This window comes from Mesoplodon densirostris, chromosome 2, assembly GCF_025265405.1.
Source record: "Mesoplodon densirostris isolate mMesDen1 chromosome 2, mMesDen1 primary haplotype, whole genome shotgun sequence".
Classification (NCBI taxonomy): domain Eukaryota; kingdom Metazoa; phylum Chordata; class Mammalia; order Artiodactyla; family Ziphiidae; genus Mesoplodon; species Mesoplodon densirostris.
In genome coordinates, this window is record NC_082662.1 from 169,057,705 (window position 1) to 169,201,883 (window position 144,179).

Below are 144,179 nucleotides of genomic sequence, written 5' to 3' on the forward strand. Positions count from 1 at the left end.
AGCTGCACTTTTGGACCTCATGTTTAACATGAAAAGGAATAAATTTAAAACCAAACTCTCATATGGAAGCATATATTGTAGTACGCTTGCATAAAAATAATTGTACTCGTATATTGTTAACACTTTATTTAAAAAAAAACCTACCATTGAAGTTGTTTTAATTTACCTGGCCTGCAAATTTACTGCTAGGATCAGCTGAAACAAACACACCATCCTTATCCTTTTGAAATCCATCGTGAGACCAGTATGCCAGGTCAAAAGTAAATGTCTTCATATGTTCTGGATTCTTAGGGTCTTGTATCATGGTAGTGGTCCTGGAATGCATGGAAATCACACATTTGCTCCCAGAATTATTCTCTCTCTATAGTCAAATTACAAATTCAGAGTCAATCATTACAGTTTTTCTATCATCTGATTGTTTTTCAGGTCTTTACATCTAGTAAGATATTAAGCCAATAACTTATCATTTATTCATTTTGTTCTCTAATTATGTTATTCTTAGCAGCTATTATGACAACAGTTGCTCTTATACTACCTCAGAAATTTTAAAAGGCTTGTCTCTAGTCATATTAAATTTCTGAGAATAGCATATCTAACACTCAGCTATACTAATAGCATAAACTATAGCATCAGAGATCCATTTCCAACATGACAATGTAAGAAGTTCCACTGTCCCACTCCCCAGCAAAACTGGTGAAAATTATTAACGAAAAAAAGGAAAATGAAAAATTTTAAAGCCTCTGGAAATGGTTCTAAAAGCAAACAGCCAATGAAGAAAGATCTATTCAATAAAATCTATCAAAATTTGGTAAGAAAGGAGAGTTTGTGTTAAGCAAGACTATTCCTTACCTCTCCATTGCCAGCTCAGCAAAGCAGAGATGACTTCAGATTGCTGGAGCTAAGAACACAGGGTTCCCTTTCTCCCCAGATCTCAGTAGGAGGGATTTATTCCTAGGAGGAGAATGTCAGCATTTCCCACCCTGCCCCCATCTACCTGTGACTGAGGCTAAGTATAGGAAAGTATAGGTGAGAAGTGAGAGTTCCTTCTTCTACCTAGTTTCCACTTATGGAACGGAGACTCTACTTTGGTTGCAGCATGCTGAGAATACTGGGTTGCTGATCACCCTTGCCCTGGCCCCTGAGGTAGTGGTTCTATACCAAAAGAGACAAACTGAGAGGGTCACAGGCTGCTGTTCCACATTCACCAAGTGCTGGGCTTCTAGAGCAGGGGTGTCATACAGAGTAGCTTGCTGTTGTCCCCACCCACAAATCCAGAGCCCTGGTTTAGAGATCTTCCCTGGGCAGATAGCACCTAATCTCTTCCCAAAGGGACTGACTTCACTTGCCCCCTTAGAGAAGTTCAACCCTAAGGGTGCTCTTAAGCACAGAGGCGGCTGTGATGAAAGGCAATTGGGAGATTCAAGAAACAGGTTAAAGTACAGGCCCTCTAGTTTACAGGGGAGGAACCCACCTGGACACTGAAAACAATATCAAACACTGATCTCAGAAGTTAAACTTTTCAAAAGAACCAGAATTTGATTGAATTAGTTTGTAGAGCAATTTATGCCCAATGTCATTGTTGAAAACAACATAGCAATCAATCAGCAATCAGTGGAGTTTGCAGACTTGGTGTGGACAAGAGGGAAAGGGAGCCCTACAAAAACTGTTACCACCCCAGGGTAACCAGGGCATACCCAAAGCTGTGTCACCTTGAGGAGCAACAAAAAAAGTAGGGGTTGGGGGACGTGTTTGGTATTTTCACCATTAAGCTTCTTTGCCATAAATATATTTGCTGCACACATTTTCACCACAAACATTTTTGGTGCATAACTAACTGGCCATAAAGCAATTCTGCCATGCCAGATAAAATTAACTGGTTGACAGTTTGCTCTCAGTTGGTTTAAATGCATTAGCATTTCTTCCTGTTATCCACGTTACTGAAGGCTTTAACTCCAGTGACAATGATTTATTTGCTCCAAGAGTTGTTTTCTTATTTTTTTAATAAGGTATTTAAAATTTTTTGTGCTCCCCCACCGTTTTAGGGTTTGATTTTCTCTTTTTTTAAAAAAAAATTTTAATTTATTTGGTTGCTCCAGGTCTTAGTTGTGGCAGGTGGGCTCCTTAGTTGTGGCTTGCTGGCTCCTTAGCTGTGGCATGCAAACTCTTAGTTGTGGCATGCATGTGGGATCTAGTTCCTTGACCAGGGATCAAACCCGGACCCCCTGAATTGGGAGTGTGTAGTCTTAACAACTGTGCCACCAGGAAAGTCCCTGTTTTCTTATTTTGAAACGCACTACATTAGAGAAGAAAGAAGCTGAGGGCCTCAAAGGCACAGAATTGAAACATTTCCCAGAGAACTTTGGAATACTCATCAAAGGACATGTGACAATATGCCAAGAACAAACAACAGTGTAGAGGCTTTCACAACACACCAAAGCTCAGTTACAAATACGTATCCTAGTGTTTGGAGCTGATACCTCTCTTAATGAAAGAAGAAATTTTAGTGAAAAAGAAACAAGTTCAATGCCAAATGAGAAGACTAATCAACAAGCAAAAAAAAAAAAGCATGATACTATAAATGAAAGACTTCAAAGATAAGTGCTTTACATACAAGCCATAAAATAAAATCAGTTATTTGTGCAGTATTGCTAAGAATCTACACATAACTTAAATGCAATCAAATATTTTGTATTTTGAAATAGTCTTTTAATGTCCCTCTTTTCTTTTTCATTATTTTATTTTTTATGGCAAAATTATCCTATGGCCAACTAGTTATGTGGTGAAAATGTTTGTGGCAAAGAAGTTTACAGCAAAAGTACCTAGAACCTGGTGGAAGATAAGACTTAACTAAAATAATGCAGCCAATCACTAAACAAATAAACAAGCAAATAACAGTAACAAGCTACAGAGGGGCGGGAGGACCAGTACCCAGACTTGTTACAATATATTATCTAAAACGTCCAGTTTCACTAATAAACTGTGAGGCATGCAAAGAAATAGGAAAGTAAGACCTACACATTGGAAAAAAAGCAACAGAAGTAACCAGATGCTGGAGTTATCAGAAAAATACTTAAAGTAACAATTATAAATATATTCACAGAAATAAAGGAAACCAGATTAAAGAACTAAAGGAAGGATTATAAAGGAATAGTATAAACAATTGATTACATTAGATAATTTAGATGAAATGGACAAATTCTTAGACACAACCTACTGAAGCAGACTCAAGAATAAATAGACAATCATCTGAATAGGCCTATAACAAATGAAGAGATGGTAGTAAAAAAACAACAAATAAAACTACTCATGAAGAAATGGCTTGACTGCTTAATTCTATCAAACATTTACAGAATTAATACCAATTCTTCATAAACTCTTCTAAAATATAGAAGAGGGAATACTCCCCAACTTATTTTTATGAAGCCAGTATTACCCTGATACCAAATCCAGATAAAGACATCACAAGAAAATAAAACTACAGACCAATATCTCTTATAAATATGGACGCAAAAATCCCTGACAAATTATTACCAATGTGAATCCAGCAACATATAAAAAGAATTATACACCGTAACAAAATGAGATTTATCCTAGGGATACAAGGTTGGTTTAACATCTGAAAATGATTCTATTGATCATGTTTTTTATTTTCTATATTTATGAACTTTTACATCCCTGGGGCCTGGAGAGATTGTCCCTCCCAGGGCTAATGAATTTGTAGAGATAGCAAAAAACTTACCTTTCATGCAAACCAACCAATCCAAAGTCCACATCCCAAACACCTCCTTCATCTAACTCACACACCAAGCCAATATTTTCCTCACCATACATCACCCCAGGGCCAAGTACCTGAAAAGTAGGCTTCACACATGGAAACTACTCAAACTGTCCAATCCTAAGATTGCTCAAACTTGCCTACCATGCCTTGCCCATTCCTTCCTGTGGAAACGACCATAAGGCTGTGAGCCATGCATTTTTTTGTGTGTGTGTGTGGTGCATGGGCCTCTCACTGTTGTGGCCTCTCCCATTGTGGAGCACAGGCTCTGGATGCACAAGCTCAGCGGCCATGGCTCACGGGCCTAGCCACTGCACGGCATGTGGGATCTTCTTGGATCGGGGCACGAACCCGTGTACCCTGCATTGGCAGGCAGACTCTCAACCACTGCACCACCAGGGAAGCCCCATGCATTCTTTTCTCCAGGCTTCTGACCAACTTTGATACTTCCCCCATGTGGCTGCGTGGAATGCTCCTTTCTCTTGAGAATTATAAGGCAGTTGTCACTAAATCTGTCACCTTACTATACCTGAGTAAAACAAATCTTGGATACACTTTAAAATAATGATTAATGTAATATATATCAATAGAATAAAACAAAAAAAATCACACATCTCAAGATGCAGAAAATGCATTTGACAAAATCCAACACCCTTTCATGATAAAAACACTCAACAAATCAGGAATAGAATGGAACTTCTTCAGTCTCATAAGGGGCATCCATGAAAAAACCATGACTAATATCACACTTAATAGTCAAGGCTGACTATTACCCCCTAAGATCAGGATGAAGACAAGGATTTCTACTCTTGACATCACTATTCAATATTGTATTGGAGGTTCTAACCAGGGCAATTAGGCAGGAAAAAGAAACAAAAGGCATCAAGATAGGAAAGGAAGAAGTAAAATGATTGCTCTTTGCAGATGATGTGATCTTAGAAAATCCTAAGGAATCCACTAAAAACTATTAGAATGAGTTCAGTAAGTTTGCAGGATGTAAAATCAATATACAATAATCAACTGTATTTCTCTACACTTTAAACAATCTGAAAAGGAAAGTAATAAAATTTCATTTCTAATACTACCAAAAAGAATAAAATCTTTAAGAATAAGGTTAACAAAAGAAGTACAAAACATATACTCTGAATACTACAAAACATTGTGGGAATTTAGAAACATTGTTTCTAAAAATTAGAAAAACACCCCATTTATAGATCAAAAGACTTGGCATTATTAAGATAATGCCCCCAAATTGATGTACATTCAATGCAATCTCTTTCAGAATCCCACCTGACTTCTTTGTAGAAATTGACAAGCTGATTGTAAAATTCATATGGAACTGCCAGGCATCCAGAATAGCCAAAACAATATTTAAAAAGAAGAAAAAAGTAGGATTCACACCAACTTCACAATTCAGTACAACCAACAGTGATCAAGTGTGTGTGGTACTGGCATGATACAGACATACAGACTAATGTAATGAAGTGGAGAATCCAGATATAAACCCAAACTTCTGTGATCAACTGATTTTCAACAAGGCTGCCAAAATGGAGAAAGAATAGCCTTTAGAAAGAATGGTGCTGGGAAAACTCAATGGCCACATTCAAAAGAATGAACTTGGATCCTTACCTCACATCATATATAAAAATCAACTCAAAATGGACCAAAGCCCTAAATGTAAGAGCTAAAACTAAAAAAGAAAGCATAAACTTCATGACATTAGATTGGGCAAAGAGAGATATAACATCAAAAGCACAATTTTTAAAAAAAAGGACTTCAAAATTAAAAACTTTTGTGTTTCAAAGGATGAAAAGATGACCCTTTGGGAGAAAATTTGCAAATCATATATCTAGTAAGAAATTGTATTAGAATATATAAAGAACAGTTCAATATAAAAAGATAATCCAATATAAAAATGAGCAAAGGATCTGCACAGACATTTCCCCAAGGGAGATATACTAATAGGCAATAGTACATGAAAAGATGTATGACATCATTAGTCATCAGGAAAACGCATATCAAAACCATGAGATACCACTTCACATCAACTAGAATGGCTATAATGAAGTAAGATAACAAGTGTTAGCCTGAATTAGAGAAACTGGAACCCTCATCCACTGCTAGTAGTAATATAAAATGGTGAATCTGCTTTGGAAAAGTCTGGCAACTCCTCAAATGATAACATAGAGTTACTATATGACTCAGCAGTTCCATGCCTAGGTATATAACCAAATGAAAACGTGTCCACACAAAAACTTGTAAACAAATGTTTATAGCAACATGATTCATAATAGCTAACAGGTGGGAAAAACCCTGACACCAAATAGCTGAGGAATGGATGAACAAAATGTGGTATATCCATACAATGGATTATCCAGCCATAAAGAAATGAATTTTTGACATATGCTACAATATGGATAAACCTTGAACACATTATGCTGAGTGAAAGAAGGCAGTCATAAAAGACTATATAATTCCATTTTTACAAATTGTACAGACCAGGGAAATATGCAGAAACAGGGATTAGTTTAATGGTTGTTTAGGACTGGGGGAATAAGGATGACAGCTAAACAGTACAGACATCCTGGGCCTGAAACCAAGACGGCTGAGTAGAAGGACATGCTCTCACTCCCTCTTGTGAGAACACCAGAATCACAACTAGCTGCTGGAAAATCATCGGCAGGAAGACACTGGAACTCACCAAAAAAGATACCCCACATCCAAAGGAGAAGCCACAATGAGACGGTAGGAGGGGCGCAATCACAGTAAAATCAAATCCCATAACTGCTGGGTGGGTGACTCACAGACTAGAGAACACTTATACCACAGAAGTCCACCCACTGGAGTGAAGGTTCTGAGCCCCACGTCTGGCTTCCCAAACTGGGGGTCTGGCAATGGGAGGAGGAATTCTTAGAGAATCAGACTTTGAAGCCTAGTGGGATTTGACTGCAGGACTTCAACGGGACTAGGGGAAACAGAGATTCCACTCTTGGAGGGCACACACAAAGTAGTGTGCGCATTAGGACCCAGGGAACGGAGCAGTGACCCCAGGGGAGACTGAACCAGACCTAACTGCTAGTGTTGGAGGGTCTCCTGCAGAGGTGGGGGCTGGCTGTGGCTGACCATGGGGACAAGGACACTGGCAGCAGAAGTTCTGGGAAGTACTCCTTGGCGTGAGCCCACCCACAGTCTGCCATTAGCTCAACCAAAGAGCCCAGGTAGGCTCCAGTGTTGGGCTGCCTCAGGCGAAATAACCAATAGGAAGGGAACCCAGCCCCACCCATCAGCAGTCAAGTGCATTAAAGTTTTACTGAGCTCTGCCCACCAGAGCAACACCCAGCTCTACCCACCACCAGTACCTCCCATCAGGAAACCTGCACAAGCCTCTTAGATAGCCTCATCCACCAGAGGGCAGACAGCAGAAGCAAGAATAACTACAATCCTGCAGCCTGTGGAACAAAAACCACATTCACAGAAAGACAGACAACATGAAAAGGCAGAGGATTATGCAGCAGATGAAGGAGCAAGATAAAACCCCAGAAAAACAACTAAATGAAGTGGAGATAGGCAACCTTCCAGAAAAAGAATTCAGAATAATGAGAGTGAAGATGATCCAGGACCTCGTAAAAACAATGGAGGCAAAGATCAAGAAGATGTAAGAAATGTTTAACAAAGACCTAGAAGAATTAAAGAACAAACAAACAGAGATGAACAATACAGTAAGTGAAATGAAAACTACACTAGAAGGAATCAATAACAGAATAACAGAGGCAGAAGAACGGATAAGTGATCTGGAAGACAGAATGGTGGAATTCACTGCCACACAATAGAATAAAGAAAAAAGAATGAAAAGAAATGAAGACAGCCTAAGAGACCTCTGGGACAACATTAAACGCAACAACAGTCACATTATAGGGGTCCCAGAAGGAGAAGAGAGAGAGAAAGGACCAGAGAAAATATTTCAAGAGATTATAGTCAAAAACTTCCCTAACATGGCAAAAGAAATAGCCATCCAAGTCCAGGAAGTGCAGCAAGTCCCATACAGGATAAAACCAAGGAGAAACATGCTGAGACACATAGTAATCAAATTGGCAAAAATTAAAGACAAAGAAAAATTATTGAAAGCAGCAAGGGGAAAATGACAAATAACACACAAGGGAACTCCCATAAGGTTAACAGCTGATTTCTCAGCAGAAACTCTACAAGCCAGAAGGGAGTGGCATGATATACTGAAAGTGATGAAAGGGAAGAACCTACAGCCAAGATTACTCTACCTGGCAAGGATCTCATTCCGATTCAATGGAGAAATTAAAGCTTTACAGACAAGCAAAAGCTAAGATAATTGAGCACCACCAAACTAGCTCTACAACAAATGCTAAAGGAACTTCTCTAACTGGGAAACGGAAGAGAAGAAAAGGACCTACAAAAAGAAACCAAGAACAATTAAGAAAACGGTCATAGGAACATACATATCCATAATTACCTTAAATGTGAATGGATTAAATGCTCCAACCAAAAAACACAGGCTTGCTGAATGGATACAAAAACAAGACCCATATATATGCTGTCTACAAGAGACCCACTTCAGACTGAAAGTGAGGGGATGGAAAAAGATATTCCATGCAAATGGAAATCAAAAGAAAGCTGGAGTAGCTATACTCATATCAGATAAAATAGAATTTAACATAAAGAATGTTACAACAGACAAGGAAGGACACTACATAATGATCAAGCGATCAATCCCAGAAGAAGATATGAAAATTATAAATATATATGCACCCAACATAGGAGCACCTCAATACATAAGGCAACTGCTAACAGCTGCAAAAGAGGAAACTGACAGTAACACAATAATACTGGGGGACTTTAACACCTCACTTACACCAATGGACAGATCATCCAAAATGAAAATAAATAAGGAAATAGAAGCTTTAAATGACACAGTAGACCAGATATATTTGATATTTATAGGACATTCCATCCAAAAACAGCAGATTACACTTTCTTCTCAAGTGCACATGGAACATTCTCCAGGATAGATCACATCCTGGGTCACATATCAGGCTTCAGTAAATTTAGGAAAATTGAAATCATATCAAGCAACTTTTCTGATCACAATGCTATGAGATCAGAAATGAATTACAGGGGAAAAAACGTAAAAAACACAAACACATGGAGGCTAAACACTATGGTGCTAAATAACAAAGAGATCACTGAAGAAATCAAAGAGGAAATCAAAAAATACCTAGAGAAATATGACAATGAAAACACAACAATCCAAAACCTATGGGATATAGCAAAAGCAGTTCTATGAGGGAAGTTTATAGCTATACAAGCCTACCTCAAGAAACAAGCAAAATCTCAAATAAATAATCTAACCTTACACCTAAAGGAAATAGAGAAAGAGGACAAACAAACCCAAAGTTAGCAGAAACAAGAAATCCTCAAGATCAGAACAGAAATAAATGAAATATAAACAAAGAAAACAATAGCAGAGATCAATAAAACTAAAAGCTGGTTCTTTGAGAAGATAAACAAAATTGATAAACCATTAGCCAGACTCATCCAGAAAAGGGGGGAGAGGACTCAAATTAATAAAGTTAGAAATGAAAAAGGAGAAGTTACGACAGACACCGCAGAAATACAAAGCATCCTAACAGACTACTACAAGCAACTCTATGCCAATAAAATGGACAACCTGGAAGAAATGGACAAATTCTTAGAAATGTATAACCTTCCAAGACTGAACCAGGAATAGAAAATATGAACAGACCAATCACAAGTAATGAAATTGAAACTGTGATTAAAAATCTTCCAACAAACAAAAGTCCAGGACCAGATGGCTTCACAGGTGAATTCTATCAAACATTTAGAGACGAGCTAACACCCATCCTTCTCAAACTCTTCCAAAAACTGGCAGAGGAAGGAACACTCCCAAACTCATTCTATGAGGCCACCATCACCCTGATACCAAAACTAGACAAAGATACTACAAAAAAAGAAAAGTAGAGACCAATATCATTGATGAGTATAGATGCAAAAATCCTCAACAGAATACTAGCAAACAGAATCCAACAACACATTAAAAGGATCATACACCAGGATCAAGTGGGATTTATCCCAGTGATGCAAGGATTCTTAAATATATGCAAATCAATCAATGTGATACAACATATTAACAAATTGAAGAATAAAAACCATATCATCATCTCAATAGATGCAGAAAAAGCTTTTGACTAAATTCAACACCCATTTATGATAAAAACTCTAGAGAAAGTGGACATAGAGGGAACCTACCTCAACATAATAAAGGCCATATATGACAATCCCACAGCAAACATCATTCTCAATGGTGAAAAACTGAAAGCATTTCCTCTAAGATCAGAAACAAGACAAGGATGTCCACTCTCACCGCTATTATTCAACATAGGTTTGGAAGTCCTAGCCTCAGCAATCAGAGAAGAAAAAGAAATAGAAGGAATGAAAATTGGAAAAGAAGTAAAACCTGTCACTGTTTGCAGATGACATAGAGCATCCTAAAGATGCCACCAGAAAACTACTAGAGCTAATCAATGAATTTGGTAAATTTGCAGGATACAAAATTAATGCACAGAAACCTCTTGCATTCCTATACACTAACAACAAAAGATCAGAAAGAGAAATTAAGTAAACAATCCCATTTACCACTGCAAAAAGAAGAATAAAATACCTAGGAATAAACCTACCCACGGAGAAAAAAGACCTGCATGCAGAAAACCATAAGACACTGATGAAAGAAATTAAAGATGATACCAAGAGATGGAGAGATATACTATGTTCTTGGATTGGAAGAATCAATATTGTGAAAATGACTATACTAACCAAAGCAATCTACAGATTCTATGCAATCCCTATCGAATTACCAATGGCATTTTTTACACAACTAGAACAAAACATCTGAAAATTTGTATGGAGACACAGAAGACCCTGAATAGCCAAAGCAGTTTTGAGGGAAAAAAACGGAGCTGGAGGAATCAGACTCCCTGATTTCAGACTATACTACAAAGCTACAGTAATCAAGACAATATGGTACTGGCACAAAAACAGAAACAGATCAATGGAACAAGATAGAAAGCCCAGAGGTAAACCCACACACCTATGGTCAACTAATCTATGACAAAGGAGGCAAGGATATACAATGGAGAAAAGACAGCCTCTTCAATAAGTGGTGCTGGGAAAACTGGACAGCTACATGTAAAAGAATGAAATTAGAACACTCCCTAACACCATACACAAAAATAAACTCAAAATGGATTAGAGACCTAAATGTAAGACCAGACACTATAAAACTCTTAGAGGAAGACATAGGAAGAACACTCTTTGACATAAATCACAGCAAGATCTTTTTTTATCCACCTCGTAGAGTAATGGGAATAAAAACAAAAATAAACAAATGGGACCTAATTAAACTTAACAGCTTTTGCATAGCAAAAGAAACCATAAACAAGACAAAAAGAAAACGCTCAGAATGGGAGAAAATATTTGCAAATGAAGCATCTGACAAAGGATTCATCTCCAAAATATATAAACAGCTCATGCAGCTCGATATTAAAAAAACAAACAACCCAATCCAAAAATGGACAGAAGACGTAAATAGACATTTCTCCAAAGAAGACATACAGATGGCCAAGAAGCACATGAAAAGCTGCTTAACAACACTAATTATTAGAGAAATGCAAATCAAAACTACAATGAGGTATACCTCACAACAGTTAGAATGGGCATCATTAGAAAATCTATAAACAACAAATGCTGGAGAGGGTGTGGAGAAAATGGAACCCTCTTGCACTGTTAATGGAATGTAAATTGATACAGCCACTATGGAGAACAGTATGGAGGTTCCTTAAAAAACTAAAAATAGAATTACCATATGATCCAGCAATCTCACTACTGGGCATATACCCAGAGAAAACCGTAATTCAAAAAGACACATGCACCCCAATGTTCATTGTAGCACTATTTACAATAGCCAGGTCATGGAAGCAACCTAAATGCTCATCGACAGATGAATGGATAAAGATGTGGTACATGTATACAATGGAATATTAATCAGCCATAAAAAGGAACTAAATTGGGTCATTTGTTGAGACGTGGATGGATCTAGAGACTGTCATACAGAGTGAAGGAAGTCAGAAAGAGAAAAACATTGTATATTAACGCATATATGTGCAACCTAGAAAAATGGTACAGCTGAACTGGTTTGCAGGGCAGAAATTGAGACACAGATGTAGAGAACAAACGTATGGACTCCAAGGGGGGAAAGCTGCGGGTGGTGGTGGTGGTGTTGTGCTGAATTGGGTGATTGCGATTGACATGTATACACTGATGTGTATATAATTGATGACTAATAAGAACCTGCTGTATAATAAAAAAAGTGATCAAATGTATTCTATTGGAAAGAAGCAAAAATAGACCATATTTAACCAGATTTACTAAATTATATACTTTAATAATATTTAGCACCTATTGCAGATGTATTCATTATTTCAGACTGTATTTGCCTTATCAATGTCTTTGCTTTGGTAATAAAAATAAAATAAAATCTTAAAAAAATATGTAGGAACTCACTTTTGTTCTCTAATTAACTTTGTTCCTAACGTTCTATTTCTGGGTCATAGATTCAGTATCTTACTTATCTGACAATATTAACTACGATGATAATGATTTTTGTTTGCTACCTGCATTATCTTTTGTTTTTTATTTGTTTTAGTCTGTTTGACCCTGAGGAATTTCCTCAAAAAAAACAAAAAGAGTACATTCTTTTTTGAGGTGATAAAAATGTTCTATCAATAAATCTGACCATGGTGATGGTTGCATCTATCTGTGAATATATTAAAAATTGAATTATACACTGTAAATGAGTTAAATGTATAGAATATAAATAATTTCAATAAAACCATTTGAAAGATATTATGTCCCTATGTCCCACTGATATTATGGTGAAAATAACTATAGCAGCTAATATTAAAAGTTTACTTGTCTTGTTAAGCACAGTGCTAACTTACAGATCATTTCATCCAGTGTAACAGTGACCCTGGGAGGAACCAATATCTCCATTTTACTCGTAAGGAATTCAAGGCTCAGAGCTTAAAAACGTGAAGGCTACACAGTGGGTAAGTGATAAAGTCAGGTTTTGAACCCAAGTTCATTCGACTTCAAAGGCTCCTGACGGCCTTTTTCTTACAACAAAGGAAGTCTCATAATGTTGGTTCTCTGATCGCACAGTGAAGATAAAGACTGGATATGAAGTTAGAAAATCGGGCAGGGTCTAGGTCACCAAGGCGGTCTAACAGTTGTCCAGGTGTGATCCATAACTCTTTACCCCCAAACCACCTCTTGAATTCATTCTCTTTCCTCCTTGCTACTATTCTAAGATAACCAACTTTGGTGGTAGATTTGAATCAAATGCAATCACTTTTAACGGACCTAAAGGCTGTATAATTATGTAACTGCTTTACTGCCCATTTCTATATCCTTGTTAACTGTTTAAAACTTGCAGTTAGTTTAGTGATATTTAAGTCCAGTGAAAAATACCCCTGGAATAAATTTCAATGTGTTGATGGGTTAGGTCATAAAATGGTTTTATTTCCCTTTTTCTGGCCAAAACATTTAATTTACTGATCACAAGTTAATTCTTTGACATTTTCTGCATCCGTTCCCTGAGAAACTATGCCACTTTAGAAACCTTAAATATCTGCTACACTTGAAGTTGTCTAGTTATACCTATAAAGTTATCTAATCATATATCTGCCTGATTGCTAAAATATTTTCTGCAATATAGAGGAATGCCAAGGGACAGGACAGAACTGATAGGAACTGAAAATGTGCAAAGCAGTATTTTGTTTTAATGGACAAGAAAGAAAAAGCAGCAAATTGTACAAGTGGGAAAAAAGATGTAATATGAGGTCATCATTACACTGTATCCCATTCAGAATTAATTACTGTCAAATAAACCTTTGCATGCCGTTCTAGCATACTCTTATCCAAATCTTACTTATCCTTTATGATCATCACAAATGCTTCTAGCTCCAGAAGTCTTCAAGTTCTGTGCAGGCAGAATGAACTATACCTGATCTTTCTCTGGGTGCCAAGATGATTTACCTTACCACGGTACATACTGCTATAAATTATTAACATACGTAGACAGTACACTGTATCCTCAGTTTCTAGTTCAGCGTTTGAGCCACAAAAAACAATCAAAACTCTGCTGAAGGGGTCAATTGTTAACAGTTATCTTAAGATTCAACTATTCCATTGATAATCAAAGATAGGCCAATTGCTAAAGGTCCCAGAATGAGTATAATCCATAAATTGTTTAACAACTGGTGTTTCTGTAAAGTTATATAAATAAAATTACACATAAAAGCTTGTAAAATGCAGAGCTCATTCAGAACTGGGAATTTGTTTGCTTATGACCTATTGTTTTTGAGGGACAAAAAGTACATTATTAAAAATACATAGCACATGTCTATATTCACCAAACTGCACTGATTTTAAAAATTATTAACTTGACAATACGTTTTTCTTGTCAATTTTTTTATTGTGCTATTTGCTCAAATGAATGAAATGAAGTGTTTTCTGAATTATGTTTAGATCTTTAAATTACCCATTTAACAAGTTAATTTAAATAAATTTAATATTCAGTAAATGACAAGCAGCTTAAATACAAGTTTGATAGTTATTTTAAAAATTAATAAAGTGAAAGTCATAGTCAAACTTTCAACAAGGCAATGTAACATTTATCACTAACCTGACTAAAAGGCTACACTCGTACTGCCACTCTCACGCTGTCAATACTTGGCATAGGCATTTTCATCATTTTCCCATTATTCGTATTATTTGGTAGAAAAATAATGTAGAAAGTACACTGCTTATGCTTCACACTGAAACACTGAAAGCTTAGCCAACAAAAGCAGGCTGTTTCTAGACAATCAATTATTAATGGTCCATTCATTACACACTATCAATTACCTGTTATAATTGTACAATACTTATTTATTGATAAATTTTATAGCCCACATCAAGCACCACCACTTAATTGCACACAGACACATTGCAGAGAACAGTGGTTTTTCTTTTCCTTTTTCCACATTTACTCACACTCTTTGCCCATCCTCAATATTCTGTGCCTGAGGTCCTATGAGAGTTTGTCATTTTAAAACCTGAATATTAAGGGATTTCTGCGATTCAGTAGCAAGCTCCTTCACAGCAAGAATATTTATAAAATTTGATCAGACTTCTCATTCTATGAGTATCAGGCACATACAAGGTGCACTGAATAGCCACGCAACAGGTGTATTTTACATTTCCTTTCTGACTACTCAAACCCTTTTAAGAAGTTGCTAGTGAGCAGTGAACCGGTCAGTCTAACCTGGATAATCAGTCTCTGAATAATTAAGAGACTTTAAGGATAACAGCCTTTAAGCTTGCTGAACAAGAAATGCCAACATTATATTTAACCAATGCATTACTTGGAAAATTACTAATTTGAGGTAGAATGCACAAAATATGTCAAACTACAAAAAAGTGGCAAAATTACATGCCCATAATTCAATTTCTACACAGTAACAGCCTTCCCAATTTATGATTAGAAATCTTAATCACAGAAGCAAAGTGCATACATTATAAAACAGCAACTTAAAAAAAAGTTCAACATCTTCATTTTAAAATTGGTCTAATACTTTTAACCACAGAGAAAGAAAATGGAACCAATACCTACTAGCATATAAAATCATTAATAAAACAGAAATCCCCTCTCAAAAATCTAACAGACACACAGACTACTGTGAAGTATACACTTTATTTAACATTCCAATAATAAGCTATATTGACATATTATATAAATGTATGAAGTCTTAATATAAAATAGAAAAAACTGCCTGGACTAAAAGAATCACACTCCATATGGAGTTACTTTACTTACTGAAGACATTCTGTTTACAAAAATTTATAATAATTTATATAAATTATTTTCTTCCAAATTAGATGATTTTTAATAATCCACATAATTCTGATGACTTTACAAATAGGTGTACATTAAAAACTGGAAAAAAAATTACAGCATTTTTCTGCGTAGAACTTGCTTTGGAAAAGAAGACAATTTCTTCCTGCTCCTTCCAAGACTTTTTCCTGTTACTTCTACAGTCTTTCTTGGTTTGCTCTTTACTCCATCAACTGGGCTTGCCAAGGGGGAAATCAGCTTAATTTCTACTGGAGGAGGTGACCAACTTTCTTTTTCTGTGTTTCTGAAATAAAGATTTAATTTAAGTAACAATAAACATGTTATAATATAAAATGTAATTGGCTTCCCAGTACATTGAAAGAAATCTTAGGGTTTAGTCTTTTCTAGTGCTTTATTTTATAAAGGAGAAGCAAAATAAAACTTTAGTCAAATAAACTAATCAGAGGCAGAGTTAAGGTTTCACATGATAGAAATTTTCTTTATGATTGGGATACTCAAAACAATTACTGCTGAATTTTCATTTAAATGTTTCATATGTATTAATAAATACTGCTAGGTTACAAGGAGGGGTCAAGTACCAGTAGCCAGTCCATGGAATGAGAGCCCAGCAGGCCCATAATGAGATGTATGAGAAATGACAATTCTCAAATACCAGCAATTAGCAACTGTGTATATATTTTCATAATATGAAATTTTCCACATATACACAAAGCCAATTTATATGTAGTGTTATTATAGTCAAATCATTAAATCATTAATTAAATCATTAAATCATTTTTTAATTAAATCATTTTTAAAGTAAGATAAAATGGATTACTTTGTACTTTTATGAAATTCAACTTAAGCAAAATATATCTGAAATGGAGTAATTTCCCCATGGATGAAATTTTAATGGCTAATAGTGAAATAATCACAGGACTTTAAAAAGTTTTTAACGATTTTTACTGATAGTTAGCTATCTTTACTAAGGTGAAACATCCCACTCCCCTCCCCCAGCTCATTGTAAAAGCAAAGATTCAGTGGGTATTCAACTACTACTAACCTTTTTTTCTTTTTAATTAATTTTTATTGGAGTATAGTTGCTTTACAATGTTGTGTTAGCTTCTATTGCACAGCAAAGTAAGTCAGCCATACATATACATATATCACCTCCATTTAGGACACTACAGTGCATTAAGTAGAGATCCTTGTATTATACAGTATGTTGCCATCAGCTGTCTACTTTATACATAGTATCAGTAGTGTATATGTGTCAATCCCAATCTCCCAATTCCTCCCATTGCCCCCCTTTCCCCTTGGTATCCATACATTTGTTCTCTACGTCTGTGTCTCTATTTCTGCTTGGCAATTAAGGTCATCTACATCATTTTCCTAGATTCCACATACATGCGTTAATATGCAATATTTGTTTTTCTCTTTCTGACTTACTTCACTCTGTATGACAGACTCTAGGTCCATCCAACTCACTACAAATAACTCAATTTCATTTCTTTTTATGGCTGAGTAATATTCTGTTGTATATATGTACCACATCTTCTTTATCCATTCCTCTGTTGATGGGCATTTAGGTTGCCTCCATGACCTGGCTATTGTAAATAGTGCTGCAATGAACATTGGGGTGCATTGTGTCTTTTTGAATTATGGTTTTCTCTGGGTATATGGCCCAGTAGTGGGATTGCTGGGTCATGTGTAGTTCTTTTTTAGTTTTTTAAGGAACCTCCATACCGTTTTCCATAGTGGCTGTATCAATTTATATTCCCACCAACAGTGTAAGAGGGTTCCCTTTTCTCCACACCCTCTCCAGCATTTATTGTTTGTAGGTTTTTTAATGACGGCCATCCTGACTGGTGTGAGGTGATACCCTTCTTTAAAAAGGATGAATGAATGGGCTTTCATGCTATATAAGAAAGCCACCTTCTGCAGTGAAATCTAACAATTACACAGAGCCAGTGCATATAAATGCCCCTAAGAATTACCCTTTTCTGATGAGCTTAATTTCTCTTTTTAAGTTAAGAGTCTTCTCTAGTTTTAAGAAACAAAACGGAAAAAAATAATAGCATAGAAGAAGTCTTACTTGCTTGCTTGTTTTGTTTTTCCAGTCCTGGTTCTTTTCACTTGTTGCTTTCCCAAAGTTTCAATTGATTGAGCATCATCTTCCTATGGGTTAAAAATTTTAAAAGATGAACCTTATGTAATTAAACAATTGAAATCTAAACTAAAAAGTTCCATCCTGAGTCAAGGAATATAGCCGAAGAGTGCTAAATGAATTTAAACTTAACAAATATCAAATGGACTCCTTATATATATATTTTTTTGCTGTACGCGGGCCTCTCACTGTCGTGGCCTCTCCCGTCGCGGAGCACAGGCTCCAGACGCGCAGGCCCAGCCGCTCCACGGCACGTGGGATCCTCCTGGACCGGGGCACGAACCCGCGTCCCCTGCATCGGCAGGCAGACTCCCAACTGGACTCCTTATATTTTTTGGTAGAAACCTTGATCATCTAGGACAGCTCATTATCCCTTATCCCCACACATTCAGTTATCTCCAAGTCTTATCAATTTTATTCTGGAATGTTTCCATTGTCCCCTGCCCTTTTGTTTCATTGACTCTGTCCAAATCCAGGCTCTCATGGCATAAGAATTAGGCCACCAGTAACTATTTTTCCTCCCTAGAATTCCCTTTTCACCGAAATTACTTAAAGCATGCACATGGCTATTTGCTAGTTTGTGAACAGCCCCATCCCCTTCCTCATGCATCGCCAGGCTTCTGTGCCTTTGCATCTACTGTCTTCTCCTCCAGCAATGCCCATCTCCTTTACCTACAGGGTCTACAGGGTCATCTGGGTATAAATCATTCTTATCATGCTGTGAAATAATTATCTGTATTTTTGCCTCTTCAATTAAACTGAACTCCTGAAAAACAAGGAATCTGCCTGAATTATTTTTGTGCCTTTGTCCTTGTATAGTAACTGGCTCACAGCAGATAATTCAAGACATGCTTATGAATTAAGACTGGTAAATGTAAGGGTATCATGCTCACATTCAATCCCTGAACTATTTTTATTTTAGAGTTACATGCAACTAGTCAGCTCTGAAACACTCTCTCTCCAAGTGTGGCCTGTGGATGACACTCCAGGGGGGTCAGGGACCTACATTTTAAATAAATACATCCAGATAATTACGGTGGGACACTACAATTTAAAAACCCTTCCCCAATAGGTAATTTAAACTGCAGCTGCCAATAATAAACCATGAGTAACATACCAATCTGTCTTAAAGGTAGTATCCCCAAAAGTGCAGAAAAGACAATTCTGGACTTAACAGTATAAATGTCTGCTCTTTTTTAAAGAAGTTTATCTAGGAAGCACTGCTTAAAAAAATAAAAAGCATGTTTAAATACACATAGAAATAAAATCATGCATTTCTTACCAGTTCATCTACAAGTTTCGATGTATTAGATGTGTTTTTCTGCCTGGTCCTTAAACTAGGAGGTGAGAAGACAAATTGAGAAGATAAATCCGAAACTAATTCTTGCAGCCGCACAGGAGCCTCTATTTTTTTAGCTAAAGAAAGGTAGAAAGAAAGAACAAAACACTGTATATCTATTTATATATATATCTATTTTATATATAGAGACATATAAATTCAACTTGCAACAAAAAGCAAGATCTGTGAAGTGCAGTTAAGGGCAATAACATAAAGCACAATAAAAAGAGGTATGGCATATTTGAAGGTTTGTGGCAAGTCTATCAGTGCCATTTTTCCAATAGCATTTGTTCACTTCATGTCTCTGTGTCACATTTTTGGTAATTCTCCCAGTATTTCAAACTTTTTGATTGTTATTATACTTGTTACAGTAATCAGTGATCTTTGATGTTACTATCGCAAAAAGATTAGGCTCGCTTAAAGCTCAGATGATGATTAGCCGTTTTTAGCAATAAAGTATTTTATAATTAAAGTATGAACATTTAAAAAATACTATTGCACACTTAAAAGACTACAGTATAGTGTAAATATAACTTTTACATGCACTGGGAAACCAAAAAATTTGCGTGACCTGCTTTAATGTGATATTTGCTTTATTGTGATAGTAAGGAACCTAATCTGCAAATATCTCCCAGGTATGCCTGCCCTGTGTAACCTGAGCTACTTTGCTTCATAATTCCTACTTTTCCAGAGGCAAGGTTTTTATTTTAAAAAGTAATTTTATTTACAAAGAAGAGACTCAAACCCTCTTTCCTTTCAGCTTATTCTGAGCCAGTTGTTCCACGCAAGGGGAACAACAGAAAAGTCCACAGCATAACAGGAAAAAAGCAAGCAGAGAAAGTAACAATACAGAAAAACAGGCTGATAGGAAGATTTTCCATAGACAAATAGAAATGGTTTAATTAAGAATTACTTGAAAGTATGTAATTAAAAATATTTATCACACACATCTCAGATTTTTTCCCTGTTTTTACTATAGGGTCTCCATATTAATGGCAGTTAGCAATGTAATTATGGAAGTGGCATGGTGCAGTTGAACCAGACTGCCAGAAATTAAATCCTAGCTTCTGGATTTATTAGCTGTGGGACAAAAAGCAAGTTACCTAAACCTCTCTGTGCCTCAGTTTCTATAAAATGAGATTCAAAATGGCGGCACCTTTAAAGTTACCGTGGAGATTAAAGATTAGAATAATGTTAGTATATGGTAAGTGCTTTATGGATGTTTGCATGTTACAATATTATTATTTCAAGAATATAATTTACAAATCTTTGGAATAAAGTTCCCAAATTATAGTTCAATGATATTTCACCTACTGGGACAATCAAAGAGTTCTATAAGATATCAAATTCTGTAAAGCATGTGATTTTTAACAAAAGAAAAAAGAGGGGTGAGGGTCAGAAATAAAAGTCATCTCTGCTCCCAGCTGATAAGTGGCCTAAGTGGCACTGGTGCTAACTCCCTTCTTTTGCAGTTAAGATACAGACAAACAAATCTATGCTCTATGAAAACGATACATTCTATTTTTCTTTTTCCAGGCTACCAGGAGCAACAGCTTCTTTGGCTTTTCAAAGACCAGCTCATATTTTTCACCTACAGTTCCCCACTACACTCAAAGGAATAAAGAAGGAAATACAAAAATACATTATCACGTACAAAAATGTTCAGCCCCACCATTCCTTCCATACGCTTCTATTAGCCAGACAAGACTTTTATTATACTTTCAATTCCTTGCGTACTTCGGTTAAGCTTCCTGAGGGTAAGTTTTGGTGGCCAGTGCTACTTAAGGCCTAAGAAGTTCAATAGTCCTATAGATTCAAACCCAATAATATACTGGTAAACAGCTTTCTGGGAAGGAAAAACCACCAACAACAAAAAAAACCACAACTCTGATTTACAGCATTTGCTTATTTCTGTGCTATAAATGTTCCATGGCTGGCTCACAAAATTCCTAAATATTTAACAACTGGCTCTCACTAGCCAGCAGGAATCAGCTCCAAGACATCACTATTTATTCATTACCTGGGTGATGTGGGTGCTCAGTTTCACTGAATTTCAATTTCCTCATTGTGGAAAGAAGGAACAATAGTACCTGTACTACATTGGGTTATACTGAGAATCAAATGAACTGGTGAATGTATACCCTAGTATAGCCTCAGGTATACAGCAAACCCTTCTTAAATATCTGCTGCTGAGTAATGGAATTTGAGAAAATCTACTGAAATGTAAAGCTTTACATTCTTTTTAGTTAGTGATTCTACGATATCCGTTTCTTTGACATGTTTCAGTTAAACAGAGGATGGCCTCCAGCTTTCTAATCATATAATATTTCTGTATCCACTCTTCTCTGTACCTCCCACCCCTCCCTGAAGGAGTTGTTTTTTTTTTAATGCAAGTTAAATAGGCACAAGGGACAGAAGGTATTCTAAGAGTGTAGAAACTATAATCTGAGGGCAAAATAAGAAAGGAAACTAATGATGGTGTTAATTGCTTTGTTGAAGTAGTGAATACTCAATACTCATAAGAACCCTACGTAGTAGGCATTATTACCCACATTGTAAAGATGAGAAAACAAGATTCAGAAAGGTTAAATGATTTTCTGCCCAGCTAGTACGTGGCAGAAGTGAGAAATCTCAGTCCCAAATTTCTTATCACCTCTAACCTCATAATAGAAGATGCTTATTGTTAATACCAGCAAATCTGAAGACAATTCAAATACCTGGCAGGAGAATGCTTGAGTGATCTGCGGCACATAAGTGAGATGAAATGCCACACGTGGACTCTATCAACGTGTAAAAAACAAACAAACAAAAAAACAAAACCACAAACACTCAGGGTTTTGAGGAAAAATGCTCATGAAATAAGTAGGAGGTGGGGGGAGCAGTATATATATCTATACACAAACCGTAGTTTGTTGGGTTTTATAAAAAACAAACTATATATTCAACTAGAAGGATATACAAGAAAATGTGAACAGTGGTTACTGGTCCTCTAGTTGACGAGATTAAATACTTCTAATTTCTAATTTTCTGTGGCAGGCATATACTATTTTTATTACAGAAAAAAATTATAGTTAACATGTATACAGATGACGACTATGTAAAGATAACAAATATCAGAATTATTGAGATGTCTGGCTATGCTCTACCAAAAGAACCCCCAAATTTTGCACTTACTATACTCTAAGTCATTAGAAAAGTATAAAAGAATTGTTAATGACATTCTTCTACCACTCACTGTTCTTCTTCATTTTAACTTTTATCTAAAATAGCAGCTTAGTAAAGTCAGCTAAAATCTCACATATTTGGTCATTTCATTTTCCTCCATGCCAAGTATAAGCATAACCACACTTTCCCAACAGCATGAAGAAACTGGATTATACGGTACTACCAAAATCTCCTATAACTACAGATCATTTTTTGGTCAAATGATCAATTCTATGGCAAAGGGCCCTTTCCTGGGCTTGTGCTATATAAATATAACAATTGGACTTCATGCACACAATATACTTAAAGAGGTTTTTGCACAGTGAATGTTGAAGACAGAAAATTTCAGTTTGCAGATTTTTAAATGACTTATCTTTCTCTTGGCCTTCCCCAAGTCAGGAAGCAACTATATAGGATGTTCACTAATGTATTTAAAAATGCATGCAACAGGGCTTCCCTGGTGGCGCAGTGGTTGAGAGTACGCCTGCCGATGCAGGGGACGCGGGTTCGTGCCCCGGTCTGGGAGGATCCCACATGCCACAGAGCGGCTGGGCCCGTAAGCCGTGGCCGCTGGGCCTGCGCGTCCGGAGCCTGTGCTCCGCGACAGGGGAGGCCGCAACAGTGAGAGGCCCGCATACCGTTAAAAAAAAAAAAAAATGCATGCAACAGTTTAAAAAAGTTTAGTAGAACAACAAAGACACCTACTTTACTTACAAGTCCCTAATCTTTATCAGCACCTTTTTAGACCTTTTTCCTTAATTGTCTCCCTCACTGAATTCCCCTCCCCCTGCAAGAAGTCTTAATAGCACAGATAATACTGTATATCTGTTTATGTACTTTATGTATATCTCTGCCTTATACATAAAAAAGAGTAAGATATTTTCACCCTTTTGGGAGAGACATCACTCCTGTTGAGAAGGTATGAACTATACCAACCAAACAGTACAATCATTAGCTCATTTATCATCAGTGAGGGAGGTTGGGCATGTAGCCTTGCCAGTTCATAGACAATAGGGAATATGGATTTAAATAATTTCTGTATTGTAATCAACAGAATTCTACTGCTGTTTCCCTTCAAAACAATTTGAAGTTGTGGACATCACCTGGGATATGAGCCAAAAATGATGGTTCTATCTGGGGAGAAACCAAAATTAAGTCACATGATATAAGGGCAGAATGAAGAGAAATAATACTATTCTAAAAAAAATTAAACCTATGTCAAGTGAATTATAGGATTTAAAAAGTCATGGTGAAACAGAAATTCTTGAATCTAAAAATAAACTTTAAAATATAAAATATTTAAATTTTACCATCAAAAGATCAAAATTGGTTTTTGTTTTTGTTCTTTTGAAGGGGGAGGAATTCCCTGTAACTACAAATCATTTTTAGGAGAAATAATCCATTAGTGCCTTAACACAAAATCTAATCATGTTTGAACCAACAGAATTTTTTTTAAACTGAAGACTTTGAATGAGATGAAAATTATGCTTTGAAAAGAAATAAAAGTACCTTTCTCTTTCCTTGGAACCTTTGACACAGAAGAAAATAAAAAAGACTCATTTTTTGGTTCAGAAAGGTCCGGCAACAAGATGGCCTTGCTAGATCTAGTCCTTGTGCTATGGGAAGATTTAGTCAAAGCAACTGTGGCAAGCAATTTTTCTTCTTGGTCATTTGGTTCTTTGTCTGTCATTTCTTCATCTATGCATTTTTCTGATATTGAGCGTAATACACGTTTTTGGCTTTGGTTTTCAGTCCTTTTTGTAAGCTTCTTCTTAGAGCTCATCGCTGTAACAAGTTCCTCACTTGGCACTAAAACTGATTTTTCTAAAGCTGGTTTTCCAACATCAGCATTTTCACTTTTAGCTGGGGTGTTTCTTGTAGATCTCCTTTGGATGCCGAGACCTTCTCTCTTCTTGAGACTTCTTGCTTCCTTAACAGCCTTAGATTCTACATCTTCAGATGGATTAATTTTTCTTGGTCTACCACGTTTCCTAGGTGTAGCAGGAGTATCAAATTCTGCTTGAAGAGTCAACTGGGATGAACCAAGTTTGGAATCTTCTATTACATCTGACGCACTAACTTCCCTCTTTTTAACCCTTTTACTATGTTGAAGAGGCAGTTGATCTTCAATGGACTCCCCATCTTGTTTATATCCTGTATTTTTAGAAGTTTCCAAATTAGCACTTCTCAATTTCCTGGTACTTCTGCTAGGACTTGCTACTTTACTGACTTTCAGATCATTTATAACTTCAACACTTTCCTGATTTTCGAGAGATTTTTTAATTCGTTTAGGAGTCCTTTTTGTAACAGATGAAAGCTTAACTTCTTTTCTAAAAGAAGTTTCTTCAGTTGCTGGTTCCCACAGCTGAGATGATTTTAACCTTCTTAATTCCCTACCTGGAGTAACCTGTAATTCTGGTTCCACAGAATTAATATTTTCTAAAGTGTCTTGAGTAATTTCTTTTTTTCTCTTTCCTCTCCTAGGAGTAATAGAATTTTGAGGTATTTGCTGGTTATGAGATATTCCTTTATCATCAGAACAGGCACAGGCACTTTCAAAAGCCCCCGAAATTTCTTTTGTTTTCCTAGTTTTCTTCATAACTGAAAGTCCCAGCATCTCAGGAGTAGCAACATCTGATGACTCTTCCTGTTGTGCCGATTTGACATTCAGGTTTTGGACACGTCCTCTTTTGCGAGTTCTGGAGGAAATCATGTCATTAACTTCGCTGACATTTATAGTCACCGTACTTGTTTCCTGAACAGTCTTAAATGTAGATTTGGCTAACTTGGTGGAACACATTACCTTTTGGCTTATTAAAGGTATGTTTTCTTGAATGGACTGTTCCATTGTATCTGAAGTAATTTCTTTACTTCTTGTGTCTTTAATTACATCTAATAAATTTTCTGCGATTGCTACTTTAATTGGTTCAGGCACATATGGTAATGTCTCTACCCTTTGGGACTCCTGATCACTAGTTATGACAGATGGCAAATTTGCAACATGTCCGTGATTATCATTTTCCCCACTGTATATATGTTTTTCCTCAGTGGCTGCATTAGCTGCTTTAGCTAGCACATTAGATGCTGCAGAACCACCTGTCTCTACTTCTCCTTCTTCACCTTCCAAAATCAAGGTAAAGTTGCTCTGTGGCACAAAAAGTTCCCCATCTACTTCAGCAATGTCACACTCAGCAGAGTCTTTGTTATCAGGTAAGTCACAAAACTGTTGCTCAATGGTATCAAAATTGTATCGAAGCTTAAGAGTTCCTGAGGGATACAACTCATTAAATGAAAGATTCCTAGCCTCTTGTCCTGAATCTTGAACTTCAAGCTTTTCATGTTCAATTACCTAAAAGGAATTAAAGATAAGAGACTGTTAATGTATACATTTACTTTAACCTAAAGCATAAATTTTTTTCATGACCACCTCTCCCTTGGTGTATGAATTGTTAAACATAAACTACATCTGATATGGCATATACTTATGGGTTTACTTTATAAAATATCCATTTAAGCAATCAGACTTTCTCATTCAGTCAAAATAACTAGATAGAAAAAGATTGAGATTCTGAATGGAATTAAAAGTAGAATTCTACATTTCCCTGGCTAAAAAAGACAGTCTTAACAAAACCTTAGAAAATTATTATGATGCTAACTAACAGTTGTGATAATTAAGGACTTATTCTATTCTCACCCAAGGAAAGAAAAATTAACCGGAGAAAAAGAAACAACCCCCAAACTGTGTTTTAATGATAATCCCCAAATTACCTAACTAACCACACTTTTTCTAAACAGCATGATCCCCATAAGGTTGAAGAAGAATTCACCTACATAAGCTCCCTTGGGCTAGACTCAATCCTCTTCCCTTTGCTGGGGCTGCATAAACCATGAAATTCCTAAGGCTTTCAAGTTCAGTACCTCTCTTGCAAGGGTTTGGTGGAAGAAGGAATGCTCCTTGCATTTACCTTTTGGTAAGGGAAGGGGAGAAAAAGGAGGAGGCAGAAAGTAACAGAGAGATCTCCTGACCAAGAAGGTAGAACATTACCACCCACCTAAACAATGACATTTTCCCACTCCCCAAACATTCAGTGAAATGAAAGACTGGAAATACCCAGAAATGAGGATTCCCATTTACACCATGCCCACAAATTGTGTTAGCTTCCCAGCTGAAGGAACAGGGACTTTATCCTTCTAACTCACGGTGAGAATACTCATGAAACTGAATATGGATAACCATGACATTTCTATGAGTTAAACCTCCCAAATATTATATAATCACATCTCTATAAATAATTAGAAGAGGTGATTTTTCTTCATCTTAAATTCATTTATCATATAAAAGTTGCCTGTTGATAATAAAAGAGATTTGGTGGAATTTTAAGAAATGTAAGTCATATTAAATACCAACCCCACACACATACAAAAAAAAGTCCCCACCTTTCTGGAGCATCTAAGAAGTTAAACCCCAGCCAGCAGAACAGAATTTTCCCACAAGTATGAATGGGGGGGTGGGGGGGGGCGTGGGGGGGGGAAGAATCCTATTTAACTGTACTCGATTATTCTCAAATACAAGCTCTGGATAGTTTCGATGTCATACATGTCTCTAGAGTAACCAAAAGCTGTTTTCTTATGGCTAAAAGAACTTTCATTTGAACCGGATACTGAGCAAAAATTAAATTATTAAAATTGTGACTTCTTTAACACAGCCTTTTGGTTTTCATGAAAAACAATTTCTTAAAGGATGTGCTCCGTAATTCCACAATATATTTATATACTTTTTTGAACGCAGATTTTTTTAAAGAGGTTTTCATATAGCAGTCAAATAAATGAATACATCAGATTTGAACTATGGTTTGAAACCGAACTAAACCAAAAGCGAAAGACTGACAAAGAAATAAAAAATTATTTTTTTTACATGAATTTCTTGAGTATCAGGAGAATCATCAGAAATTGGAGGCTTTTCTTCTGGTAAGTCAACACTTGCTTTTAGTATATCAACTTCTACTTCATGATCTTCTTTTAAGTTCAGTGCTGTTTCCTGGTCAAGCCTATGTTCAGAGATAATAGGGCCTTCAGAGACAACAAGCCCAGAGCTTCCACTATCACCAAGAACATCAGCCATAGCTGAAAGAAAAATGAGAGTTAATCTTCCATATTTTAAACTAAAAACAAAAAAAGATATATACACTACTGGGGAAGCAAACAGAAGGGAAAAGGCTGCATTGCACTTAATGTTTCCTTGAAAAACTGTCATAGTGCCAAAAAATTTCTAACATCTTAAAAGAGGAAAAGCCTATGAGGATTTACATATCACTCCTGTTTCATCAGTATCCAATCACTCAGTTTAAACAATACATATTTGCTTTCCACAAAAATAAAACACAGTAGATAAATTTTACATTTAAAAATGACAACTTTGGTTTTTCTCAACTAGAATATAATTCTTGCCCTTACTGTGAAACTTCAATATGATGATAAACTGCTCTGAGGAGCTCAGATGTGTTTGTTCCTTATTAATCTGAAAATTATGTTCACCAGGTGACTACTAGACAACCAGCTATCCTTGTTGAGCCATTACAGAATTACATGAGGGACATTGTTGAGCCATTACAGAATTACATGAGGGACATGCAATCTGGGCTTTGATCTGGCTAGATCAAATATCTAGTCCTTTGTGAAAAGGACTAGATATTTCCCTTTTGGCAGAAAGCATCCAAATGGCCACATATTCTACCATTTAAATAAATTGGGGGGGATCATAAAGAAAAATTTCTCCTTATCTTTCACCTTCCTCTTTAAACAACCTTTACTGGCGAAAACAGTAAAATATTAAAAATCTGTGCACACTCCTTGACCCAGCAAGGCCATGTTTAGGAATCTGCTCAAAAGAAACACTGACAAAGACTGTGCAAAGATGCATACACAATAATATTCACTGCAAAAATGAGACAGCAAAACAAACAAAAATGGTCATCAGGTCAAACTGTTCACCAATCAGCAATTAGTTAAGCACGCCACAGAACATCCATACTATGAAATACTATTATAGCCACTAAAAAGAACAGAATTAATCTGTATTAATGACATGGGAAAATATCTTAAATATACTGTTAAGTGAAAAAGAAAGTTGTTTTTGATTATAATAAATTTAATTGTTAATAATTTATAATAGCTAACATTTATTGAGCTTTTATTAACAGTGAAAGCTATTAAATTTTATAGACAAAGAAACAGAGGTATAGCTCATAGTCTTATACATAGTAAGTGCAGAACAGGGTTATGAACCCAAGCAGTCTTTTTAGATCCTTGGTATTCTCTATCCACCGCACTTAACCTCCTCTTTCAACATATTGGGAAAAAATGCACAGGAAAAAAACTCAGGGAAAAGACACTTTCTTAATAATAGATTCTTAAACTGGGTAACCGGGTTATGGGGATTTTTACTTTATATGTGAGACTATGATTTCCTGATTATTTTATAGTAAATATATATTACATTCTTAATGGGCGGGGTGTGTGTGTGGGGTGGGGGGAGAACAGGTCTACTCAAGCTTGTCCTAAGCCCTATTCATAATGTGACAGGAGGAGGATATAACGGTTAAGAACATGAGCTCTAGAGCCAGACAGTGTCAACACCATATGTGAAATGCTTAGACAAGTCCTCACGTGAAATGCTTAGACAAGTTCTAGGCACAGGCATTCAAGGTGTCTGCTTTCCCTAAACCCAACTGTGAGTTCAATGAGGAAAATATATCTTCCTCGTCTCTGTATAGTCAGGGTCTAACTGAGAGGAGGCACTCAAAAAAAAAAAAAACAAAAAACAAAAAACAAATTCCATGTATCTGTTCATTTTCCCTGGAAAAAATTCAGTCATTTGAGATTATTTTCTAATAATAATAAGCCAATCTTGGCTATATGTTACCACAAACACAGAACAAATATGGAAGTTTCCCTGTATATATAACTGAATCTCAGAAGATCAAAAAGCAGGTGTGCAGTCTGGCTGGAGACTGGTAATTCACTTTGCTCTTCTTTAAATATATCCACAAAAACCATTCTAAGACTTCCACTATGAGAACCACAGAGTGTTTTATAAACAACCCACTGTTTGGTAGCTGACACACCTCCTCAGAATTCTATTTTTAGCTGGGGAAACAACTGGAGAATAACTGAGATAACGAAGTCTGGATTATTATCCAGATTCTTTTGTCCTAAGAATAGAACACTCTTTAGACACAACACTAAAATGAAATCATTCTAAAGTCAAAATAATACATACATTTATTGTTACCTGCTCTAATTGTAGAGGTACAGCTTTCAACAGATACCAGTCCTTCGTCTAAAACAGGTTCCTTGGACTTCGGGGTGAGGATTTTCCTTTAGAAATAGAAATATATACTTTAGTGTGTAAGAAGATTCCATCTGCTCTAATCTGCTTTACCCAATTCTTACTTTTCATTTTGTTCATGAAAACTGAGGTTCAGAGAAAATACCATGCAACTTCATCCACAATACTACTAAATAATTTACAAGTGAATTTAGAAACAAGTAATGCTGTATTTGTTTTTCCTATTTTCTAAATTTTTTTTGTTGAATACAATGGCATGACCTTAAACTACAAATAAAATGATTTAAAAATGCTGGTCAGTATAAATTACACTTAGGCCAATTTTTAATTATCTGTGGCCACATTCTTCAAATAAATCTATCAAACATTATGGACATTTCCCCCATACACTCCGTAGAATCAGATTCAATATTTTAATGCTAACTGGAAAGCACATGATAAATGACTCAAAATCGGAGACCAGTGTGACCTGCATTAATTCACTTGATAAGTGCTCTGGAAAGATGTTGACAGTGGTCCCTTTCTATTCTGAGCTGGCCTTTCCCTAAAGCCAACTAAAGCATGCTGATTTTTTAAACTGGACAAACTGTAAAGTAAATTCAAGAAAAAGTATGTATTTGGAATATATACACATTTATCTGTAGGTATATTTGTAAGACTTAACTTAATCACAATACTTATAGTAAGGATAACTAAGAACCCACAACCAAATAAGTTTACATTTAAAAAGGAACTAGCTTGCCAAGGATGGTGAATATTCACCTAGATTGTTACTGATGACCACAAAGTTTCTGGTCAAGTGAATGCTCTTTTGATTTGCCATTGTTGTAATTATCCATTACAATAAATATTAGTTTTCATTAAAATTTTAAAAACCTTAGAATTAAACAACAAAACAATCTTGATAATCCTTTTGTACTGTTTCTGCCTCTTTTTCCACGAAGGCCTGGCAAAGATCACAGTTAATCAGGATTTCTCTTCCAGAAGTGAAGCATCTGATTGAGTTCAATGTATGAGAGAGAGGTGACTATCATGATACTGATTTTTGTGGGTGGTTTGTGAAGTCACTCTCAAGACTTATAAAGTAATGAACCATTTACAATGCCTTAAATTATCACATTTTATGTGGGCTAATCTTAGTAAATTACCCTTACTACTTCTTGATAACTGAAGCTGCAACTCTTTTGGTATTCTCTACAACAGCAGTCAACCTTTTTGGCACCAGGGACCACTTTCACAGAAGACAATTTTTCCATGGATGAAGGGGGATGGTTCAGGCAGTAATGCGAGAGATGGGGAGGGACAGATGAAGCTTCACTTGCTTGCCCACCACTCACCTCCTGCTGTGCGGCCTGGTTCCTAACCGGTACCAGTCCGCAGCCAGTCCGCGGCCCGGGGGTTGGAGACCCCTGCTCTGCAACAGTGTTACTCAAAGTGCTGATATACAATGTTTCCAGTCTTGCAGTGAGATAAGGAGTTTATGCCAGAAGGTCAATCAATCAATTACTTCACTGATTAGCTCCGCTGACTTTCAAAAAAGGCTACTGATATATATTCTAACAGAAGCTGCTATCTTGTTGTAAACCATAAACTGGGAACTGGCATCAATCTTATTAGACCGCACTTTAAGTAGCACTGCCATACATCATCTAGTACACTGGCTAAATGTGTTAAGTGCTAAATGAAACGGAATAATTGGGAGCATAACAGTTCAAGCAGTCACTGAAAAACAAAAACTGCTAGAGTCTTGTATCAATCAAATGGCAGGGAACACTACTGCCTCTGAACCATCTCCCTTATGCTCTGCCTTGGTGCTATAGGATACATACCTGATCATCCTGAAACCACTGAAAATGGGAGGGCATGGAGGGATGCGTGGCTGTGAGTGACACTTTCGGTTTTCAACAAAAATAGAATCACCGAAGAATATTAAAGAGTTCTGCCTCAATTTATCATGTCTCTATATATTTAGGAAACATCTGGTATCATTCTCAGATTTCATAATAACTATGAAATAACACACAGTTGTACAAATGAACTTCTTTCATAACAGAAAACATTACCAAAATGGAAATGCCGAAGATCAAAATAAGAGCTAATCTATGCATAGAACAAATATCAATATTTACTACTGCTTCACAGTTTCATTAAACTTTATTAATATTTGAAATTTTCTCTATAAACTTACCCTTCACAGACTGATGGTATACAAAGAGAAGCTTCAACTCCTTGAATGGGGCTTAAGGTATTTAATTCTGAAAGTGCCCCCTCTGCAACTGAGAGATCCTTTGTTTCTGCATCTTCTAAAGTGCCTAAAAATCACACAATTAAGAACATTCATAATTATTTATGCTAAATGTTTAGCGATTACTCTGGCCTATTACTTTTTAATAAGTTGTTGGGTCTGCTTTTTGTACTTTTAGATTTACTCCACTGGCATCAGACTGCAAGTTCCTTCTAATTCTCTGAGCCTAGGTCAAGAGCCCCCCTCCCAACCCCCTCTCTTTCATCTACCACTCACACTTTTGGCTTAACAGGCACTGTTGCAAGTGTTTTACATTTAAGAACTCTCTTAATCCTCAACATCCAAAGAGGTAGTACTATTACTCCCATTTTACAGATGAGAAAACAGAAGCATATGGTTACACTGCTTATCCCAGATCACAAACCTAGTAACTAGCTGAGCTAGTAAGATTCAAATCTAGCTTATTTCACTCTAAAGTGCTATATAATCCCCCACAAAAACAATAAAAATTTCTATTTGAGACTGTCTAATCATTTTAGGACTAATCAATGAAGACACTGCCATGAACATCCTTGTCGAACATTTACCATTCAAATATTTTAGTGGAACACAGCACATCAAAAGAGTAATGTAAACTTCTAAACATATGCTATTTATAAAGAGAGTGCTAAATTCTTAGAGCAATTAATAATGTGTATGTTTATTAAATAAAGACATCATAGCCCAAACTTCACGGCATTCACATTTTGAGAAACCTTAGTTCAGCTTAAGCAGAACGTATTTCCCCAAAGAAACCACTATGACACAGATTTTTATATAAGTATTGGGTTTTACATATTTAAAGTTAAGAATTACCTTTAAATCTATGCAGGGGTAAGAAACATAAAAATAGAATAACTTTTCTGATCCACCAATTCTAAGCCAAATCTCTCCCCTTCCTGGTGTTCTACTGGTCCTTTCTATATTCCCCAGTGTAGCATTTATCAAACTGCATTGTACGTGCTTGTTTGATATAATCCACTAGGTTCAAAATTACATGTGGGCAGGTGCTATGTCTACTTATTACTTTATCACTTAACACTTAGCACACACAAAGCCGGAGCCCACCTGTTGCACATAAATTAGGGGCTCAAAAATTTTTTGACAAATGAATATAAAGACAATAAATTCATGGGTCTTTGGACATTACTTTTCAGTTTCCAGTGATTATTTTGGAGGTAGGGATGGAGAGTAGAATGAACTTCCTGTTTTCTGAGCAGCTTTCTAGAAAGTTGAGGCTGCTGTATGGATAAGTTAACCTAGTCTGTAAAGGTAGTATTATTATCTCTCATAGCTATAGGAAGACCTTAAGTCACACTGATACCTGACATTTCTTCCTTAACCATTACTGTTCTTTTCCAAATTTCATTTCCAAATGAAAACAGAACACACATTAAGTTCTCCTCTCCTCAAATCTCATACCTACTTATAATGAATGTAACAATATAAGTAAGCCATATTTGTAAGTGGAAAGAATTAAGATATGTGTATTATGTCTAGAACCTACTGTGCTGTGACCATATAATTATTTAACCCCGATGCTTTTCTTATGACAGAAAAACCTCTATTACAAATTTTACTGAAGAGTATCAATGGCCATTTTGAATATTTGGGATGAGTTCTTACCCATTTGTTTCTCCAGGTCTGGAGGAGTTACTTCCAATTCAAATGTATCTTTATCACTGTTCTCAGTCTGTTCAGTTAAATTAGTAATTTGTTCAGTGGAAGAGCGTGTCACTGGCTTAGAGGCCATGAAAATACCTTCAAAGTCTTCTGGTGATGGAGCATCCTGACACTCCAAGGTAGTCTGGTCTGATCTGGTTGAAATATTGCTATTTTCTATGCTCACATCCAGCTTCTCCAAACTTTGTGAAGTTGTATCCTGTGACCTCACATTCATTTCCTGATGGTCCTTTTCAGGGTTATTCAGGGGAAAAGATGTTGCCTTATCTTTATTCTTCAGCCATTCAGCTTCTGCTGGAACTGCACATTTATGGAAAGGTGCAGTAATAAATGCTTTTGTTTTGCTGTCATCTGCAGCCTGTTAAGTAAAAGGTTTGGAGAAAAATAATTTTACTAGTAAAAATCAGTCACGTCTAAGCTATCCATCCCAATCATACCCACCCCACCCTTTCCACGTTCCGTTTTTCTCCAAATTCTTTTACCCATCAAAATTGACTTATTTTAAATCCATTCTCTTCAGATTGCTGATTAAAAGTTAATGACTGTTAATGGTTCTCTAACTGGTAATAGATCACTAATCCCAAAAGACTAAAACACAGAATAGGGAAGATGCCCAATAAGCACCAATGAGCTCCTATTAACCTACAGTGGAGCTCTGAAGACATACCCTCCCTAAATAGACAACGAAGTAGGAATTTAATAAGAGAAGCAGTACAATACGGGTTAAAAAACAAAGAAATTTAAAAAAACAAAACAATTCTAGTCCCATTTCTACCTCCAAATAGCTATTTGGTTATAGATAATTTGACTTGGTGCTTCTAGCCCTATTTTCTTCACCTGTAAGTGATGGGTTTGGCTTAGCCAAGGCCCTAAAGTTGCCTTCTGAACTAATGTCTTCTGATTTTATGACTACCTGTAGTCTGTATATAAAGTCTGTATATAAAAATCTATAGTGATATTATATAAATCAATTTATCTAACTTTTTACTTATAAGAGCTAATATATTCTTATTAAATCCTTTTGTTCCAACTATTATCAAACTTACTCCAGCAGTCCATTTTGTGGTTATGCCTTCTTCCATGAATGAAATTCTAGTTTCTTTAAGTCGTAAAGGAGGAGTAAGAGACCTTCCAGGTGACAAAGAGGGAGACGCTAAAGGTGTTGTTCGAAGACCAGACCTTAGGATGGATTGAGGAGTGAACTCGGCAAATCCAGGGGAAGTAACTGACATTGCCAAAGTCTTAGCTTTCTATGACAAAGAGCAAATGGAATTCACCATTAGTGTTTGTAAAACGCACCTACACAAGGACAGACAGGGCCGAGCGAGTCACAATGGTGGCTATATTCTCATCTCCAATAAAAATATCAATAAAAAGTTGTATTAGACTTCCAGGGAAGATGGCGGAAAAGTAAGATGCGGAGATCACCTTCCTCCCCACAGATACATCAGAAATACAGCTACACGTGGAACAACTCCTACAAAACACCTACTGAATGCTGGCAGAAGACCTCAGACCTCCCAAAAGGCAAGAAACTCCCCACGTACCTGAGTAGGGCAAAAGAAAAAAGAATGAACAGAGACAAAAGGATAGGGACGGGACCTGCACCAGTGGGAGGAGCCGTGAAGGAGGAAAGGTTTCCACACACTAGGAAGCCCCTTCGCGGGCGGAGACTGTGGGTAGCAGAGGGGGAAAGCTTCCGAGTCGCAGAGGAGAGCACAGCAACAGGGGTGCGGAGGGCAAAGCTGAGAGATTCCCGCACAGAGGATCGGTGCCGACCGGCACTCACCAGCCCGAGAGGCTTGTCTGCTAGCCTGCCGGGGCGGGTGGGGCTGGGAGCTGAGGCTCGGGCTTCGGTCGGAACGCAGGGAGAGGACTGGGGCTGGCGACGTGAACAAAGCCTGAAGGGGCTAATGTGCCACAGCTAGCCAGGAGGGAGTCCGGGAAAAAGTCTGGAGCTGCCGAAGAGACAAGAGACTTTTTCTTCCCTCTTTATTTCCTGGTGCGCGAGGAGAGGGGAATAAGAACGCTGCTTAAAGGAGCTCCAGAGACGGGCGCGAGCCGCGGCTGAAAGCGCGGACCCCAGAGACGGGCGTGGGACCCTGGGGCTGCTGCTGCCGCTGACAAGAGGCCTGTGTGCGAGCGCAGGTCACTGTCCACGCCCCACTTCCGGGGAGTCTGTGCAGCCCGTCACTGCCAGGGTCCCGGGATCCAGGGACGGCTTCCCCGGGAGAGTGCACGGCGCGCCTCGGGCTGATGCAACGTCACGCTGGCCTCTGCCGCCGCAGGCTCGCCCCGCATTCCGTGCCCCGCCCTCCCCCCACACCCCGCCACCCCGCCCTGAGTGAGCCAGAGTCCCCGAAGCGGCTGCTCCTTTAACCCTGTCCTGTCTGAGCAAAGAGCAGACGCCCTCCGGCGACCTACACGCAGAGGCGGGGCCAAATCCAAAGCTGAGACCCGGGAGCTGTGAGAACAAAGAAGAGAAAGGGAAATCTCTCCCAGCAGCCTCAGAAGCAGCGGATTAAAGCTCCACAATCAACTTAATGTACCCTGCATCTGTGGAATACCTGAAGAGACAACAATTCATCCCAAATTGAGGAGACGTGTGGATGAAAGGTTCTTGGTGCTGCAGCCAGGAGTCAGTGCTGTGCCTCTGAGGTGGGAGAGCCAACTTCAGAACACTGGTCCACAAGAGACCTCCCAGCTCCACATAATAACAAACAGTGAAAATCTTCCAGAGATCTCCATCTCAACACCAGCACCCAGCTTCACTCAACGACCAGCAAGCTACGGTGCTGGACACCCTATGCCAAACAACTAGCAAGACAGGAACACAACGCCACCCATTAGCAGAGAGGCTGCCTAAAATCATAAAAAGTCCACAGACACCCCAAAACACACCACAAGACGTGGACCTGTCCACCAGAAAGACAAGATCCAGCCTCATCCACCAGAACACAGGCACTAGTCCCCTCCACCAGGAAGCCTACACAACCCACTGAACCAATCTTAGCCACTGGGGACAGACACCAAAAACAACGGGAACTACGAACCTGCAGCCTGCAAAAAGGAGACCCCAAACACAGTAACATAAGCAAAATGAGAAGACAGAAAAACACACAGCAGGAGAAGGAGCAAGATAAAAACGCACCAGACCTAACAAATGAAGAGGAAATAGGCAGTCTACCTGAAAAAGAATTCAGAATAATGACAGTAAAGATGATCCAAAATCTTGGAAATAGAATAGACAAAATGCAAGAAACAGTTAACAAGGACCTAGAAGAACTAAAGATGAATCAAGCAATGATTAGAAACACAATAAATGAAATGAAAAGTACTCTAGATGGGATCAATAGCAGAATAACTGAGGCAGAAGAACGGATAAGTGACGTGGAAGATAAAATAGTGGAAATAACTACTGCAGAGCAGAAGAAAGAAAAAAGAATGAAAAGAACTGAGGACAGTCTCAGAGACCTCTGGGACAACATTAAATGCACCAACATTCGAATTATAGGGGTTCCAGAAGAAGAAGAGAAAAAGAAAGGGACTGAGAAAATATTTGAAGAGATTATAGTTGAAAACTTCCCTAATATGGGAAAGGAAATAGTTAATCAAGTCCAGGAGGCACAGAGAGTCCCATACAGGATAAATCCAAGGAGAAATACGCCAAGACACATATTAATCAAACTGTCAAAAATTAAATACAAAAAAAACATATTACAAGCAGCAAGGGAAAAACAACAAATAACACACAAGGGAATCCCCATAAGGTTGACAGCTGATCTTTCAGCAGAAACCCTGCAAGCCAGAAGGGACTGGCAGGACATATTTAAAGTGATGAAGGAGAAAAATCTGCAACCAAGATTACTCTACCCAGCAAGGATCTCATTCAGATTTGATGGAGAAATTAAAACCTTTACAGACAAGCAAAAGCTGAGAGAGTTCAGCACCACCAAACCAACTTTACAACAAATGCTAAAGGAACTTCTCTAGGCAAGAAACACAACAGAAGGAAAATACCTACAATAACGAACACAAAACAATTAAGGAAATGGGAATAGGAACATACATATCGATAATTACCTTAAATGTAAATGGAATAAATGCTACCACCAAAAGACACAGATTGGCTGAATGGATACAAAAACAAGACCCATCATCTATATGCTGTCTACAAGAGACCCACTTCAGACCTAGAGACACGTACAGACTGAAAGTAAGGGGATGGAAAAAGATATTCCTTGCAAATGGAAACCAAAAGAAAGCTGGAGTAGCAATTCTCATATCAGACAAAATAGACTTTAAAATAAAGACTACTAGAAGAGACAAAGAAGGACACTACATAATGATCAAGGGATCGGTCCAAGAAGAAGATATAACAATTGTAAATATTTATGCACCCAACATAGGAGCACCTCAATACATAAGGCAAATACTAACAGCCATAAAAGGGGAAATCGACAGCGACACATTCATAGTAGGTGACTTTAACACCCCACTTTCACCAATGGACAGATAATCCAAAATGAAAGTAAATAAGGAAACACAAGCTTTAAATGATACATTCAACAAGATGGACTTAACTGATATTTATAGGACATTCCATCCAAAAAAACCAGAATACACATTTTTCTCAAGTGCTCATGGAACATTCTCTAGGATAGATCATATCTTGGGTCACAAATCAAGCCTTGGTAAATTTAAGAAAATTGAAATTGTATCAAGTATCTTTTCCGACCACAATGCTATGAGACTAGATATCAATTACAGGAAAAGAGCTGTAAAAAATACAAACACATGGAGGCCAAACAATACACTACTTAATAACGAAGTGATCACTGAAGAAATCAAAGAGGAAATCAAAAAATACCTAGAAACAAATGACAATGGAGACACGACAACCCAAAACCTAGGAGAGGCAGCAAAAGCAGTTCTAAGAGGGAAGTTTATAGCAATACAATCCCACCTTAAGAAACAGGAAACATCTCGAATAAACAACCTAACCTTGCACCTAAAGCAATTAGAGAAAGAAGAACAAAAACATCCCAAAGTTAGCAGAAGGAAAGAAATCATAAAAATCAGATCAGAAATCAATGAAAAAGAAATGAAGGAAACGATAGCAAAGATCAATAAAACTAAAAGCTGGTTCTTTGAGAAGATAAACAAAATTGATAAACCATTAGCCAGACTCATCAAGAAAAAAAGGGAGAAGACTCAAATCAATAGAATTAGAAATGAAAAAGGAAAAGTAACAACTGACACTGCAGAAATACAAAAGATCATGAGAGATTACTACAAGCAACTCTATGCCAATAAAATGGACAACCTGGAAGAAATGGACAAGTTCTTAGAAATGCACAACCTGCCAAGACTGAATCAGGAAGAAATAGAAAATATGAACAGACCAATCACAAACACTGAAATTGAAACTGTGATGAAAAATCTTCCAGCAAACAAAAGCCCAGGACCAGATGGCTTCACAGGCGAATTCTATCAAACATTTAGAGAAGAGCTAATACCAATCCTTCTCAAACTCTCCCAAAATACAGCAGAGGGAGGAACACTCCCAAACTCATTCTACGAGACCATCATCACCCTGATACCAAAACCAGACAAGGATGTCACAAAGAAAGAAAACTACGGGCCAATATCACTGACAAACACAGATGCAAAAATCCTCAACAAAATACTAGCAAACAGAATCCAACAGCACATTAAAAGGACCATACACCATGATCAAGTGGGGTTTATTCCAGGAATGCAAGGATTCTTCAATATACACAGATCAATCAACGTGATACACCATATTAACAAATTGAAGGAGAAAAACCATATGATCATCTCAATAGATGCAGAGAAAGCTTTCGACAAAATTCAACACCCATTTATGATAAAAACCCTGCAGAAAGTAGGCATAGAGGGAACTTTCCTCAACATAATAAAGGCCATATATGACAAACCCACAGCCAGCATCGTCCTCAATGGTGAAAAACTGAAACCATTTCCACTAAGATCAGGAACAAGACAAGGTTGCCCACTCTCACCACTCTTATTCAACATAGTTTTGGAAGTTTTAGCCACAGCAATCAGAGAAGAAAAGGAAATAAAAGGAATCCAAATCGGAAAAGAAGTAAAGCTGTCACTGTTTGCAGATGACATGATACTATACATAGAGAATCCTAAAGATGCTACCAGAAAACTACTAGAGCTAATCAATGAATTTGGTAAAGTAGCAGGATACAAAATTAATGCACAGAAATCTCTGGCATTCCTATATACTAATGATGAAAAATCAGAAAGTGAAATCAAGAAAACACTCCCATTCACCACTGCAACAGAAAGAATAAAATATCTAGGAATAAACCTACCTAAGGAGACAAAATACCTGTATGCAGAAAATTATAAGACACTGATGAGAGAAATTAAAGATGATACAAATAGATGGAGAGATATACCATGTTCTTGGATTGGAAGAATCAACATTGTGAAAACGACTCTACTACCCAAAGCAATCTACAGATTCAATGCAATCCCTATCAAACTACCACTGGCATTTTTCACAGAACTAGAACAAAAAATTTCACAATTTGTATGGAAACACAAAAGACCCCGAATAGCCAAAGCAATCTTGAGAACGAAAAATGGAGCTGGAGGTATCAGGCTCCCTGACTTCAGACTATACTACAAAGCTACAGTAATCAAGACAGTATGGTACTGGCACAAAAACAGAAAGACAGATCAATGGAACAGGATAGAATGCCCAGAGATAAACCCACGCACATATGGTCACCTTATCTTTGATAAAGGAGGCAGGAATATACAGTGGAGAAAGGACAGCCTCTTCAATAAGTGGTGCTGGGAAAACTGGATAGGGACATGTAAAAGTATGAGATTAGATCACTCTCTAACAGCATACACACAAATAAGCTCAAAGTGGATTAAAGACCTAAATGTAAGGCCAGAAACTATCAAACTCTTAGAGGAAAACATAGGCAGAACACTCTATGACATAAATCACAGCAAGATCCTTTTGGACCCACCTCCTAGAGAAATGGAAATAAAGACAAAAATAAACACATGGGACCTAATGAAACTTCAAAGCTTTTGCACAGCAAAGGAAACCATAAACAAGACCAAAAGACAACCCTCAGAATGGGAGAAAATATTTGCAGATGAAGCAACTGACAAACGATTAATCTCCAAAATTTATAAGCAGCTCATGCAGCTCAATAACAAAAAAACAAACAACCCAATCCAAAAAATGGGCAGAAGACTTAAACAGACATTTCTCCACAGAAGATATACAGACTGCCAACAAACACATGAAAGAATGCTCAACATCTTTAATCATTAGAGAAATGCAAATCAAAACTACAATGAGATATCATCTCACACCAGTCAGAATGGCCATCATCAAAAAATCTAGAAACAATAAATGCTGGAGAGGGTGTGGAGAAAAGGGGACCCTCTTGCACTGCTGGTGGGAATGTGAATTGGTACAGCCACTATGGAGAACAGTATGGAGGTTCCTTAAAAAAATACAAATAGAACTACCATATGACCCAGCAATCCCACTGCTAGGCATATACCCTGAGAAAACCATAATTCAAAAAGAGGCATGTACCAAAATGTTCATTGCAGCCCTATTTACAATAGCCCAGAGATGGAAACAACCTAAGTGTCCATCATCGGATGAATGGATAAAGAAGATGTGGCACATATATACAATGGAATATTACTCAGCCATAAAAAGAAATGAAATTGAGCTATTTGTAATAAGGTGGATAGACCTAGAGTCTGTCATACACAGTGAAGTAAGTCAGAAAGAGAAAGACAAATACCGTATGCTAACACATATATATGGAATTTAAGAAGAAAAAAAATGTCATGATGAACCTAGGGGTAAGACAGGAATGAAGACACAGACCTACTAGAGAATGGACTTGAGGATATGGGGAGGGGGAAGGGTAAGCTGTGACAAAGCGAAAGAGAGGCATGGACATATATACACTACCAATCGTAAGGTAGATAGCTAGTGGAAAGCAGCCGCATAGCATAGGGACATCAGCTCAGTGCTTTGTGACCGCCTGGAGGGGTGGGATAGGGAGGGTGGGAGGCAGACGCAAGAGGGACGGGATATGGGAACATATGTATATGTATAACTGATTCACTTTGTTATAAAGCAGAAACTAACACACCATTGTTAAGCAATTATACTCCAATAAAGATGAAAAAAAAAGTTTTATTACACATTACTGGAAATACAAAATTCTACTCAGGGCTTTCTATATATAAGGCTATAAAAATAAAACATAAAGCTGCATCCATAACCATTCTAAAGACCTTGGTTATTCCCAGGTTTAAGTTCAACTTAATAAAGTGCTGAGATAAGATAAATTATTTAACTATTGCTTAGAAAACTTTAGTTAGGTGAAAGAGATGATAGTGTGTGATGAACAGAACCTAGTTTAATTATAGCAAGCTAATCTAAATTAGACTGACTTTAAGAATGTTTTAGAAAAAATATAATTCCATCACATGACTCCAGTAGTAACTGAATTACTTACAAGAATTCTGACTCGTTTACTAAAATGAATACAAATAATTAGCATAGGAACTAGTTAGCAGAAATATTGATAACTCCTTCACTTAACCTCTCCTCTAAAGGACTAGTAAACAGATTATTGGATCCTATTAGATTATTAAATTCCATTAGATCTGTTACAAGATTATATTGATTTTTTTCCTAGATTCATTTGGTAGCAAGTACAAAATTATTCCCTCATTTAATTTCATTTGAACTTAGCTCTAGAGAATAAAATGTGAATGTTTTTCTATAGAAGAAAAGAAGTTAGAAATATGATACTGGATATTAAATGTCAGGAACTTAATAAACCTAGCAAGCTTCTTTTAATAACTATTTTAGGTCTAGCATTTATTAAAGTATCTTTTATCCAACCCGAAAAATAAGAATTCCCTGGCTTCACTTTAAATGCTGGTTATCCAGAACAATTAAGAAAAAACAACAACAAAAAAAGAAAGCTTCTGGGACTGAATCCAGAACACTGGACAACGAGCTTGTGGATAACATATGTGAAAACAATTTGACAATGGGAGGGTAAAAGTCCACTGCTACCAGTCATCACAAGTTTAGTTTTGTGGTTTCTCAGCTAATAATTTATCAGAGAGGGTGAAGGAAAAAGCAGTTCCCTACTGATAGTAGGAAAGAGTAACAGTTTATAATTTATTGAAGGAGCCAGAATTTTAAAATAAATATTTCTAAAAATATTAAGAATTAAAAAGCATTTGATAAAGGAAAGAAATAATGGCAAAATGCTATCAGAAACTGCATTAAAAAAAAAGCAAACCCAAGAATATGAAAGCAATTTTCAAAGGAAAAAGGCCTATTTATAATAACCACAGAGGCTTGCATTACTTTCAGAGCAATATAACTGTAAACCTTGAGCACAGTGCCAGTTAACCACAAAGGGTAAATTTAATAAAGTCTGTTTCTGAAAATATAAAAATACAGTAAGCATTGTGGAAACATATCCACAGAAAAGAAAAAAGGAAAATAAAGGCTTAAAGCCCCTTACTACCCAAAGATATCAATTATAAACAGCTTATTTCTCTCTGCTACTTGAAAAGTAAGAACTTCCTAGCTTCACTAGGAATGCTAGACATGTTAATACTTACCTTAACTACAAGAGGAGTTTCAAGTAAATGTAATTCTGAAGCCCTGGAAGAATTGTGACGTGATCCTTTTGACTGAGAATTTACCGGAAATGAGGTGGATGCCAGGGACAAAGGAGATCTTGTGGGGCTTTGCTGAATAAATCCCAAACACTGAGAAGGCTGGGGGACAGGATGAACAACCAAATCCAGCAGTCTGTAATCACAGCATACACATAAACAGAAAAATCCTGGTAACATACTAGAGTTATACTGGAGAAACAAAAGAATTAGTATCCCATTTAATTACGCAGACTTCTATATTCACTGGTAAATGTAACCATATGAAAATATAAATTCAGACAAGTATATTACTGTAATGCCACCCTTAGTTCCAGAAATCAAAATTAATTCAGTAGCAAAAAAGAGAATTATGAATTCGAGATAACAATTTGGTCATCCCCCCGCAACCCTGAAAAGGAGTTCTAGCCCTCCTCCCTCCCTTTTACCAATATTTACTGGGCCCCTACTACGTGCCAGGCATTATTTTCAAATGAAGATGAACTGCTAATGATTTAAATACTCAAGAAAACAAGGCAATGTTTCCCTAGCAATCCATCTGCTACAATTCACTTTCACAACATAAAAATTCCTTTCACCCACATGTGAGGTACATAATGAATACTGGTTTATTTACCTTTATGGTTCTGATCACAATAAACACTAGACTTACCAACCAAAAAAAAAAGTTAATTTTCTCAAATTAATGAGGTTAGTGGCAAAAGAGAATCCCAGGATTCTACTAAATGGCTTTCTATAGTGTTCTGGACATTTTTATCATATCAAATGATAGGAGAGAGAGCCTTAAACACTTTTATTATCGCTCCTTTCTTGAACCCCAGATCTATTAAAATACAAAGGAACTGAGAAAAAGTGACTTGTGGGAAAAATATCGAAACTACTGGTAGGAAAACAGAATGCCAGTGATAATGACATCCATTTGAAGCAATCTTCTTACCATCTCCTGAGGGTAATTAAAGGAAAAGAACCTCAATCTAATAAAATCTAATCCAAGAAAGGGAAAATCCTTTCACGATTTGAAAATATATCCATTATGTACACTACAAACAGCTTTGGCCCCAATTGCTTTTAAGTTATTAACTTATTCTGAGTACTTTATTCTTAGTATCATTGATTCAGATAACTTTATTCCCATAAAATTATGTCATTCTGTCATTGATAAAATGTAAACAATCAAAAATTTCCAACAATTATGGTCATATTATTAAAGAGAAAGCATGTTGTTTGTTCTCTGCTATTGATGATTATGAACACTTCTCAACTCTCCAGTGTTCTTAAATAAAATAAACACAATCACAATTTCATGTTGGATGCAAAATTTCAATTTAACTATTTACTTTTCTAATACCACAGGTTAAGAAATAAAATATTATTGCATCTGAAGCCACTTAAGACATTTTAGTAGGCTCTGTTACACAGGAACAAGCTTTAAGAAGCCAACCAAGATTAGCTGGGATTTATAAAAATAAGCTTTATTCATGGGTCAATCAACAATGAGATTAAAGAAAGCAAGTTAACAGTTTATCTTGCGCATGATTTTAATAAAACAAAGTTTGCTTCTTTTCTCTAGGCAGTCTGAAATCATTAAGCAAAAATTCTAAGCCGACAATCAGCTGATGCAAAATTTCTTAAAATTACTATAATGCTGCCCAAATTATTTATTTACAGCAAGCATTAAAAACTCATTCAAGAATTTAAAACAATATTTATAAAAATTTTAAAGACAATTTAAAAATTACAGTGTAATTATTAAGTGTATCACCTCACACTGGTCAGAATGGCTATCATCAAGAAGTCTACAAATAATAAATGCTGCAGAGGGTGTGGAGAAATAGGAACCCTCCTACACTGTTGCTGGGAATGTAAATTGGTGCAGCCACTATGGAGAACAGTATGGAGGTTCCTTAAAAAACTAAAAATAGAGTTACCATATGACCCAGCAATCCCACTCCTAGGCATATATCCAGAAATGAAGAAAATTCTAATTCGAAAAGATACATGCACCCCAATGTTCACAGCAGCACTATTTATAATAGCCAAGACATGGAAACAACCCAAGTGCCAATCAACAATTAGTTTAAGAAAATGTGGTATATATATATAATGGAATTAGTCGTAAAAAAAGAATGAAATGTCATTTGCAGCAACATGAATGGACCTAGAGAATACCATACTAAGTGAAGTAAGTCAGATAGAGAAAGACAAATTTTATATCACAGTGTAATTCTTATCTACCATTGTCTTTTAAAAGTGATTTAATAAATTCTTACCTAGAAATTTTTTGTGATGCTTTTGAAATTGGTGTTCCAACAAATGCCTCAGGCAGCTCTGGATCTGGGAGGGAATATACTATAGGAGATGGTTCCTCTATTTTAGGACTACAAAGAAAATAAAAAATTAACTTTTGATTACGTATCATGAGGAGGATTAAATTACAAATGCTATAAGAAGGTGAGATCAGATGGGAGAAGGGGGCTTTCATTTTTTTCCTTAGTGCATTTCTGCTTATTTACAAATAACGATGAACATAATTTGGTTTTAAATATAAAGACAAAGAACATTCTTCTTGCAAGAAAAGTAGACAACATAAAAAAGTTTTCCTTTTTATATACATTAATAAGCTCTAAGGCTGGATTGTTTATGAAAGCAGCTGATATCCAGGAAAGATTAACAAGTAGCATGACTATAAAAGGTATAAGAAAAACATACCTATTGTAGACAGAGATGCTATTTTTAGGTTCATTACTTGCCCAGACCTCTCCAATTTTAGATAACACATTACTGATGAAAGTAGATCTTGTTAACACAGTCCCTATTACAGCTTGCTTTGGAACTGCTGATAATGGTTTTGGCCTCGAAACTGTAAAATGAAAAAGGTAGGATTTAATTTCATCTCTAACACCAGAATTTTAATAGATTAATATGAAAGAGTGATTGGAGAAAACGAAACACAACATAAGAGCAGTTAAAGTTATATTTGGTTTAGCAACATCTATGCAGAAATTTAGGAGATGGTAAAATAATTATTCTACATGTTTTCTAGAAGTTAGATAGGAGTCTTCAAATGAAATAAAAAGAGTTCTGTCATTTTGTATTAAATAAACTGTAAAAAGTTCCAAGAAAGCTTTTGATTTCTTGGGGTAGAGTAGCCAGTAAAAAAAAAAAAGTACCACTGTGATGAATCAAAGCAAAATTGAGCTAAACAGAAGATAACAATGGTTTCAGAAGATAATCATTCAATATCTTTTCTAGCCCAATAGTTTATGACATTTTTCAATGATATCCTACCTTCTCGACGAACTGATGATGCTGACAGACGGTAAGGCTTAGCTCGCTCAGTGGCTAATTTTCGCTGGACTCTAGGAAGAATTTTCCCATATTGGTCTAATATAGCATTTCGAGCCACTGATCTCTCTCGCAAACGAGGATCACGATCATTCTATTGAACATATCATAACTGGTAAAAATCTAATCTTCAAAAATGTTAGTGCTATGTTTATATATTTACCATGTAACATGTAATTATGAATACACAAGAATATCTTCCTCCTTCCTACATATCCATTCTTCCAAACCAAGGACCTCATACACACACCTAATTGCTTCATCAGTCCTTACCCGTCACTAAATTCCAAGCCTCTCCTTCCCAGCCTTGATTATTCACGATAAAAGCAATCGTTATCATTTACTAAGCAACATGTTCACACACACCTCTGTGCATCCTCACAAAGAGATGCTGTCATTTTGCAATTGAGGAAACCAAGGTTCAGAGAGTGTGCTCATTTGTTCACACAGAGCAAATGAACAATTAGCCCAACCCCTACAGTCCATACTTGTTGCACTATTTATTTCCTACTGCTGTCCTCTACCAATTCCTCTTGTTTTCTGAGTGAAGCAGTTAGTCTGGCAAGACTGTGGGCAGCTATCTAAACAGAAATGGCATATATGAAAGAATTAAGAAGTAACAATACCCTGTTTCTCAATTCTGCTACAGAAGCCAAGAAGAGGATTTCCTAAACTCAAGATTATACAATGCTCAGTGGCTACCGAACTACAAGCTCTCATATAATAAAGTCACCTGTTTTCCCTATTCTCTTGTCCCCAATAATAAAACAAGTTTATCTGTACCATAAGATTTATCTTCAGAGTTTGGTTCAGCTTCAAGGCAGGAATATAATTGGCACGCTGCAAATGGTGAACTAAAAGGAATTCATGATTCTGAACACGGGCACTGGACTGTAAAAATCTCACCAAACACTCCTAGAAAGAACAAAATAGATTTGTAAGCCACTAACTTATCCTGAGTTTCTGGATATAAGTTTATACTGATAAGTCATTACCTGTTCAGTGTCTGTGAATGGCAGCTTCAGTAAATCCTCCATTAAGCCCATTTCCTGACAGACTTCATATGTGTGCTTGAGCAACTCCTCTATATTCAACCTATTAGAATGCTGTCGCAGTAAACTCCAGGCTTCAACCATGCACCTGAAATCAATATTTATCAAAGTTTAGTTTTAGAAAAGCTATTTAAAATGTTCAAAACAAGTAATCCACCTGAAGAATCCCAAAGATACTCTGTACATGTAATTTAAAAGTACTTTAAAATTTAATTGAGTACTAATCACTGCATAATGTAGTTGTCAACAAGAAGATAAGGCACCTCTAAAGACTTTATATTATAATAAAATGTTGAATATTTCATGTAATTTATTGAATACTGCACTGAAAGTAAAAAACAGAATTGTTCTATGGGTAGAGAATGGTTTTAAGCATGTGAGTTATTTACCCTCGTGATCACATGGCTGACTGGGAGCTGCAGCTTGCTGTCACTGCTCAGCATCATTAGAGAGAATCACACCGCATATCATTAGCTCAGGAAAAGATCAAAATTCAAAATTCGAAGTATGGTTTCTACTTCATACAAGCATATTGCTTTGCACCATTTTAAAGTTGAAAAATGCTAGTCGAACCATTTTAAGTCAGGGACCGTCTGTACCCAAGAGTTCAAGAAGACAAAAAACTAATGTGGTCTGCACAGTACTGAAAGATTAAAGCGAGGTTCTTAAGGAGGTGACACTCAGCATGAGAAGAGTGGAAAAGAAAATGAGCAAAGACCTACAGACAGAAACAACATATTGTATTTATGGGAAAATGAAGGACTTAGCTTAGTAACAGACGATTTTGGCTGATCTACAGCAAGATCTGACTGGAGAACTTGGGTCAAATTAGACAGTTTTAGTTACCATGTGGGGCTGCTGAAACATCCTTCTGTGGGCAATAAAGTGTTAAATGAAGCAGTGTTTCTCGTGATATACTGTTAAGTAGAAATAAGCTTAAAACAGCATGAATAACTATAATTTCTAAAAACTAATCAGTAAATAAAGCCTATAAATGTTTATGTATTTATTTAGATAACAAAATGTCTTGAAAAATATACACTAAGATTAACAATGATTAATCTGACAGGTAGAATTTTTGGAAGGGCTGGTAACTGTCAAGTCAGAAGTGGGGGTAGAATAAAAAATGGCAAGCAGATAGGAATAATTTTCTAAAAAAAAAAATCATCATTCCTGATTTTAAGTGAATAATTTTGATTTTAATAGGCATCTTAATTAAAAAGATTTACCTATAGTTTTTACTGAAATAAAAACAAAAACTGAAAGAAGGACTTATAAATAAATAACTGACCCTCGTAAGAAACACAGAATGTGTGAACAAAGTTACAGCAATTAGTATTCATAATGAAATGCATCTGAGGAAATTTTGGCAGCACTGTCCCAGACTCCCACTAGACACAAAGTTTCTTGGGGAAGCAAATCCCACTGTTGGCAGTTCAGGGCCCTGTTAATTTTATTGTTTGGGGACTAGAATATTTTAATGTATTCCACAGAACTTACAAAACTAACAACCCAAATAAGTAAAACATTTGTGGTGTATTCCCTAAAAATCTGCATCTGAAATTGCCTTCCACTTCTTCTTCTACCAGGACAGGCAAGACAATGTAGTTGTTATAACCTGAGTACCTAAGAAGAGTAGTTTTTTTCCTAAATCAAAAATCTGGGAATGTTAAAATGAGCACACCATTCCTGTAGAAAGAAAAATAGCTAATGAGGATGAATGAACATCTCACCATTAATTTTAATATAAAGAAATAGAGGAAGTGGGTATAATAAAATCTTGGTATCTGTTGAATTTGATTTAGGATGGGTGTATGGAATAGCCATTGCACTATTCTACTTTTTGTGTATTCTGGAATCTTCTTACAAAATGCTTACACCAAAATAAATTTCAGATGCATCAAAAATTTAAATGATAAAACAAAAAAAAGAATGGTAATAGAAACAGTGAGAAGATTAAATAATAATACTGAAGCGGAAAAGACACAAAAGTCATAAAAATACTGGTCATTCTGACTTCATAAAATAGCTCTTTATGAAAAGATGCATTCAATTATTATAGTGAGATCATATTAATATTACCATTTTCACCTATCAGATGGATAAATGCAGGGGGTTAAACTGGCATGACATTCATGGAAGGCAACATGCCATTATCAAAATTACAATTGCAAATATCCTTTCACCCAGAAATTCCACTTCCAGGATTTTACCTTACAAAATAAATTTGCACTTGTGTAAAATGGGTGGTGAACTCACACACAGCAGTGTTTAAAATGGTAAAACATTAAAACCACCTTAATGTTCACTAAGGGAAGCCAGTTAAATAAATACTGGTACATCCACACAATGAAGCTCTTTATGTACTATTATGAAATGAATTCCAAACTAGCTTTAAAAGTATATTGCAGGGCTTCCCTGGTGGCGCAGTGGTTGAGAGTCCGCCTGCCGATGCAGGGGACACGGGTTCGTGCCCCGGTCTGGGAGGATCCCACATGCCGCGGAGCGGCTGGGCCCGTGAGCCATGGCCACTGAGCCTGCGCGTCCGGAGCCTGTGCTCCACAACGGGAGAGGCCACAACAGCGAGGCCCGCGTATCGCAAAAAAAAAAAAAAAAAAAGTATATTGCAGAATGATGTACAGTATGCTGTTTATATTTTTTTTTAAAGGGAGAGAGGGGTGGCAATGACATACACACATTTGCTTAGTAGGTCCAGAACGGCTTAGGAAGGTTACACTAGAAATTAACGTTGTTTGGGTAGTGGGAGGAAGCTTAGGAGGCTGGGAATTCACTGTGTATCCCTTTGTATCTTTAGAAAAAAGCATGTAAAATCTTACTATTCAAAAACAGAAAGAGCCATATTCTTGCCCCTCTTCCCTCAGCCCATGGATATATGTTTTAAGTTTTCCACTTTAAAGTAGGATATCTACTCCCAGTTGAGCAGACATACTAGTAGGAGTAAGATTAATTTATTTATGACTTATCAAATATTAATCTAGTAACAGTGAGCATACCTGAAAGCAAAAGACAAATGATAATGTTTTTCCCAGTTTCTCCCCTAGCAGGAGAAGACACAATTATCTCCAACTACGAGAAACTGATGCTCCATGTTGGGCCAACACGTGCATAAGTTTTAAAATAAGTTAAGTCTCAAATTCCCACTCTCTCCTGCGTCCTATGGCAGAAAGGCATGATGCCAGGAAAAGCAGTAAGAAAATCACTTCAACTGATGAAAGGCTAAACTAGCATGTTGATAGTAAAAGTTATTTCAATAAGAAATGTATGAGGGTTCTTGGCAATACAGCAAGAAGACAGCCTGAAAAACACTCCTGTGACAAGCTTTAAAAATGCTAGATTGAATATAAACAATCTTTTGAAATGCATCATGGAGACCACAATGAAAAAAGAAATTCCAGAGAGGTAAACAAGCAACTACTGGTTTCCAGTGATTAGTGTAAAAGTTAAAATATTTGGAAAAGATATAACATAAATAACAGAATAGTGGTATAGCTACATTAACAATTACTCATGATGAAGGTTACTCTATAATAATAAAAGGTTAAAGTCATTTAAAAAAACTCTTATGTATCTAATATTCGAAATACAAAAAGTTAGCAGTATTATGAGGAATGAACACATCCTTCATCAGAGTAGGCAACTTGCTTGCTTGCTTTCTATCTATCTATCTTTCACTGCACTGCACGCATGCAGGATCTTAGTTCCCCAACCAGGGATCAAACCCACACCCGCTGAAGTGGAAGTGCAGAGTCTTAACCAGTGAACCATCAGGGAACTCCTGCAAACCTTTCTGAATAATTAAGCAGACCACACACACACACACACACACACGTACACATCATTAAGGACACACAAGGATTAAAACCACACAATGAACAGACTTGATCTTTTAGACAAATACACTTGACACCTCACCTAATAAATGAGCAACACACTGACTACTTGTGAATACAACAAGTCTTAATAAATTTTAGAGGATGGGTACCACATTGATCACATTATGTAGTCACGATGCAATTAAGATAGAAAAGAACAAGATAATTTTTAAACCCACTTTTGTAAAGTGAAACTTCTAAATACCTGATAGGAAGAGAAAAAAATCATAATGAAAATTTAAAAATACTTAGAACAGAAAGATTATTAAAATTGTGGGATGATGCCACAGCAATAGACAGAACATTCAGATTTATGCTTTTATATTAGTAAAGATAAAGGGTTGAGAATGAGAAATCATCCGACTTGAGTTAAAAAGCACAACTTGAGTTAAAAAGCACTTCCCTAGGGCCTCCCTGGTGGCGCAGTGGTTGAGAGTCTGCCTGCCAATGCAGGGGATACGGGTTCGTGCCCCGGTCTGGGAGGATCCCATATGCCGCGGAGCGGCTGGGCCCGTGAGCCATGGCCGCTGGGCCTGCGCATCCGGAGCCTGTGCTCCGCAACGGGAGAGGCCACAACAGTGAGAGGCCCACATAACGCAAAAAGGAAAAAAAAAAAAAAAAAAAAAAAAGCACTTCCCTAGTGGCGCAGTGGTTAGGAATCCGCCTGCCAATGCGGGGGACATGGGTGCGCCACAACTACTGAGCCTGCACTCTAGAGCCTGTGAGCCACAACTACTGAAGCCTACACGCCTAGAGCCCGTGCTCCACAACAAGAGAAGCCACCACAATGAGAAGCCCGCGCACTGCAACGAAGAGTAGCCCCCGCTCGCCGGAACTAGAGAAAAGCTCGCACGCAGCAACAAAGACCCAACGCAGCCAAAAATAAAAATAAATTTTAAAAAAAATTAAAAAAAAAAGCACAGCAGAATAAAACCCACAGGAAGTGGGAAGAAAAGAATAAAGACAATGATTGCGCCTATACAAAAAGGTTTTCCAGCTCTATTGTACTTTTATGTTACTAAGACTGAATACTCAATGTTAACAGCTGAAAATCTAAAGCTGTTACTTTGAGGCTATCGTGTACTGTGCATCATCATTACTTTGCAGGTAAACCTATTTGCCAAGCCATAATTGTGACGGTATGTCTATAAATAAAGCTCATACAACTGGAAAGCTACCATCATAATGGTTTTAAAGAAAGATGATCTTAATAAAGAAGAAGTGGTAGAGGCTAGAGTCAGGAGTCAGGCTGGAAAGTTAAATAAATGATGGCAATGACGGTTAACTTTAAAAAAATTCAACCTACCACCATTTACTAATGACTTACTACCTGCAACTATAATAGTGCTTGCAAAATTTAACCCTCGAAATGTTGCAAGGTGGTCATTATTAACCCATGAGGAAACCTGGGCTCGGAAAGGATAATTTAACTGCTTTTGATCGTATTTTAGAATGTAGCAGAGTTCAGGTATAAATTCAGGTCTATTTGCGTCCAAAGATTGTGCTCTTAACATCTTTGCTACCATCAGCAGCAATTACAGTATTGTTATATTTTTAAAGATATAGATTAATTAATAAATAATATCATCATTAATATAGATTCAAACAATAGCTGGAAAACCAAACAACACCTCACTTATCTAGCATGGGGTGAGTTTGGGGAGAGGGTTAGTATTCTGATGGTTGAAGTATCAAAATTTTTTCAGCTATTTTAACTATCACTATGCAATCATGGCATATGGATGTTAGCAAGACCGCTGTGTAGCCTTACTTTTAGTTCAAACTTCCCAAGCTTAGCTTTTTTCCATGTTTCAAGCACATTGTGGTTAATCATTCTGTTGGATTAGAGATGTAGGCATTTGGGGAAATTAGGTGATTATGTGCTAAACATGGGACATACCTCAGAGCTTTGCTTTCTTGAATCAGTCCCTAAAAATCAGCTTGTTTTCTTGTCATGTACTTCTTTCTAATAAAAGTGGAGTGCAGAATATGTATGTAGTGGCATGACCTCCTGAGCAATGAAACATGGCTGCCTTTCTGCACAAGTATCAGTTCAAAAACTAAAGCAGCCTCTTCCTACATTGTTTTCTTACTTTCAATAAAAACAACAAAAAAGGATGAAATCTTGCCATTTGGACAACACGGATGGATCTTGAGGGTATGATGCTAAGTCAGACAGAGAAAGACAAATACCATATAACCTCACTTCAGTGTGGAATCTATCAAAAACTCATGAAAAAGGAGATCAGATTTGTGGTTACCAGAGGAGGGAGGTGGGGAGTGGGTGAAATGGATGAAGAGTCAAAAGGTACAAACTTCCAGTTATAAAATAAATAAGTCATGGTAAATAATATTGTATTGCATATTTAAAAGTTGCATATTTGAAAGTAAATCTTTAAAGTTCTCATCACAAGAAAAAAAATTCTATAACTATGTATGGTGACAGATATTAACTAGACCTATTGTGGTGATCATTTTATAATACATACAAATTCAAACCATTATGTTGTACACTTGAAACTAATATAATATTGTATGTCAACTACGCCTCAATTTAAAAACAAAAACAAACAAAAAAAACCCCCACTGTTACTTATCTTAACAGTTGTCTTCTGCCTCTCTAACATTCGAGTCATTCTCCAGTTATAGAACCAGTAATTATCTTAAACATTTACTGAATCTGAAAACATGCTATCTCACAAACGGCATTTTGAGTGTTCCTTTGTTTTCACTCCTGCACTTGCTGTAAAGGACACTTAATGATGCTAGTGTTCTGGGGACTAGATAAGTGAGGCTTTATTGTACTTGAGAAATAAGGTTTTGAAATTATACTATATAAAGTTTGTATTATTATAAACATTATTACATAATGTTTGCTATGGCTAAGGGAGAGGAAATGAGAATCTAGCAAAACAGAGAAACATACTCTGGATGAATCAAAGGACAATGGAATGAAAAAGAGGAAAAACCACCAACCTTTCAAAGTTTTCCCTCAGTGTTCCAACATCTGCTTTTCTGATGTAAAAGCATTAGTGTGCAAGCACCACCTCTTTAAAGTAACTTAAGAGTGAGAAGCTTACATGCAACTGAAAAAAATTTACATGCTGCTTGCCTACCAAGTACTAGAACTCTTAACCCATTTATTAAATATTTATCTCCTTTAGCTTCTTTAAATTTTTGTTCTTATATTCATTCTTAATTTATTCAGCTTAGCCAAATACTTTTGCTAGCCAAAATTATTTCAACAAGTACTTCTTAGTTCATTACTTCTGAGGACACTGTAAGTTTCAATATGTCTAACGAGTCTATTATTAAACTGCAAATCTGTCTGAAACGTAAAGATTCAACCCTCTCTCCTTAGAAATACATCCTGTTTAACCAAAGAGAACAAAGAAAACAACTTTCAGAGTGCTGACACTGAAGTGCTGTATGGTTCATAAACGACAATTTGGGATGAGTAAAGTGACCAATATTAAAAAATATAAAAAATGACCCAACCAATAAGATTGAAAAAAACCAATACAAGTTGAAAAAAAATAGTTACAATCTAAGAAATTTCAGCTCCAAACGAGTTTCCCAATTAACTAGGTATTAAGAAAACCCAAAAACCAGATTACTATATTGCCAATCATGCCATTTAACTTGTCAGTTATTATATACATGACAAATATAATTATTATAGCAACAGTGTATTGCTGTAATGCAACAAGAAAAATCAAAGAATTGCAACACCCAAGCAACCAAGACTAACAAAAATATCAGAGTACCCTCACTGGAATATACCCTCAAAGAGCATAATTTATCAACTCAACATATTTCTGGCTGCTTTTCAGCATAATCAAACTTCAACTGTCCATGCAGGAGACTGTCAATATTGCCAGGTAGAAACAAATACAATTTTTAAACCTCAGATTGATCTCCCCTTTTACTCAAGGTACTTCTTTTCTTCATCTTATTTTAGATAAAAGGTGCTTTACATTTTTCTTAACGATGAAAAGGTGAATAACATAAGAATATTGTGTAATGCAACCAAATCAAAATATACATTGCTGTCTATTTCATCAATTCCACTTTATTAACACATGACCAAGAGTTTGACTGTACTTTCAAAACAGGTACTTACCTATTAAAGAGCAAAACAGTGAGGTGAAGGATAACATCACTACCACCGGACACTGTTGGCTTCATTGCGTGAATATATCTGAGGGCTTGTCTGTGCTCACCCTGACTCATGAAGGCTTCAATAATCTTTGAATGTTGCCATGACACAGGTTTTACAGTAGCTGGGTGAAACAGAAGATCCAAACCACTCTGCAAAAATGACATAAAAATTGGTAAGTACAAATATAATGCTTTGCTTTTAGGAAAAAAAAAGGCAATATACTAAACCTACATAAACCAAGATAAAACCAATTTAAATATATCTGAAAATATCTACTTTAATCCATGATATTGATGTATTTTATTTTAAATAAAAGCCTTATCAAAAGCCTCATACTTCTGAGACCTTTTTAAGATAGTATATAGAATCTTTCCATCACCAGTTTCATACACCAAATTCTGCCTTCTCTAGTTCACCCAACACACCAACCATATCTTTAACATATCAATCACTATATTTGCACTATTAGTAATAATTTATTTGTTTCCTTCCTTCTTTAGACAGTAAGGAACCTGGGGTTCTAAACTATTTTATCTTTGTACTGCCTAAGATGGTGCTTGGTGAAGGTACTGATTAAATTGAATCCTTAAATTACCTCTGGAAGTAGACTGGTGTCATATCTTTAATATCAAATTTAAATCCAGTTATGTATTTTTTCTAAAATTCTAATAATTTACAAAAGCTTACATTATAAGTGAACTACAGACTTACCTCATAGTCATTATGATCTATCAGCCACAACCCTTGAATAAGTTTAACCTGGCCCCAAGAAATGGCAAAGGCAGTTGGAAATGATTCAATGGAAGTATCCGTTTTGTTTGGAGAAGAATACATAATATCAAGTAGCAAATAAATAGTCTTTAAAAAAGAGGATTAAGGACAATAAACAAAAAGAAAAACTCCTACGTATATATTTGCAATAGGTAGCAACAGAAGATATCAGAAAAAAGGCTTAAGACACTTCTTTAAGTGTTCAGAAAGCCATTATGGATGTCCAGCTACAGAAGTATAGTTTTATTAAACGTGGGTACAGCCAATCCCACAACCGACTTCATTCATTCTCAATAGCAAGTACCACCACAAAGGAGATGATCTAAAGCATACTTTCTTCATGAAGTTAGTAGCTTAGCAAATTTAAGAAAGCTATAGACGAAATTCCAGTTATCCAGCAAAACCTGGCAGCCTTTAAGCAAACACATCACTTATTTTATAAATTATTAATAAAACTACACATTTTGACTAAGAAACTGACATTAGCACAAAAATCTTATTTAAGAGACCACAAGGCTCAAACACAATGCCTAAGTAATTTAAGCTAACTTATAATGCATTCATATTCAGCACATGAATTCACCTCAGAGAATGACCACTTGCTAGCAATGTTTTAGAGCAGCTGTCCTTAACTTTGGGAGTGTCTTGGACATATTTGAGAGTCTGATAAAAGCCATGAACCCCATCCCTAGGAAAAGAAACTTAAAACAAAATTTTGCATAGATTCAAGGTTAACCACAGATCATCTGAATCCAGCCAACAGGTCCTGGATTAAGAATCTTTCCTTTAAGACAAATCCAAATGTGAAATTGAGATTGGATGAGATGCATAAGGTTCCCACTAGTCTGACACTGAATGATTTTGGTAATACATGAATTATTTGATAAAATTTTAAAGGATACAACAGAATGCTTGCTTGCTTCGGTAATGTTGTCTAGTAGGTATATGTCAAGTAATGCCTATTAAAAAAAAAATTAGTGCATTGTATATATTCGTTCATCTATGCTCCTTGTTTTCCCGAGCCCGTGCCACGTATGAAAAATCCCGCCCCAACTTTGGAGACTAAATGATATCATGTTATTGCAAACCTACATGTAGACTAGTAGGAGGATATTTTCCTGTGCCTCCTTCATCCCGTTTCCACAACTTCTCTACTCGATCTCCTAACTGAGAAACCAGTCCATCAATCATCAAGCAATCAGGGTTCCACTTCCCTCTGCAATAAGGGCAACATTAAGGATATTCAGCATTAATGTTAAATTATTATTATCAAAACAATAAGCACCAAATTCTTAAAAGTAATGATCTCAACTATCAAAGGCAGAAGAGATTCGAGGACAGGATCCCACCATGAGAAATTCAGACATCAAGGAAAGTTAGTCAGATAAACCCTGAAGAAGCTTCAAGTTTGGTCATCAGCAAGTCAGTCAGTGAAGGTCAGATTCCAGGGAAGAATGTGGTCTAGCCAGCAAAATGCCTGAGGCTTACTTTTTCCCATCTTGAGCAGACTACCAAAGAGCATGGCAGCTCAGTGTAGAGAAAATAATACTGTAGTTCAATGTCAATATTTTCAGTTTCATCACTTGGTCTAGTCTTTTAACCTCATTAATTCCCTGATAATTTATATTACTGAGCACCTACAAGAGGATAAGCAGATATGGACCTTGTCTGTTTCCTCATCTAATATTAATAACAGCAGGAGCAGTTATTAATTACTGAATGAAATTTTCTTATGAGTAAGGCACTATGAGAGGTACCTTGCATATAATATTTTATTTCATCTTTATATTAACTTTATAATTTATGTGACAAATAGGATTAGAAAGCTTAGCCAACCTGCTCAAGGACATACACTTCGGAAATAACAGATCTAGAAATTTTCAATATGCCTAATAAATCTCCCAAGTCAATGCTCACTATCGTAGATCAGTTACTCTAAAGTACTGGATCCCCCAACTTGCCATGCGCACCCTTATACAGATCTCCAAGTGAGTCTGACACAACAAACCCAGAACCAAGGTTTGTGAATCACTGCTCTAAAGGTTCTAAGCTGTTCTACAATTCTGTCATTCCAACCTGAAGAAGGCTATTTATAATCCCAAAGTAGAGCCAAGGCTCTAAACACTACTCTTTTGTCTTCTATTACTTCTATATATTTATTTCAAAGGAACCAACCTCATATGTATTTAAAGGGAAGGGGAGAGTATGTATTTAAAGAAAAGAGAGATAAAGGAAATAAAAAAGTGGTTGAAGTGCTGAAATGCAAATAGTAATGGAAAAATAATGTAAAATAACTAACGTGATATATATTTTATGCTTTAATAAACAGTTGCTTCTAGTCTTTTTCTGTGTAAGAATTGTCAGGAAAAATACATGCTTAAAATATAGAATCTCCTCCAATAAATCAATCATGTGGTAAATAGTTTTATTTAGGAAATAATAAATAGTTATTCTCAAGTTCTAAAATAAAGGTGTAACCATTAGGTCAAGGCAAACATTACAACTAAAATAGTAATGCTGGTGACAAATTCATATACTTTACTGAGAATTCCACCCATTTAATCATTTTATAACATGATGAATTCTGTTCTGAGAAAGCTTTAACTTCTTACACAAGTAACTTCTAAAATAGTTTTTGAAGGTTCTGGATGTACTATACCTTGATGAACGCTCACACCTCTGTCGACGACTGGTGTAGTAGTTCTGAATTACAGGGTAGTTGTAGCATAACCTTGACAACTGCACAGCATCATCTAGATGTTTTTTAAGAGAAGAAAAGCTAGTAATATTTCCAAAATATCCCCCAAATACTTAAGGTTACATCCACTAATATTTTACTATAATTTTGTAATGTTGTTCAATTTGCAGCCTTCTTAAAGTAATAAAAGAACACTGCACACCTTTATTAATAGATGCACAAATGAGAAAACTGAGTCTCTCATAAAAGTCTTATAACAAAAGGATGCTGGCTTAAAACCATGGAAAAGCTATTCTAGAAAATGATTTTACTCCCTTAGGCACAAATGATAATTTAAAAGCAAGCAAGTTCACTATCTGTTCAAGTAAAACTCTAAGAGAATTATGAAAGAATAAGATCAGGGCTTCCCTGGTGGCGCAGTGGTTAAGAATCCGCCTGCCGATGCAGGGGACACGGGTTCGAGTCCTGGTCTGGGAAGATCCCACATGCCACAGAGCAACTGGGCCCGTGAGCCACAGCTACTGAGCCTGTGCGTCTGGAGCCTGTGCTCGGCAACAAGAGAGGCCGCGACAGTGAGAGGCCCGCGCACCGCGGTGAAGAGTGGCCCCCGCTTGCCGCAACTAGAGAAAGCCCTCGTACAGAAACAAAGACCCAACACAGCCATACATACATACATACATACATACATAAACAAACAAATAAATAAACAGAAGAATAAGATCAACAGTAAGTATGCACAGTGGCAGAAGCACTTCTAGGTCCGTGTATCCTGGAAATGCGAGAAGTTGGAGACTTTGGTTCTAAACAAATATAGTAAGTCAAATTCTCTAATTCTTGGTATTAGATGAGTTATTAGATAAAGAGGGTATTTAACTTATGGCTAATAATATTGGTTAATAACCATATTAAAAGAACCTTTAAGAGAAAAAGATGGACAAATTAGATTATAAAATTCATAGGTCTATGGATCTCAATTATAGCCGGTGATATCATTGAACCAATCTTCAGAAGCCATGTTTCAGCAAGTATTCTTTCCTTTTAACCCAATAAACATGTATGGAACACGTGTATCAGGCATGGGATGAAGCACTGAAGGTACAAAGTAGGGAAGAATGTAAGAAAAGAAGAATACAAGAAAACATAAGTGAGGTGGTATAAGAAAGGAATCCTACAACAACAGAACAACAAAATTATAAAGATTTAAGAATGTTCCAATGTTAATATTTATAGATAAGGTAAATATTTTACCTAAGCCCTCTGGTAAAAGCCCAGAATGAGAGAACCAAAGAACCACTTGTGCATATTGACAGATGAGCTGGGTAACCATACACTTATTGCTTAAATTCATACGACCTGCAAAGAGTAAAAATCTGTTGTTAGCTTTCAATTTATCAACCACAAATGAAAAATCAAAGCACTCAATAGTTTTCAAAAAAAGTAACTAATTACTTGGTGATTTTAAGCAATATGTATGTATTTTTAAACAAACTTAGCTTGAACAAATAATCTCCAAAATGCTAAACTAACTCATTGACTAAAATAGACACTTTAGGTAAGTATGCTTCTATATTAGCTATACTTCCATTTATCTAATTTCAGTAGTCAGATATTTACATTAAAACAAACTAGTACAGTATCATTCTACAGGTTGTTCAAACCAGGCCTTTAGATGAAACTAGCTATTTTGTTTAAATGGCAAAACAGAGGAGAAAAATTACAATGACCAACTCTGTGAATAAAAACTTACATATAATTTAAAAATCTGAAATTCTACCATTAGTACACTATCTTAACAATCCTTAATCCCCAAATTTCCCAACCTTATTTAATCATCGGCTTATGGCACATCTAATAACATTCTGCAGCTTTTCATTAAAAAAAAAAAAAAAAATTCCAGCATTTGAGAAATGATGGCCTGTTTGCCCAGTAATCCATCTAATACATAGGAAATGTATTCTTTCTCAAAGTCAAGAAGTAAAAGTCAATGAAACACTCATTTATATAAGACAAAAAGCACACCTCTCTCGGTGATCTCTTGGGCCTCAGCTGTAAAACAGCTTAAGACTATATTAAGGTTGCTAAGAAGTAAATGGCACTGCTGGAGAGACTGTATAGTTTGTGGATCGATGAAACGACACGAACCATCAAATAATGGCGCACCTTTCAAGGATAAAATGTAAGATTAGTTTTGACACAGTACATCTGAATTAACTAAAGTCACAAATGCAAAACATATCAAATTCCTATTAACCAGAGAATTATTCTATATGAGATCTACAAAGACAAGCTTCAAATGACAGATACCCTCAAGGAATCTAGAAGGGCAGATACAAATACAAATTTTTATTTTTAAAAAATGTAGAATGAGACTTCCCTGGTGGTGCAGTGGTTAAGAATCCGCCTGCCAATGCAGGGAACAAGGGTTCGAGCCCTGGTCCGGGAAGATCCCACATGCCGCAGAGCAACTAAGCCCGTGTGCCACAACTGAGCCTGCGCTGTAAAGCCCGCAAGCCACAACTACTGAAGCCCGCGCGCCTAGAGCCCATGTTCCGCAAGAGAAGCCACCGCAACGAGAAGCCCGCGCACCGCAACGAAGAGAAGCCCCCACTCGCTGCAACTAGAGAAAGCCTGCGTGCAGTGACGAAGACCCAATGCAGCCAAAAATAATAATAATAATAAATAATAATAAAATAAAAATGTAGAATGAGGTAAGCAATAGATGAGCTCAGAGGAAAGTGACATAGATTCAACTTCAGCTTCACTAGAAATCAGTTATATTCATTAAGTGCTTCTCCTTCAAATAAATCTCTTATATCAGATCTTTGTTTTATTTATTTATTTATTTATTTATTGCGTTACGCGGGCCTCTCACTGTTGTGGCCTCTCCCGTTGCGGAGCACAGGCTCCGGACGCGCAGGCTCAGCGGCCATGGCTCACGGGCCCAGCCGCTCCGCGGCATGTGGGATCTTCCCGAACTGGGGCACAAACCCGTGTCCCGTGCATCGGCAGGCGGACTTCTCAACCACTGCACCACCAGGGAAGCCCTATATCAGATATTTTATGTACTATGTTGTTTTGTGATTATTATTTGATAAGAACTCTTTCTTTCACCGCCAGTCTTCAAAAGTGAGACAATGGGGCTTCCCTGGTGGCGCAGTGGTCGAGAGTCTGCCTGCTGATGCAGGGGACACGGGTTCGTGCCCCGGTCCGGGAAGATCCCACATGCCGCGGAGCGGCTGGGCCCGTGAGCCATGGCCACTGAGCCTGCGCGTCCGGAGCCTGTGCTCCGCAACGGGAGAGGCCACAACAGTGAAAAGCCTGCGTACCGCAAAAAAAAAAAAAAAAAAAAAAGTGAGACAATGAAATTAAGACTCAGATAGAGACCTATTACAATATAACTGCATGCTTCTTACAATGAATGCACTGTAGACTCGGTTGTCCTCTCATTTCAAATTCAAGGTTGAGTTTACAAATGCACTTTTGGGAGAAGCTATTTTAGCAGCTATTGGTTACACTGTTTTAGATAAGATTTAATTACATTAATAATTATGTGTGATTTGACCAGAAAAAAAATACTTTAATTCTGAATACTTCCTCAAATCATTTGCTTTACTTCCAGTACATTTAAAAAACTATTATGCTTTGTATTTTAATTATTCTTAGTTAAAAAAAAAATTAACCAGTAATAAAGCTCAAAGCAGTAATAATAATGGTTGAGCTACCAAGTTCAACCCTGAAACACGACATTATGCTCAAAGCATAATAAAAGCATACAATTTATGAATTGAGTTGAATTTTTTTTTTGGCCATGCCACATGGCTTGGGGGATCTTAGTTCCCTGACCAGGGATCAAACTCAGGCCCCCACAGTGAAAGCACTGAGTCCTAACCACTGGACCACCAGGGAATTCCCAAGTTGAATTTTTTTTACATAACTTACATAATCAGCCCTGAAAACATTTTCCTCGCAAAAAAATATTTTTTTTCACCCTGATTCTGAATTATCAGGTGTTCCACACTTCAAATGTACAATGATTACTGAAATATTTTAAATTACTTATTTCATGTTTACAATTTCATTTAAGTACACCCTAAAAATACTATATAGAACCCCATGTACTCCTATCAAATTCTGTTGTTTTAAAAATCCTCTACTAAGAATAACTTTTTAAATAAGTCCAATTTGTTCATTCATCATGACATAATAATACTGATAACAAATACATATATACTTCTAAATAAACTTAAATTTTACTTTCATGTACAGGGCAATCATATATTACCTTTAACATTATTTTTGCACTAGTTGGGTATAATGGGTTTTTAATATTCACAGAATACAAGAAAACTCAAAGTGTACAATTCACTAATAAACAAGACTAGATAATGACTAATGACATCTGTTAGTAGAAGACAGGTGATTGAGTTTTTGCCCTGCTATTTAGCTTCATAAATATTTTAAATGGAAAATGAATAAAGCTCAGAAGTTAACTGGCATATTCTCTTTACTCCATCATTAGCATATTTTATAAATTAAGTGCCTAAGATCAAAAGATAATTAAGCTATAATTCTGAAACTTGCTATTGTAGACATATCTAACATGCTGCTAATTTAAATGATCTGCTGAATTTAAGGAGAGTCCATCTCAAATTATCCATGATGACTGCAAAGGATTACATGAATAAGTAATACGAAATTGACATTTTTCAACGTGGGATTTTTTTTGTTTTATTAAAGCTAATACATGCTCATTTAAAAAATAAAAAAATAAACAAAAAAAATAAACGATCTGTTGAAAAACCTTGTCACGCTAATGTAAAAAGAAATAGTTTCCTTCTGGGACTTCTTTAAAGAGTTTGCAACTTCAAAATGATTAAAAATTATTATTGTTATATATTCAAAACATAAACCAAGATTAGTTTTTTAATATACTACTTACATAGTCTGTCAAATTCCTCTTTTGTGAGAACCACTTTATTCCATGTCCATTCAAGAACAAAGTGCAAATTAGCAGCAGAATTTGGTTGTTCTTTTTTGTAAATATGAAAGGGAAAAATAGAGAGTGATTATTAATTACAAAAAAAAAAAAATTAGAAACTTTTCAGTGGAGAAACCTGACAGAAACCACCCTAACCAAGTGAGCGACCTTAACATCAACATTAATGGAGACAAACTGGTAACATGTACCTTCAGGGTATAACTTCAGGGAGCACATCAATTTATGTAACACTGCTGTAAAACTGTAAAATGTGAATCTAATCATGAGGAAAGATCAACAAACACAAACTGATAGGCAGGCTACAAAACAATACTGCCCATATTGTTTAAAAATGTAAATTGCTTCAAAGACAATGGCTTAAGAATTATACAAGATTAAGAGAGAGATAAAAAGACCTGAAAACTAAATACAAAATACATTCTGGATTGGATTCTGAATTCCCCCTCCCTAAAAATGTTACAAAGGACATTAGGGCTATTAGTGAGATTCCAATAAGGTCTACAGATTAGACAACAGCATGCATCAGTATTAGCTTTCTTGATTTTTATAACTAAAAAGTGTTTTTTTAAGTGAATATCCTCGTTCTTAGAAGGAATATATTGAAGTATTTCAGTAAAGAAGCATGATGCCTTCAACTTATTCTCAAATGGTCAGAACAAAAACAATGTGTGTGTGTGTGAAGTGTGTGTTTATAAAGAGAGCAATACACACAACTTGAATGAATCCCCAGAAAATTTTTCTGAGTGAAAAAGAGCCAATCCTAAAAGGTTACATACTGTAGGATTCCATTTATGAACATTTTTGAAATGACAGAATTATAGAAATAGACAATAAATGAATGGGTGCCAGGCATTAAGAATGGGGTGGTGGCCGGGGGTAGTAGGTATGGCTATGAAAGGGCAACAAGAGAGGTCCTGGGTGTGATATAATATTAGAGACTTGCCAGATCTTATCATTCATGGGGGTAAGGGTACACTGTACATGTCTTACAACTGCACGTGAACCTACAATTATCTCAAAATAAAGTTTAACTTAACCCCCCGCAAAACAGTGAATTGATAGTTTTAAAAATACGAAAGTAGTTTTAAATCATAATCATAATCTTAATCATAATCTTACCTTCTGTTATCCACCTTCTGATACATCCAGTCAAAAGTCCCAGAGAACTTGTCTGGATTGCTGCTGACAATATAGCTTCTAACTGTTCTTCCTAAACCATGTGTTAAAAAAAAAAAGAAAAGAAAAAGAAAAGAAAGGATATGTGATCAGAGACAGAAGCAGCAAGTTCTAGTTCAGAACACAAATTTTAAAAGGATTAAAAATCATTATGATTCACTAGGATGGCTATACACAAGGTAACAAGCATTGGTGATGGTGCAGAAAATCCTCATACACTGCTGGTGGGAATGTAAAATGGGACAGCCACTTTGGTCTGGTAGTTCCTCAAAATCTTAAACACAGAGTTAACAAATGACCCAGCAATTCCACACCTAGGTACACACGCAGGAGATATAAAAACACATGTCCACACAAAAAGTGTATATGAAGCAGCATTATTCATAACAGCCAAAAATGAGAATAACCAAAATGCCCTTCAACTGAAGAATGGATAAATAAAATGTAGTATATCGCACAGTGGAATATTACACAGCCAGAAAATGGGATAAAGTACTGATACATGCTCCAACATGGAGGAACCTTGCAAAACACTGTGTCAGGTCAAAGAAGTCAGTCACAAAAGGCCACATACTATTTGATTCCATTTGTATGAAATGTCTAGTATAAGTAAATCTATAGACAGAGAGTAGATTAGTAGTTACCAAAGGCTAGGAGAGAGAAGGGAGGAAAAGGAATTGACTGCTAATGGGTATGGGTTTGGGGGAAGGTGATAAAAATGCTCTAAAATTTAATGTTGGGATAGTTGTACAACTCCATAAATACACTAAAAACCACTGAACTGAATGGTATATGAATTAAATCTCAACAACACTGTTTTTTAAAAAAGCATTATACATCTCGTTTAAGAATCTATGAATTTCATTCACTACAGCAGCAAAGACTTTTTTAAAAAGGAATCATATGAATAGATAAGTTAAACAGGAAGAGGGAGCTACAATATGATAAAGATTCTCCAAAACTAAAAACAGCATGATTCTAAATGGAGATTCATCAGAAAAATTTACATTAAAATCAGGGACAAAACAAGGATGTCTGCTAGTACAATTATTTTTCTATGGTTTGTAGAGGTTCTACCAAATGCCATGAGAAAATAAAGTAATAAACAAAAATGGGGGGGGCGCGGAAAGCCTATTTTTTTTTTTTTTTTTGCGGAAAGCCTGTGTTTGCTGATGGTTGCATACCTTGAAAATCTAAGAGATTCTAATTTAGTTAAGTAGATACCAAATGAATATACAAAAATCAACTCCATCTAGAAATGAATATAGGGAAAATGGCCTACTCATAAAAATACTACAAAACACTTAGGGATAAAAATAGAAAGAAACCCACTAGAAAATAATCATAAACTCTTACTGATAGATGTAAAACAAACCCTAAATAATTGGAAAGATATACCATTTATACTTAGATGATTATAAAAATGCCAATTCTCCCCCAAATTAACATGTGGATATAATAAAATTCCCAGAAGAATTCCAACAGGAGCACTGGATAAAACCATCTTATAATTAATAAAAAAGAACTGCCTATGAATTTCCAAAAATTATAGATTAAAAAGAGACTGCATTACCAAATATCAAAGCAGTATATTAAAATGGTATAGAAATAGGTAACTAGATTTATGAAATAAGATAAAAACCTGGAAGTAGAACCCAGTAGATATGGACATATAATATCAGATAAAGGTGGTATTTCAGAAGCATGATAAAAGGATATTATGGGTCCTGTTTCACAAATGATATAGCACAGCTGGACTAATCATCTGGCAAAAAGAAAAATGTACCTTTACCTTATATGACACACAAAAATGAATTATAGCCTTGCAGGAACTTGGAATCTTCACTAAGAGGCTTTCACAAGACACTTGTTTCTATAGAGCAGTGGTTCTCAAACCATCACAAATCACCTCAAGGGCTTATTAAAATACGGACTGCTGGGCTCTACTCTTGGAGTTTCTGATTCAGTAGCTCTAGGGCAGGAACTAAGAACTTGCATTTCTAACTTGCATTTCTAAGTTGCCAGGGAAGCTGATATTGGGAACCCTAATTTGTGGCTATAGACTGTGAGAGTCACCTAAGTCAAGATGGTTTCCACTCATGTGGTCTCATTCTCTTGCACCTATGCTGTTCTCTCTGGGGGCTAGAAAATGGCCCCTCGACTGTTATAATGACTTTCTACTCATGACATGCCTGATGCAGCCATGATGTGTTTCCTAGCCTATAGACCTGCTGGCAAGTTAGGCCTATTGGGTCCTGCAGGTATGAATTTCAAGCCAAACCCAAGAACCACAACTACTGACTTGCAGAATTGGCATTATACTACTTAATCTACTTTTTTAGAAATTATCTAATAGATTTTTGTTATAATAGAAAGCTGATAACATGTGATCCAAAAGAAACAACAGAGTTAAAAATCTCTCACCTGACTTAAACTGGAAGGTTGAATATCAATAAGTCTTGGTGAGAGAAGGCCAGCCGTAAGACATCGATTGTAACTATCAGGAATGACTTCATTGAGAGATGGTCCTGATTTCTTTAAAAAAGTCAAAGTCTATAATAGATTGATTAATATCAGTCACTATTCAATTCAAATAATCAAATTTAAGAATAACTAATAAACTCATCACCCTACTTTACACTTAACATTTTGAATAAAACTAAAGGGCACTGAATGAAAATTGTGGAAGACTACATTTCTGTACTTCTTGCAGGGAAAAGTGCTTATAGGTTCTTGAGGTAACCAATGCTTGCTAGTTACAAATAATACTACTGATAAGGGTATTTTAAGTTGTTTACATGTAAGGTAACCCTGTTACCTTCTATAAAGCTGACAGACTTGGTAACAGATCTTAACAAACTTAATACACAAAAGAAAAATCTTGCAGTTTATTCCTCTTGGTCTAATGTGAAAGAGATCTGATATGAAGTATAAGTATGGCATTCATCCACATCTAGCTGATTATCATTTAAAGGGTCTGCCACTTTGTGTTTTCCTGGAAAAGTATTTTCAACATACAGTCATAACCCACTCTGGGCCAGTCACTGTGCCACGGTGCTAGGTACCTTCTTTGCATTGCTTCATTTACCCATAAGCTTTCTGAGAAGGGAGAGAATTAAGAGGATGGATAAAAAGGGATGCAGTAAAGCACTGATTTACTTTTGACTGGGGTTCAGGAGCTAACATCCATATAAAGCTGCTAAAAACATCCCAATACCTTAGAACCTAGAAGGTTGCCATCAGTAACTGATGTTACTAGCTGCTAATCTCATAAACCTAGCAGAAGCTACCTTTTAAGACAATACAATAGTTTATATAAATAACACTAAGTAAAGTTTAAATCCATGATCTGACTTCAGTTCAAGAAGAAACACTCTGTCCAAATTGTCATTTGATACCTACCTCCTTCTGAAAACCACTACAAGTTATATGAACAACTCCTGAGTTTAACAAACAAGTGGCATCTAAAAAAAAAAAAAAAAAAAAAAAAAAGATTAAACAAAATCCACTTACATATTACATTTGGGATGGTATTAATACAATAAAATTTATCCTAATAACAGATTCTTAGACAAGGTATGGAATTACTACATACAATAAATTTTTAAGTAATTTGTCCACATATTTCTATCCTAGCAAGATACCAAACCTTATCACAAGTGCACTTAATATGAAAGTTAATATCTTTTCTAGCAAATTCAAAATAGTGATAATTTCTCTATAAAACATATAAACACTAAACTTCTTGTGTGCATGTATCAAGTTAACTTCCTAACTTATCCATATATTAACTAATAACAATGAGAAATGAACAATACACTATACACACACATACACACAGCACAAATACAAACACATACTCTTGCATGTTATTTTTCTCAAAAGGTAATGTTAAAGAAATACATACCAAAGTTGTAAGTACTTGGGTTAAAAAACTGCTCAGGAGGTGGATAAGAAGGAGGAACTCCTCGACTTAAACTTCTCTCATGTACTAATATATCCAAGATGTAATGTGAAGAAGTCCTACTTACAACAGAATCCAGTGACCACAACGCAAAATAAGAGCAATTATGTAGATATTCTCCTGATCTAAAAGAAAATTTTACACAATTATTAAGTCAATAAACTGCTACACATAAAAATTCCTATATATGTATATATAAATACATACATATATACATAGAGAGAGAAAGAAAAATCATACCTTAACGAATCTGGCATTTGTGCATGATACCAACGATTTATGTCGAAAAGCCCCAAATATATAGAAGGCTTTCCCTGTCCATATATATTCACCTGCCAGGTAAAGACTGAAACACTGGTGTCAGGAGACAGAGCTAAAAGAAAAGAAGATAACTTTTAAAAATAGAATAAATAATCTCAAAATAAATCCCCCAAATAAAGAGCAAGACTTTCTCATAAATTAAGAGGCTTAATTCATATTTGATTTGATTTGTCAAGACACATTTCTATCATTTATTCTATAAGAAGAGATTCATTCACTTGTATGTTGACTGTTTTTCTATTTCAAGAAGACCTTATTAAAAAGTACTCATTGGGGGCCGGGCTTCCCTGGTGGCGCAGTGGTTGAGAGTCTGCCTGCTGATGCAGGGGACACGGGTTCGTGCCCCAGTCCGGGAAGATCCCACATGCCGCGAAGCGGCTGGGCCCGTGAGCCATGGCCGCTGAGCCTGCGCATCCGGAGCCTGTGCTCCGCAACGGGAGAGGCCACAACAGTGAGAGGCCCGCATACCGCAAAAAAAAAAAAAAGAGTACTCATTGGCAACTTTGAGGTATTGTAGGTAGAAAAGTAGAAAACGATTTGAATGAAAATTCTCCCATCAATATGTCACTGCTACCAGAGAATATCAATACTTAAAATGGATGCCTTTAGGCTTTAGGGCTTAATTCTTTAGAAGAATTCTAGTTGAGAAGGATTGATCCAGCTATATGGTAACGGGTGGGGTGGGGGGACTTAGGTACCTGGATGGTGGCTGGCCTAGAAGGATAGGAACAAAGTTAAGAGATCAATAGAAGGAAAAAGGAAAGTAAAAATCTGAGGCACAACTAACAGGCAATATAAAAAAGAAGATGTGGGGCTTCCCTGGTGGCGCAGTGGTTGAGAGTCCACCTGCCGATGCGGGGGACATGGGTTAGTGCCCCGGTCCGGGAGGATCCCACATGCCACGGAGCGGCTGGGCCCGTGAGCCATGGCTGCTGAGCCTGCGCGCCCGGAGCCTGTGCTCCGCAACGGGAGAGGCCACAAGAGTGAGAGGCCCACGTACCGCAAAAAAAAAAAAAAAAAAAAAGAAGTGAGTGGGGAATAAGAGACAGGGTTTGTTTAGTTGGATGTGAAGAATGGATCACAAATATAGATGTGGGGACTAGGACAGAGGCAATCTCTGGAATGAATGAGCTAACCATGAGAATGAATTCCAATAAGAACGACAAAATCAGGGCCCCACTGAGCATTCCCAGAACTAAACAAACCTATCCCATTATCACATTCAATCCTCACAACCGACCCGTTGCAGAAGGTATAAATGTATTATTCCACTCACAGGTAAGGAAACAAGAGGCTCAGTTACAAATGTTAAATAATTTATGAAAGGTTACAACTAGTGACAGAGCTGGGACTTGAATCCCCGTTGGTTGGATTCTAAGATCTATGCAATTTTCACTATGCCAGGATGTTTACCAGGAAGAAGGAATGACACTAAAGGAGACAAAAAAATTCAAGGCAACCAAAGCATGTTTGCCGTATACGTCTCAAAAAATACAGAGGTAAACATTATTCAGAGACTATTCATACTAGTTACAACTAGAGACCTTTTTTTGTATGTCTGTCTGTTTTGAGAGCTGGATCAAAATACAAGGGTTCCTCATTTTCTTAATCTATTCAATTCTTGAGTTCTACACATGGCAATCTGGAGAGCAAGACATACCTCATATCTCATACAGACCTGAATAAATTCCACAATTAGTATTCCAATGAACTACAGAAAACAATACCTGTCATGTATCTTAAATCAAGATAAATCTTAAATCAAGTATTCACATGATATATAATAAGAGTACTTTTAACCAACCTTCATTCATGCCTTCCTCCCTGTCACCATGAGATCGAAATTTCTCTACAGTTTGGCATCCCAACAGTTTGGTATTACCAGTCTGGCCCCTCAAAGGAAACATGCCACCTGTGAGGTCCAGTGTATATCTTTCTTCACAGTACTCTAACCCCTGAAATAGAAAATGTACAGCAATCTATATCCTAATAGGATTCTAGGAAAAAGTCATTCTAAAATTAAATGTTCTCCAAAAGAGTTTTCTTACAATACAAAGAAAACAAAAAAGTTAAAAGACTGAAGGTGAAGAACAAATTATTGAAAAGTGCTCTAAAATTTTATATAGCATAAAACACAAATAAAGACTAAATTTAGTCTCTCAAAAATAATTACCAAGAAATCTTCTAAAGCTGTTACTGAACACGGGAACCTTCATGCACTACTGGTTGGGGGGTAAACTGGACCTAAGCATTAAAATTATATATACATATACTCTAGACCAGCAAACCTACTTCTGTGTTTTCACTGAAGTTCTTGCTCTAAAACAGTAGTTCTTAAATTTTTGTTCGCTGATCCCTGTAACAATCTGACAAAAGCTATGAATTTTTCCCCAGAAAAATGCATACAGTTGTCCCTTGCTGTCCATGGGGGACTGGTTCCAGGACCCTCTTCAGATACCAAAATCTGTGGATGCTCAAGTCCTTCATATAAAATGGAGTAATATTTACATATAACCTACGCACAGCCTCCCATATACTTTAAATCATTTCTAGATTACTTATAATACCTAATACAATGTGAATGCTACGTAAATAGTTGCTGTGGCACGGAAAACTCAAGTTTTGCTTTTTGGAACCCTCTGGAATTTCCCTCCCCACCCCACCCCGCATATTTCTGATCCGAGATTGGGTGAATCCACAGATGTGGAACTGGAAGACTGGGGGGACGGGGGTAGGGACAACACGGACACTGTGATCATAAAGATGCCACACATAATTCAGGGGCTTCACAAATTCCCTAAAACCCAACCACACACCCTCAAACACTAGGTTAAGAAAGCCTGTTCTAGAGAAGTTAATGTGATGGCTAACCAAATATGGCTATTAGCAGCGCCCCACTATTTCCTCAAGAATTCAGCCAGAAAAATAGTCATCTAAAACGCTAGATGCATTTACCCTCTTTTACAATTGCAAGCAACAAAACTATAAAGTCAACCCATGGCTTACTGCTTGCTATCTTAGAGCAAGAAAGTGGGGTTATTTTTCCTGGCTACCAATTAGGCCACAAGTTTGTCTTGTCTAATCCCCTCATTTTAGAGGAAAATGATACCCGAAGATTTTAAGATTGCTACCTTGGTAAAATTCCAGTCTCCTGATCCCTAATCTAATACTTTTTACATTATATTACGAATACAGTATTAACTTGAATAGAAGAATAACATTTCAATATCTCACTACCTTAAAACAAAGACTTAAAACAGGCAAACAATGAACAAAATGGTACTCTGAACCCATACTACCATTACCATTTACCTCATATAAAATTTGTCCTGATGCCAAACACTTTCTGTCACCAAAGGCCAGTTGAAGCAGATGCAAACTCAAAACATCCCCTTCACTGAAAGAAACAGAAATTAGCTAAGGAGAAATACTGAATATCATATTAATGCATTAAACACCTTTTATTGTCCAAATAAATTTAATCTGCATACAATATTGAGTGCATGTGACAAAACTGAGGTCACTGTAAAGAATTTAGTTTTACTTCGTTGTTTTCACAAAATGTAATCCTTTGAAATAATAACTGATTTAATTCTTTATTGATTCTAATTACCTAAAGCTTATGTTGTTTGCATATTTTAGATGACATCTTATGTGGCTGAGACTATAACTCTTTACCCAATATTCCTTCTCCCTTTAATAGGTGTGCTTTACTTAGGCAATATTGGAAGAAAAAATAAATGGGATATAAAAATTGTTCAGATAAACGTCCCTTCTCATTCACCACATGAAGCCTTCACAAGGCACATTACTCAAGCTGCTGCCAGCCCACATTACACTCAGATGGATGGAAATACGGATTTCACTTAATGAGGAATATCCCAATAGCTGTCTCTATATTTTTATTTCCATTTTCCTCCAGGATTGACAAAGTGACAAATCAATTCTTCCTTCACTGACTTACTCACTAAAGCGTTAAGACAAAACCTCAAAGTGAGGACATCTAACACAAAAACCCAAGTTGACCACAATTCATGTACAGACTTGGGAAGAGAAAAGTATTAGGAGCAGTTATCAAATCATGTCATTTATACCACAGACTTAACTGTTTCATTGATCATCAAAGAAAGTACTAAATACCAATGAAAAATAAGAGAAAATCAATACTTGCACTGTCCTAGCATTGCAAATGAACAAGCTTAACCAGTCTGAAATTAAATTGAAAGGAAAGATTTCTCACAAGCCTTAGCTGGAATAAAATTAAAGCTTATGAAAGATGGAAAAATTAACTGAATTAACCTTAGGAATATACTGCAAAAGGCAAGTAGAGGCACTAGAGAACACAGTACAGATACATAAAAATGAGAGAGGCATACACAACAAAGAGAAAAAAGGAATGAGATTATAAAAGAGAAAAAATGTTCTTATGAGAGAACATAGAAGGCCATAAAAACTGCCTAAGGAATAAGAGGTTGCCTACTCATGTGTATTGGCTTACTCTCTGAAATAACACCTAAACAGGTCAAGTAAGCACAATTTCTTCTTACTGATATCTCAGAATTACTCAAACATGCAGAAATAATCATTTACCTTTTAAAGTCATTTCAACTACCACTTTCTAATTCACTGAATTTATGTCGCTTTCACTAAAAAGAGACAACACAGTACAAAGCTTTGCAAAAGAAATTAACTGCTACTCCATTCCTGACAAATATTTAAAACCACACGTATCACACTTACCTATCTTGTGTAGACTGAACAGCCCACAAGTAACAGCAATTACGAGGATCATTCTCAGGTTCTTGGAAAGTGACAGCATATACAGGAACTCTTCCACCTTCCAGCTGTGTGTAGTATCTATAATAGGCACAAAAATCAGTACACTTCATACTTTTAAGTTATAATTTCGTGAAAAGGAAGAAGATGCCTCATGTAAGAACTTGGGTTAGAGCAACTGCTGTTCATACAATCATCTTATCTTCAGAAATACACAGGGTACAAGACATCAAGACAATGAGCATGGCACCCCATCTCCCAGGTAGAACTGGGAAGGGTTAAAATTACTAAAGTACATGCATATACACATGTGTGAACTAGTCCTTCCAGGCGTGTAAACGTATGCCACGATGTACTGTTCCCTAATAACAGGTACACTAGAAAGAGATGAAATAGTGCCACAACACTCTATTTCAGCTGCTTGGGTTTAGAGTCAATGTCCCCATTACGACAACAGAATGAGTTAGAATCTGAAGAGTTCTCACAAACCCTTTGGAAAAGCATCATCAGTGAAGGATGATAGTGCTAAAGAAAACACTGTAAAAGTCAGGTTCTCCAGGCACTCCTTTGGGAGCTATGCAAAAACAAGAGCTGATAAAAAGGTATCAAAAAAGAGAGTTGAGATGGACTTCCCATAGGGAGCTACTAGGCAATAGCATTGCCACTTCATCACTGGCACTTTGCAGAAAAATTTGACTTTGAGGAAGTGCAAGGACCGTCAATGTTTACTTAAGGGGCTATCTCATCAAAGAACCCAACAGTAAAAAATGGGTATAGATGAGAATCTTTTTATTTTCTACCTCTCTCTTTTTCCTTCACTTCAAACTTGGCAAATATTATAACCAAACACAGCCAAGTAGGTACCAATTTGTTGGTGAGACGAACTGAGCAGAAAGTTTGGAAGGGTGACTATGTTGTTGACTCATTTGCAAGACAAATTACTCAAGAAAATATTCCAATATTACTTGGAAGAAAAAAGAATAAATAAATATTAAATTGACAACTTAAGAGACAAATAGGTATCTACTTAACTCTTCACAGAGATTAGACCTAAAACCTATAGTGCCTTACCTCCCTCAATAAAGAGTCAATTCCTCAGCAATTTTAACAACATAAAGATTAATAAAAAGTATCAATATAATTATACTTGGGGGAAGTTTTTGACAGCATAAAAAATTTTAAACACAGTATTCTGTAACTTTTTAAAAAAGCTTTTGTTTTTCTGTGAACTGAGAACTACTACTATTAAACTACCTTACACATATGGTTATGTAGAAAAGTACTTCTGAAGGAATTCATACTATACAAATACGTAGTTTTTTATCTTAATAGAGTCACAGTTACTAGCAAATTGAACACCACAATGACTGCAATGCCTTTTTTTCCCCTGGCCGAGCCACACTGCTTGCAGGACCTTAGTTCCCCGACCAGGGACTGAATCCAGGCCACAGCAGTGAAAGCACAGAGTCCTAATCACTGGACCACCAGGAAAGTCCCTGAAATGCCTTTTAAATACACTGAATCAGCCTAAATTCATGTGCTAGGTCACTCCTTTATCATACCAAGTTATGATCTAATGCAATGGAAAATTACATAGTCATTCAATCATTATCCTATCTTTTCCTGTTTATGCTAATTTTTAAATATTAGTAATTGAGAACAAGTTACATTCACAAAGAAATTACCAATAACCACATAATCGAAGAGAAAAAGTTGTACTTACTCTCTTTTCATGCTTTTCATATTCCAAAGTGCTAGATACCCATCAGAAAAACCAACAGCAAGCTGATTTGTCCGGTTTATGTAACTAAGGGTTGAAACGGCTGTTCCTGATGGGCTTACTAACTGAAAACACAGGTGGCGTCCCTCTCGCATCACATTTTCTCTGATGTGTGGTACTTCGGCTGGGATACCAGTTATAACTTCAAGGTCTAAAAAATAAATAAGACAAGTAAGATTAACAAACTATAAACAGCATAAAAGCAAGTGTGTCGCCCATTATTTAAGCAGCAACTGAAAACTACTGGGGTCAATTAAAATAAGATTAGTGATAACAAGGCACACTGAACTATAAAATAACCACCTTTATTTTAAATGCTATAATTTTCAAAGTACATTTAATTGTATAATTTCTTAAAAATCTCATAGTACACATCAAATATTATCTAAAGTAGACTATTTTAAAAGAATTAAACAATTTCCTTAACAATCATAAATAAAGCTGATGGTTTCTTTATTCAAATTTAGAACTAACAACCTAAATATTCCTCTTGGAGAACAGCTGGTTCCAAGTCAGAAGCAGAAAATATGTAAGATGAGCCTGGCACATCCTGTGCCAGAAATCTAGGAAGCTATCAAAATCTGAGGGGATGTGTCAGACTACATGAAGGTGCCTTCGTTAGCAAAAACAGAACATTTTTGAGCATGAGAAGACAATAATGAAAATGAATAAAACACATTAAGTACAATATATAAAACTCCATGAGTTCCTGCCCTCCTTACTTACAAGAGACCTTACTGAATTGAAACACTGAAAGTGGCTGAGTACCAGCTTCTTACTCTGAAAATTAGTACTTAAAGAAATAGTAATGTAAGCATTTATTCTCCCTTTTCTGTACAAACTGTATTTCAAGGTGAACAAATAGCCCTAGTTAATCAGAAAATTATTCTTTAGATTAACAGAACTTTAAAATCATCTTTTTTGCAGCCTAATGACACAAGAAACCTAGGCAACAATCTCAATGGATGAAACAAAGTATGTTTTTTTTTTTTTTTTTTTTAGTACGCGGGCCTCTCACCGCTGTAGCCTCTCCCGCTGCAGAGCACAGGCTCCGGACGCGCAGGCTCAGCAGCCATGGCTCATGGGCCCAGCCGCTCCGCAGCACGCGTGATCCTCCCGGACCAGGGCACGAACCCGCGTCCCCTGCATTAGCAGGCGGACTCCCAACCACTGTGCCACCAGGGAAGCCCCAAAGTATGGTTTTTCAACCTTGGCTCCATTGACATCTTGGGTCAGATAATTCTTTGCTGTGGGGGCTGTCTTGTGCTTTATAGGATGTTCACAGCATCCTTGGCTTCTATCTACCAGACGCCAAGTAGCATCATCTCCCTCCAGTATTAATGGCCAAAAATGTCTCCAGATATGACCAAAAATCTAGAGGGCAAAAAATCACCACCAGTTGAGAACCACTGGTACAAAGGTTGATGGATCATGCTGTCGTCAACTGAACCCACTGATCACTGAATATGAAACAAGACACCATGTGCCTCCTGCTGTGATACACTATGAAATACCCAGCACTTCTGAAGTATACTTGTCAAGTGTTCAATCAATCTAATCAGAGCTAACTTACAATTGCAGAAAATACAAAATGTAAATGACATCACATGAAGACACACAGATAATTCCAAAATGTGGGGTATTCTACCAGATAACTAACATCTTCAGCAAGTCAGTGGCACTAAAAATAAACAAATGAATAAGGAGAGGATAGAGGGAGGACGGCTCTAAATTCAAATAGACATGAGATGCAAACTGTCAAATGTAAGTCCATATTTAATGTCGTTAACAGTGGTAAACGGCATCATGATTATGCAGTAAAATAACTGTTATTTGGTAAACGGCATCATGATTATGTAGTAAAATAACCGTTATTTAGATTATTTGTAGTAAAATAATCGATTTGCTTTAGATTAGTACAGCGTAAAAAAGAGAAGGGTGACTTCCCTGGTGGTCCAGTGGTTAAGACTCCATGCTCCCAATGCAGGGGGCGAGGGTTCGATCCCTGGTCTGGGAACTAAGATCAAGCATGCCACACGGTGCAGCCAAAAATAAAAATAAAATTAAAAAAAGAAAGAGAGAGAGAAGGGGGGAAAAGGGAAATAAAAGAGGACAGATGCACATATGGGTAAATTTTGAAAACTAACTTGAATTTAGGTAACAGGTTTGTGGGAATTTTTTTTTTTTTTTTTTTTTTTGCGCGGTACACGGGCCTCTCACTGTTGCGGCCTCGCCCGTTGCGGAGCACAGGCTCCGGACGCGCAGGCTCAGCGGCCATGGCTCACGGGCCCAGCCGCTCCGCGGCATGTGGGATCTTCCCGGACCGGGGCACGAACCCGTGTCCCCTGCATCGGCAGGCGGACTCTCAACCACTGCGCCATCAGGGAAGTCCTGTGGGAATTTTTATACTGGTCTATCTACTCGAAGATGTTTGAAATGTTTAAATAAAAAAAAATTCAGGCCCGTTCACTGATATAACTGTTGTGCAAGAGCAGATTCCCTCAATGCTGTTATGAAGGGGAAAAATATCCTGTCACATTGTACTTGAATGATTACCCTCCTAATCCATTCTGCTTCTGATTTTTTCCCCCCAGAAAACAGCAAGTGATTACATTTTGCCAAAATAACTAGTTAATAAATGGAATACTGTAAACTTATTCAAGAGAATAAAGTAGACTCTACATGCACTGATATGGAAAGATGTATAAGAAATACTGTTAAGTTTGAAAAAGTTGCAAAATGGTATTTATAGTATGTTTATCATGTTAGGAACTTCATTTTCTACGTTGTGTGTGTTTCAGTGAAGTCTAAATAGCTGTAATTATAAATTACTTCTGTAAACAAAAAATTAATTTTGCATTAAACCCCAAAACTCAACTTTTTGTATGCTATAAAATTCAATGGCTTCCTAATTCTCATAATTGAGAAACGGATTCTGATCTTTGATTACAATCCAGAGAGTTTCACTATAAAATTACCCTTGTGTTGAATCTAACTACTAACTACTGACTCCTGAAATAAAGCATGTTTCAACCCTACTATTTTGATCTGAAGAGTTTTAATTATGAATACAGGTATTTTAATTAGCCTTAGACCTACAGCAATATCATCTACAAAACACTCTGGAACAAAACTCCATCAAGACTAATTCCTTCATCAATTTTCTACAAAGAGCAGTTAAATCATTTCTAATATTCTACAAATTCATTTTTAGTTACTGTTATTTATACTAATCAATTCTTTTCATTTCAACTTTACTGGGGATTTTATTAAGATCAATGAGATCTTAATACATATCCAATTTTCAGGTATAGTTTCCATCACTATGAGAATTTTTTTTCCTTAAGTGCATGTGTGGCCATTACTTTTAGCAAATCAAACTTTTTCATGTCATATTTTGCAGATTTAAATTTTGATCAGATAATCTGGTTCTTCAGTTAATTTCTGGTCAAACATAATTTTTACCACTTGCAGTTTTTTGTTTTTTTTTTTTTTTTGGCGGTACGTGGGCCTCTCACTGTTGTGGCCTCTCCTGTTGCAGAGCACAGGCTCCGGATGCGCAGGCTCAGCAGCCATGGCTCACAGGCCCAGCCACTCCGCGGCATGCGGGATCCTCCCAGACCGGGGCACGAACCTGTGTCCCCTGCATCGGCAGGCGGACTCTCAACCACTGCGCCACCAGGGAAGCCCACCACTTGCAGTTTTAATCAGTTTTATTACATACCAACAGTTATTAGTTATACTCATTATAAATTGGGACAAAATACTGATTTGTATCTATTTCTTAGCTGATCCATAAATAAAGAGATATGCAGTAATATTACAGGACTTTTTTAAAGAATTTATTATTTATTTATTATATTATGTATCCTTGTCTGTGTTGGGTCTTAGTTGTGGCATGCGGGATCTTCATGGAGGCACACGGGCATCCCTCTAGTTGTGGCATGCAGGTTTTCTCTTCTCTAGCTGTGGCACACAGGCTCCAGGGCACGTGGGCTCTGTAGTTTGCAGCACACAGGCTCTCTAGTGGAGGCACCTGAGCTCAGTTGTTACAGGGTGTGGGCTGAGTTGACCCACAGCATGTGGGATCTTAGTTTCCTGACCAGGGATCAAACCCGAGTCCCCTGCATTGTAAGACGGATTCTCTACCACTGAACCACCAGAAGTCCCAACAGGACTATTTTAAAAATCAAGAAGGTCCTCAAGGAATAATCCTTTCCTGAAACTTTATTGGTAATACACACATTTTTAGAAGTTTTTAGGTTAGCTCTCCTCCCTACATAAACCAATCAAGTAAGAGTCTCATAAATCACAAATATAACAAAACAAAAAACACTTGAGGAGTAGATTTATAAATATATGCATTAGTGTTAAAGGGGGAAAATTATCTCTCTTCACTTAAGTAGCTTTAGTTCTATTTTAGGATGTTATTTTGTGAGGGAAGACTTTTAAATTACTGTTATTTATTGCTTTATTTCTATCTTGGGCTTACTGTAGGAACATAAGCAGTATGCCAAAAACACTATGTTAGATCCTACATAGTTGGATAATTTTATACTGTCTGATAAGGATCAAGATTTTATACCTTTCAGCCCTTCTTCTGGCATTTACTTAATAACTTGAATATGTTATTCAAGTGTATATCTGGAAACATATCCCTATCTCTTTCAAGATCTAGTCTATAAACACTTCATCAATAAAATAGAATAACTCATGCAAAAAAATCTCCATAGTGCCCAAAACAATAAAATACGAGCAAACAATTTTTTTTAAAAAGATACTTAAAGAAGTTTCTATATAACATCTTTTGACTATTTAAAAAAAAAATCAATCCATTGCATCAGAATACTTAGGTGCTTAATTTCTGGTTTCAAGCAAAGAATGACTAATTAATTACCTGATGCCTCTACTTCATTCTGATTGCACGACAAGTCATCCAAACACAGGTCAATAAGAAGGATCTGTCCAACATCAGTTACCACAACTGCCACACCAAAAAGCCATCGCAGACTTGGGTGTAAATGCTGAGTACTTGCGCTGGCTCCTCCATGATTAATTATAGGTTCAATAGCTGTAACCTAGAAAGCAGAATATATCATTTGCTTTTCTTATACAAAGTGAGAAAACACAAGAAATTTTGAGGTTAAAGTAGGTTATTAGTTATACAGATGTTAACATTTTCCAATACAGAATCATAAATCTGCATTTGATACTTGCCAATCTGAATAACATAATGAAATGTTCAGATATAACAAGAATTACATGATGCAGTTAGAATAATAACCGGTGTTTATCAAGACTTTATTATATTCCAGGCATTATGCTAATCAATTCATAATAACCCTTTGATATCAGACTACATATAATTATCCCTGTTTAAAGATGAAACACCCTGAGGCTTAGAATAGCTGAGTTATTCAAGTCACAGTCATTAAGTATAAAACTGAAACCTAGATTTTTCTCACTTTAAAACTCTTAACCAGCTACTGTATAAGTATATAGCCTCTTCTCTAAGGAACACTAAAAATAAATCATTGCAGAAAAATTTACTGTTTACACTTTTTAAAAAAGGTCCTTTTTATGCGCTAAAGCCTGAAGAGGTCTAACTTTCTTTAAAAGGGCTACATTATAATGGACTTCACACAAAGCTTTGGCAGTAACTGGATCACTGACATTTAACAAGGACTGAAATTACTTAAAATCATAGCTAGCTACATTAATGTAGCTACATTATGGAGTTGTATTTTTCCTCTTCATCTCATGAGTCAAATTTTAAATGTCTGTACCTAATAGTCTGTATTTTAGCTTACACTTAGCTTTCCTTCTGTTTCTTATTAATTCACGAAAATTAACTGGGTATGATATTTGATAATTAAGTATTTGGTGATTTCTACTATAATACTGATGAATATCCTAGAAAGAAAAGAGGCAATTTGCTATCAATGGTTTATGTGTTAATGTAAGGTTAAAGTTTGTTTCAGGCTGTAATTTATTATTACAGACAAAACCCTGGCTTTCTCAATATTTCATTAGTACACAAAACATTCCTTAGTGTTTCTAACTCTGAAAGCTGTAATTTCAGGGATTGTCTTCCTTTTCTAACTTATGTAACGTCTATAAATACTAAAGCATGTTCTCTTTAATTCCTTCAGTGAAGGGTAAGGGATCTGTTTGCATTCCTCATATAAATACTATACATGAAGTTATTGACAATGCTACCTTAATTAATTTTAAAGTGAGGCAGTTAAAAGCAAATTTAAGAGGGGATACTGTGCCCTAGTCAAAAAAGGGCTAGTTGACGGAACTCCTTTTGAAGGTATCTATCACTCCTCTCCCAATCTTTTCCTTCCCCTATATTGCATGTGATATCAACCATTCATCCAATTAAGCAACCAATAATTTATCTAATTCTTATTCCTTCTCAATTACTCTTACCCAAATGATCAACAAGTCCTGTCCATGTCACCTCTGGAATCTACTTTGAATCTGTCCCATCTTCTCCATTTCTTATGTCACTTCCTCGGTTCAGTCCATCATCCTTATTTACCTGAACTACCCCAACCAAATAGCTTTTTACACTACAATTCCACTTTATATTTAAAATGATTTCACCACAGATTTTAAGAGGAGGCCCCTAACTGCAAATAAGGCCATTCACAATCTCCATCCTCACCATTTCTGGCACCCACTTCCTCCTTCCCTTCTCTCCCGCCATTCTAAATAAGACTAGTTTTCCAAATGTTCCATACTCTGACTTTTTACACGTTGGTCTCTTTGCCTAAAATTTCCAACCTTTTTGAACAGAAATCATCCAGGTGTTCTCCATGTTCCAAGTGCTAAAATTATCAAAGCACTTATTATATTTATGCTATCATCCTATAATCTGTCTTCTCCCACTAGACTACAAGCCTTTTTGGACAGCATGGACCAAGTTCAATTCATCTACTTACCCCCAAAATCTAGCACATAGTTTGATTTACAGTAAGCACTCAATAAATTGCCAAATAATTCTGTCTTTAAAATCACCATCACTGGCAAGTACATATAAGATACCAGGCTATAAATTACTTCAGACCCCACATTAGCCCACTGGGTTGGTTTCCTCACTATAAAAACATTATTATTTTGTCATTAAGCTCCTTTTTAACTTTAAAAATTCTATTCTATGACGATATACGTTACATACATACCTACATATACTTTTGTGTGTAAAGTGCATACTTCTTTCACACTGTTAGAAAAAGAATTCTACTCTTCCATGATTTTTGTCTTTGTGTGTATTTGTAAGTGTATACATCTTCTCACCATGTAAAAAGAGCAGTAATAAATCTGCTGAAGAAACAACCTGAATTCAAAGAACTTCTATAATTACTACTGGATAAGATGCCTGGCATATCAAGGCATACGTATGTTAGAATTAATAAATGGTGAATATAAATGAACTCACTATTTAAATATATTATTCACATCTTAAATGGTAATAAAGACATATTCTACATATTGCTTCAAGGTTACAGTCTCAAATTAAAAGAGAAAAACAGAGGCAAGGAAAAAATAGTAATGAATATAATATTTTTATAAACTTTTGGTGTCCTCATAAAAACACACCTGGATGTAAGAACAAAACTCAGATGATACTTTTCATATAAAACATCAAAACACTACATGTCATCACCATTTTTACTCTGTAATTTTCTAACCAAGAATAAGGAAGTTATATTTTAATTTTTTTTAAATTTCATTGATTTATGTTGTTAATTTCTTCTGTACAGCAAAGTAACTCAGGTATACATATACATAGATATATATTCTTTATATATATACACATATTTTCTTTTCTATTATGGCTTGTCACAGGATATTGAATACAGTTCCCTGTGCTATACGGCAGGACCCTGTCGTTTATCCATCCTGTACATAATAGCTTCCCTCTGTGAATATCAAGCTCCCATCCCTTCCCTCCCCTACCCACCCCCACCCCCACCCCACCTACGGCAACCACAGTCTGTTCTATCTCTGAGTCTGTTTTTGTTTCATAGATATGTTGATTTGTACCATATTTTAGACTCCATATATAAGTGATATCATATGTGGAGTCTGAAATATGGTACACTAAAATATTTTAGAGTCTAAATATTAGACTTTCTAATATTTCTGACTTACTCTGCTTCGTATGATAATCTCTAGGTCCATCCGTGTTGCTGCAAATGGCATTACTTCATTCTTTTTGATGGCTGAGTAATATTCCATTGTGTGTGTGTGTATACATATACATACACACACACAGACACACACACACATATCTTTGTCCAAAGAAAGTTTTATTTTAAATGTTATGTTGCTTTGATAATATATTTTTAACCTCTTTATTTTAAACTTTTTAATGAAAAGCAACAAACTTCCATAAAAGTAATCTAATTACAAATGTATATAGCTCAATGAATTTTCACAAAGTGAACACACCCATGTAACCAGCAGGGGTTCGGTTTTGAAAGCAGAATGTCCACATATCTTAAGCAGTACCTACCCTTCCAGGAAGAACAACTGCTTTAACCACTCTTGATAAACCAAGGTCATAAAGACAGAGAACACTCCCTTCCGCTTCTTCCAATCCAATTAACAATCCAGTTCTCTTCAGCCAAGAGAATTCCTTCACAGCTAGGACTATAGGAGGCTGTTCATTCACTCCACTGAATCTATATGCAGACAACCGCTCTCCTGTTAGAGAGTTTACTACCTCAAGTTGCGGACCACAAGCCAAGCAAGCAAGTCCATTTTTCCCTAGAAGAAAAAAAACAAAAATGTTGCTTATTTTAATCTTGTATATATACAACAAAACTAAATAGCAGTTAGCTCTTTTACATATATAATATACAGCTCATCATCTCCAAACTAAAATCTAAGCATTTACAGAACAGAGTGGTCCTCTAATTAGTAAAATAAATTGAACAACTACTAATGCAATAATAATAAAGTAACCATTCAGTAAAGGTACCATGTTATATGCTTAAATACATTATCTCACTTACTCCTTGTTACACCTCAATACAGAAATAAGGCAACTAAACTTTCATACAACTGTATGAATGAATGACTTGCCCAAACACCACATGGCTATGAATACCAGAGCCAGAAGTGGATCGCAAGTCTGTTTAACTCCCAATCTCATATTTTTACTACATTATACCTTAAGAGTTAAAGTGGGTGTTATGGGAGTTATAAAAGTGTAACTCATGATTCTGTCACTGAAGAGTTCAAAATCTGAGAAGACGAGACATAACCAGTAAAATAACAGGAAATATCAGAAGCCCTTCTTGGCCCCTGACTAGTCATGTCTGGATTTTATTCTTCATGCAATCTAAAGTAACTGGAGGGTTTTAAGCAGGACAGTGACAATCTGATTTACATTTTTAAATGTCAGTCCAGATGCTAAGCAGAGAATGGACAATAAGGTGGGACCAGAGCAGAAGTAGGGAGATGGTACCCTATGCTTGGTTGGTGGCCATGAATAGAGAAAAGTGGATTGACTGGAGATTCATCTCAGAGGCAGAACTAAAAGGATTTACTTGCTGATGAATAATATATAGGGAGGTGAGTAACACAGAAAAATCAAGAACTAGACCCTGAATTTTCCCTTGAACAGCTAGATGAATGATGTTCATTTTTACTACTAAATTTGTGATGTCTACCATGCATCCAAATAGATAGCTGTATATACTAGGATTATAGCTGAGAGAGGCTAAGGAGTTTTAAAAAAAAATAGCATGGCACAGTGGGGACCAAGAACGCATGGGTTGAAAGCTCATTTTTGCCACTTGCTTTCTTTGTAACTGGGACCAAGTTACTTAACCTATTTGATTCTCAGTTACACAGAATAGTGCCTAATTAGAGAAACCTAGTAGTTACCTCAATGAAAAGTTGTTACAGTACCTAGTATGTAAGAGTAGTACTGTTATTACCTTCAATATTCAAGAGAATAGCACTATAAATAGCTAAATTACTGATCTATATGTTTTCTTGTCTTCCTACTAGGCAGGATGGCTATAAAATTCACTTTCAGAAAAGTTTTCTGCAACATATTTCACTAGACTGAAATCCATAATTTAATGGCTTCTGTGGTCTAATTCTCTGCTGTATTATATAATGTAAAACATCATTATTATTAAGATCTTGTTCAGATTAATAGAATTAAGAAATAAGACTTTCAGAATATATTGTATCACTTAGGGCACTACAATCAGGTTTTTCTACTCATAAGACTGTTCAGGTTCTAATCTAAACTCATCACCGATAAAACTTACTAAAGGAAAACCAGCCATGTATCATTTCTACTTTCCAAATGCAGATACTCAATACTAAGAGATATAAAATATATGCTATTGCAAAAAGGAAAAATGAACTATAATACCCCAGGAGATTCAATGAAAATGTGCTCAAGTAGGTAGAAATTAATACATATGTAGTTGTAGATGTAATATACTTATATAAGACCACTCTAAGCAGGTTCTGCTTTTTTTTCTTCCACACTAAAGGAACTGCAATATATGCTTAATATTATTTATCTTAATATATGCTTATTATTAATCTTATTAAATTTAGCAATAATGTTGCTAAATTTTCAGCAACATTATTTTACCTGCAGCAAACTTTCCACGAAGCACAGATTCTAATGTTATTTCATCTTCTCCAAGGGCTTGGATAGTCACTTCTGGGAATTGTGCTGCTACAGTCACTTGTGCTGTTAGGTCTCGCATACTTCCACTGCAAGTATTTTTTAAAGTAAGATTATTATGATATATTTGTACTATAAGACACTTGATTATCTCTAACCAAGGGGAAAGGGAAAAAAGAAAAGAAAAAGAAGAAGCTACCATACAAAAGTAAATAAACTGAAACTAAAATCTGATTATGAACTACACATTATGTGCTTTGGGTCTGAGACATTCTCTCCTAAGAAAGTATTTCCCAAACAGCCTTAGGAGGGTAAAGATTCATTAAGCCAGATGTCCTAAGGACATACATGAGTGCCTACATTCTTCGAAGACTGTGTTCAATGCAATTAATCTTATTGTTCCATTTACTCTCAAGGAACATTTCACACACAAAACAGGAAAAATTGCTATTATTTTAGAAAAGTTACCACTACAGTAAAAGAGGAGAAAGTCCATGAAAAATGTCCAAATCCACAGAAACCTCAGGAATTGAGTTTGGCACATGTCTTTAACCGCACAGAAAAAAAAATCTAAAATTATCTTTCATTTACAATGTATAGAACAGTAGATTTCCTAAATGACTCTTCCATTGTAAACAATGAAAAATGACGGCTGAAATATAAAAGTATCTTCTTGAAAGATTATGGAGTTGGCAAAGCCAAAAGTGTAAACAGTAGGAATTCTAGAAAATATATAAGCTGGCTTGGGTCTTGACGGTTAGCTACTAAATCCAGTTCTGGTGACCCTGATCTTGTTTTGAGCATCCTGAGGTCCACAGAGGCTGAAGAAAAAGCTTAGGGCTAACCCCCCCAACCCCCATTAAACTCCATAGGGCTATATCATCAGCATAAAGGTGAATGAGACAAACACCCTCTGTGCAGGACTGCTAGCAATAAAGCTGTTCATTTTGACCATGGTTGAAAGTTTCTATACAGAAAAAGAAAACTTCCCTTCATACAAATTAGTGGCCAGAATTCAAGCTATGGTACCAGAAAATACTCAGGCGAAGAATATTATAAAGTAGTCTCAGGTTGGTAATGCTCCAAGCAACCCACAGAAGCCACCAAATATTTGAACTGAACTCTCTAGAATCTCAAAGAGTTTTCAAAGATGAAGTTCCAAAGAAAATGAGCTTACGATCAAAATAACAAAACTTTAACAAGGACATCAGGATCAACAGCCAGCAGAATCAGGCTATCAAAGACTTCATTCAGATACTGAAAAGATCAGAGAACAGAAAATATGTTTAATAGGTTTAAAGAAATCAAAGATTTAGTTTGCTAATGAGGAATAAACTTTATAATGAAAATTGGTCAAGTAGATTTGGGGGGGGGGGAAAAGAACTTCTGGAATGAAAAAATGAAGTAAAATTTAGAACTCAATGGGGACAAAAACCTCAAAGGAGCAATGAGAATGTAGCAGCTACAGTGCAACAATATGAACAAACATCAGAGTATATTATTAAACAAAAGTAGAGAAAATACATGCAGAATTACATTTATATAAAGTTTAAAAGGCTACAAAACTAAAAAAAAATATTGCCTAAGAATACAAACACATGTAGCAATAGTATGAATAACACAAAGGAAACCATAAACACTAAGTCCACAATAGTAGTTACCTATGAGAGGAGAGAAAGGGGAATGGAATGGAGAAGAATACACAAGGGACTCCAGGTAACGGTAATTTTCTTTTTCTAAAACTTGGTAGCAAGTACATAGGTATTCTTTGCATCACTGTTCTTCATAAGTAGGTACAAAAGAATATTTGTAAGTTAAGTCAATAAAAACAAACTCAAAAGATAAGAAAAGCAGTGGAGAGAGAAAATGTAGCACAGAAAGACAAAGAGATAAGTAGTTAAAAGTTACAGACAATACAGGGAGAAAATCTAACATATGTTTATTCAGAATCCCCCAAAATATAACATGAATGGCAAGGAGGAGGCAATATTCTAAAAGATATTTCCCAGATTTGTAGAGACAAACTAATTCTCTGAAATCAGGAAGACCAGTGAATCCTAGGTCAAATAAAAAGAAATGACTTTTCAACAAAAGTGGAAGTCAGAAGTCTGGAATATCTTCAAAATTCTAAGCAAAAATAGTTCTCAACATATAGTTTATATATCACTGAAATTATCCCCGAAAACAAATATGAAAACACATTTTTGGACAAAAACTGAGTTTAGCACAAACAGATCCTCCCTTAAAGGGAATTCTAAAAGAAGGCTTCAGGTAGAATAATGATCAGACACAACTTCTGAGACACAAAAAGAATGGTGTGTCAAAGTACTGGTAAATAAATGGAAAAACCTAAAATATGGACAACATAACAGCAACAATAATAATGGCCAAGGGCCTCCCTGGTGGCGCAAGTGGTTGAGAGTCCGCCTGCCGATGCAGGGGATACGGGTTCGTGCCCCGGTCTGGGAGGATCCCATATGCCGCGGAGCGGCTGGGCCCGTGAGCCACGGCCGCTGAGCCTGCGCGTCCGGAGCCTGCGCGTCCGGAGCCTGTGCTCCGCAACGGGGGAGGCCACAACAGTGAGAGGCCCGCATACCGCAAAAAAATAAAAAAATAAAAAATAAATAATGGCCAAGTACTGGATTTAAATAAAGCATCTGTAATCCTCTTCTTGTCTTGAGAATGAAGAGACATTTGACTTATTTTAGACTTTGTTACATATCCAAGTTGAAAACATATATAGGAAGAGGCATACACAAGAACGTATATATTAGTAGAAAGTTTCCTTAATAGCAAAATACTAAAAATAACCAAACAAAATAAAGAGAAATTTGCTTTATCAGATTATAAAAACATACTATTATTCAATACATTATAATAATTAAAACTGTAATAATAATATGCTAGTAATGGACAAATAGATCAATGAAACAGATAATTTAAACACAGAACCACAGAAATTTAATAGATGATATAAGCATATCTGGGTATTTCAAATCAGAGCAGAAGTATGGACTATTCAATTAATGTTACCAGTACAATTTGTTCCAGCAGAGAAGTTACACAAAGGTAGAGCAAGGTTATACACATTACCCACACACATACTACACACTCCTCCCCTAATATCTAGAAAATGAATAAAAGTATATGTGTGTGTGTGTACATCATGAAACAATACAGAAGAAAGAAGGTGAGTTCAAAAAATCCATAGAATTCTAATATCCTTCAGTTTGGAAAGAAGTAAACTAAAAGGGTGAATAGATAACCCTAGGAAAATTCCAGGTCTACAAGCCTCTCATTACATACTACATACCATTGAACCTCATCAGAGGGCCATCTTCCAAGGCACTGTGCTGCTTTATTGGGAGAAAGGCATTAACATCCAAAGGAGTCTCCCTGGCAGGAGAGTGATACCAAGTACAAGTCATTTTACTAGGTACATGGTTCCCCAGCAGGGACTACCTACAATTGTAACACTCAGCCCAAGCCATTCTCAGAAAATAAAATCAATACTATCAAACTGAAACCTATGGCAAAACAATAGTTAACAGCCACTCTTAACAGATCTTTCTTTAAAAAAAAAAAAAAAAACACTTATTTTTTTTTTTTTTTTGCAGTACGCGGGCCTCTCACTGTTGTGGCCTCTCCCATCGCAGAGCACAGGCTCCAGACGTGCAGGCTCAGTGGCCATGGCTCACGGGCCCAGCCGCTCCACGGCATGTGGGATCTTCCCGGACCGGGACATGAACCCGTGAGCCACCAGGGAAGCCCCAAACACCACTTTTATAAAGAAATGACTGATGTGTTAAAAGGTGGTGCAGTGGTTGAGAGTCTGTCTGCCGATGCAGGGGACACTCTTGCAGAAACATAAACCCCAAAAGCCTTTTTGGAAGATCATTTCCCAGGCCCTAATTTTATGCAGACTAATCTTTTGACTTGGTAATTCTAGAATTTTTATTTCCTACAGGTAAAAACTTGTATCCTTTACCTCATCATCATATCATCACACCAGATCATCAGGAGAAAGAGATCCCTGCTACTCCATGGCTTCAAATACTGTATGACAGCAACACCATATTCTTTCCAAAGTAACAGACACTACTAACCATTCCCTATGTGGATGCTTCCACTGCACCTCAAATTCAACATTTCCAAAATGAAACAATCTTTCTCCCTCCTCTCTACAGATTTGTTCCTTTTCTTCTGTTTCTTCTCTCAGTTACTGATTCCATCACCTACCCAGAAACTTTGAGGACTTGGTTATAACAATGATTCTCAAAAAAAAAATTTCCTTGCCCGGGTTAAGTTACAATTCTATTTGTTCCTGATGAACCTGGTACTTCCCCTATCAAGGATGGTACTTATCGCACTCTATAATTTCCTCTTTGTATACCCAACTACAAAGTTCTTAGGGGACAGATTAGATCTTACTTATTTTAATCCAAGTAGTTTCCACACTGGAGGGGGCAAAGAATATTGGTTGACTACATGAATAAATGGTTTCCTTTTCCTCCCCTTACCCTGCAATACAAGTGGTTACCAAAAACTGCCCATTTTACCAAAAAAAAAACAAAAACAAAACAAAAAAAACAAACCTCTGCCTTCTAGTCCATTATTTCTCTTCCTAGTGACTCAGCCTTTATCAAAAACTAGACTAATGGTCTTTTGATCTCCAGTCTCCTGTTCTTTCTGGTCATTTTATAATTGGCAAGTACTTATTCTCACTACCAATTTATGTGAAAAGAAAAACTAGATTTGAAAAGGTTACTCAAAAACATGAGTTATAATTTTCTGTCCAGGCTATGAATGCTATTTTCTGGACAAAAATCTGATTGACTACCTCAAAAAACATGTATGTCACCATTAACTCAAAAAAAGTTGTGTTTGAGACTTCCTAGTTAAAGTTTTTTTTTTATCCAAAACAGATCTAAAAGTATAATCAAATATAAAGTAATTAGATTATTACTGTAACATATAGTCAGTGAGAAGTAATGACCATTAGCCTCTTATAATTATATTAATATCTTATATATACATGACGGTCCTAGGCTCAAGCTTTAGATGCTGAAAGCATCATGTTTTCATAAAGTGATTGTATCCCTCTCCTCCTAAGTATTTTAGTACCAAAGAAAATTTTACACAAATTTAGGTAGGAAAGGCCACAATCACATTGTTATTATGTTGGTTTCACCTCTGATGGCCTTCTCTAGTCTTGATTTTAAAAAAGTGTAATGGTAAATTGAAGTTGACACATTTTTCCTATTAAACTTAAAACCCAAATAATTTCTCTAAAGCTAAAACCTCCAAAATTCCGTATACTTTGGGTGGCTTTTCCCAAAGTATAGTCACTGGAGTATTCACGGACATTAGGCAAAAAAGTTCCATGATCAATGCCATTCAATCAAGATCACCCCAACAGAATTACGAGATGACTTCCACAAAGTGATTCTAAAATTCATCTGAAAGGTGCACAATAATCAATTTTTTGAAAAAGAAATATAATAAATGTTCCATTTCTCAGGCTGGATGTGTTTTCTGTTATGCTCTTTTTAATGTAAAACAAAGATCACGACGTGGAAGTAGTGGCTCAAACAGTCACAATATTTAAAAAGGGAATTGTCATTTCCATTCCAAATATATTCTCCCACCTAAAAAAAAGAACCGGAATATGTGAAAACAAGTTGTTCAGACACCAGACAATAGGTAGCACAGGACAGTGGTCCCTAAGAAAAGAAAAACAAGATGACTTCCGGGACTGTCCCAGGTTACAGTGTATAGCGTGTATCCAGGACACAGAGCAGAGAGAGGGAACCCACATAGAGCCCAAGGGTTGCCTTGAGTTGAGAAGACAGGGTTGAGAATTCCAAAGGTAGCTAGAATTCTAAGGACACAGTACAAAGGGTCATAAACAAAGAGTTCCAGAGATTTGCAGTGGGTTCTCTTGAATCTTCACATGGTTAATATAAGCATGTAAGGAAAATACCAGAGGCCAAGAAATAAATCATTGGAAAAGCAGAGGAGAAACAATCCCCAAAGTGTATGCACGACCAGGTATAGCTCCAGAGTGAAAAAAAGCCTAATACATGGGCAATGAGTAGAATACTCAGAAAGATACTGACTGCTTCAGTAGTGGGGAGAAAAATTAGCCCTTGTCTAAAGGCTGCTCTGGTCTAAAGCTCAAAAAGCAAGCCTCAAAAGAATCAAACTGGGGCTTCCCTGGTGGCGCAGTGGTTGAGAGTCCGCCTGCCGATGCAGGGGACGCGGGTTCGTGGCCCGATCCCGGAAGATCCCACATGCCGCGGAGCGGCTGGGCCCGCGAGCCATGGCCGCGGAGCCTGTGTGTCCGGAGCCTGTGCTCCGCAACGGGAGAGGCCACAGCAGTGAGAGGCCCGCGTACAGCAAAAAAAAAAAAAAAAAAAAAAAAGAATCAAACTGTTTCCAAGAAACTTAGCTGCATCCCAAAAGAAAGCTCAAGAATATATAAATGATTGTAAAAACATTCAGTACTCCAGAAAGTAAAATTCACAATATCTGGCATCCAATCAAAAATTGTCAGGCACGCAAAAAGCAGGAAAATATGACCCATAGTAAGGGAGAAAAACAACAACAAATAGAAACGGACCTAGAAATCACACAGAAGTTAGAATTATTAGATGAGAACAGTAAATCAGTTATTCTAGCTATAGCCCCTAAGTCCAACAAGATAGAGGAAAGTATGAACATGTTAAGGAAAGACTTGGAAGATATAAAAAAAGTCTAAATTAAATGTCCAGAGATGAGATATACATTGGATGGGATTAACAGATCAGACACAGAAAATATTAGTTACTTAAACACCCACAATAGGAACTATCTAAATAAAATGAAGCACAGAAAGAAAGGCTGGGGTGAGGAGCAAAAGAAGAGAGCATCACTGAGCTATGAGGCAACCTCAAGTGACCAATATGTCTAATAGGAATCTCCAAAAGGAGAGGACAGAAACATCTGGAAAACTAATGGCCAAATTATTCCTAAATTTGATGAAAACTACTAACTCATAAATCAAAAAGGTCAGTAAACTTCAAGCATGAGAAACATGAACAAACTCCACCAAAATATTAATACATCCTAATCAAGGGACAAAGAGAAAATCTTAAAGTAGCACACTGCAGAGCAACAAAGAATTACAAGAGACATCCCACTGAAAACAACGCAAGCCAGAAAAGTGGAACAATGTATTTTAAGTTCTGAAAGAAAGCAAGCTGTCAACCTATAATTCTATATCCAGTGAAAATATCTTTTTAAAATGAAGGCAGGGCTTCCCTGGTGGTATAGTTGTTAAGAATCCACCTGCCAATGCAGGGGACACAGGTTCGAGCCCTGGTCCGGGAAGAACCCACATGCCACGGAACAACTAAGCCCATGTGCCACAACTACTGAGCCTGCGAGACACAACTACTGAGCCTGCGTGCCACAACTACTGAAGCCCATGTGCCTAGAGCCCATGCTCTGCAACAAGAGAAGCCACAACGAGTAGCCCACACACCGCAACGAAGAGTAGCTCCCACTCGCCGCAACTAGAGAAAGCCCGTGTGCGGCAACGAAGACCCAACGCAGCCAAAAAATAAGTATTTTAAAAAATAAATTTAAAAAAATGAAGGCAAAAGAAAGACGCTTCAGACACAGAAGAACTGAAAAGACAGTCACCAGCAGATCTGCACTACAAGGAATGTTTAAGAATTCCTTCAGGCAGAAGCAAAATGATACCAGATGGATATCTGGATCTATGTAAAAGAATACAGACCTCCAAAAAAGGTCAAAACACTTTTTTTTTCTTATTCTTAATCTCTTTAAAAGACAATTGTCTATTCAAAGCAAAAGTGACAGCAATATATTGAGGAGTTTATAACATATTTACAAGGAAAACAAATGACACAATGGCACAAAGGCCTACAGAGGAGAAATAGAAGCATATTGTTACAAGGTTCTTACACTATACACGAAATGCTATGTTGTTTGAAAATAGACTACAGTAATTTAAAGGTGTACACTAGAAACCTTAAAATAAACACCACACACACAGATATAATAAAACAATGAAAGATAAAATATCAACATAAAAAAAGTTAATCCAAAAAATGGGATAAAAAGAAAGAACAAATGGGAAAAGAATCTGAAAAAGAATAGGTACATGTATACGTATAATTGAATCACTTTGCTGTACACCTGAAACTCATACAACATTGTTAATCAACTACACACCAATATAAAATAAAAAACCTTAAAAAGAACAAGTGGGACAAATAAAAAAATTGGAAGATGGTAGATTGAAACCTAACCATATTACATCACTAATTACATTAACAAAATGACTTTAACATTCTAATTAAAAAGCAAAGATCAGTCAGACTGGATAAAAAAGCAAGACAAAGTTTAAATAAAAAGCTTAGATAGGTTAAAAGTAAAATAATGGAGGACTTCCGGGTAAGATGGCGGAAGAGTAAGACGCGGAGATCACCTTCCTCCCCACAGATACACCAGAAATACAGCTACACGTGGAACAACTCCTACAGAACACCTTCTGAACGCTGGCAGAAGACCCCAGACCTCCCAAAAGGCAAGAAACTCCCCACATACCTGGGTAGGGCAAAGCAGAGAGATTCCCGCACAGAGGAGCGGTGCCGAGCGGCACTCACCAGCCCGAGAGGCTTGTCTGCTCCCCCACCGGGGCGGGCGGCGCTGGAGCTGAGGCTCGGGCTTCGGTCAGAGCGCAGGGAGAGGACTGGGGCTGGCGGCGAGAACTCAGCCTGAAGGGGGCTAATGTGCCACAGCTAGCCGGGAGGGAGTCCGGAAAAACTCTGGAGCTGCCGAAGAGGCAGGAGACTTTTTCTTCCCTCTTGGTTTCCTGGTGCGCGAGGAGAGGGGATTAAGAGCGCCACGTAAAGGAGCTCCAGAGACGGGCGCGAGTCGCGGCTGAAATCGCGGAGCCCAGAGACGGGCGTGGGACGCTGGGGCTGCTGCTGCCGCCGCCAAGAAGCCTGTGTGCGAGCGCAGGTCACTGTCCACACCGCCCTTCCGGGAGCCTGTGCAGCCTGCCACTGCAGGGGTCCCGGGATCCAGGGGCGGCTTCCCTGGGAGAACGCACGGCACGCCTCGGGCTGGTGCAACGTCACGCCAACCTCTGCCGCTGCAGGCTCGCCCCGCACTCCGTGCCCCTCCCTCCCGCCCGGCCTGAGTGAGCCAGAGTCCCCGAAGAGGCTGCTCCTTTAACCCTGTCCTGTCTGAGCGAGGAACAGACGCCCTCCGGCGACCTACACGCAGAGGCGGGGCCAAATCCAAAGCTGAGACCCAGGAGCTGTGAGAACAAAGAAGAGAAAGGGAAACCTCTCCCAGCAGCCTCAGAAGCAGCGGATTAAAGCTCCACAATCAACTCCATGTACCCTGCATCTGTGGAATACATGAATAGACAACAAATCATCCCATGAGTAGCCAGGAGTCAGTGCTGTGCCTCTGAGGTGGGAGAGCCAACTTCAGAACACTGGTCCACAAGAGACCTCCCAGCTCCACATAATATCAAACGGCGAAAATCTTCCAGAGATCTCCATCTCAACAACAGCACCCAGCTTCACTCAACGACCAGCAAGCTACAGTGCTGGACACCCTATGCCAAACAACTAGCAAGACAGGAACACAACGCCACCCATTAGCAGAGAGGCTGCCTCAATTCATAAAAAGTCCGCAAACACCCCAAAACACACCACCAGACGTGGACCTGCCCACCAGAAAGACAAGATCCAGCCTCATCCACCAGAACACAGGCACTAGTCCCCTCCACCAAGAAGCCTACACAACCCACTAAACCAACCTTAGCCACAGGGGACAGACACCAAAAACAACGGGAACTACGAACCTGCAGCCTGCAAAAAGGAGACCCCAAACACAGTAACATAAGCAAAATGAGAAGACAGAAAAACACACAGCAGGAGAAGGAGCAAGATAAAAACCCACCAGACCTAACAAATGAAGAGGTAATAGGCAGTCTATCTGAAAAAGAATTCAGAATAATGATGGTAAAGATGATCCAAAATCTTGGAAATAGAATAGACAAAATGCAAGAAACAGTTAACAAGGACCTAGAAGAACTAAAGACGAATCAAGCATCGATTAAAAACACAATAAATGAAATAAAAAATACTCTAGAAGGGATCAATAGCAGAATAACTGAGGCAGAAGAACGGATAAGTGAGGTGGAAGATAAAATAGTGGAAATAACTGCTGCACAGCAAAATAAAGAAAAAAGAATGAAAAGAACAGAGGACAGTCTCAGAGACCTCTGGGACAACATTAAACGCACCAACATTCGAATTATAGGGGTTCCAGAAGAAGAAGAGAAAAAGAAAGGGACTGAGAAAATATTTGAAGAGATTATAGTTGAAAACTTCCCTAATATGGGAAAGGAAATAGTTAATCAAGTCCAGGAGGCACAGAGAGTCCCATACAGAATAAATCCAAGGAGAAATACACCAAGACACATATTAATCAAACTGTCAAAAATTAAACACAAAGAAATCATATTAAAAGCAGCAAGGCAAAAACAACAAATAACACACAAGGGAATCCCCATCAGGATAACAGCTGATCTCTCAGCAGAAACTCTACAAGCCAGAAGGGAGTGGCAGGACATACTTAAAGTGATGAAGGAGAAAAACCTGCAACCAAGATTACTCTACCCAGCAAGGATCTCATTCAGATTTGATGGAGAAATTAAAACCTTTACGGACAAGCAAACGCTGAGAGAGTTCAGCACCACCAAACCAGCTTTACAACAAATGCTAAAGGAACTTCTCTAGGCAAGAAACACAACAGAAGGAAAAGAACTACAATAACGAACCCAAAACAATTAAGAAAATGGGAATAGGAACATACATATCAATAATTACCTTAAATGTAAATGGACTAAATGCTCCCACCAAAAGACACAGACTGGCTGAATGGATACAAAAACAAGACCCATATATATGCTGTCTACAAGAGACCCACTTCAGACCTAGAGACACATACAGACTGAAAGTAAGGGGATGGAAAAAGATATTCCATGCAAATGGAAACCAAAAGAAAGCTGGAGTAGCAATTCTCATATCAGACAAAATAGACTTTAAAATAAAGACTACTAGAAGAGACAAAGAAGGACACTACATAATGATCAAGGGATCAATCCAAGAAGAAGATATAACAATTGTAAATATTTATGCACCAAACATAGGAGCACCTCAATACATAAGGGAAATATTAACAGCCATAAAAGGAGAAATCGACAGTAACACAATCATAGTAGGGGACTTTAACACCCCACTTTCACCAATGGACAGGTCATCCAAAATGAAAATAAATAAGGAAACACAAGCTTTAAATGATACATTAAACAAGATGGACTTAATTGATATTTATAGGACATTCCATCCAAAAACAACAGAATACACATTTTTCTCAAGTGCTCATGGAACATTCTCCAGGATAGATCATATCTTGGGTCACAAATCAAGCCTTGGTAAATTTAAGAAAATTGAAATTGTATCAAGTATCTTTTCTGACCACAATGCTATGAGACTAGATATCAATTACAGGAAAAGAGCTGTAAAACATACAAACACATGGAGGCTAAACAATACACTACTTAATAACGAAGTGATCACTGAAGAAATCAAAGAGGAAATCAAAAAATACCTAGAAACAAATGACAATGGAGACACGACGACCCAAAACCTATGGGATGCAGCAAAAGCAGTTCTAAGAGGGAAGTTTATGGCAATACAATCCCACCTTAAGAAACAGGAAACATCTCGAATAAACAACCTAACCTTGCACCTAAAGCAATTAGAGAAAGAAGAACAAAAACATCCCAAAGTTAGCAGAAGGAAAGAAATCATAAAAATCAGATCAGAAATAAATGAAAAAGAAATGAAGGAAACGATAGCAAAGATCAATAAAACTAAAAGCTGGTTCTTTGAGAAGATAAACAAAATTGATAAACCATTAGCCAGACTCATCAAGAAAAAAAGGGAGAAGACTCAAATCAATAGAATTAGAAATGAAAAAGGAGAAGTAACAACTGACACTGCAGAAATACAAAAGATCATGAGAGATTACTATAAGCAACTCTATGCCAATAAAATGGACAACCTGGAAGAAATGGACAAATTATTAGAAATGCACAACCTGCCAAGACTGAATCAGGAAGAAATAGAAAATATGAACAGACCAATCACAAGCACTGAAATTGAAACTGTGATTAAAAATCTTCCAACAAACAAAAGCCCAGGACCAGATGGCTTCACAGGCGAATTCTATCAAGCATTTAGAGAAGAGCTAACACCTATCCTTCTCAAACTCTTCCAAAATATAGCAGAGGGAGGAACACTCCCAAACTCATTCTACGAGGCCACCATCACCTTGATACCAAAACCAGACAAGGATGTCACAAAGAAAGAAAACTACAGGCCAATATCACTGATGAACATAGATGCAAAAATCCTCAACAAAATACTAGCAAACAGAATCCAACAGCACATTAAAAGGATCATACACTATGATCAAGTGGGGTTTATTCCAGGAATGCAAGGATTCTTCAATATACGCAAATCAATCAATGTGATACACCATATTAACAAACTGAAGGAGAAAAACCATATGATCATCTCAATAGATGCAGAGAAAGCTTTTGACAAAATTCAACACCCATTTATGATAAAAACCCTGCAGAAAGTAGGCATAGAGGGAACTTTCCTCAACATAATAAAGGCCATATATGACAAACCCACAGCCAGCATCGTCCTCAATGGTGAAAAACTGAAACCATTTCCACTAAGATCAGGAACAAGACAAGGTTGCCCACTCTCACCACTCTTATTCAACATAGTTTTGGAAGTTTTAGCCACAGCAATCAGAGAAGAAAAGGAAATAAAAGGAATCCAAATGGGAAAAGAAGAAGTAAAGCTGTCACTGTTTGCAGATGACATGATACTATACATAGAGAATCCTAAAGATGCTACCAGAAAACTACTAGAGCTAATCAATGAATTTGGTAAAGTTGCAGGATACAAAATTAATGCACAGAAATCTCTGGCATTCCTATATACTAATGATGAAAAATCTGAAAGTGAAATCAAGGAAACACTCCCATTTACCATTGCAACAAAAAGAATAAAATATCTAGGAATAAACCTACCTAAGGAGACAAAAGACCTGTATGCAGAAAATTATAAGACACTGATGAAAGAAATTAAAGATGATACAAATAGATGGAGAGATGTACCATGTTCTTGGATTGGAAGAATCAACATTGTGAAAATGACTCTACTACACAAAGCAATCTACAGATTCAATGCAATACCTATCAAACTACCAATGACATTTTTCACAGAACTAGAACAAAAAATTTCACAATTTGTATGGAAACACAAAAGACCCCGAATAGCCAAAGCAATCTTGAGAACGAAAAACGGAGCTGGAGGAATCAGGCTCCCTGACTTCAGACTATACTACAAAGCTACAGTAATCAAGACAGTATGGTACTGGCACAAAAACAGAAAGATAGATCAATGGAACAGGATAGAAAGCCCAGAGATAAACCCACGGACATATGGTCACCTTATCTTTGATAAAGGAGGCAGGAATGTACAGTGGAGAAAGGACAGTCTCTTCAATAAGTGGTGCTGGGAAAACTGGACAGGGACATGTAAAAGTATGAGATTAGATCACTCCCTAACACCATACACAAAAATTAGCTCAAAATGGATTAAAGACCTAAATGTAAGGCCAGACACTATCAAACTCCTAGAGGAAAACATAGGCAGAACACTCTATGACATAAATCACAGCAAGATCCTTTTTGACCCACCTCCTAGAGAAATGGAAATAAAGACAAAAATAAACACATGGGACCTAATGAAACTTCAAAGCTTTTGCACAGCAAAGGAAACCATAAACAAGACGAAAAGACAACCCTCAGAATGGGAGAAAATATTTGCAAATGAAGCAACTGACAAAGGATTAATCTCCAAAATTTATAAGCAGCTCATGCAGCTCAATAGCAAAAAAACAAACAACCCAATCTAAAAATGGGCAGAAGACCTAAATAGACATTTCTCCACAGAAGATATACAGACAGCCAACAAACACATGAAAGGATGCTCAACATCTTTACTCATTAGAGAAATGCAAATCAAAACTACAATGAGATATCATCTCACACCAGTCAGAATGGCCATCATCAAAAAATCTAGAAACAGTAAATGCTGGAGAGGGTGTGGAAAAAAGGGAACACTCTTGCACTGCTGGTGGGAATGTGAATTGGTACAGCCACTATGGAGGACAGTATGGAGGTTCCTTAAAAAACTACAAATAGAACTACCATATGACCCAGCAATCCCACTACTGGGCATATACCCTGAGAAAACCATAATTCAAAAAGAGACATGTACCAAAATGTTCATAGCAGCCCTATTTACAATAGCCCGGAGATGGAAACAACCTAAGTGTCCTTCATCGGATGAATGGGTAAAGAAGATGTGGCACATATATACAATGGAATATTACTCAGCCATAAAAAGAAATGAAATTGAGCTATTTGTAATGAGGTGGATGGACCTAGAGTCTGTCATACAGAGTGAAGTAAGTCAGAAAGAGAAAGACAAATACTGTATGCTGACACATATATATGGAATTTAAGAAAAAAATGTCATCAAGAACATAGGGGTAAGACAGGAATAAAGACACAGACCTACTAGAGCATGGACTTGAGGATATGGGGAGGGGGAAGGGTAAGCTGTGACAAAGTGAAAGAGCGGCATGGACATAGATACACTACCAAACGTAAGGTAGATAGCTAGTGGGAAGCAGCCGCATAGCACAGGGAGATCAGCTCGGTTCTTTGTGACCGCCTGGAGGGGTGGGATAGGGAGGGTGGGAGGGAGACGCAAAAGGGAGGGGATATGGGAACGTATGTATATGTATAACTGATTAAATTTGTAAAATAAAAAAAAATAAAAATAAAAAAAATAAATAAATAAATAAATAAAATATTGAGAAGGTGATTTGTCCCATAAATCTCCCTTTGGAAGAGGAACAGAAGTTACTCTTTTTTCTTTCTTTCTTTCTTTTTTTTTTTTTTTGAAGTATAGTTGATAAAAAAAAAAAAAAAAAAGTAAAATAATGGAAGATATATCATGCTAACAATCAAAAAAAGCAGAAGCAGCTTATTAATGTCAAAGTAGAATTCACGGGACTTCCCTGGTGGTCCAGTGTTTAAGAGTTTGCCTTCCAAGGCAGGGGACGCGGGTCTGATCCCTGCTCGGGGAACTAAGATCCCACATGCCACAGGGCAACTAAGTCCGTGCACTGCAACTGCCGAGCCCATGCACTCTAGAGCCCACTCACCACAACTAGAGAGCCCAAGTGCTGCAACTACTGAGCCCACGAGCTCTGGTGCCCACGCACCACAACTAGAGGGCCCAAGCACCGCAATGAAGGATCCCGCGTGCCGCAACAAAGATCCTGCATGCCACAGTTAAGACCTGACACAGTCTAATTAATTAATTAATTAATTAATTAATTTTAAAAGTAGAATTCAGAGCAAAGAATATTACCAGGGATAAAGAGGATCATTTCATAACAATAAAGGGGTCAATTCTGACACACAGGAGTTCAAAAAAATGTTCAGTGAGTGAAAGAAAAAGTTTTCCAAATTTAGAAGTTAGGCTTTGAATGTATAGGGCAAAAATTGGCTTCTGGTTTCCAGACCTTTCAAATCCCATATTTATAGTGTGAATTTCAACATTTTAAGCACACTGAAGAGAACTTCTAAAAATTATATTAGAAAGAACATCTTATATAAAGACATACCTATATATACGTCTTCACAAAAATACATTAAGCAGCTATGTTCAGTACTGTACAAAATTAAGTACAGTCCTAGCCTGACATGTCAGTATTGGCAACCTCTAAAAAGTAATTTACAAAGTTTCAAATCCTTCCAAGGTCTAGATAGGCAGAGCAAGAACATTGTGCCTAATTTCAGTGAAAATATTGTCCACTGTCTTTATAAAGCACAGATGGATTTTCACTCCCTTCACAAAAACCTTCAATGACTCCCTTACTGAATATAAAAACTGACATCTTCAGCCACAGGTAATCAAGGCCCTCCACAATCTGGCAGTCTCAGACTATCTTTACAATGTTTGTCTCCCCACGCTCCTTCCTTCATCAGTTTGCTATTGCCTCGCATATTCATTCTTTTATTTATGCTGTTCCCTCCTCTACCTCCTTCTGCCAAAGCCCCATTTAAGGACTAGATTCCCAGTGTGCTCTGGGTAGATCAATCCTTTTCCTATTTAATCTCATCTCTGAGCTCACTTCTTTCCACATTTATGTTAGCAATCCTAAAAATAATTTTTGAAATCCATTATTTGTATTTGCCGGTCTTCCCCACAATACTCTGAATTCATAAAAGACAAAAATCATACCTTATTCCTGTGAATTCCAGAGGGTCACAATGTCTTGCAACTAACAGGTCCTAAACATGTCATATATTAGGATAGCAAGATACTAGCAGGGACAGGAAAAGACATGTTGAACAATAAATAAAATCAAGTTTTAAAAACTCAATATTCTTAAAACCCAACAAGAAAACAAACAACCCAATTAAAAACTGGCTGAAGATCTAACAGACACCTCAATAAAGATGATATACAGATGGCAAGTAAGCACATGAAAAGATGCTCCACATCTTATGTCATCAGGAAAATGCAAATTAAAACAATGACCTACCACTACACACTTACTAGAATGGCCAAAATCCGGACGCTGACAACAACCAAATGGTGGTGAGAATGTGGAGTAACAGGAACTCTCATTCATTGATGCTGGGAATGCAAAATGGTACTGCCACTTTGGAAGACAGTTGGGCAGTTTCTTACAAAACTAAACATATTCTTACCATATGATCTGGTGATCACGCTCCTTGGTATTTACCCAAAGGAGCTGAAAACTTATATAAAACACAAAAACCTGTACATGGGTATTTTTAACAGTTTTATTAATAATCTTCAAAACCTGGAAACAACCAAGATGTCCTTCAGCAGGTGAACTGATAAACAGTGGTACATCCAAACAATGGAATATTATGTAGTGCTGTAAAGAGTTACAAGCCAAGAAAAGACGTGGAAGAAACTTAAATGCGTATTACATAGTGAAAGAAGCCAATCTGAAAAGGCTACATAGTGCATAATTCCAACTATAAGACAATTCTGAAAAAAGTAAAACTATGGAGACAAAAAGATCAGTGATTACCAGGAATTAGCAGAGAGGGGAGCACAGAGGATTTCTAGGGTGTTGAAACTACTCTGAATGATATCATAATGGTGGATACATGCCATTAGACATTGACCCAAATCCACAGAATGTGCAACACCAAGAACGAATAGTAATGTAAACTGTGGACTTTGGGTGAGGATGTGTCAGTGCAGGTTCATCAACTGCAACAAATGTTCCAGTCTAGTAGGAGATGTTGATAATGGGAGAAGTTATGCATGAATAGGAGCAGGGAAAGCGTATACTGGAAATCTCTGCGTCTGCCACTCAATTTTGCTGTGAACTTAAAACTGCTCTAAAAAATAAAGTGTATTAAAAAGAAAAAGCTCAGGGACTTCCCTGGTGGCGCAGTGGTTAAGAATCCATCTGCCAAGGCAGGGGACAAGGGTTCGAGCCCTGGTCCGGGAAGATCCCACATGCCGCAGGGCAGCTAAGCCTGTGCGCCACAACTACAGAGCGTGCACCCTAGAGCCCGCACGCCACAGCTACTGAAGCCCGCACGCCCAGAGCTCGTGCTCCGCAACGAGAAGCCACAATAAAAAGCCCGCGCACCACAGCGAAGAGTAGTCTCCCGCTCGCCACAACTAGAGAAAGTCCGTGCGCAGCAAAAAAGACCCAATGCAACCGAAAGTAAATAAATTAATTAAATTGATTCTTAAAAAGAAATAAAAGCTTAATATTGGATCCCACTTATTTTTAAGTATACATTGCTTCAATGTTAAGAAGCAAAATTTGCAAAAGTACTAGGAAAGATATTGACACAATACGAAAAATCAGTTGTGTGAAATACACACATCCTAGAAGGCTGCTAAACTCCACAACAGAAAATAAAACTCCAATCTAGTTGTTCAATCATTATAATGCACCATATACTGAGCGAACATTTCTACAAAACATTTTGTATGCATTTTTACTTTAAAAAAAACCTAAGACTTATGATATAAATGTAAACTAGCCGTGGACCCGGAAACGTCCAGCCTTTTAGCAGTTGTTCTTTCAAACTTAATTCAAACAGTTACCAATCACGAACTACTTTTAAAACATTGCGTTGGGAAGAGAATGCAAGGGCAGAAAGATGACCTACTTCTGACCTCAAGGAGTTCACATTCTAGGAGATACATAATCAACCATGAAAATAAATGCTACAATAAAAGTGTATATTCTGTGAGATCCCAGGAAAGAACTGGGATAAAGAGAAATGAAAGAGTGTATAGAAAAGATGGCATTTAAGCTAAGGAGGATTTGGAAGCTGAAAACTTGAAAAAGGCAGCGATGGCACCCCAGGCTGAAGGACAGGAGCAAAGGAACATTAAAGTACATCTTCAAGAAAATGGGCCCAGGATTGGGGATGACTCTGGAATAGCCGAAGCATAAATTCGTGAATAGTTGAGGGTGGACAGTAGACAAGATTTACTGTAGAGACCGCTGACCTAACAACCTAGGGAAATGAGACTTCATTCTGAAGAAGAAAACGAAAAATCTCCGGAAATTTTTTATGGTTAGGAAAGAAACAATGTTTTGTGTCCTCTTAAATCGAGATGCGTCCATCCCAAAACTGCTGTATAACAATCTTTAAAAAAGAAAAAAAATTTTTTTTTGGTAATTATTGCTGTTCTGCGAATCAGTGACATTCTGGCACTAGGTTATTGAAAAATTAGAATCAAAAATTACAGTACGGGGAGAATGTAGACTTTCCCTAGCGCTTAACACACTCAGAGCATCCCTCAAACACTAACTTGAGCTGGGCTTGTCATCCCTAGTCAAATCCTCCAAAATAAGTAAACCTACCCTAATTCCTTCTCTCCTTACACACTTAATGAAAGCTCACTAAAGACAGTCCTTAACATCTACTGGCTCTTTAGGATATTTTAAGAATACACTCAAGTTTAGAGTTTCCAAGAGACCTGTATTTTATCCTCAAGGACCCAGGTTCTTATAAAGTATCTTCTCAAACTGCCCATTTGAAAAAAGATAATAACGACTAGTTTGAACCTCGTTGGCTTTGAGAACAAATTAACCTCCCCACGCCCCCCAGTCCACGAGTAACAAAAGTAATCGTCCTCAAGTTTCCAGGTGGCACAAGCAAGGCAAATTAATACCCACTCCAAGATGTACAGTTATTTTAAATCTCCTTTATGGAACCAATTCACTGCACTTTTCAAATCACGAGGCAAACTTCTCCGCCCGGGACTCACCCCAGCCAGGCCCAGGAGCCTGTGGACCACACACCAATGTTAAGACAGACTCAAAGTACCAGCAGGTTCCCCCGGAGGGAGGCCCGCCAAGGTCTCAACCGCACCAAAGAACAGTGGAGGAGAGGCGCCGCGGTCCAGGCCGCCGGGAGGGCGTGAGCCGGGTTGGACCCCGAGGCGCCTCTCCGCCGCCATGTGCCGCCGCTCCGCCGAGGTTATATAACAAACTCCCGGAGCCCTGGAGCTTGCCGCAACCGCCAACGCCCGCATTCGCCCCCTCGGGCCGGCTCCGCGAGTCGGGCCGCTCCGCGAGCCGGGCCGCCGCTGCTTGCTGAGCAGCCACAAGCCCGGCCTAGGCCCGGCGCGCGGAGGGCCCGGCGGGCCAGGCGCAGCGGGAGAAGCCGGGCCGCCGCTCCGGGCCCAGGCCGCGCCGACCCGCCCTCCACCGTCCCGGCCCAACCCCCTCCTTTCCTTCCCACTACCTGAAAAGGGCGGGTGACCGAGCCGCCGCGGCCGCCGAGTCAAGGGGGGCGCGAGATTAGGCGAGAGCTCCTCCCGCGCGGGTCCGTCACAGCATCTCCCAAGAGACAGCCGCCACCGGCAGGGCGCGCACACCGGCAGGGCGCGCACACCTCCGCACAACCCCCGCGAGCGCCTTCGCCGGCAAAAGGCCGGCCGACCGCTCAACGACTAAAATGCAGCTGTTGCCTGCGCCGCGGCCCCGAGTCCCTTCCCACGCGACTCTGTCTCCTCCGCTCGCGCAGCGCTGGCTCCTCTTTGCGCATTACCACCCGCCCGACACAGTCCCAAACGACCAGTAGGGGAGGGGAGGGGAGGGGCGGGGAAGGGCGGAGAGAAGTGGGAGACGGAAAAGAGATCGCGGCGCGAGGACCTGAGTTCTCGCGAGTGTTCCGGCCTTGGGCGCCGGCTCTGCGGGAATTTCAAACTCTCTGCGAAAAAAGGTGGGGGAGGGAAAGGGAGGAAAGGGAAGCAGGGTGGGGAAGGGCAGGTCCTTTTTGTAAAATAGGATCTCCCCATCTCCAAAGAGCTTAAGGGAAGAACGACTACGAAACCCACAATGCCTTGCGCGTTAAACCGCTCTGGTCGCCCAGCCCTTGGGCCCAGCGCGGAGTTGGGAGTGGTAGTCTGTACCTGAAGTAGCGCCCGCGTAGCGATCCCGACAGGTGTCTAATGTGATGGGAGAGTCGCCGCGTTATCTTCTGGCTCCGCTTGCCGGCGGCCGAATGATAATTTTTGCCTTTGGTGTTTTTCTTTCTCCCTGCTCCGGCTTTCCGTGCCTAAAGTGGGCGCCTGACTTTTGGGGAAACGCTTCTTTCCCTCTCCTCTGTATTTTTAAACATCTGAGCGTGCTTTCGCGGCCAGAGATGTTCACGAGGTCTAGTCTAATCTTCTAAGTCAAAATTTTACCCCAAGTCAGTGTTGCGTGTTTGGTCAACCTGGGTGACCATTCCATGGTCATTCCATTGTGGAATTGGGTCATTCCATCGTTTGGTCATTCCACTGTGGAATTTCTTCTATTTGTTGTTAGTATCTTTGAAGTAAGTCCCAGTACCACACACTCTTCAAACGTGTGGAATATATCCACAATAGTAAATTCCAAATAAAAGAATTATAATGGGAGGTAGAGGTAGGATTCTAGCAAGCCACGTTTTTTTTTAATCAGGAAAGTTTATTCTTTTCTGTTGCCCTTTCCCGTATATTTTTTGTCAAAGGCTGTCTTTTAGAAATGTAATATCCTTTTCCCCATAATTTTTGTTCCTTTATTGACAGCAACCTCTGAACGTGACATTTGTTTGCAAAAGGTACTGGGCTAAGTTGTGGTGGAGAAGGAGTTAAAAGAGGTTTGGGGGGACTTCCTTGGTGGTGCAGTGGTTAAGAATCCGCCTGCCAGTGCAGGAGACACGGGAAGATCCCACGTGCCATGGAGCAACTAAGCCCGTGCACCACAACTGCTGAGCCTGCACTCTAGAGCCCGCCAGCAACAACTACTGAGCCCACGTGCCACAACTACTGAAGCCAGCACGCCTAGAGCCCATGCTTTGCAACAAGAAAAGCCACCACAGTGAGAAGCTCGTGCAGTACAACTAAGAGTAGCTCCTGCTTGCCACAACTAGAGAAAGCCCGCAAGCAGCAACAAAGACCCAACACAGCCAAAAATAAATAAATAAATTTATAAATTTATTTTTTTTAAAAGGTTTTTGGTTGTTTGTCTTAATTATTTTAGACTTCTTCAAACAGAAACTACTCTGCAGTCAGATGTGCTAATTCATGTCCTTGCTTTGCTCCCCATTCTACACTTCCTTTCCTTGGCACCATTTTATGCCCAATTCATGGGTGCTGTACTTCTTGGTAGTCTGAAGACCTGAGTTCTCAACTCAGGTGTGCTGCTAATGATCTGTGTGACATTAGGAAAATCAAGTGACCTCTCTGGGCTTTGGTTATCAGATTTAGAGAGCAAGAATGGCTGGATTGGAGGTTCAATGGATTCATTAGACAAACATTTGCTAACTATGCTCTAAGAGCCCTGCCAGTTGTAAAATTCAAAAATCTGTCACATCATACTTATTATCCAGATTAATTGACTTTCTAAAATGACCTTTCAGATTTTAATCTTTCTTTACATAATTATGACAGAATGCTGGTATGTTTTCTGTATGATTGCCTATAATCTGGACCAACACTACCTGTCCTATTTTGTTACCTTATGTAGTTTCTGAGAATCTTTTCTTCACTTTCCTCCAAACATGTTTCTCCCTTTCAGTGTCTTCCACTGAAAATGGTGCAGCTCAAGTCTCTTTTCTCTCACAAATCTTCTCAAATTCAGCACATATTAATCACTAAGAACTCACACAGAATATATGCTGTGCATATTATTTTATGTCTGTTTCCCCTTTTGCCTCAGACTCCCTCCATCCACCCAGCACCCCCATCTCCCAGCTACAATGAGAGCAGACTGCATCTTATACTTTTTTTTAATGCTTCCCTCATAACTGCTAGCTTTTGTTGTTGTTGTTGTTGTTGTTTTGCTGTACGCGGGCCTCTCACTGTTGTGGCCTCTCCCGTTGCGCAGCACAGGCTCCGGATGCGCAGGCTCAGCAGCCATGGCTCACGGGCCCAGCCGCTCCGCGGCATGTGGGATCTTCCCGGACCGGGACACGAAGCCGTGCCCCCTGCATCGGCAGGCGGACTCTCAACCATTGCGCCACCAGGGAAGCCCATAACTGCTAGTTTTTTATTTCAATTGCTTTGTAAACCAAATTTCCACTTTAAAGCTCTCATTAATTCCTTTTTTCTCTTTTCAGTGATTTGAGCATATGCCGAATTGTTTTACTTTCCAGGGATGTTAATAACTGTTAAAATGAAAAAAAAATCTGTGTTTGGTAATCAGATGAGTTTGGGGGAAAGGGGACTAAATAAAATTAAACATTTATTTTATGTAATACTTCACTGTCTTTAACATGCTTGACATTTCTCAAAGTTACTTGACCATGGCATGAATCCATTTATGCTTGTGGAACATTTTGCCTCATTAGTGTTCCACAGGATGGACTGGTAAAAATGGCTTCAAAGTCTTCCATTACTGGAGGAAGCACTGCGTAGTGGAAAGAACATGGTTATTTGGAACCAAACAAACTAGGGTTTTAATCTATTTCACTACTTTCTAGCAACATGATTTTAATGGAATTACTTCAGTTTCTCAGCTTGTTTTCTCATCTAAAAAGAAAGACTAATGTTACTTATTTTCCTTGCAGAGCTGTTGCAGAGATTAAAGGGAAGTATGTGCCCAGCTCAGAACTTCATTCCTGAGATAGCCTCATCCACCAGAGGGCAGACAGCAGAAGCAAGAACTACAATCCTGCAGCCTGTGGAAGGAAAACCACATTCACAGAAAGATAGACAAAATGAAAAGGCAGAGGACTTAGTACCAGATAAAGGAACAAGATAAAACCCCAGAAAAACAACTAAATGAAGTGGAGATAGGCAACTTTCCAGAAAAAGAATTCAGAATAATGAGAGTGAAGATGATCCAGGACCTCAGAAAAAGAATGGAGACAAAGATTGAGGAGATGCAAGAAAAGTTTAACACAGACCTAGAAGAATTAAAGAAATGAGCAATAAAATAAATGAAATGAAAAACATACTAGAAGGAATCAACAGCACAATAACTGAGGCAGAAGAACGGATAAGTGACCTGGAAGACAGAACGGTGGAATTCACTGCTGCAGAACAGAGTAAGGTAAAAAGAATGAAAAGAAATGAAGAAAGCCTAAGAGACCTCAAGGACAACATTAAATGCAACAACATTCACATTATAGGGGTCCCAGAAGGATAAGAGAAAGAGAAAGGACCTGAGAAAATATTTGAAGAGATTATAGTCAAAAACTTCCCTAACATGGGAAAGGAAATAGCCACCCAAGTCCAGGAAGCTCAGTGAGTCCCATACAGGATAAACCCAAGGAGAAACACATCGAGACACAGTAATCAAATTGGCAAAAAATTAAAGACAAAGAAAAATTATTGAAAGCAGCAAGGGAAAAATGACAACACACAAGGGAACTCCCATAAGGTTAACAGCTGATTTCTCAGCAGAAACTCTACAAGACAAAAGGGAGTAGTACAAAATTTTTAAAGTGATGATAGGGAAGAAGCTACAACCAAGATTACTCTACCTGGCAAGGACTTCATTCAGATTCAACGGAGAAATCAAAAGCTTTACAGACAATCAAAAACTAACAGAATTCAGCACCATCAAACCAACTCTACAACAAATGCTAAAGGAACTTCTCTTAGTGGGAAACACAAAAGAAGAAAAGGACCTACAAAAATAAACCCATAAAAATTAAGAGAATGGTCATAGGAACATACATATCAATAATTACCTTAAACATGAATGGATTAAATGCTCCAACCAAAAGACACAGGCTCGCTGAATGGATACAAAAACAACACCCATATATATGCTGTCTACAACAGACTGACTTCAGAACTAGGGACACATACAGACTGAAAGTGAGGGGATGGAAAAACATATTCCATGCAAATGGAAATCAAAAGAAAGCTGGAGTAGCAATACTCATCAGATAAAATAGACTTCAAAATAAGGAACGTTACAAGAGACAAGGAAGGACACTACATAATGATCAACGGATCAATCCAAGAAGAAGACATAACAATTATAAGTATTTATGCACCCAACATAGGAGCACCTCAATACATAAGGCAAATGCTAATAACCATAAAAGGGGAAATCGACAGTAACACAATAATACTAGGGGACTTTAACACCCCACTTACACCAATGGACAGATAATCCAGACAGAAAATTAATAAGGAAACACAAGCTTTAAATGACACAATAGACCAAATAGATTTAATTGATATTTATAGGACATTCCATCCAAACACAGCAGATTAACTTTCTTCTCAAGTGCACACAGAACATTCTCCAGGATAGATCACATCCTGGGTCACAATCCTGGGTCACAAATTAAGCCTCAATAAATTTAAGAAAATTGAAATCATATCAAGCATCTTTTCCGACCACAATGCTATGAGATTAAAAAACAATTACAGGGGAAAAAAACATAAAAAACACAAACACATGGAGACTAAATAATGCTACTAAATAACCAAGAGATCACTGAAGAAATCAAAGAGGAAATCAAAAATACCTAGAGACAAGCTACAATGAAAACATGATGATCCAAAACCTGTAGGATGCAGAAAAACAGTTCTAAGAGGGAAGTTTATAGCTATACAAGCTTACCTCAAGAAACAAGAAGAATCTCAAATAAATAATCTAACCTTAAACCTAAAGGAACTAGAGAAAGAAGAACAAACAAAACCCAAAGCTAGCAGAAGGAAAGAAATCATAAAGATCAGAACAGAAATAAATGAAATAGAAACAAAGAAAACAATAGCAAAGATCAATAAAACTAAAAGCTGGTTCTTTGAGAAGATAAACAAAATCAATAAACCTTTAGCCAGACTCATCCAGAAAAAGGGGGAGAGGACTCAAATCAATAAAATTAAAAATGAAAAAGGAGAAGTTACAATGGAAACTGCAGAAATACAAAGCATCTTAAGAGACTACTACAAGCAACTCTATGCCAATAAAATGGACAACCTGGAAGAAATGGACAAATTCTTAGAAAGGTATAACCTTCCAAGACTGAACCAGGAAGAAATAGAAAATATCAACAGACCAATCACAAGTAATGAAATTGAAACTGTGATTTAAAATCTTCCAACAAACAAAAGTCCAGGACCAGATGGCTTCACAGGTGAATTCTATCAAACATTTAGAGAAGAGCTAACACCCATCATCCTCAAACTCTTCCAAAAAATTGCAGAGGAAGGAGCACTCCCAAACTCATTCTATGAGGCCACCATCACCCTGATACCAAAACTAGACAAAGATACTACAAAAAAAGAAAAGTAGAGACCAATATCACTGATGAGTATAGATGCAAAAATCCTCAACAGAATACTAGCAAACAGAATCCAACAACACATTAAAAGGATCATACACCAGGATCAAGTGGGATTTATCCCAGTGATGCAAGGATTCTTAAATATATGCAAATCAATCAATGTGATACACCATATTAACAAATTGAAGAATAAAAACCATATCATCATCTCAATAGATGCAGAAAAAGCTTTTGACTAAATTCAACACCCATTTATGATAAAAACTCTAGAGAAAGTGGACATAGAGGGAACCTACCTCAACATAATAAAGGCCATATATGACAATCCCACAGCAAACATCATTCTCAATGGTGAAAAACTGAAAGCATTTCCTCTAAGATCAGAAACAAGACAAGGATGTCCACTCTCACTGCTATTATTCAACATAGTTTTGAAAGTCCTAGCCTTGGCAGTCAGAGGAAAAAGAAACAAAAGGAATAGAAATTGGAAAAGAAGAAGTAAAACTGTCACTGTTTGCAGATGACATGAGACTATACATAGAGCATCCTAAAGATGCCACCAGAAAACTACTAGAGCTAATCAATGAATTTGGTAAAGCTGCAGGATACAAAATTAATGCACAGAAATCTCTTGCATTCCTATACACTAATGATGAAAAATCTGAAAGAGAAATTAAGGAAACACTCCCATTTACCACTGAAACAAAAAGAATAAAATACCTAAGAATAAACCTACCTAGGGAGACAAAAGACCTGTATGCAGAAAACTATAAGACACTGATGAAAGAAATCAAAGATGGCACAAACAGATGGAGAGATATGCCATGTTCCTTGATTCGGAGAATCAATATTGTGAATATGACTATACTACCCAAGCAATCTACAGATTCAGTGCAATACCTATCACATTACCAGTGGTATTTTTTTACAGAACTAGAACAAAAAATCTGAAAATTTGTTTGGAGACACAAAAGACCCCGAATAGCCAAAGTAGTCTTGAGGGAAATAAATGGAGCTGGAGGAATCAGACTCCCTGACTTCAGACTATACTACAAAGCTACAGCAATTAAGGCAATGTGGTACTGGCACAAAAACAGAAATAGAGATCAATGGAACAGGATAGAAAGCCCAGAGATAAACCCACGCACATATGGTCACCTAATTTACGACAAAGGAGGCAAGAACATACAATGGAGAAAAGACTGTCTTTTCAATAAGTGGTGCTGGAAAAACTGGACAGCTATATGTAAAAAAAGAAATTACAACACTCCCTAACACAATACACAAAAATAAACTCAAAATTGATTAGAGACCTAAATGTAAGACCAGACACTATAAAACTCTTAGAGGAAAACATAGGAAAAACACTCTTTGACATAAATCACAGCAAGATCTTTTTGGACCCACTTCCTAGAGTAATGGAAATAAAAACAAAAATAAACAAATGGGACATAATGAAACTTCAAAGCTTTTGCAAAGCAAAGGAAACTACAAGCAAGACGAAAAGACAACCCTCAGAATGGGAGAAAATATTTGCTAATGAATCGACGGACAAAGGATTAATCTTCAAAATAAACAGCTCATGCAGGTCAATATTAAAAAAAACAAGCAATGCAATCAAAAAATAGTCAGAAGACCTAAATAGACATTTCTCCAAAGAAGACATACAGATGGCCAAGAAGCACATGAAAAGCTGCTCAACATCACTAATTTTTAGAGAAACTAATCAAAACTACAATGTGGTATCACCTGACACCAGTTAGAAGGGGAATCACCAGAAAATCTACAAACAACAAATACTGGAGAGGGTGTGGAGAAAAGGGAACCCTCTTGCACTGTTGGTGGGAATGTAAATTGATACAGCCACTATGGAGAACAGTATGGAGGTTCCTTAAAAAACTAAAAATAGAATTACCATATGACCCAGTAATCCCACTACTGGGCATATGCCCAGAGAAAACCATAATTCAAAAAGGCATATGCACCCCAATGTTCATTGCAGCACTATTTACAATAGCCAGATCATGGAAGCAACCTAAATGCCCATCGACAGATGGACGGATAAAGAAGATGTGGTACATATACACAATGGAATATTACTCAGCCATTAAAAGAAATGAAATTGGGTCATTTGTAGAGACATGGATGGATCTAGAGACTGTCATACAGAGTGAAATAAGTCAGAAAGAGAAAAAAAATATCTTATATTAACACATATGTGCAACCTAGAAAAATGGTACAGATGAACCAGTTTGCAGGGCAGAAATTGAGACACAGATGTAGAGAACAAACGTATGGATACCAAGGGGGAAAAGTGGCAGAGGGTGGTTGTGGTGGTGGGATGAATTGGGGGATTGGGATTGATATGTATACATTAATATGTATGAAATGGATAACTAATAAGAACCTGCTGTATAAAAAATAAATAAAATTAAATTTTAAAAAAAGAACTTCATTTCCTTTCTACCTATATGATCAGTCATTTGTTATTTTGGTAAAAGGCCTAGAAAATGAAAACGACTAGTGTGGACCCTCATGCTTCCATTTGAAATGTTTTATTCAAGAGACGCTGTTTCAGTACCAATCCAGCATCCTGGGAGCAACAGACAGCCATCTAATTTCGGAGAATTTAGAACCTCACTGGGGACTTCCCCAATGCAGGGGGCGCGGGTTTGATGCCTGGTTGGAGAACTAAATCCCACATACCGAACAGTGTGGCCTAATAAATATATAAATAAATGGGAAAAAAAGAAAACAAAAAGAAATGAGTGGTTTGAAAATCTTAAAAAAAAAAAAGGAACCTCACTGAAATGTTCTGAATTAGATCTTGTTTGTTTTGCAAAGTAATGGGGAAAAACCTTGATATTTTAGCAATAACAACAAAACGGAGCTTCTCTGTCTCACATAGAAGCGGTGTCTCTGTCAACAGCTACATTTTCGTCAATTTTGTGGAGATGATTTTTTATAGCAAGGAGTACCCCAACCTTGATTTCTCCAATTGACAATAAACTTGGTGAGTGAAGAGTCATTTTTCATGTTCCCTACTACATTTCCAGTGATGGCATAGTGGCCAGCATATAAATAAGTGCTAAAATAATTTTTTAGTGAATGAGTATATATTTATTGATTTCACCATTCAAAAAGCAAAATATAGAATATTAGATTAAAAGGGACCCTAGAGATATTCTAGGTTAAACATCTCATTCTATAGAGGGGGAAACAGATTGTCAAATGATTTGCCACAAATATTTTGGGACGGATTATACTTGTTTTGTTTAAAAAATAGACATTGAATCAAATCTAAAGTTTTTAAAGAAAAGCATTACAAATATTTTTCTGCTATTAAAATATAATCTTTTATGCAGTTGAAAATTGTTTTTCATGAATGGTACCCCAAAAATGCCACAGATTTTCTTTCTTTCTCTGAACACTGGTAATATTTGTCACAGACATGGTACCACATTTTAATTTCTTCTTAAAAATTGTTCCCCTTTCTACCTCTCCCTTTCTTTCACATCTTCCTCTTTTAAAGTTACTTTAAAAATCTGTATGTTTTAACTAAAAATACCACGGTTATGGTTTCTCTGTTCCTTAACCCCAAAGAACACTGTCAATGATGGATCTTGAAATTCTTCTATGGGTAGCTACAGGTTATGTACTCACATATCATTGCATTTTTCATTTTTCAACCTTTAATTCCTCAAGACTCATGCTTGCCTTAGAGTATTGTTATGCCAAATTCCAGGGGCCACATAATAGTTTTTATGCTTCTTTTAGTCAATGGTGTTGCAAGTATTGTTCACAAGTCACAAGTCTCTCGCCTGAAGCATCTTGCCTCTAAGGAAACCAGGTGGGTAAGAAAAGTTGGCTCTACAGCATTGGAAAGTGATGGAAATGAGAACAAGTCAAGTCTGATATTCCACTGAGGGAATAGGTCACCCATTTTAACAATGCTTCGTGCCTAGTTTATTAGGTGGATTCTCAGTCTTATTTTTTCTTGTGAATTTAGTTGAATCCCATTGAGCTTGCACGTCCTATATGAACTGTGATGTTTACATGGTGCTTCGTAAGTTTTCGAAGCATTTTTATTTGTTAGTCAAAACAATATCTCTACATGGTTTATATTATAGACTATAGGGATTTTTTTCCTTTTTCCTTTTCTATCTTTACTCCTTCTTGGGTCCTCTGAATGGCATTTTAATAAATTTCAGGTAGACTTCTTAGATTTGATTGAAGAAAAGCTTAGGTGACACGGTATCAATTTTTCACCATGAAAAGTCTGAAAATTGAAACAAGATGTCAACTAGGATGCCCTAAGTGGAGAGCCAGCAGTGGAATGCCCAGAATAAAGTTCAGCATGCTCTAGAGCAGAGGTCCCCAACCTTTTTTGGCACCAGGGACTGGTTTCGTGGAAGAAATTTTTCCACGGGGGGAAGGGGGGGATGGTTCAAGCAGTGATGCGAGCGATGGGGAGCGATGCGGAGCGGCAGATGAAGCTTCGCTCGCTTGCACCCCCCCCTCACCTCCTGCTGTGTGGCCCGGTCCCTAACAGGCCTCCAACCGGCCCAGGGTTTGGGGACCCCTGTCTTAGAGCATTCTTCTCTTGAAAATAAGTTTGAATGTCAAAGACCTTTAGGGTTTAGAAGTGAATTATTTATTAGCAGACCACGTAATTCTTGTTTAGTGAAGAAAACAATACAGAACTTCAATGAAACTGAAATTACATCCTTAAGATTCCAACCTGTATTTTTCAGAATAGTTTTATTTTGTTTCAGTTCCCTGTCATTCATTCATTTGTTTGTTCAGCCATCAAATATCTATTGAATGCTTTTCATGGGCTAGTCATTACTTAGGGCTCTGGGGATACAAAGCTTGGCAAGACCAATATCTGTGTCCCTCAGCAATGCAATCAGGACAACATAATTAAATGACAAATTACTTTTTGTTTGAAATATTTTTATAAAAATTCTTTAAAATCAAAGAGATTTACAACTCTTTCTTAAGCATCTTATTGATAATTATAATGAACCCTCAGTTCAGTGTACTAGTTTGTCATAGGAATATTTTAGTTTCACATTCTGGTTTAGGTCAAGCCATTTATTCACTAGAATTCATTGGATCACAAACTTATTTCCCACCAGTTGGACAAAAGGCACTTTTAAAGAAGGCTTGTCACTTTTATATTTGGAGCGTTTTTGGACAACAGCTCTATAATCTCTCAGATTTCTTTTGTTCTTCTGATTCTGCATTCTCTTATTTTAAAGGGTCTAAATTTAAAGTTAGATAACTACCCTTCATTACCTTTGTCACAGATTATAGACATGAAAGTTTAGTACAGTTGGCAAATTTCAGATATTAACTATAATACAGTGCTTTGGTTAAAAGAATGAATGACAAAACACACCCTTGTTACCCACATTCCCCTAGCACTTATATTTTTGTATCATAAGAAGGTTCTTACATTCTTTGGGTGATTGACACAGCAATCAATTATGTAATCTTTTCATCCTATCTCAGACAAACATATGTTGTCTCATCAATGGAGCAGCTTTTGGAAAAATAGGCACTTGGTAAACCTTTAGTAAATAAGGATGAGGAGCTATCTCGTCAGCAGGGTAGACAGTGGAAACCAGAAAGGGGGATGGAGGGTAGGGAGGGACACACCAGAACCATTGTGTAAGAATTATTGTCTTATTGAGTTACAGTGTTCAGAGATTAGAAAAGATGAGCAAGAGTCTTTCAATTTGAAGATCATAAAGATTTCAAAGAGTAAAACGCAGTCGTACTAATACTATAAGACTTAGATGGAGTTGTGTTGCAGAAACATAAAAGGACAAAGTGATGTGTAAAAACCAACTTCGGCATATCTGAGAATAATTCCAGCTGATTTGGAAACCATTTGTAACATAGATGAAATCTCAATAAACCATTCCATGACAGTTGGAGTCCTTAAAAACCAAGTGCTTTTTAAATTTTTATTTAATTAAAATCATTTCTTTCCTTTGCTAGTTTTCCTAGCACGTTTCAAACCTGCGTAATGTCAACCTCCTAGAGAAGAGGAGATCTGAGACAGTAACTCCCAACTTTATGTCAACCCTCAACTCTCCCCAGACCATCAGGGGCTCACAGGCCAGTATCAGCCTGAGTGAGCCGCATCCCATTCTGGATGAGCCTCAACATGAATGCACTGGGATCAACCCCTCCAGCATGTGGTTTAAAGCAGCAGTCTCCTGAGAATTTCTTTGAATATATGAAGCACTTTGGGAAGCAGTTTGTTGAAACATAAAAAGCACTAAATTCAGAGGGAGAAGTTGTAAATGTGAATCCTGATCTCTGATGTGACCCTTTGCTATCTGTGCATCCATGGACAAAGACCTTAAACTATCCAAGCCTCAGTTTCCTCATCTGTTGTGAGGATTATGTGTAAAAATATGTAGTAAATTTTTAACTTCTACCAAATATTTGCTATTGCCAACACTTTGTTGGACATCAGATGACTTATTTAAGCTGTATCAATAAGAACAATATGTGACAGTATAGAACAGATTTCTCTGTCTTTTTGGATGAGTTGTTCTACAAAAATAATGGGCTACATTCCATCATTGTATTAAGATTTTTTCAATTTGCTGGTCCTTGATTTTTTTTAATGTTAATTTGCCTAATATATAATTTCATATATTATCAAATAATAATTTCATAGATTATCAGAGTCAGAGGACCCTTAGAAGTTACCAAATCCAGCTTGTTTCAATAAGAATTTTGCTCAAAGTTGTGTGTAGTTTGGGCAAACCTAGATAGGCAACCCCCAGGTTGTCTCTCATTTGCCTCTGATCAAAGTCCCTGTCTCTCATTTTTTTCAACTAGAAGAAAATAAATTATCCTTTATGACACAACTGCAAGCAATGTAAATAAAATCTATTCTCCTGCCCATGTTAAAACATCAACATGGGTAACTAGACAGGAAACAAAACACAGTTGAGATATGAAAGGGAAACAACATTTCCAGCTTAATGAACCAGAAAAAAAAATCTTACACCAAATTGCTGCTATTATCTGATGTGTTGGCAGCAAGTTAATAGAAAGGGTACTCCAGACAAAGGAAGTTAATGAATGATGTTGCTATCTGCAGATAGTTGAGAAGCTTGCTGCCTTGAAATAAGAAAGTGTTCAAGGATCCATTGCAGTACCTACTACCCTGTATTCTGATTACTCTTTATAAATTATCTTTCTCACTACACTGTGAGCTCTGTTAGGGCAGGGACAATGTCTTTGTCATCTTTTTTCCACAACACTCAGCAAGGTACCTAGCATCTAGTAGGTATTCACTTTTTTTTGAATAAATGATATCAATTAAAAATAGATTCTGTGAGAGATGGGTTTTAATTTACACCTCATAGTGATCCACCTCCTAACCGGCAATCCAGACACTGTATTCAAGCAGAGGCAGATCTTCTGCTGGACCCTCTTCAAAGCAGCTCACTGTTCTCCCTGAGGAACTCCTTGGGTATGGTTTGTGCTGAGGAGCTTGACAGTTTCTGATTGAAGACTTGTTTCAATTAGAGAAGTCCTCCTGTCTATTGCAATTTCAAATCTTTAGTGCCCTGAGATGTTTTAGACCACAAAAAGGTGATGGAAATCTAAAGCTCTCAATAATTCTATAAATGTTGGTGTTTAAGCTATTTTTTTTTCTTTTTTTTTGCAGTTGACTGTCTTTCCTAAAAGAGTGAACAATGAAAATGGAAAATGCTAAACCCTTCCACCTGTTGACAGTTGGGCCACCATCCTCATGTCACTGCCTTTTGACTCTCCTGATCCCCACTCCCCCACCTAGGTTTTTTTTCACATGGACACCCTGATCGCTTCCTGATTTTTTCTGGATCCACCTATCTCGACAGGATAGAGTCCTTCATGTACTCTGTGAAATTCTCCTCTGGTCTCCCAACAACATGGTTTTTATCAATACTTTCATTCTCTTCTAAAGCTTGTTCATTCCTTGTGTCACTTTTCTGAATCACGTGGTTCTTTTTTTTTTAAATGTAGTTCCTATCATTTTCTCAGTTCTTATGCCATCTGATTCCTTACTCACTTTTAGCCTTCTGAAAAGTTTTCTTACCTCTTTGACCTTTGTGTATTTCCTGGCATTTATACAGCCAACCACTGTGCTTGTTTTTGAAGTTGAAAAGAAGGGGGAGGAGAGAGATGGCACCTGGCTGGCAGCCCCTGCACACCCTCTCAGGGTGACCGCACCATGAGCCTGGTTCCAGTCTTGGCCTTGGAGGTACAGAAACGTGGCCATGCCAGGACTCCTAGAGAGCTCCTCTGTCTCAAGGAGACTGACTTGTAGGAATCACACTCATAAGAAGCTCATATATAAACCCAAATTCTAATGTATTCATTTACAATACATTACAATACTATAGTGGATATTTTCTTGCTTTAACTAAGGTCCCTGTAACTCATATCCAGAGCACCCTCTTTTCTGATAGTGAGGTACCTGGGAAACAGAATAATCAAAAGATTACTTGGTGAACACAAAATCAAAGTTCAGAAGGGAGCATTGTTTTGAGTCAGATCTCATCCAGGCCTGAGAAGCCTGATGACTCATAATTGCCTCACAACAGAGGAGAGTCCGTGTTGGATAAACATGCCCAACTCCATGTCCCTGACTTCCTTTCCCACACTAGGTTCACCATCGCCAGTCTGAGTACAAGGTCAATCAGACAAAGCCCAGTACAACAGATCGGGATTTTGCTGATGAAACAATCAGGCTGGTCTCCCTGAGATTGTTTCTAGGTCACTATGACTAGTATATTGGGTGTTTCCACACCTCTCAACGAAACATTTATTCATACAATCTCTTAATTCATTCTCACTGTTGGTCAAGTCTATCCATGATACGTGTGGATCTCATCTGTTTGATTTTCAGAGGGCAATCTTATTTTCCTTATTTTGTTTATTTTTTTGATTGAAATATAGTTGATTCACAATATTATATTAGTTTCAGGCATACAGCATAGTGATTCAATATTTTTATAGATTATACTCTCTTTAAAGTTATTACAGGGCTTCCCTGGTGGCGCAGTGGTTGAGAGTCCGCCTGCCGATGCAGGGGACACGGGTTTGTGCCCCGGTCCGGGAAGATCCCACATGCCGCAGAGCGGCTGGGCCCGTGAGCCATGGTCGTTGAGCTTGCGTGTCTTGAGCCTGTGCTCCGCAACGGGAGAGGCCACAACAGTGAAAGGCCCGTGTACCACAAAAAAAAAAAAAAAAAAGGCATTACAAAGTAATGGCTATATTTCCTTGTGCTCTACAATATATCCTTGTTGCTTATCTATTTTATACATAGTAGTGTGTATCTCTTAATCCCACACCCCTGTCTTGCCCTTCCCCTCCTTCCCTCTTCCCACTGGTATCCACTAATTTTCCGTATCTGTGAGTCTCTTTTTGTTTTGTTATATATATTCATTTGTTTTAATTTTCTATAGTCCAAATATAAGTGACATGTGTGTGTGAAAACATACAGTATTTGTCTTTCTCTGTCTGACTTATTTCATAAGCATAATACTTTCTAGGTCCATCCATGTTGTTGCAAATGGCAGAATTTCATTCTTCTTTATGGCTGAGTAGTATTCCATTGTATATATATAACACATCCTCTTTACCCATTGATGGACATCTGGGTTGCTTCCACATCTTCGCTATTGTAAATAATGCTACTATGAACATTGGGGTGCATGTATCTTTTCAAATTAATGTTTTTTGTTTTCTTCAGATATATACCCAGCAGTGAAATTGCTGGATCATATGGTAGTTCTATTTTTAGTTTAGTTTTTTTTTTAATATTTATTTATTTGGCTGCACCAGGTCTTAGTTGCTGCACACGGGATCTTTGTTGCCGCATGCAGGATCTTTTTTTATTTGCGGCATGCAGGCTCTTTAGTTGCGGCATGCAAACTCTTAGCTGTGGTATGCACGTGGGATCTATTTCCCTGACTAGGGATCGAACCTGGGCCCCCTGCGTTGGGAGCATGGAGTCTTAGCCACTAGACCACCAGGGAAGTCCCTATTTTTAGTTTTTTGAGGAACTTCCATACTGTTTTCCACAGTGGCTGCACCAATTTACATTCCCACCAACAGTGAACAAGTGTTCCCTTTTCTCCACACTCTCTCCAGCATTTGTTGTTTGTAGACTTTTTGATGACAGCCATTCTGGTAGATGTGAAGTAATATCTCATTGTGATTTTGATTTGCATTTCTCTAATAATTAGTGATGCTGAGCATCTTTTCATGTGCCTGTTGGCCATCTGTATGTCTTCTTTGGAAAAATGTTTACTCAGGTCTTCTGCCCAGTTTTTAATCGGGTTGTTTGTTTATTATTTCCCTTATTCTAATTTCTTGGGCAATACCTTGTTCTCACCTCCATGAATTACTATGTACGAATTTCAGTCTTCTATAATTCTAATGCAACATTTACAATAGGTATTATTTTCCTCATATAACATATATACTGTGAAATTGTGGCAAGGAATGGGAGAGAGAAAGCACAAGGAAGAGAGTGCATTCTGCAGAGTTGTTTGCAGAGGCCAGTACCTCATTCCTTGAACACTGGGAAGACAGTGTGGTATTGGGAAAGAGCAGTCGGCCTCGGTTGGAATCCTGTCCCTACCACCCATTACCTATGAGACCATGAGTGATTTACCTGATCTGTCTAAGCCATTGCTACTCCAAGTGTGATCTTCAGACAGTCTGGACAAATCTTCAAGGAGATAAGGAACTAGTGCCAGAATATGGAATCATTTATGTCACTAAGCACACTGACTTTTTCTTTCAAAGGAAAACTTTCTCAATGAAGGAAGCTGTGCATTGATTTACATTCTGGCCCAGGCTACTTAGCAATAAAATTGGAAAATAATACCAACTTCATAGGGCTATTATTATAGGAACAAAATTAATGGTGATGCATGTAAAGTGCCTGGAATGCTAGGTGTACAATAAATAGTGGTTTGTTTTGTTATTTTGTTGTTGTTATTGTTGCACAATCTGGCACTAACAGCAAACTTTTCCAGCAAGTATAACCCAGCAACAGGCTCACAGAGGAAAGAGAAGCAAGAAGGTGAGGATTTTATATCCTGCCATTCACCTCAGTACTCTGAAGACTCCAAGCCTTACCTCTCTAGGCACCTATTTTCTCATCTGTAGATTGGGATAATAGTAGTGCCTACTTCATAGAGTTGTTATGAGAACTAAATTACGTATGCTATGTAACACCGAGAACAGTGCCAAACACATAGGAGGTATTCAACAAATATTAGTTTTCTTCCTTCATTTTCACCAGCTTAAAGGATACTTTCAAGAATATTGGCATAGGGCTTCCCTGGTGGTGCAGTGGTTGAGAGTCCGCCTGCCCTGAGTTTTAGGTTTCTTTATTTTTTATTACTGAGGATATTCTATAGGTTTTCTTAAAATAAACAATCAGCATCTAGATCCAAATTTACAATCTTTGATGATCTTCCAGAACTTAATGAATAAAACAATAGCTAGCAATGCTCCATTAACGCATTTAAATATACTGGAGTCTGCCAATGTCCTCTTATGCCTCTCTCCAAAGGAGGCTTGTGGTTTGAGCATATGATGATAAGGAAACATTCAGTACAGTAGAGCAAACCCAGTATTTAACCAAGATTCCAGGAATGTGACAAAAGCTGGCTATACAGAACCCTTGGAGAATGGTGGTGGGGATGTCTGCCTTCGAAAGTATGGCCAAGGCATGGTCAAATCCTTTTCCCAGGTCTTCTTCGGCATCGCTAAGAAAGGCAATGGCTAAGTCCCTAAGGAGTCCCAAAAGGACTGCCATTCAGTTTTTTTAAAAAAAATATTTATTTATTTATTTATTTGGTTGCACCAGGTCTTACTTGCAGCAGGCAGGCTCCTTAGTTGCGGCTTGCTGGCTCCTTAGTTGCCGCGTGCGAACTCTTAGTTGCAGCATGTATGTGGGGTCTAGTTCCCTGACCAGGGATCGAACCCAGGCCCCGTGCATTGGGAGTGTGGAGTCCTAACCACTGCACCACCAGGGAAGTCCCTGACTATTCAGTTTTATCATAAATCCTGAAATCCTCCACTTTTGCCATCCATAGAACAACTGTTCCTGAATACAGGGGCACCAGCACATGAATGAACAAATGACATCAATTTGTCCTCAGCTGGCCAGACCCCCCATGCCAGTCAAGCCAACCCAATAGTAACAAAAGGAGCTTGTCCTGAATTTCCCTGAGAGCCAACAGCGCTAAGAACTGTTAAACCAGGAGAACAAAATCCCCAAGTGTTGGCATCTACTCGCCAACCACATTGCCCAGCAGCTTAGAGCCAAGGACAGGAACAGGCAATGCTTGTCAGCTGTTCCAGGGAAAGGCTCCAAAATGATCTCTTTTACCTTTGCTTAAGTTCAACCCATACTGCTGAAGAAGATCCATCACCTTTCTAGTGGCATAAGATAGATCTCCAGACTGGTAAGCACCACTGCACCATGGTTGTTACACTGTCACACCATTCGGCTCTCACAGGACTAACAAGAAAATCCATGTAACTGGGAGATGAGGAACAAAGATTAGGATAATGCAAGATTCGGATTGTCTTATCTAATGTGCAGGATTTCGAAATTGGGCTTCTACATACGGAAACTATGTGTGTCTAGAGCCTTAAAATTCATGCAAATTCCTCTAAAATGATCACTGATGAGATCATATGTAAAAATGTGGAATCTGGGTTAGATGACCTCTAAAGCCCCTTCCAGCTCTAACCTCTGTGTGTCTCACCATCTCCGTGTTCTAATATGGGTTTTTTTGCTTATTAAGTATTTAGAAAAATAATAACTGAGAAAGTCAAAATTAATAAATATTATGTGATGAAATGCATATACATAATTTTATTTCATTAGAAGCAGAAGAAACTGTTTACAGTCTAAACTCCAAAGTTGTCACTCTGCTCAGTGCTACTAATCTCTTCATTGAGCTTGACAATCACCTATACAGAACAGGAATAATTTAATTTTAATCCAAATCCATTTTATTTTGTATAAAGGAGATTTTTTTTCAAGATTTGCTCCAGTTCTTTAAAAGGATAATCCCCTATATTTATATAGCACTGTTAACTTTCAAAGCCTATTCTATCATCTGTCTAGAGTGTGAGCTCCATGAGAGCACTGCTGTCCAGCACACAGTAGGTGTCCAATAAATATCAGTTGAAATGAATGAATGTGATACTCACAACAACTCCGTGGGTGGACAGGGATCTTATCGCTAAGTGCATATCTGACAGACGTGGGTACTGAGGCACAGGAGCCAGGTCAGGAAACTTGCCAAAGTCACCCAGGGGCCAAATGTTAACCTTGAGTGGATCCTGATTTGTTTTTTAAAAAGCTATAAAAGATGGTCATGGGGCTTCCCTGGTGGCGCAGTGGTTGAGAGTCCGCCTGCCGATGCAGGGGACACGGGTTTGTGCCCCGGTCCGGGAAGATCCCACATGCCGCAGAGCGGCTGGGCCGGTGAGCCATGGCCGCTGAGCCTGCGCGTCTGGAGCCTGTGCTCCGCAGAGGGAGAGGCCACAGCAGTGAGAAGCCTGTGTACCGCAAAAAAAAAAAAAAAAAAAAAAAAGATGAAGCAAATGGAGAATTTTTAATATAGAATAGATATTAGATAGCATTATGAGACTATTACTTTTCTTAGATGATAATGGTGTTGTGATTGTTTAGGATAATGTCCTTACTCTCAGGAGATACATGTTGTAACAGCAATATGTTGAGGCAGTATCGCGATATCTGAAATTAACTTTCTATGGGTTCAGCAAGAAAAAAAGATAAAGCAAATATTGCAAAATGTTAATATTTACTAAACCTAGGTGGAGAGCAAATGGATGTTCTTGAAACTACTCTTTCAAAATCTTCATGAAAAGTTGGGAGGGAAAGGCAATGAAAGAAACCTCGGCGTGGAGGCAGTGGCGGCGGGGGGCGACTTCCCTGGTGGCCCAGTGGCTAAGGCTCTGAGCTCCCAATGCAGGGGGCCCGGGTTCGATCCCTGGTCAGGGAACTAGATCCCAAATGCCCCAGCTAAGTGTTTGCATGCGGCAACTAAAGATCTCACGTGTCGCAATGAAGACCCAGTGCAGCCAAATAAATAAATAAATATTAAGAAAAGGAAAAAAAAAAGAAACCACAGGGGGAAATGGTATATGTGACAACACAAACACTTTAATCCTCTCTAATTATGGCTTATTTGGGTATTAGGACTGGACTGGACTATTTTCTTTTCATATTTTTCTAAGTTTTCTATATGAGCAGATATTATATTTATAATAAAATATATTAAAATTTAAGCCATGTAGCAACTAGGAGATGAATCTCCGATAACTTTCTAGAAGCACAGTGGGGCAGACTGTATCTTCCAAAGATGGCTCTACCTATACATTTATCCCATCCTACATGCTTGTCTTACAATGAGCCTGACACTTCTCCCAAAGAGAGGTGGGATCTCTGTTCCTTCCTTATGAACCTGAACAGGGACCTGTGACTGCCTCAAGCACTGGAGTTTGGCAGAATGCCACTAAATATGTGACTTTGAAGCCTAGGCCACACGAAAGATACAATCTCCATCTCTTTCTCCTCGTCTCTTGGGATACTTGCCCTTAGAACTCAGCCGTCATGTGTGAGGAAATCCAGCCCACATAGAGGGAGGGGTCCAATGCAGATACCCTGGCTGACAGCCGCAGCCAGCCGCCAGCCGTGAGCAAGCATCAATCGCTGTCATACAGTACGAATGGATGATCCTTCAGACGATTCCAGCCCGCAGCCTTGGAGTTCTCCAGTTGATGCCCCAGGTATTGTGGATCAGAAGCCATTCTATACCTGGTCTGAATTTCTGACCACAGAAAGAGTGAGGAATAATACATTATATAACGCATGATTATTGTGCTTCAAAGGCACCATGTTTTGGGGTAACTTTTTGCCGTCATAGTAAAAGTGAAATCCTCTGACGTGGAAAGTGTGTTTGTTATTGATTTAGAAAATTGAGTGTCATGGGGGAGAAGAATTGAAATGCATTGTAAGTTATCATTAATCTCCCCAGCCATCAGTTAATTAGGGATAGTCTCTCTTCAGAAAGAAGCATTTAAATGTTGAAAATGAACGTTACTGAAGAGAAGCTCCAAAGAGCATCTTTAGAACTTGGACTACTGAGATTGTCCCTTTTGCCTCCAATGCATCACGTATCAGATTATTTGTTTCAGAAATGTGCTCTTTGAAAAAAACCAAACTGCATTAAAAAGCCCAGGGTTTTTTTTTGTTTTTTTTTTTTTTGGTATGTGGGCCTCTCACTGTTGTGGCCTCTCCCGTTGCGGAGCACAGGCTCCGGACGCGCAGGCTCAGCGGCCATGGCTCACGGGCCCAGCCACTCCGCGGCATGTGGGATCCTCCCGGACCGGGGCACGAACCCGTGTCCCCTGCATCGGCAGGCGGACTCTCAACCACCGCACCACCAGGGAAGCCCAGCCCAGTTTTTAATAGTCTTAGTCTTTCTTCCATCAGAACACAAGTTAAACTTTCATGAAGAATCTATAATTGTTTGGTTTTCCTGTCACATTTGACACAGTTTGCCATGTCATTACTTAAGGAAACAATCATATTACAACACTTCCTCTTTTCAGTTCAAAGAAATTGTAAATATATCAGCAAAAAGGGAACCATACTTTTATCTGAAATACATATATTTAGAGAGTGAACAACCGGGTCACCCTAAAATTTCTCAGTGACCCAGATGCATTTTACTGTACTCAAGCAAGACGTTAGGGTTGCTGTTTTGTAAAAGATATATATCTCCATATTTATATCTATCTGCCTAACTAGATAGATTTTTTATGGTGGCCTGCTGCTTTCTACAATGCTGTTTGTCATATATGGAAAAGTAAAAACAAGTTGGTGCAGTAGCATACAATATTACCCATGTTTTACATATATGTAAAAGCCCCAGAGAACAATTTCTTTCCATTCAGAGTGATCAGGCTATACAAGATCTGCTTGGCCATGCAGGACAAATTCTTTTCTTCATTTCTGTCCACTAATGCAGGTCAGTTATCAATAGTTCAAGAAAGCTATCTAGCCTCCAAAGAACAGTACAAGTAGCTGCCAAAGCAAAGGATCCATGGCCATCTTTTGAACTCAAATGTTTTTATTTCATTTATCATTTTTAAAATGTTCATCATGATGGTGAGCCTCCTGACTTGAGTCACTTATTAAAACTCACAGAACAAAAAAAAGAAAACTCATAGGAGGGTAAATTTAATAACCAAGAAAAATTATCTATTTCAAAGCCATGGGATAAAACTCTTACGAAGTATATACTTAACTCAGAATTGCCATCTTTAGCAGTATCATCAAAAAAGAAATTATATACATGTCATTCTTCTAATTAGGAATAACACTTCATTAGAAGTTATATGTGTTAAAATCCTCCTCCAACTGCACCAGCCTGTAATCTGTTTATTCCATTCATATGGCTATCTTGTTTTATGTGCATGTAGGTAGTGAATAACAGCTTTCTAAATGAATGAATGCAAATATTCTACCTTCGTATAGTGTGTGCCATTAAATCCTAAACCCCTTTATTCCATTCTCTATCACTTCCATTACACAAAATGTGGCGCCATTGCTGTATAAGCTGCTTGTGCTCAAGTGAGTTGCTTCAACAGCTTTCTCCAAACTTAGAGGCAGGTTCTGATTCTCTTTTCTGGACCCTCAGGGAATCTTTCCAGGATGCCTCCCTTCTACCCTACTAAGCTGACTTATTCTCTCTTGCTAACTCTGCTTATAGTCCCTTTGCTTCACACTCAACATTCACCCATCAGCCTGATCCCTCTGAAAGTTGAAAGATGCTTCAGACTCTTTTCCTGGGTGCTCTCCCTGGACTCTTCATCCTGTAGCCTGCCTCACTTCTCCACCCAGCCCCAGCCTAGGAGGGAAGTTCAGACAGCTTGGACTTGGTGGTAAAGGTGATCTGACTACAGTGAACATTGACTCCAAGGATGACCAGCCTGGTCAGCCAAGTGTCTTCTTCACCACTCCCCTCACACTCAATTAAAGAAAAAGATCTTCTCAGGAAGACAAAGAATAAAGTAGCACCTCAATGGCACATGAGCTTAGTTTAGTGTCTAGCACTGTATTTTGCAATAAATACTCGTGGTCATGGCAGATTTTGGTAGTGACAGTCTTTGCTGCCTGTACCTTTATAATCTTGGACAAATCTAAACTTCTCTTTAGGGAAACCCACGCACAGTTTCCTTCTCCAGTTACTTCATACGGCAGTCAAGGTGGGGCAAGAAGCCACAAAGCCCTGTCTAACAAATTAAAGCAATATTTATATTATAGGCTTGGTCTTTCATAATGGAAGGGAGGCTGCTGACTAATGGTGCTCAGGTCAGACTTCCTGCTGCCAGCTTGGGTGTCCACATATGGTGAATGCAGATGAACGGCTTGGGCTTTACACCCATCATCACTGGGCCCTGGTTGCCCAATAACAGGAAGATGACTGGTGAGTCTGTATAATTGCTTTACAGCTGTGTTCAGTGAATGGCACCATCAACCCTCAAGTCACCCGAGCTAGAAACCTGGTTGTCAGCCTGAACTCTTGCTCTGTCTCCCAACACACAACCAATTCATTTTACCAAATCCTGAAGATTTCACTTCCTAACTCCCCTTCAAATCCACCCCCTTTCTGTGTTAATGCCTCTCGCTATTGACTTAATTCATGTCCTCATCATTCATCATCAGAGCTATTGAAATTAGAAACAACTGGTCTCCTTGTGTTTGGCCTCAGCACCTCTAAACCAACGTCTTCTGGCAGAATGATCTTTCTTTCTTTTTTTTTTTTTTTTTTTTTTGCGGTACGCGGGCCTCTCACTGCTGTGGCCTCGCCCGTTGCGGAGCACAGGCTCCGGACGCGCAGGCTCAGTGGCCATGGCTCACGGGCCCAGCCGCTCCGCGGCATGTGGGATCTTCCCAGACCGGGGCACGAACCCGCGTCCCCTGCATTGGCAGGCGGACTCTCAACCACTGCGCCACCAGGGAAGTCCCAGAGTGAGCTTTCTAAATTACTAACATGATCAGGTTTCACAGCCCTCTCCACCAAGCTTAAAACATTTCAGTGACACCCCATTGCTTTAGGCTGAAGTTCAAACACCTTAGCATGGCTGACCATCCCCTGCCTCCCCACAGGCTCTTCATTCTGGCTATATCCATCTAATTTCAGTTTCCTGATCATATCACACTCTTTCCCTGTTCAGTACTTTTCCGTGCCATTCCTTCAGCCCGAAATGGTTATCCTTCACTAGTCACCTCCCCTCCCACTGCTTCGGCATTCATCTATTCATGAACTGTTTACTGAGGCTTACCACGCGCCCGATACTAATTTACGTGCTGAGCACCAGTGAATAATACAGACAAAACTTCCTGACCTACAGAATTTGTACTCTAGTGGTGGTGATGGTAGTGGCGGGAGGGGACAGACAAGGAGCAAAATAAATAAGTAAATTATATAACAGAGTAGGAGGGGTAAGTGCTACAGAGAAAAATTAAGCAGGGAAGAAGGATGTGGGTGGGGTGCCAGAGCAGGTGTGGAGGTTATTGCAATTTCAAATGGAATGCTCAGGGAAGGCCTCACTGAGAACGGACATTTGAGCAAAGACTTAAGGAAGTGAAGGAGCCAGCCAGGTGAGGATTCGGGGGAAAAGTATTAAGGGAAAATTGAAGAGCGAGGGCAAAGATCCTGAGGCAGGGGCAGCCCTCAGACATGGGAGGAACTGGAAGGAGACCAGTGTGGTCTGGGGAGAGTGGGCAAGGGGGAGAGGAGGGAAGCTCAAAGTGGGAAAGATAAGAGGAGACCTTGTAAACCATTGCAAAGTTTTATTCTAAGTGAGATGAGGAGCTTGTTGGAGGGTCTGAACAGGGAAGTTACATATTAGAAGGATCCCTCTGGTTGCTGAGTTGAGCTGTAGGCTGTAGGCAGACAAGGGTGGAAGCAGGAGACCTGTTAGGAGATTGCTGCAGAAATCCAAGCAAGAACCGCTAGTGGCTTGGCCCAGGGTGGGGGCAGTGGAGGCCGTGAGACATGGTTGAATTCTGGATGTAGCTTAAAGGTAGGTCTGATGGAATTTGCCGATGGATTGGATGTGGGATATGAGAAAAAGAAAGGGGACAGGGAGGTCATCAAAGGTTTCAGTCTGAGCAGCTCTAAGGATGGAGTTGGCATTAACTGAGATAGGGCTACTTGGAGGAGCAGGTTTGGGGGGAATATCAGGAGTTCTGATTTGGGTTTGAAAAGTCTGAGATACTTTAATTCAACTTAGGTGTTTTCTCCTGAAAGCCTTCTCAGTTCTCTCCCCTCACCTAGAATATGCACATTTCTAACTCTGTTTCTATTGCTCTCCTAGCCCTTAGTGCACAAAGCAGCCCTTTGAACACAAATGTTTTCGATTAAGCATGTATTGACTCAGACTAAAAAACAAACCAATAAGTTCTGTTCTGGCAGTGAAGGAGTAATTGAAATGGAACTTGCCCTTCTGGCATAAACAACTAGGCAACTGGACAAAACCTATGAAACGACTGTATTCAGATACTGGGACAAGAGGCAGCGAAGAATGTGCCCCCAGAGATAAGAGAAACAAATAAGGTGAGCCCTACGATGGCTCCAGCTTTCTGCCCGAAGGTAATTTTGAAACTGCTGTGCAGGGGTTGGGAACCCAGTTAAAACCCATGAGATCCTGCTGAATTAAAGAGACAAAACTGGCGTTGTGTATATGGGGTGGAGGTGCAGGGCGGGGTGCCAAAGGAATTTGCAAGGCAGAGGATTAAAGAGGAAGACACTATATAAAGGAAGTGCTTCACAAACATCATATGATGTCACTGATATGCGGGATCTAAAAAAATTATGATACAAATGAACTTATTTATGAAACAGAAACAGACTCACAGACAAAGAAAACAAACTTATGGTGACCAAAGGGGAAAGGTGGGGGGGGGGGTTAGTGGGGAGGGATAAATTGGGAATTTGGGATTGACACATACACACTACTACCTACTGTATAGCACAGGGAACTCTGCTCCATATTGTGTAATAACCTAAGTGAGAAAAGAATTTGAAAAAGAACAGACATATGTATATGTATAACCGAATCACTTTGCTGTACACCTGACACTAACACAACATTATAAATCAACTACAGTCCAATATAAAATAAAAATTAAAAAATTTTAAAAAAAGGGCTTCCTTGGTGGTGCAGTGGTTGAGAGTCCTCCTGCCAATGCAGGGGACGCGGGTTCGTGCCCTGGTCCGGGAAGAACCCACATGCCGCGGAGCGGCTGGGCCCGTGAGCCATGGCCGCTGAGCCTGCGCGTCCGGAGCCTGTGTTCCACAACGGGAGAGGCCACAACAGTGAGAGGCTCGCGTACTGCAAAAAAAAAAAAAAAAAAAAATTAAAAAAAAAAGTGCTTCAGAAATCTGCATGAGGATTCCCTTGAGACTTTGTGTGAATGCTAACCTGAGCACATGTTGGATGAAACCCCCAAGGCCTAACAAAGAGCAACTGATGGGAATCTATAAGCTAAACAATTCCCAAAGCTGACACAGGGCTGGGAGACCTGAGTTCTCACTGTGCAGAGTGGAGAGCACTTGTTGAACCCTTGGGGTACAGAGTAAGGACCTCAGAAGTGTCGTGTCTTAGTAGAAGAGCTAAACTGGCCTATAGTAAAGGCCTCAAAATGAGGCTGTAATAATTCAAAAAGGTCAGCCTGATTTGCAAGTAACTCAACTGCCCAACAAAACAGACTTTAACTCTCTTTAAAGGAAGACAAGAAGAATCCCATCGCTCAACAACGTTTACAATGTCAGGAATTTAAAATAGCAACAAAACCATGAAATATTTATGAATGTATCCTGTGTGTGTTGGAACTGGCTCTCACGACAGGTGATTCTGTCATCTCTTCTGAACTCTACATTGGGTGACATCATGTTGAGAGCTTGAAGCTGGTCATGGTGTGAGTATTTACACCACAGAAATTGGCAAACAGAACAAATTAGGACTTTATGACCTCCCACCTTGCCCCAAGGTTTGGCTCACCAGCACATGGCTATATAAACTTAACAAAATATGGAATGACCTCTAAGGCAAAACACTGCTGAGGGAAGTTAAAGGAGACCTAAATAAACAAAAAGATATTATTTGTTCTTGGATTAGAAGACTCAACATTAACATGTCAATTTGTCTAAATTACAGAGTCAATGGAATCCTAGTTAAAATCCCAGCAGACAGGCTGATACTAAAATTTATGAGGAAAGGCAAAGTCTTAGAATTAACCAAAAGTTGAAAAAGACATAAGTTGGAAGACTTATATTCCATGATTGTAATATTTACTATAAAGTTAAATTCATTAAGACAGTGTGGTATTGGTATATGATAAGATATACAGATCAATGAAACAGAATAGAGACTAGAAATTCACCTAGATATATATAGCTAATTGATTTCTTGGGGTTAGACATTCTATGACTACTTTATTGAGACTTCATAATCGTTGTTTTGGGCATTTGTTAATACTTCTGGAAAAAAAACTCTAAGCAAAGGTTATCATGACTATGTTTCATGGCATAGAGATTTGGAGTTTAGTCACCCATTTGTCCTGTGCTGGAATAGACTCAGAACTGTTTTCTAAAGTGATTTATAAGTCCTTATCCTTAGTATATAACATGATGCCTGTCACATAGTAAGTGCTTAATAAATACTTATTGAGCTTAGTTCCTGAATGGTGGAAGGAGACCAGAGGAAACCAAATCTCTCCTCCAACTAGTGGGGAAGATATATTGTACTCAGTTTCTTGTGACCTCTTCAACACATCAAGCAGTTGTCAATAAATATCTATGTTATAATCCAAAAAAGAAACCAAAACCGTTTTGTAAAATAAAACATAAAACATGTTTTACCTATGAACAGTCCTTTGGCCCTTCTTTGTACATTAGGTTTTTATTCAGTCAAGTGACCTATCTCTAATTAAAGTATGTTCTTTTTTTTTTTTTTTTTTTGGCTGTGCCATGTGGCATGCAGAACTTCCCTGCCCAGGGGTCAAACCCATGCACCCTGCACTGGAGGCTCAGAGTCCTAACCACTGGACCACCAGGGAGGTCCATAATTAAAGTGTGCTCTTAATCAGCAACATAAAATGACTCTCATTCATTCGGACAATATTTATTGAACAACTACTATTTTCCAGGCTCTCCAGACATGATTTGGGAGTATAACCTCCAAGACTATGTATCAAAAGTTTGGTTGCAAGAATAGTATCTATGAGGGATAGTCTGAAAAATACATAGTCAATTCGTTTCCCTACTTAATCTAAAATCATTCTTTCATTTAAGTCAGACTTTCAAATTGATATACGCCTTTGCCCTTTCACAGAGACCCATGCACTAGCATTGTGCTCTATGGCCTAAAGCAAGTAGTGTTATAAAACCTAATCATAGTTTAGTTAGGGTCATTGGATTCCATGGAGCATAGACCCACTGAAATTTCCTCAAAACTCTATTAAAATAATATGGCTCTTTGGCTGCCCCTGAGTTATTATGAGGTCAGGCTGTGGGCTCAAGTTCCCATCTTTATTTTCTTGGGCATGATGGCAATAAAGCCTGAATATCTGAGTTTATCCATGTGAACATTTGTTATCTGCAACTCAGAAAACCTATATAACACATGTAGTTTTATAATAAAAATATTCCACAAAGCAAGTGTCTACTATTCTGCCTGGATGAGATATTGTCATCAGCTCTGGGTCCCAGGATCTCTTCTTCCTAATAATCTCATCCAGTTCTAGGGCCCAACCATTTCTCCTTAGCTCTGCAATCCAACTCATATCAAACTACATGCTTGATATCTCCACTTGGTTACCTAATGGGCGTATTAAAATGTAACGTGATCTGAAATGGAACTCTTGGTTCCCCTCCCTTAATTCACTCCTCAGGCCTTCTTATCTCTGTAAGTGGCATCAGCATCCAATTCTTCCCCAAAGCCAGGTGTGTTCTTCATCCTCACATTCCCGCACACTCCACATCTGATTGACAGGTGAGTCCTGTCAGTTCTACATCTCCCATCTGCCACTTCTCTCCATTTCGAACACTCTACTTCCACCCACCACCATGATTCATTTGAGCCGCTGCTAGAGCTTCTTCACTGGTCTTCTTGATTCAGGGGCAGAAGCTCCTGCGCTTCTCTGCTCTGCTTTCTACACAGATGTTCTCAGAGGAGAAATCTCATCATACCAACTCCCACTTAAAACCAACCAGTGACTTTTTTATTTTAAAAAATAAAACCCCTTTTCCTACCCTTTCTCCGTGTTGCAGCCAGAGAAATCTTTCCACCACAGACGGATCGTGTCTCTTTACCCCTCTCCCACGAGCGGAATACCCTCCAATGCTTCTTTTGTTTTAGGATGAAGACCAGATTCCCTAAAAGGCCGAGTCAGCCCCTTCTGGCCCTCTCCGTCCCTGCAGCCGTAGTGCCACCAGACTCTGGTTTCTCTTCTCCAGTCTCAGCGGCCCTGTTTTCATCCCAGATCCCCTTCTGCCGTAGGGCCTTTGTGTGAGAAGGCTCTGCTCGGCCCACCTGACACTTTTACTCAACTTCACTTCCTCGGGGAAGACTTCCCCACCTCCTGACTGGGTTGGATCCTCTCACACAGACTTTCCTTCACAAGGTTCGCCTCGATCTCTACCCTACAAGCTACGTGCGTGATTACTGGGTTAATACCTGTCTCTCCTGCGGGAGGGCCCAGCTTCTCTCTCCTGCCTGCCCTTCATCACTCTCACTTGTCTGCCCAGGAAGCAGAAGGTAAGACACCTTAGGCTCTAGGGCTTGGAGTGAGAGGGGAGAGAGATGAGGATGAAAGCAGGGCTGGGGAAGCAGAGCCTGAGACAGGCTCATGATTTATTGAGGGGCTGTTTTCAGGAAAAACCTGTAAGGGAGAAAGAGAGGCAAAATAGGTAAGGGGAGGGCAAGCTTCAAGCAGGTTAAGTTCTAACTCAGCTGAAGGCTGTGGTCTCAGGCAAAGGCTAACAGAGGGGGACTCTGGAACATAACCTGCCCTGAGGCACGGGGGCAGCTTTTGTACTGGAGCTGCCCCCTCCTCTTGGGGAAAAGGGTTCGTAACTTCCCAACAGGCAGCTCTTGCCAGCCAAGGGCATTTCTCCTGAGAAGCTGAGGAAAAGGAGCAGCTGTGACATGTTAGCCGCCAGCACTCAGTGTCTGGGATGGGGATCAGGGCAGGCGTCACCGCATCCACTAGGGTGGCAGTTCAGATTTCTTCTTTATAAAATGTGTAAGGAAGGATTCAGATGACAAAAGAAAAGTTAAGGAGTAAGTGGAGGTAGAGGGGAGTTCTACTGGAAATCTTTTCTTTCTGTCTCTTATGTTTTGTTTTCTAGACTCAGCCTATCAGAAGCACTGCCCTAGAGTCAGACTTAAGAGTTAATGAAACAAAGAAGGGATCCTTCCTAATTGTGACAAGATTACAGTCACGATCACCCCCAGTGTCACAAGTGTGAGGATGGTGGCCGTGGTGTCCACTGTCCAGTGTGGGCAGCGTCAGAGGTGCAAGCAGCAGTGGACAGGGGCTTTCTGTTCCTGTCTTCTCCAGGTCTGACTTCCCAGTCCTAGCGCCTCTCTGATCTACGCAGTATCTTTTCAGTGTATTTGCCACTCTAACCTGCTAGAATTGGTTTCTGCTGCTTACAACTAAGATCCCTGAAGCACACCTTCTCGGGGCCGTGCTGCACAGCCCCCAACTCCCCCATCTTCATGACTACGGAGAGGATGGGCCTGATGCCAGTGGCCTGGTCCCTGTCTCCTGTCACCAGGCCATGGCCACAGTGTCGGGGGGTGGGTGTTGTTTCACAGCCTGCTGGAGCTCTGAGGGCAGGTAGGGGGCAAGGGAAGGGTAGGGTTCTGCCTTTAGATCAGAGCATTTATGGACTCAGAACACGAGGAGACTTTGTGCAGCAAAGACTTTGTCTTGGTCTGACAGAGCAGGCTTCCAACACTACCCAGGGCCACCTGGGTGGAGACGGACACTGCCCACACATACCCTCTGAAGAGGGGGTGTGACTCCTAAGCCCTTCCCCATCCAGCTGCTCATGACGAGCATGTCAAGAGCTTAGTGTCATCACCCGTGGCCCCAGCTCCCTATAAAGCAGGAGCCATCTCCTGGAGAACTCAGACTTTCACTCCACCTCAGAAGTCTGTCCCCAACACTGCCAAGTACCCACCACCTCTGCCATAGTCCCCAGTTTATCCTGACCCGGCCCAGACTCTCACTACTGAGAGTGAATGATTTCTCTAGCAGAGGACGGGGCCACCCCGTGCCTATCTTTCTCCAAATCTGGCAGGAGTAGGGGGTGGATATCCTTTTCAGAAAGGGACATTTGGGCTTCCCTGGTGGCGCAGTGGTTGAGAGTCCGCCTGCCGATGCAGGGGACACGGGTTCGTGCCCCGGTCCGGGAAGATCCCACATGCCGTGGAGCGGCTAGGCCTGTGAGCCATGGCCGCTGAGCCTGTGCGTCCGGAGCCTGTGCCCCGCAACGGGAGAGGCCACAGCAGTGAGAGGCCCGCGTACCGAAAAAAAAAAAAAAAAAAAGAAAGGGACGTTTGTCTCAGTTTTCTGCTTGATGTTATCCCGCCTTGTGGCACCACTTCTGGCATTTGTGCCTGGGGTCATCTGAGGATTGTTGCACATTCCCCAGTCCCAAATGTCCCTGGAATATGTGATCTCTGGGCTTCATCTCCAACATTCTGTGTTTATATACCCTTGGCTGGCTCATGCCTAATGGTAAGAGATGCTGTCAGCAAGAGAGTGCGCTTAATTCTCCGGCTATCCTCATCGACTAGTGTCAACTTGTTTATCCTCCAAGGACTCTGATGGCCAACATTTCAGGCACTCCCAGCCACCTCCTCTTTTGGCAGCTCCTTTCCAAGCCTTTGCACACCCACCATCTGTAGTCGGCCAAATGGAAGTTATGAACCAGATGATAATGCATCACAGTTCCTTGGCGGTAAGGAACAAAAACCAGCTTCAGCAAGTCAGACAAATGGAGATGTTTGTTGAAACACTCTCGGGTGGCTCACAGAGTAGACAGGAGGCGGGACACCCAGTCTTGAAATGGGACAGGAACCAACAGAAACTGGTCAACTGCTTTACCTGAGAGTTACCGAGGCGATAGGTGTGCTCCAAGTGTTCATTGCTGATGATGCCTGGCTCTGTTCAAGAGTCACAGTCTCATGGGAATTCCCTGGTGGTCCAGTGGTTAGGACTCCGAGCTCTCACTGCTGAGGGCCCGGGTTCGATCCCTGGTTGGGGAACTGGGATCCCGCAAGCCGTGCAGGGCAGCACCCCCCACCCCCCGCCCAAAAAAGTTACAGTTTCAGGAGAGAGTCTGAGCAGCCTGGACCGCATCACGTGCCCACCCTTCGGCTGTGTGGGAAAGTCCCTTGATTTACTTTCCCACCAAGAGTGCACACAGGGGAGAGGCTTAACTCCACACACAAAAACTGGGGTGATATTTCCAATAATGGGGAAGTGAACGCTGGGCAATTAAAAAAACAAATGGCTGCTATATGTACCTCTGTTGCTGTATGTTCTACCAGCCATGTGACTAATCAACCCACCTCACCACTGCGGAAATCACACGGGGGAAACTCTCCCCCCTCCTCCACCCAGCCTGCTTCATAATCAGATGGCTTCCACCTCAGCGACTTTCACATCTCGCTCTGCGGACCTGAGTGCAGGACAGGTGGCCCAGAAGTGCCTCCAGGGTGCCCTCTGCGGGCCAAGGGCAGTGTAACTTCCTGGAGGACAAGAACGCAGTAAAGGTTACCGAATGAATGAATTCAACCAGCCTGAGCCCCAGGTAATGACACCCAAGTGGGTGACGATGACTCTCCTCATAGTGTATACACAGCATCATTCTCTCTGACACCTGGAGAAAGTGCGTGGGGACTTCACATACCTTAGAGGTCATCAGTCCAGTGGCCTTCTGACTTTAATGGTCTCTTGCTACTCCCTTTCCCTGCTCTCTGCTCCATTCACAGCCACCCTCTGTCGTTAGCCTTCCCACCCCGCCACCAATGATCCACCTTAAGGACCATCCACCCAGGACAGAGCAATGCTGAGCCTTCCAGAAAGGCTCAGAGGGAGGTACCACTGTGGTTAGAATAGTATATGTCTGTATTCACTGAGCAAACCGAACTGTTCCCTTCTTCAATGTAAGAAGTCCACAGGCCCATTCAAATTCATTCCACAAATATTTATTCAGCATTTACTACATGTCAGGTACCATGCTAGGCGCTGGTGACACAATGTTGAGTTTTAGGCTTGTGGGGAAGGAGCCACTAATCAACTGAATGTGCACATAGGAATTAAACTGTGATGTTTGCCGTGAGGACGAAGCACACAAAGTTTAGATTAGATTGCAGAGGGACCTGTTATCTGAAGAAGTGACGTCTAAGCTGCCATCTGAAGGGTGAATGGAATTAGGTAGATAGAAGGGGTTCAGAGGAAGACGGTGCTTGGCAGAAGGGACGGAGAAGCACAGTCCTGAAGGCAAGAGTGAGCTTGTCTAGCCTGGAGAATTGAAGGAAGATCTGTGTGCGGATGTGAGAGAGTCAGGAGCAGCGGGCTCCAGATGAGGCAGCTGCCAGGCCACGCGGGGCCCTGGGTTGCAGTAGGGAGCTTGGTCTGTCTCCACTTAAGCAACCTGCTTAAATGGTTTAAGCAGGCTGCTATGGTTTGAAGGAAGTGCACTGATGGAAAGAAGGAGAATATTTAGGGAGGAAGCTAAGCAAAAGGAAAGTCCTGGTTTGACTCAGGAGAGAAGGAAGCAGAAGTGGAGAGAAGTGGATGGATCTAAGGAGCATTTTGGCCGTGGAATCACGTGGACTTGATCATGAATTGGAGGTGGAGGGGGTTCCCAGGATTCTGGCTTGCACACTTCTCTCTACTGCATTTACAACAAATTACCTAAACTGTATCCTTATCAAAGTCGGGGACCCTGTCTTATGCCTCCCACATCTGGATGCACAGAAAATACCTGGAGAATGAGTCAGCGTCTCTCTTCCCCGGCCGGCAGTTCTGCAGTTTCTAAGTCTGCCGGAAGGTGGCAGCACACGAAAACTAGCCGGTCACTGTTTCCGTGGCCTGACCGTCGTTTCCTGCAGCCCGCGGATTTTGACTCTTTTTGGGAGTTTCCCACATTCCCAATTCCCAGAAAAGAGAGCTTTCCCCAGCCTTTCTGAGCTGCCTCAGTGGAGGGTGTGACTTAGCCGGGAGCTTTTCATGTGGGGACCAAGGCCTGAATTTGCTCAGTGATTCTGTGGCCAGAGCCTCTTTATTTTCGGCTGCGGTGGTTTTGCACAGGCTTCTCTTGTCAGCATCCCCGCCTATCACAGAGCACTCAGGCCAGGCTGATAGGGCCAAGGGGACCTTTCTTCTCCTTCCTGTTGCTCCGGGCTGGGCATCAAACCCCTAAGCAAGCCCTTCTCAGTTATGTCCGGGGGAGGCGGGAAAAGCCCAGGCAGGGACCGTCTCACCCAGAGTCAGGTGGGTTTGATCCAGGAAGGGAGGCTAGAACGCGGGCGGCCAGAGCGGAAGAGCAGTTCTGAAAGGCCAGTGGGAACAGGTTCAAATTACCCCAATGACGTAAAAGGACTGATTGATCAAGTGAACATAACTCTCTGGGTTAGGAATGAGAAAGACAGGGGTTGAGTGGCAGGGGAGGAAGGGTGTGAAAAGTATACAGAACAAAGACCCAGTGAGGGACACAGTAAGTTGAAGGTCAGTTTAGGGGGCACATTGCCAGGAGGAACACAAGTCGGCATCCAAAGCCATCTCGCCGTGGGCCGGGGCTAGTTCCTGTACAGTAAAGGGTAAAGGTCTGCAGCCACATGGGGCAGCACATTCTGGACTTCGTCTCCCACTGCTCGGGTTCTTACACACGGACAGAACAACGTGTGAATGAAGGCTTTTACTCTGCAGGGTAAGTTGCCGGCATCCCCACCCCATTAGCGCTCGCCTCTGCCAGATGCTCACCAGCTGACCCCTTTCAACCTCTTCTCTTCTGTCCCCACACTTTCTGCTTCTACTCCTTACCCTTCTTCTTTTTTTTTCTTTTAAGACTTGTGAATGTAACCCTACTGCTGATTTTGACTTTCAGTTTATTTATTTATTTTTGACTGCGTTCGGTCTTCGTTGCTGCGCGCGGGCTTTCTCTAGTTCCGGCGAGTGGGGACTACTCTTCGCTGCGGTGCGTGGGCTTCTCATTGCGGTGGCTTCTCTTGTTGTGGAGCACGGGCTCTAGGTATGTGGGCTTCAGTAGTTGTGGCTGGCAGTCTCTAGAGCACAGGCTCAGTAGTTGTGGCGCACAGGCTTAGTTGCTCCGCGGCATGTGAGATCTTCCTGGACCAGGGCTCGAACCTGTGTCCCCTGAATGGGCAGGCAGATTCTTAACCACTGTGCCACCAGGGAAGTCCCACCTTACCTTTCTGACTTCGTGATCTTTAGAGAGTAGAAAGAACTAGTGGTTCCCAATTTCAGGAAACTTAGTCTCTCCTGACCTCATGCATATCTCCTTCATCCTCTGACTCATTTCCTGAAGTGTCATATTTCCTTTCATAGCTTTATTAATATTATTATATTTTAGTGTATATTATAGATTTTATTATTATTATCAATATTTTTTATCTTAATGCTTTAGTGGTTGAGTTTAACAAATATGGGATGAGGAGCTACTTGGTAAATGGCCCAACCATCACTTAATTCAAACATATATACTCTGGGAGGACAACACATTTATCTGTCATCTGTCATTTGCTCTTTAATTTTGAATATTGGTGCTCATGAGTCGCCCCTAACTCACCTCATATAATAGTTCCATACTTTGGTACCATGCCCAGGATTGCCCGATAGATTCTCCTCTGAGTCTACTGGTAAAAGTGCCCCAGGCTTGTCTCTGGTCATTCATATGTCATGTGCTCCAGCCACCTTGAACAGCCTGCTGTTCTCCGGTGCCTCATTCTATACCACATACCTGCATCTTTGCCTGTTGCCTCCACTGCCTGAGATATTCCTTGACCTGTTTTCATCTGGCCAATTCTTAGCCATTAATTAGGACTCAGGTTAGTTGTCATCTCCTCCAGGAAGCCTCCCTTGACCACTCAGACAGGAACTTAGTATGTCCGAAGCTCTGTGCTAGATCCTGGAGATCCAAAGATAAATAAATCAGAGTCTAGAACCTAAAAGTGCTCACAGTCTAGGAGAGAGGGCAGTGTGGTGAGTGCTATGGGAAACATGGAAAGAGCACCCAGCCCAGGGAGGGTGGGAGGTTCCCAGGGAATGTGACATTTCAACAGAGTCAGGCAAGAGAGGAAGCTGGAGAGGGGAAGGATGTTCCAGATCAAGAATTCCTGGTGAGAGGCATTGTAACTGTAACACATTTGGGCAATGGCTAGTCATTCAAAATGAGCTCAGAAGACAAAGCCAGGAAGTGACAAGAAATTAGGCTTGAATCAGAACATCATATGAACAGATCATAAAGGGCCACACTACAGAATTTGTCATTCTAAGGACTTTGGGCTTTATCCTGAAGACATTGTGGAGCCCTGGAGGATTTGAAACAGAAGATGGGCTCAAATCTGCACTTTAAAGAGATAGCTGGCTGGAGTGAGAAGAATAAATCAGAGGGAACAAGGCAGGAGGCAGGGACTCTTCGTGGGCATTCAGATGTGAGATAAACTGAGATGGTAGTATTGGGTCCAGGTGGGGAGAAGTGGGAAGATTCAGGAGATACCAGGGAGCTAGAATTGCTGAAACTGACGAGAAAGCCATCTAGGTCTCCTGCTTTGGCACTTGGAGGGATGGTGGTGGGGTTTGCCAAGGTAGGGAACACCACGGGGCATCAGGTTTGAGGGAAAAGA

The 144,179-nt window shown here is 38.5% G+C and overlaps 1 protein-coding gene across 4 annotated transcripts; it reads right to left on the minus strand.

Annotated features, from left to right (window-relative positions):
- Window positions 1-15,595: 15,595 nt before the first annotated feature.
- Window positions 15,596-107,508, minus strand: AHCTF1 (AT-hook containing transcription factor 1). Of its 4 annotated transcripts, none has more exons than XM_060091327.1 (36): window positions 107,163-107,508; window positions 87,107-87,231; window positions 84,998-85,251; window positions 81,368-81,548; window positions 76,414-76,621; window positions 74,655-74,771; window positions 73,227-73,311; window positions 71,719-71,869; window positions 69,834-69,966; window positions 69,537-69,718; window positions 69,032-69,093; window positions 68,054-68,182; window positions 65,573-65,663; window positions 64,394-64,483; window positions 61,474-61,614; window positions 60,703-60,807; window positions 59,416-59,509; window positions 57,849-57,972; window positions 57,659-57,715; window positions 56,697-56,843; window positions 55,947-56,134; window positions 47,874-48,018; window positions 47,662-47,793; window positions 46,822-46,972; window positions 46,243-46,393; window positions 45,804-45,911; window positions 43,477-43,669; window positions 34,827-35,030; window positions 33,859-34,138; window positions 32,002-32,125; window positions 29,745-29,842; window positions 27,381-27,589; window positions 23,975-25,814; window positions 19,205-19,338; window positions 17,851-17,933; window positions 15,596-16,059 (listed from the first exon to the last, which is right to left on the minus strand). In XM_060091327.1, exons 2-36 carry the CDS (start codon window positions 87,222-87,224, stop codon window positions 15,870-15,872), a joined length of 6,699 nt encoding a protein of 2,232 aa, XP_059947310.1. In that variant the 5' UTR covers window positions 87,225-87,231; window positions 107,163-107,508; the 3' UTR covers window positions 15,596-15,869. The 4 variants fall into 4 exon arrangements, with proteins under 4 accessions (XP_059947310.1, XP_059947309.1, XP_059947306.1 ...); XM_060091326.1 differs by having other exon boundaries at window positions 29,757-29,842; window positions 33,724-34,138; XM_060091323.1 differs by having other exon boundaries at window positions 33,724-34,138.
- Window positions 107,509-144,179: the final 36,671 nt, after the last annotated feature.

Excerpts from the sequence above, each read along its gene's own strand:
- AHCTF1 (XM_060091323.1), bottom strand. The coding sequence starts at position 87,224 with ATGCGAGACCTAACAGCACAAGTGACTGTAGCAGCACAATTCCCAGAA. Across the intron at positions 69,967-71,718 it reads GGAGGAAGGCATGAATGAAG|CTCTGTCTCCTGACACCAGT; the intron begins GTTGGTTAAAAG and ends CTTTTCTTTTAG. Across the intron at positions 19,339-23,974 it reads GGTTCCAAGGAAAGAGAAAG|CTAAAAAAATAGAGGCTCCT; the intron begins GTACTTTTATTT and ends ACCTTTCTTTAG.